This window comes from Nerophis lumbriciformis, linkage group LG23 (genome assembly GCF_033978685.3).
Source record: "Nerophis lumbriciformis linkage group LG23, RoL_Nlum_v2.1, whole genome shotgun sequence".
NCBI classification, from domain to species: Eukaryota; Metazoa; Chordata; class Actinopteri; order Syngnathiformes; family Syngnathidae; genus Nerophis; species Nerophis lumbriciformis.
The window spans coordinates 40,827,416-40,969,160 of NC_084570.2; the positions used below are offsets into that span (position 1 = coordinate 40,827,416).

The following is a 141,745-nucleotide window of genomic DNA, read 5'->3' on the forward strand; positions in this document are numbered from 1 at the left end:
AATAGATAATGGATTTATATGTATATAGCGCTTTTTTAGTCATTCAAAGTGTGTGTGACACTGAAAACCCATAATTTATTAACTCCATATTCACACATGGTGGTGGTAAGCTACATTCCCATGCCAACAAAGCAAACATGTCTGATAGAAAACTCTTTAAAAAAGGCTACATTTTGATTTTTACATGGCAGTTTCAACATAAACATTACGCTACATTTCCATTGCCAACAAAGCAAACAAAAGACAAGATGGGCACAGTCTATTTAATGGCAAAGACTACTTCCTTCCTGACGTCTTTGCAAAGTTGACTATGTAATAATTGCAAATGGTACTCAGAAACACAATTTAATAACTCAACACAATAATCAGATAACTGTTGAATGTTGAATACATTTTATTATTAAACAAATTAACATTTATTACCACACAAAAATAGCTGTAAAGATGGTCAAATACCAATAACTGGTACCATGTCATTTCACATGTGAAAGGTGCCCATTCCTACCAACTAAATAAAACAAAATAACAATCATCTGGAGTGCATGAGAAAGTGGAAAAATAAATTTATGAGCACGTATATCCACGTACCCTGCAGTGGACATTTGCATAAAAAGGGGACTACAGCCATTTTGTACTGAACAGCCAGGACAGGAATGTCTGTACTGATTTACTGGATCACATTTCAGGTTCTATGGTTATAATCACACTTCAAAGGTTCCACTCTACAAGATTTAGAAATGAAAGGATAAGGAAGGATTAGACAGATGGATAGCAGAAGATTTATCCGCTTTAAAGCGTAATTATTACAACAAAACAAGTTTTTATATATATATACCGTATTTTCCGCACTATAAGGCGCACCGGATTATTAGCCGCACCTTCAATGAATTACATATTTCATAACTTTGTCCACCAATAAGCCGCCCCGGATTATAAGCCGCGCCTACGCTGCGCTAAAGGGAATGTCAAAAAAACAGTCAGATAGTTCAGTCAAACTTTAATAATATATTGAAAACCAGCGTTCTAACAACTCTGTCCCAAAATGTACGCAAATGTGCAATCACAAACATAGTAAAATTCAAAATGGTGTAGAGCAATAGCAACATAATGTTGCTCGAACGTTAATGTCACAACACACAAAATAAACATAGCGCTCACCTTCTGAAGTTATTCTTCATTCGTAAATCCTTCGAATTCTTCGTCTTCGGTGTCCGAATTGAAAAGTTGCGCAAGCGTGGTATCCAAAATGGCCGGTTCCGTCTCGTCGAAGTCATCGGAGTCAGTGTCGCTGTTGTTCTGTGAATCCTGCCTTCCGGAAAGCTCGGACCACAGTTGTGACCGAAATATCTGCCCAGGCATTTACGATCCACTGGCAAATGTTGGCGTATGTCGTCCGGCGCTGTCTGCCCGTCTTAGTGAAGGTGTGTTCGCCTTCGGAGCTGTGTGAAAAAAGCCACCCGGCCTCTTCGCGTAAACTTCCCTTAACCACTCGCTCATCTTTTCTTCATCCATCCATCCCTTCGAGTTAGCTTTTATGATGACGCCGGCTGGAAAGGTCTCTTTTGGCAAGGTCTTCCTTTTGAATATCACCATGGGTGGAAGTTAGCATGGCAAGCTAGAACCACAGTGAAGGATGACTTCTCATTCCCTGTGGTGCGAATATTCACCGTACGTGCTCCCGTTCCACAGTGCGGTTCACAGGAATATCAGTTGCTGTGAAATACGGTAGTAATCCGTGTGCGGATGGAGAGATTGCGTCTTTTTATGAACCGGATCCTTGTCGCTTTGTAGGAGCCATTTTGTGGTCTTTACAGATGTAAACAGGAAATGAAACGTACGGTGATATCCGCGCGTTTTTTCTTCTTCTTCCGGGGGCGGGTGGTTGCTTACAGTAGAAGAAGAAGCGCTTCCTGTTCTATGGGGGCGGGTGCTTTCCTTGGCGGTTGCTTGCGTAGAAGAAGAAGCGCTTCCTGTTCTACCGGGAAAAAAGATGGCGGCTGTTTACCGAAGTTGCGAGATCGAAACTTTATGAAAATGAATCGTAATAAAGCGCACCGGGTTATAAGGCGCACTGTCAGCTTTTGAGAAAATGTGTGGTTTTTAGGTGCGCCTTATAGTGCGGAAAATACGGTAGTTAAAAATAAATCCTTTGTTTATCTCTTTCTTTCTCCATAAGCCCATTTCACTTTCCACTTACACGTCACCGTCCTGGAAGACGGAACACAACGCAGCAGGAGAGAGGAGGTAAGTTGCATCGTCATGAAACTACGCTAAATATTGATAACAATTCATCAATTATTTTCATTTATTTTAAATATTTAATATTCATTTGATTTGTTTGGTTTAAAAATAAACCAATAATAATAATAATAATTGCGCTAACATAACAGGCGTTAGCATACTTCTAAGATCGGCGTGGCGCAGTGGAAGAGTGGCCGTGCGCGACCCAAGAGTCCCTGGTTCAATCCCCACCTAGTACCAACCTCGTCAAGTCCGTTGTGTCCTGAGCAAGACACTTCACCCTTGCTCCTGATGGGTGCTGGCTAGCGCCTTGCATGGCAGCTCCCTCCATCAGTGTGTGAATGTGTGTGTGAATGAGTAAATGTGGAAGTAGTGTCAAAGCGCTTTGAGTACCTTGAAGGTAGAAAAGCGCTATACAAGTACAACCCATTTATCATTTAACTTAAAAATCTATGATTTTTAGGCATAAACATTCAAAATTAGCTCAGAAGCTAGCATTGAACGTTAGCATGCTATTTTAAGAGATGTTACCATGCTTTCAAAATGGCGCGGAGCACCAGAATCCACAATTTTTAGATTTAAACATACAAAGTTGTCGAGAAAGCTTGCATAAAACATTAGCATGCTAATGTCGGCATGAGGACATAGGAAAGTTAGCGTATTTCCAAGATAGCGCAAAGTATAAAAATGCACTGTTTTTAGGCATAAACATAGAAAATTAGCTGAACTGCTTGCATAAAACATTAGCATGATAAAATGGGACAAGTTAGCAATCTTGTAAGATGGCGCCAAGTATTACAATGCAAGTGTAAACATACAAAATTTGCTAAAAGGCGAGCATCAAATGTTATCATTCTAATATAAGAGACGTTAGCATACTTCTGAGATGGCGGCAAGTTTTGAAAAATTAGATTTTTAGGTAAAAACATACAGCATTGACTTAAAACATAGCATACAATGTTAGCCTGCTAATGTTAGGGTGCTAGCAGATGACCGGATCATAGGAAACACAAAAAAAGGTACTGTTTGTAGGTGTAAACATACAAAATTAGCTAAAAAAAACTAGCATTAAACATTAGCATGCTAATGCTAGCATGCTAATATCAGAGACGTTAGCATACTTCCAAGATGGCGCAAAGTAACAAAAATCATGATTATTTTAAATATTTAATATTCATTTGATTTGTTTGGTTTAAAAATAAACCAATATTAATAATAATAATTGCGCTAATATAACAGGCGTTAGCATACTTCTAAGATGGCGCCAACTTAAAAATCTATGATTATTAGGCATGAATATACTAAATTAGCTTAGAAGCTAGCATTGAACGTTAGCATGCTAACAATAATATACTATTTTAAGAGACGTTACCATGCTTTCAAGATGGCGCCGAGCACCAAAATCTGAATTTTTTGATTTAAACATACAAATTTGTCGAGAAAGCTTGCATAAAACAATAGCATGCTAACGTCAGCATGAGGACAAGTTAGCGTCTTTCAGAGATAGCGCCAAGTATAAAAATGCACTGTTTTTAGGTGTAAACATTAGCTGAACTGCTTGTATAAAACATTAGCATGATAAAATGGGACAAGTTAGCAATCTTGTAAGATGGTGCCAAGTATTAAAATGCACTATTTTTAGGTGTAAAAATACAAAATTAGCTAAAAGGCGAGCATAAAGTGTTATCATTCTGATATAAGAGACGTTAGCATACTTCCGAGATGGTGCCAAGTTTAAAAAGACATGATTTTTAGGTAAAAACATACAACATTGGCTAAAAATCTAGCATACAATGTTAGCCTGCTAACGTTAGGGTGCTAGCAGATGACCGGATCATAGGAAATACAAAAAAAAGGCACTATTTGTAGGTGTTAACATACAAGATTAGCTAAAAAAAACTAGCATTAAACATTAGCATGCTAACGCTAGCATGCTAATATCAGAGACGTTAGCATATTTCCAAGATGGCGCAAAGAAACAAAAATCATGATTATTTTAAATATTTATCATTAATTCGATTTGTTTGGTTGAAAAATAAAGCAATATTAATAATATTATTATTATTATTATTAAAGAGAAACCTATATTATGTAGTATTTTCATTATTTAAATACAGGTAAAATCTGAGCTATATGCTGTTAAGAAAAAAAACTTTATATTTATTGTATTTGCTTTGAATTCAGATATTTATTGTCTTAACCATGATTAAATTTTTTAACAAAAAAAAAATAGTTTTTTTTCTTGTAAGACGGCGCCAAGTATTACAAGTTATTTTTAGTAAATTTGCTGAATTAAAAACAAAAAAATGTTCAGGTTGTCATTATGGGGTATTGTGTGGATAAATTAGAAGACAATCATTTATTTAATCCATTTGAATCTGAGGCCTACTTTCCAGATCAGGCCCTAAATGTCTAAAATGTCATTTGAGTGCTTCATGTTCCTTAGATCTCACATCGTGGAGACCATTGACCATCATCCCCTGAAGACCTCCTCCCTCTCCGACCTAAGTCCACATTCTCTCAAGGCCCCCGTGCCCTGTCGTCCTCAGCCAATCAAGAGCACCTTCCCCTGGGCTATCCCTGAATCAGCCACCTGGGCGCCCATGGCGGGCGGCAGCATGGTGCTGCACCCTTACCCCAAGTCCGGTCTCCCTGGTTTCCCCAACATGGTCCCGACGAGCCAAAATGGCAGCCTGCCAGGCTACGGGCCTCAGTGGCACAAGGCCGTCAAAGAACCCACCGTGGTGTTCCGCTTGAAGAACCCATCGGAGCACACGGGACAAAACCCTGCGGCCAAGACCCAGGACAAGAAGGACGCTCAGCACAAAGATCCATGTGACGGTCCTCTGGACCTCTCCGACAGAGGAAAGTCCAAGACGGGCCAAACACCTCTGGCCTGGCAAGAAGGTTTGGACCGGAGACGGGACAAGGACGTGTCACCTGACACGTCTCCGTCCTTACCTCCGGTCTCACAGCGAGAGGAAGTCCCAAACCACAAGGTGAGCGCTGTCCAAATCAATAGATCTGGGTTAGTTGTTGCCTCATCGTGAGTGAAGTATGATGAGACCTGATAAGATTGAGCACGCTGCAGCTGGTCCTGAACAGTCCCACTTCTTAATGCAGAGATGTCAAACCCATTTACTGAGTAAATCAATAAATGATTTGATTCCATCCAAGCCGGCCTGCTTCTACAAAAGCCAAAAGCAGTGAAGTTGGCATGTTGTGTAAATGGTAAATAAAAACAGAATACAATGATTTGCTAATCCTTTCCAACTTACATGCAATTGAATAGACTGCAAAGACAAGATATTTAATGTTCACACTGAGAAACTTTTTGTTGTTGCAAGTAATCATTGACTTAGAATTTAATGGCAGCAACACATTGCAAAAATATTGTCACAGGGACATTTTTGCCACTGTGTTACATGGCCTTTCCTTTTAACAACACTCAGTAAACGTTTGGGAACTGAGGAGACACATTTTTGAAGTGGAATTCTTTCCCATTCTTGCTTGATGTACAGCTTAAGTTGTTCAACAGTCCGGGGGTCTCCGTTGTGGTATTTTAGGCTTCATAATGAGCCACACACTTTCAACGGGAGACATGTCTGGACTACATGCAGGCCAGTCTAGTACCCGCACTCTTTTACTATGAAGCCACGCTGTTGTAACACGTGGCTTGCCATTGTCTTGCTGAAATAAGCAGGGGCGTCCATGATAACGTTGCTTGGATAGCAACATATGTTGCTCCAAAACCTGTATGCACCTTTCAGCATTAATGGTGCCTTCACAAATGTGTAAGTTACCCATGCCTTGGGCACTAATACACCCCCATACCATCACAGATGCTGTCTTTTCAACTTTGCGCCTAGAGCAATCCGGATGGTTCTTTTCCTCTTTGTTCTGGGGCACACGACGTCCACAGTTTTCAAAAACAGTTTGAAATGTGGACTCGTCAGACCACAGAACACTTTTCCACTTTGCATCAGTCCATCTTAGATGAGTTCAGGCCCAGCGAAGCCGCCGGCGTTTCTGGGTGTTGTTGATAAATGGCTTTGGCTTTGCATAGTAGAGTTTTAACTTGCACTTACAGATGTAGCGACAAACTGTAGTTACTGACAGTGGTTTTCCAAAGTGTTCCTGAGCCCATGTGGTGATATCCTTTACACACTGATGTCGCTTTTTGATGCAGTACCGCTTGAGGGATTGAAGGTCCTCAATATCATCGCTTTCGTGATCCAAGGTCATGGACACTCAATGTTACGTGCAGTGATTTCTCCAGATTCTCTGAACCTTTTCATGATATTACGGACTGTAGATGAGGAAATCCCTAAATTCCTTGCAATAGCTGGTTGAGAAATGTTGTTCTTAAACAATTTGCTCACGCATTTGTTGACAAAGTGGTGACCCTCGCCCCATCCTTGTTTGTGAATGACTGAGCATTTCATGGAAGTTGCTTTTATACACAATCATGGCACCCACCTGTTCCCAATTAGCCTCTTCACCTGTGGGATGTTCCAAATAAGTGTTTGATGAGCATTCTTCAACTTTCTCAGTATTTTATGCCACTTGTGCCAGCTTTTTTGAAACATGTTGTAGGCATCAAATTCCAAGTGAGCTAATATTCACAAAAAATAACAAAGTTTTCCAGTTCGGACATTAAATATCTTGTCTTTGCAGTCTATTCAATTGAATATAAGTTGAAAAAGATTTGCAAATCATTATATTCTGTTTTTATTTACCATTTACACAATGTGCCAACTTCACTGGTTTTGGGTTTTGTCAGATATCGCCAAGTGTTCGAATCCAGGATTTTTAGGTTTAAACACACAAAATTAGCTAAAAAGCTAGTATAAAACTCTAGCACGCTTAGATAACAGGCGTTAGCATACTTCCAAAATGGTGCCAGGTTAAAAATCTCTGACTTTTAGATATAAACATACACAATTACCTCAGAAGCTAGCATAAAATATTAACATGCTAACATTAACATAGAGATGTTATCATACTTCCAAAATCCGTACAAGCATCAAAATACACGATTTTTAGTTTTAAACACACAATTAGCTAAAAAGTTAGCATTAAAAGTTAGCATTGTAACGCTAGCATGCTAATATTAAAGACGTTAGCATACTTCCAAGATGGCACAAAGTAACAAAAATCATGATTTTTAGGTAAAAACATGCAACATTAGCTAAGAAGCTAGCATGTTAACATTAGGGTGATAGCAGATGACCGGGTCATAGTCAATACAAAAATTAACTATTTGTAGGTGTAAACATGCAAAATTAGCTCAAAAGCTCACATTAACGTCAGTATGCTCACTTGCAGGATTCTCACAGAAATGAGGCAAAAAGACAAGCTTAGCTGTATCTGCGCTTTAATGCTTCGGTCACTCGAAGGATTCTCACAAGAATGAGGGTATCTGACGCTCTTGTCCCAGCAGGCGGTAAAAGAGCAGGAGCAGAATAAAGCGGCACAGGGGAAAGCGGAGCAAAGCAAGAAGGTTCCCGCCCTCACGATATCACTGCGTCCAGGTAGGACCTGTATGGATGTGACACGGTCCTGGTGTGGCTCACTTCCTGTCTGCTTTGTGCAACAGTCGTGGTGCTGGAGACTCTCAACTCTGATCTTCACACACAAAACACATCGACAAATGGCAAGGTAGGATATCTGGATTAGTTTTATTTAGATTATTGTTTGTAATCAGATTAACCACACTTGGGAAATTGGATTAATCGCGATTAATCACAGTAAATTACCTGTTTATACAACTTAAATTACCCTAAAAATTGTCTAACCCAAGGGTGTCCAAACTTTTTGACAATATATACATATATTGTATGTACATATATATATATATATATATATATATATATATATATATATATATATATTTATAAATATATATATATATATATATATATATATATATATATATATATATATATATATATATATATATATATATATATATATACATATACATATATATATAAAATGGATGGATGGATATGTATAAATATATACATATACACACGCACACACACACACACACACACACACACACACATATATATATATATATATATACAGTCGTGGTCAAAAGTTTACATGGCTGTCTTGAGTTTCCAATAATTTCTACAACTTTCAATTTTTTGTGATAGAGTGATTGGAGCACATACTTGTTGGTCACAAAAAATATTCATGAAGTTTGGTTCTTTTATGAATGTATTATGGGTCTACTGAAAATGTGACCAAATCTGCTGGGTCAAAAGTATACATACAGCAACATACATTATCAATTTTGGTGATGTAGAAAAGTTACAATCAAATCAAATTAGCTTCATGGCATGGCCTCTTTACTTCATGTGAGTAATTATGATTGACAACACCTGTTGACTTCTCTGAGCCCATTTAAATAAGGCTCATGTGATGCAGTCATTAGACTCGGTTACAAACACGACAATGGGAAAGTCAAAGGAAGTCAGCACAGATCTGAAAAAAAAAAAAAAATTACTTGAACAAGTCAGGAAAGTCATTTGGAGCCATTTCAAAGCAGCTTAAGGTCCCAAGAGCAACCGTGCAAACAATTGTTCGTAAGTATAAAGTGCATGGCACAGTTTTGTCACTGCCACGATCAAGAAGAAAACGCAAGCTATCACCTGCTGCTGAGAGAAAATTGATCAGGATGAACAAGAGTCAGCTGAAAACCACTAAAAAGCAGGTATGCAAAGAATTGGAATCTGCTGGAACACAGGTGTCAGTGTCCACAGTCAAGCGTGTTTTGCATCGCCATGGACTGAGAGGCTACCATGCAAAAAGGAAGCCCTTGCTCCAGAAGCCACACCTTAAGGCTCGTCTAAAGTTTGCTGCTGATCACATGGACAAAGATAAGACCTTCTGGAGGAAAGTTCTGTGGTCAGATGGAACAAAAATTGAGCTGTTTGACCACAATACCCAGCAATGTGTTTGGAGGAGAAAAGGTGAGGCCTTTAATCCCAGGAACACCACGCCTACCGTCAAGTATAGTGCTGGTAGTATTATGCTCTGGGCCTGTTTTGCTGCCAATGAAACTCATGCTTTAAATGGGACAATGAAAAAGGAGGATTACCTCCAAATTCTTCAGGACAACCTAAAATCATCAGCCCGGAGGTTGGGTCTTGGACGCAGTTGGGTGTTCCAACAGGACAATTAACCCAAACACACGTCAAAAACGTAGTAAAGGAATGTCTAAATCAGGCTAGAATGAAGGTTTTAGAATGGTCTTCCCTCAGTCCTGACTTAAACGTGTGGACAATGCTGAAGAAACAAGTCCATGTCAGAAAACCAACACATTTAGCTGAACTGCACCAATTTTGTCAAGAGGAGTGGTCAAAAACTCAACTAGAAGCTTGCCAGAAGCTTGTGGATGGCTACCAAAAGCGCCTTATTGCAGTGAAACTTGCCAAGGGACATGTAAGCAAATATTAACATTGCTGTCTGTATACTTTTGACCCAGCAGATTTGCTCACATTTTCAGTAGACCCATAATAAATTCATAAAAGAAGCAAACTTCATGAATGTTTTTTGTGACCAACAAGTATGTGCTCCAATCACTCAATCACAAAAAAATAAGAGATGTAGAAATTATTGGAAACTCAAGACAGCCATGACATTAAGTATTTAAATGGGTGTCATTTTGAAAAGTATTATTTATGGTGTTTGGACGTTTTTCATAACATCCACAAAGTTCAGTGAGCAGGTTGTTATGTGTGTTGACCTTTAAAAAAAAAAAAGTGCACTATGACTAGGGAAGGTTGTCTGGATTGTGTCATACATGTAAATGCTGTGCTGTTATAATAAAAGCACAGATTCTTTTGAAAGCACTCTGCTGGGACTTGTGACGTCTCGCGGGCCAAATGGAAGACGCTGGTGGGCCACACTTGGCCCGCGGGATGTAGTTTGGACACCCCTAAAAAAACCCTGAGGGTTAGACACCCAAACAAAGGTCTTGTTTCCCAACAGTCGCCAGCAGGGGAGCCGGAGAGCTCGGAGGGGCAAGTGGAGGAGGAAGAAGAGGAAGAGGAAGTGAGTGTGTCAGGACAGGACCAGGACCAGGTCTCCAAGAGGAGGAGACTATCAGTGGAGGCGGACTTGGACCTGGACTCAGACTCTGACAGTCAGCATCCATCCCGGTTCCTCTTTTCCTCAAGTGAGCTTCTCTTTCCTCTTACATCGTTTCATGCTTCTCATTTCCTCTCAGCGCCCGCGCCAGACAAGAAGGTCAAGATGGGCGTGAGAACTCAGGAGAAGACTTCCTGCTGACTGGACTGGACTGGACCCAAACTGTGACAAAACTCATAAACACTCCAATATAAGGTCACCTTCTCTTCTTCTTCCATTCATTGGGAGGCAGGCAGCATGTCATGCACTGTTGTTACTACCAATATCACATTTGTCATATGTAGCAAAGTATACATCGAATAATGGAAATGGAGGAAAATCTGGGTGTGGATAGCATGGCCTGGTTTGCAAAGCAGCATATCATGCACTCTCGTTACTATCCTCTCATCATCAAAGCACTGCTACGATAAATGGAATGCAAGATTTAAGAGAAGCTTTATCCAAATTTGTCAAACGGATCAAAAATATCAGACAAATCATCTGGATTTGGTTATAGTGGCCTGGCTTGCATTAAAGAAAGCAGCATATCATGCACTGTCTTAACAATAAAGGAGCGATATGCCAATGTGTCAAATGTATCAAAGTATAAAGTGAGTAATAGAAATGGAGGAACATTCTCAATTTGGTCAGTGTGGCCTGGCTTGTGTAACATCAAGCAGCCTATCATGCATTGTCTTTACTATTGGAGCGTCATCAAAGCACTGCAATGATAAATGGAACGGATTAGTCAGCGATATCACAAATTGGCAAATGTATCAAAATATTAGACGATTCATGAAAATGGAGGATAATGTCAATTTGGTTAAAGATCAAAGCAAACTGCATATCATGCACTTTTGTTACTATTGATGAGCGGTTTCCTCATTTGTCATATGTATCAAAGTATAAGGCAAATAATGGGAATGGAGGACAATCTAGAGTCGGGCGGTATGGCCTGGCTTGAATCCCATCAAGCAGCATATCATGCACTGTCTTGACTATTATTAGTCATCATCAAAGCACTGCTGTGATGCATCCAACAGGACAGTCACTAAGAGGTGCAATAACCAAAGTTCAGAAGTACTTTCATAGCAAGCGACAACGGATTTGGGAGCCTTGTCGCAAGCAGCCTACCATGCACTGTCGTGACTATCAAGGAGCAATATCCAAACTTCTCAAATTCATCAAAGTCCTGCATGAAGTGAATCATGGAAATGGAGAAAATTCAGGAGTCGGATAGCCTGGCTTGAATTGCATCACAGCAGGCAGCCTATCATGCACTGTCGTGACTATCCCCGCATAAACAAAGCACTGCTATGATGAATCCAACAGGATAGTCTATCTAAGAAGAGCAACACCCCAACTTTTCATAGTGAGTGACTTTTTTGTTTTTATTTGGTAGCATCACGGCACGCAGCCTATCATGCACTGTCCATCATCATCATCAAATCACTGCAATGATAAACTGACCAGAATAGTCTTTGGCGTATCCAAGGCCACACGTCATACTTTTATTTTGGAAACAGCACAGCAAGCAGCCTATCATGCACTGTCTGGACTAATCCAGCAGAGTGCTGCTGTAGTACCTCGGTTTTACTGAGGAGTCCGTTCAAAAAGGTCAGACCTAGACCCAAATCATGTAAGTCCATTGAATCTGTACCTGACACGAGAAATTATGAGCACAAAAAGACATTTTACAGAGACTATTCCTAGTTTTAAAGAATGAAATGCATTTAAATGATGAATGAAATGTACAAATAAAACTTTTCAAACTTTGTTGAGGACTTTGGTTGGCAAAGCAGAGACTCACGCCAACAATTCAATGGAGTTTCTCACCTTCTTTATCAAACTGCTGGCACTCACAACTTTTTTCGGCCCCACGTGGGATTAAAATAAAAAAACACTACGACATTTGGGCAAACTTTTTTTTGGACTTGTATAGCATCAAAATGTTTTTGTTTGTGAGTGAGAATGCACTTGTAAGTTAGTCATGGACACATGTTAGCTAATGCTAACGACGCTGACATTACGATAGCACGTGCAAAACACTAAGTAAGACTTGTTTTACAACAACATTTGTATAATATTAGTCATTTTAAAGAATGAAGGGTATAATATTACAGAAAAAATATTCAGAATTTTAACAAAAAAAGTAAATTTTTACAAAAATAAAATCATATTGGAAGAAAAATATCCATCCTTTTACAAAAGTGAAGTCATTCTATCAGAAAATACTAATTATAAAACTGTTATAATTTTACACAAATTTATGTCATCATATTTTAAGTACAATATTTTATTAATTTCACAAAAAGCCAATTTTACAAAAATAATATGTTATTTAAAGAATATTATGAAAGTATTATAATATTGTAACACAAAAAGTTAATTTTAAAAGAATGAAATAATATTTGAAGGAAAGTATTCATAATTTCACAAAAGTGAAGTCATACTATCGGAAAAAAATATAGAACTATCATAAATTTACAAAAAATAATGTCATTATATTTGAATGAAAATATTGTATACATTTTACTACAAAAATCCAATTTTACAAGAATAATATCATATTTGAAGAATATTATGGTAGTTTGACTTGTATTACAACAACATATTTATAATATTAGTCATTTTAAAGAATGAAGAGTATAAAATTACATAAAAAATATTCAGAATTTCAACATAAAAAGTAATTTTTTTAAAGAATAAAATCGTATTTGAAGATAAATATCCATTATTTTACAAAAGTGAAGTCATTGTATCAAAAAACGAATTATAAAACTGTCATAATTTTACACAAATTTATGTCATCATATTTGAAGTAAAATATTTTATTAATTTCACTACAAAAAGTCTATTTTAAAAGAATAGTATCATAATATTTGAAGAATATTATGAAAGTATTTATAATATTATTCATTTTAAAGAATGAGGGGTATAATATTACATTAAAATATTCAGAATTGTAACATTAAAAGTAAATTGTTGAAAGAATAAAATCATATTTGAAGAAAAATATTAATCATTTTACAAAAGTGAAGTCATACTATCTGAAAAAACAAATGACAAAACCCATAAATGTACACAAATTAATGTCAACATAATTGAATTAAAATATGTTATTAATTTTACTACAAAAAGCTAATTTTACAAGAATAATATAATATTTGAAGAATATTTTGGTAGATTGACTTGTATTACAACAACATATTTAGAATATTAGTCATTTTAAAGAATGAAGGGTAAAATATTACATTACGAATATTCGGCAGCACGGTGACAGAGGGGTTAGTGCGTCTGCCTCACAATACGAAGGTTAGCATGTCCTCCCCGTGACTGCGTGGGTTCCCTCCGGGTACTCCGGCTTCCTCCCACCTCCAAAGACATGCACCTGGGGATAAGTTGATTGGCAACACTAAATTGGTCCTAGTGTGTGAATGTGAGTGTGAATGTTGTCTGTCTATCTGTGTTGGCCCTGCGATGAGGTGGCGACTTGTCCAGGGTGTACCCCGCCTTCCGCCCGATTGTAGCTGAGATAGGCTCCAGCGCCCCCCGCGACCCCGAGGGAATAAGCGGTAGAAAATGGATGGATGGATGAAATTTCAACATAAAAAGTCAATTTTGAAAAGAATAAAATCATATTGGAAGAAAAATATTCATCATTTTACAAAAGTGAAGTCATACTATCTGAAAAAAAATATTATAAAACTGTCATAAATTCACACACATTTAATATCATCATATTTGAAGTAAAATATTGTATTAATTTTACTGCAAATGTTTTTTTACAAGAATAATACCATAAAATCTGAAGTAAAAAAAATAGTTTTCTGAGAGTAAAGTGATACTTTTTTAAGAAAACAAATCCTGATTTGACAACAAAATTGTTAATTTCACAGAAATAAAATCAAACTGTGATATGAAAAATATTCATCACTAACATTTCAACAAAAATATGAATTATGTTGCAACAAAAAAGTTGTATTTTACAATAATATTGGGACCCTCATTTTACTAGGAAGAGTCCTCCACAAATGCTTTTTCCCATGATCTTGCCCTACATTAGCAGAGATTGAAACCGAAAGTTAACTTGGTGTTTATATGTTGGGCACACACACGCATTTGTCCACTCGCCCTACCTGGTACCTCTTCTTCCGCAACCTGACCGTGATACAGCGTGTGTTTATTTACACAGAGAGCTGGAAACATTTTATAACCGAGCTCAAAAAATTTTTAGCACGGCAATTTTAGCACCTAGTGCAAATATTTTTTGCATTTAGCTGTAAAAGTGTTAGTATCTAGCTTGAATGCTTTTAGAACCTAGCTCAATTTTGTTTTTGCAAATAGCGTGGAAATTATACCACGTAGCTGGAAAAATTTTAGCACTTAGCGCAAACATTTTTTGCACATAGCTTTAAAACTTTCAGTATCTAGTGGGAATTTATATAGTACATAATTCATTATTTCATTTGTACAGTATCTTGTACTAGTTTTTTTCTTAGATAGGTTTTACCGGTTTTACAGCTAAATGCAAATTGTTTATTGCGCTAGGTACTAAAAGTTTTCCAGCTAGGTGATAAAATATCCGCACTATTTGCTAAGAAAATTTGGCCAAGATTCCTTCAGTTTTCGAGCTAGATGTTAACAATTTTGCAGCTAAATGCCTTTTTTTTTTTTGCGGTAGGTGCTAAAAGTTTTTCAGCTATGTGCTAAAATGTTTGCGTTATTTGCAAAAAAAAAAAAAAATCAGAGTTAGTTTCTAAACGTTTGTATTACGTGTTAACATTTTTTTGCGATAGGTGCTAAAGTGTCCATGCTAGTTGTTAAAATATTTTGAGGTTTTAAAAGTTTAAAAAAATTTGCACTAAGTAATAAAAATGTTCCACCTTGGCGCTAAAATGTTTAAATGTTTTGTTTTTTTAATTTCAACACAGGATACATAAAAAGAAGAGAAGTGTGATGATAACCATAGAAGTGGAGCTCAGGAAACTGTTGAAATGTGTCCTTTTTATTTAATACAGATCATTGATTATTTCACTGAATTGTGTGACTTTAAAACCGCTTCTTCCTGTCCTTTCTCGGCTGTGTGAGACAGCAGGAAAACGTCAACTTGAACAGTGTCAGCATCTTCTCGGAACTAAATATCTTTGATCTGCTGCCAACAGAGGGTGTCGATCACATACTGTACAGTCTCTGTACGCTTTTTGACAATAACTTTATTTGATTCTATTAAAACGGGCCTGCAAAATATATTTTATGAAATTATGACTCTTTTATTGAAATATAGTTATTTTTTTGTCAAACTTTTTCATGCAATATTAAGAATATTTTTCCTATGATAGTATGACTTTATTTCTGTAAAATTAATCATTTTGTTGTCAAATCGTGATTTTTTTTTTAGTATGAATTAACTTTTAGAAAACTAAGATTTATTTTCTTCTGCTATTTTTAGATTATTCCTGTAAAATTGTAGTAAAATTATTATTATTATTAATTGAAATATAGTGCCATTATTTTTTGTAAAAAAAAAAAAAAAAAAAAGACAGTTTAATGATATTTTTGTGATAGAAAAAAAACTTTTAAAAAAAACGTCACTTTTGTAAAATAATTTTAAAAAATCTTCAAATTTGATATATTTTTTTGTCAAATTGACTTTTTATGGTTACATTTTTGTAAGATGATGAATATTATAAATATGCTACATTATTTTTGTCAAATAGACTTTTCAGGTGAAATGAATCATTTTGTTTATGATATTGTAATTTTTAGTTTTCATTTCTCTTGTCCTAGTTGTACTTTTGTAAATTGATGACCAATTTTTCTTCTATTTTCTTGTAAAATTGTCTTTTTGCAGTAGAATAATGAATATTCTTCATGAAATGTTATACCATTAATTACTTATTTTCTTATGACTTTTTCTTCTAATGTTTTTACATTATTCTTGTAAATTTGGCTTATTACAGTAAAATTAGGATTTTTTTCATGATATATAATATACTTTTTGTTGCAAAATGTATGTTATAATATTCAATTTAATTCTTTATTTTGTCATCAAATGATTTTTTTTTCTTGCATTAGTGTAAAATGCTAAATATTTTTCTTAAAATATTATGAGATTATTCACGTTTAATTTTGCCTTTTTCAAATTGTGATTATTTTAACTCTTGTAAATAAAATATATGCAATGTTATTTACATATTTGTTTGTGATATTCCTATTTTGGATTATGACTTCATTCTTGTAAAATGAGGACTTTACTTGTTGTCTATTTGTTGTCAAATTTGAGTGATTTATTTTCTAATAATAGTCGGACTACTAGAAATATATATATTTTTTCAAATATAATGACTTTTTTTAATATACCTTTTGTTGTGAAATTCTAACTTTTTTAATATAATATGCTCTTTTTTCATAATTGTGTCTTTTTATTGTAACACATGGGTATTTAATTTTTTTGTTTTATTTTGACATTATTTTGTTGTAATTTTATGATTGTATTCACTTTATTTTGGAGTATGACCTAATTCTTTTAAACCGGACTTATTTTCCTATACTACTTTTGTAAACTTATGAAATTTTTAATGACGTATTTCCTTATAATAGTATAACTACTCTTAAAAATGTATTTCTTTATTTCAACATAATTACATTATTTTAGTATAAAGCACCTTTTGTTGTAAAATTTAAACTTTTTTCATATAATACGTCTATTTTTTTGACGATCGGGGCGCATGGTGATGCGGGGTTGTTCTCCCAGGAATGCAGACGGGTTTCGGACACAGCGTGCAGGTAAGAAAATGATTTATTAGGAATAAATCAGACAGAACAAAGAAAAACGTGCTGGTAGCACCAAAGGCAACAAACTAAATGGGCTAGCATGATTTTTCTTTCAAAATTGTGACTTTTTATCGTAAAATTTAGATTTATTTTTTTATGCTATTTTATGACCTTATTTTTGTTTTATTTTAATTGTATTATAATTATAATTGTTTTGTTTTTGTACCAGTGTGCCTTTACTCTTGTAAAATCTTCTCCAAATATGACATTATTCACAGGAAATTTGATTTGTTTTTGTTTCTTTTTGAGTAAAATTGTGAATATTATGTCAGTAATTATTGTAAAAACTTTTTCTATAATATTATACATGGATTTGTTTGTGATGTGACTATTTTTGGAGTATGATTTAGTTCTTGTAAAATTAGGACTTGTTTTCTTGTACTATTGTTATGTAAAATATGTTTTATTTATCTATTTTTAGATTAAAAAATAAATAAAATAACATTTAAAAATTATCCATCCATCCATCCATCTTCTTCCGCTTATCCGAGGTCGGGTCGCGGGGGCAGCAGCCTAAGCAGGGAAGCCCAGACTTCCCTCTCCCCAGCCACTTCGTCCAGCTCTTCCTGTGGGACCCCGAGGCGTTCCCAGGCCAGCCGGGAGACATAGTCTTCCCAACGTGTCCTGGGTCTTCCCTGCGGCCTCCTACCGGTCGGACGTGTCCTAAACACCTCCCTAGGGAGGCGTTCGGGTGGCATCCTGATCAGATGCCCGAACCACCTCATCTGGCTCCTCTCCATGTGGAGGAGCAGCGGCTTTACTTTGAGCTCCTCCCGGATGGCAGAGCTTCTCACCCTATCTCAAAGAGAGAGCCCCGCCACCCGGCGGAGGAAACTCATTTCGGCCGCTTGTACCCGTGATCTTGTCCTTTCGGTCATAACCCAAAGCTCATGACCATAGGTGAGGATGGGAACGTAGATCGACCGGTAAATTGAGAGCTTTGCCTTCAGCTCCTTCTTCACCACAACGGATCGATACAACGTCTGCATTACTGAAGACGCCGCACCGATCCGCCTGTCAATCTCACGATCCACTCTTCCTTCACTCGTGAACAAGACTCCGAGGTACTTGAACTCCTCCACTTGGGGCAAGATCTCCTCCCCAACCCGGAGATGGCACTCCACCCTTTTCCGGACGAGAACCATGGACTCGGACTTGGAGGTGCTGATTCTCATCCCAGTCGCTTCACACTCAGCTGCGAACCGATCCAGTGAGAGCTGAAGATCCTGGCCAGATGAAGCCATCAGGACCACATCATCTGCAAAAAGCAGAGACCTAATCCTGCAGCCACCAAACCAGATTCCCTCAACGCCTTGACTGCGCCTAGAAGTTCTGTTCATAAAAGTTATGAACAGAATCGGTGACAAAGGGCAGCCTTGGTGGAGTCCAATCCTCACTGGAAATGTGTCCGACTTACTACCGGCAATGCGGACCAAGCTCTGGCACTGATCATGCAGGGAGCGGACTGCCACAATCAGACAGTCCGATACCCCATACTCTCTGAGCACTCCCCACAGGACTTCCCGAGGGACACGGTCGAATGCCTTCTCCAAGTCCACAAAGCACATGTAGACTGGTTGGGCAAACTCCCATGCACCCTCAAGGACCCTGCCGAGAGTATAGAGCTGGTCCACAGTTCCACGACCAGGACGAAAACCACACTGTTCCTGCTGAATCAAATTGTATTTTATTTTTAGAAATATTGTATTATTTTTTTATGGTCTTTTTATAAAATGAACATTTTATTGTGACTTCCTGTTGTAAAATTAGGATTTTTTAGTTTTTTTGTTGGTATATTATGAGATTATTTTTGTAATACTAAAACATTTTGTTGTAAAATGTGAATTTCATTCACGTAAAAATATAAATGTGTGTGTGTGTATATATATATATATATATATATATATATATATATATATATATATATATATATATATATATATATATATATATATATATATATATGTATCTATATATGTATCTGTATATATATATATATATACATATATGTGTATATATATATATATGTATGTATGTATATGTATATATATATATATATATATATATATATATATATATATATATATACGTATATGTATATATATATATATATATGTATGTATGTATATGTATATATATATATATATATATATATATATATATTTATATGTATATTTATATGTATATATATATGTATATGTATATATAGGTGTATATATATGTATATGTATATATATGTATGTGTATGTATGTATATATATATGTATATATATGTGTGTGTATATATGTGTGTGTATATATGTATGTATATGTTATATACATTATATATGTATATATACATATTTATACATATATGTATATGTACATATATACTGTATGTATATATACATATATGCATATACATATATGTATATACGTATATATATATAAGAAAGAAAAAGTATATATATATATATATATATAAAATCAACAAATGAACATAAAAAGTAGAAAAGTGGCTAAAAAAAGAAGAAGAACAAGTCTCTGGTGATGTTTGTCGTTTTATCACACACTCACTTCCGCACCAGCAGATGCTGTCACAGATGTGCGTGGAAAGTTAGCAGTTACAAAATATCTGCCTTTTGAAAACGAAAAAGAGGAAGTGGAAGTTGTCGGGTATTTTTTTTTTCCTGACTTTGGTCACTGGAGAGACTAAAAGGCGTGTGAGGGCCAAAATAACCAGGCCGTGACGCTCATGCCAGGAAAGTGAAATTGGCGAGAAGATATTACGCCAATAGGATGGCATGCAGCACAGTATGTACCTATACACACTCTACTGTAATAACAACGCTTGCTTGACACAGACAAACACACATACGAACACACACACACACACTAATCCCGGCTGCTGATGAAGGATTATATGCTTGACGAGCTGGTCGCTTTCTATCATGTGTCATTACAACACACACAACGTATTAGGCTCACTGTGTGTTTTTCTGAGGCGTATCAGCCACAGCAAAGAATAAAGATGTGACGATAACCATAGAAGCAGAGCTAGCGTGTGACAGTACGATGAATTTAACATCAGTATTTAGTCATATGCTAATATTTATCTAACATTTATAGCGTAATAGATATATTTCACATATGCAAATATATGCTAATGAGGTAATAATGTATTTCTACCACAAAGCATGTACTTTGATGTCTTCATTGATGATTGAAGAATCTTTATTTGATTTAAGTGTTTTGTCATATTTTATTTTGCACTTACTGACAATTTGTGTTCAAAACTACACATATTTTATTTTATTGTATTTTTTTAATACTACAATGATGTACTTATTCTTCAAACCTGAGCATAAAATATAAGAATTGTATATTTTTCCATTTATTAGTGTGTATTATTATATTTATTTTGAGTAAAACCTTTAAAACTATGTTCCTATTATTCACACCTAATAATTATGATTTTACATATATTTGTTTTTATTCATTTGCATTATTATATTTCTTTTTGCATACTTACTCGGTGTAATACCTCAAACTAAACTTTCATTAAAAAAAACATTTAATTATTTGTCATTAAAACAGTCATTCAGGGAAAAATCTATAAGATGAATGAAAATTATCATTTGTTTCATATATTTTTTGTGTTTATTACAACAAACATTACAAAATAAATTCTGTTTTACAAGTATAAAGTCAAACTATAACAATGAAGATATTCTTCATTTTACAAAATGATAATTAATTTCATATGTTTGGGAAATTACTGCTTTATATTATTTATTCCAAATATATTTATATATTTTAATTGTGTGATATATTGTTGAATTTACAGCCCTTCTATCTTGTTTTTTTAATTAATTTTAAAAAGCCGATTGCTTTTAAGTATTTGTTGTATTAAAAAATAAACCACACTTGTGTCCTTCATGGTCATAGAATATAATAGAATAGAATAGAATAGAATAGAATAGAATAGACTAGAAAGTACTTCATTGATCCCTTGGGGAAATTCAGCACAATAATTCATATACAACTATTGTAGTCCATAGTATATATTTGTTATTTTTTGATCAATTATATTTGTGATATTGTATTTTCTTTAGGCTTTTGTCCAATTATTTTTTGTTTGTTTTAAATCTTTCTTGATGATTTATTTTAATTGTATTGTTTAAGATGAGATGTTAAATCTATTGAGATGTTAAATCTATTGAGATGTTAAATCTCCTCTCTGAGCTGCCACCTTACCGTGGTAGAGGAGTTTGCGTGTCCCAATGATCCTAGGAGCTATGTTGTCCGGGGGTTTCTATGCCCCCTGGTAGGGTCTCCCAAGGCAAACTGGTCCTAGGTGAGGGATCAGACAAAGAACAGCTCGAAGACCTCGATGAAGAACACAAACCAAGGACCCAGATTTCCCTCGCCCGGACGCGGGTCACCGGGGCCCCCCTCTGGAGCCAGGCCCGGAGGTGGGGCACGATGGCGAGCGCCTGGTGGCCGGGCCTGTCCCCATGGGGCCCGGCCGGGCACAGCCCGAAGAGGCAACGTGGGTCCCCCCTCCAATGGGCTCACCACTCATAGCAGGGGCCATAGAGGTCGGGTGCAGTGTGAGCTGGGCGGCAGCCGAGGGCAGGGCACTTGGCGGTCCGATCCTCGGCTACATAAGCTGGCTCTTGGGACGTGGAACGTCACTTCGCTGGGGGGGAAGGAGCCTGAGCTAGTGCGTGAGGTGGAGAAGTTCCGGCTAGATATAGTCGGACTCACTTCGACGCACAGCAAGGGCTCTGGAACCACTTCTCTTGAGAGGGGCTGGACTCTCTTCCACTCTGGCGTTGCCGGCAGTGAGAGGCGACGGGCTGGGGTGGCAATTCTTGTTGCCCCTCGGCTCAAAGCCTGCACGTTGGAGTTCAACCCGGTGGACGAGAGGGTAGCTTCCCTCCGCCTTCGGGTGGGGGGACGGGTCCTGACTGTTGTTTGCGTTTACGCGCCAAACAGCAGCTCAGAGTACCCACCCTATTTGGATTCACTCGAGGGAGTACTGGAGAGTGCTCCCCCGGGTGATTCCCTCGTTCTACTGGGGGACTTCAACGCTCATGTTGGCAGCGACAGTGAAACCTGGAGAGGTGTGATTGGGAAGAATGGCCGCCCGGATCTGAACCCGAGTGGTGTTCTGTTATTGGACTTTTGTGCTCGTCACAGATTGTCGATAACAAACACCATGTTCAAACACAAGGGTGTCCATATGTGCACTTGGCACCAGGACACCCTAGGCCGTAGTTCCATGATCGACTTTGTAGTTGTGTCATCGGATTTGCGGTCTCATGTTTTGGACACTCGGGTGAAGAGAGGGGCGGAGCTTTCTACCGATCACCACCTGGTGGTGAGTTGGCTGCGATGGTGGGGAAGGATGCCGGACAGACCTGGCAGGCCCAAACGCATTGTGAGGGTTTGCTGGGAACGCCTGGCAGAGTCTCCTGTCAGAGAGAGTTTCAATTCCCACCTCCGGAAGAACTTTGAACATGTCACGAGGGAGGTGCTGGACATTGAGTCCGAGTGGACAATGTTCCGTACCTCTATTGTCGAGGCTGCCGATTGGAGCTGTGGCCGCAAGCTAGTTGGTGCCTGTCGTGGCGGTAATCCTAGAACCCGTTGGTGGACGCCGGCGGTGAGGGATGCCGTCAGGCTGAAGAAGGAGTCCTATCGGGTTCTTTTGGCTCATGGGACTCCTGAGGCAGCAGACAGGTACCGACAGGCCAAGCGGTGTGCGGCTTCAGCGGTCGCGGAGGCAAAAACTCGGACATGGGAGGAGTTCGGGGAGGCCATGGAAAAAGACTTCTGGACGGCTTCGAAGCAATTCTGGACCACCATCCGCCGCCTCAGGAAGGGGAAGCAGTGCAGTGTCAACACCGTGTATGGTGGGGATGGTGCTCTGCTGACCTCGACTGCGGATGTTGTGGATCGGTGGAGGGAATACTTCGAAGACCTCCTCAATCCTACCAGCACGTCTTCCTATAAGGAAGCAGGGCCTGGGGAATCTGTGGTGGGCTCTCCTATTTCTGGGGCTGAGGTTGCCGAGGTAGTTAAAAAGCTCCTCGGTGGCAAGGCCCCGGGGGTGGATGAGATCCGCCCGGAGTTCCTTAAGGCTCTGGATGTTGTGGGGCTGTCTTGGTTGACAAGACTCTGCAACATCGCGTGGACATCGGGGGCGGTACCTCTGGATTGGCAGACCGGGGTGGTGGTTCCTCTCTTTAAGAAGGGGAACCGGAGGGTGTGTTCCAACTATCGTGGGATCACACTCCTGAGCCTTCCCGGTAAGGTCTATTCAGGTGTACTGGAGAGGAGGCTACGCCGGATAGTCGAACCTTGGATTCAGGAGGAACAGTGTGGTTTTCGTCCTGGTCGTGGAACTGTGGACCAGCTCTATACTCTCGGCAGGGTCCTTGAGGGTGCATGGGAGTTTGCCCAACCAGTCTACATGTGCTTTGTGGACTTGGAGAAGGCATTCGACCGTGTACCCCGGGAAGTCCTGTGGGGAGTGCTCAGAGAGTATGGGGTAACGGACTGTCTTATTGTGGCAGTTCGCTCCCTGTATAATCAGTGTCAGAGCTTGGTCCGCATTGCCGGCAGTAAGTCGGACATGTTTCCAGTGAGGGTTGGACTCCGCCAAGGCTGCCCTTTGTCACCGATTCTGTTCATAACCTTTATGGACAGAATTTCTAGGCGCAGTCAGGGCGTTGAGGGGATCTGGTTTGGTGGCTGCAGGATTAGGTCACTGCTATTTGCAGATGATGTGGTCCTGATGGCTTCCTCCGGCCAAGATCTTCAGCTCTCACTGGATCGGTTCGCAGCCGAGTGTGAAGCGACTGGGATGGGAATCAGCACCTCCAAGTCCGAGTCCATGGTTCTCTCCCGGAAAAGAGTGGAGTGCCATCTCCGGGTTGGGGAGGAGATCTTGCCCCAAGTGGAGGAGTTCAAGTACCTCGGAGTCTTGTTCACGAGTGGGGGAAGAGTGGATCGTGAGATCGACAGGCGGATCGGTGCGGCGTCTTCAGTAATGCGGACGCTGTATCGATCCGTTGTGGTGAAGAAGGAGCTGAGCCGGAAGGCAAAGCTCTCGATTTACCGGTCGATCTACGTTCCCATCCTCACCTATGGTCATGAGCTTTGGGTCATGACCGAAAGGACAAGATCACGGGTACAAGCGGCCGAAATGAGTTTCCCCCGCCGAGTGGCGGGGCTCTCCCTTAGAGATAGGGTGAGAAGCTCTGTCATTCGGGGGGAGCTCAAAGTAAAGCCGCTGCTCCTCCACATCGAGAGGAGCCAGATGAGGTGGTTCGGGCATCTGGTCAGGATGCCACCCGAACGCCTCCCTAGGAAGGTGTTTCGGGCACGTCCGACCGGTAGGAGGCCACGGGGAAGACCCAGGACACGCTGGGAAGACTATCTCTCCCGGCTGGCCTGGGAACGCCTCGGGATCCCCCGGGAGGAGCTGGACGAAGTGGCTGGGGAGAGGGAAGTCTGGGCTTCCCTGCTTAAGCTGCTGCCCCCGCGACCCGACCTCGGATAAGCGGAAGAAGATGGATGGATGGATGGATGGTATTGTTTAATGTACAGCACAGCAAAACAATAAAACAACTGATATTCATTGAGAAAACAATATCTAATATTACCTTTATTACAATTATGCATTTAAAAAATGTTTCCTAGGCATATGTTTTCATAATTATTGTTATTATTATAATTATTGTTGTGATAAGCAAATGGGTCAGTCAGTGATAGCTCGATGTAGGAATACCGTAATACACCACATAGAGCTCTTTCTTGAATTTTAAAGGAACTTTTTAAACCTCTGTTCATGTCCAAAACATTTTTCAAATTCATGTTCTCACCCGTCAGTGTTTTTCTGAAGATTCCACCACTGAACTACCATCCAAACAGCCCTTCATGTGATATTGTAGTGCGTCTTTATACGCAACATAACGGTAATCATGCGACAAGCGGCCATTTCAAAATAAAATCGTCGTCGTCTTTTTTAATAGGGATTTTAAATGTTTTAATTTAATTTTAATTGCAGTTTGTCCAAAAATGGAGCAAGTTATTCGGGGAGTGCAGTCGATGCTCAGACGTTTGGTTCCTCTTTTCTTTCTTTTTTTTTTTTTTTTCCATCAGCTCTGTGAAGATTAACCGCGGCACTCTGAACTTCCTCGTCTGAAGGGACAGCAGCATTTCAGCGCTCCTCGTCGCTCATGGAAGCTTCTAGAACGAAATGAGGACTATTGTCGACCAACAGGATCTACTGAACAAAGCAGGACTTTCTTTTTGACGACTCGCTTCAAGCTGCGGTGAGACTTTTATTTGTGTGAGACAGCTGTGACGTCACTGTTGATGCTGACCGAGGACAAAAGATCCAATACATGTAAAAAATAATTTAAAAAAATATATATACGATTTTTAAAAATACTTACAAATGTTGTAATATTATTGCTTTTTTTTACTATTATTATAAACTGATTCAAACGTACAAATATCGTTCAGTAACAATTGGAGTGAATAATAATATTATTTAGAGCAGGGGTCCCCAAACTACGGCCCGCGGGCCGGATTTAGCCCCCCAGCATCCAAAATCCGGCCCACAGGACGTCCCAAGTAAAAAAAAAAGTATTTTTATTTATTTATTTATTTTTTTAATCTTTCCTTTCTAATCCATTTTCTACCGCTTGTTATTCTTGGTGTCTCCTAGCCGCTCAGGCAAACCATATTGTCTGAAAATGAATTTTCCCATCGATAACGTGACAATGTTAAAGGTTGATGAATATTAATGTTAATTGATGTTAAATGACAAAACGGATTATAAAGACAATGTATATGGGACGGCATGGCGAAGTTGGTAGAGTGGCCGTGCCAGCAATCGGAGGGTTGCTGGTTACTGGGGTCCAATCCCCACCTTCTACCATCCTAGTCACGTCCGTTGTGTCCTTGGGCAAGACACTTCACCCCTTGCTCCTGATGGCTGCTGGTTAGCGCCTTGCATGGCAGCTCCCGCCATCAGTGTGTGAATGGGTGAATGTGGAAATACTGTCAAAGCGCTTTGAGTACCTTGAAGGTAGAAAAGCGCTATACAAGTATAACCCATTCATTCATTCATTCATATATGTACGGTATATATATATATATATATATATATATATATATATATATATATATATATATATATATATATATATATATATATATATATATATATATATATATAAGTAAGTGCAAAATATATATATACAGGCTGTATATATATATATATATATATATATATATATATATATATATATATATATATATATATATATATATATACAGCCTGGCCCCCGGCCAAATTTTTTTAACCCAATGATGCCCCCAGTTTATATTTGGAGAAAAAATATTCAGCATTTAGTAAGGGCACACTGGTTAAAAAAAAACCCAGCTATAATTATAATTATAATATAATTATAATTAAAATGATAATTATAATAAAACAAAATCATGTTAAAAAAATATATCAAAATTGTACATTAAAAAGTCACAATTTTGAAAGAAAAATAGACATCTTTTTACAACAAAAGGTGCATTTTACTACTATAATGTTAATATATTAAAATAAAGAAATATATTTTTAACAGTAGTCACATTATTATAAGGAAATAAGTCATCAAAAATGTTCCTCAAAAATAGTATAAGAAAATAAGTTTAACAGAATTAGATCATACTCCAAAATGAAGTCAATTTTACATGAATAGAATCATCGTTTTTACAAAAAAAATCTTAGTATTACAACAGTAATGTCATAATATAACAAACAATAAAAATAAAATAAATGTTTTACAATAAAAAGTCAACATTTTGGAAAAAAAAGACATAGTATACTAATTTTACAACAAAAGGTAAATTTTACCAAAAATATGTTTTTATATTAGAAGAAAAACTATTTCTAAGAGTGGTCAGAAAATAAATCACCAAAATTTAACAAAAAATAGACAAGAAGTTGTAATTTTACAAGAATGAAGTCATAACCCAAAATAGGCCAACAAATTTATTTATAACATTGCAGATAATTTTTTTTACAAGAGTTAGTGTCATAATATTTACAATTTTACGAAAAAAGGCCAAATGATACGTGAATAAGTGTTCGTGAAGTGTATCAACACAACTTCACAGCTGCTTTAATCCTCCAAGGATTTATTCTTGATTATTCTTCATTTGAAAAGATCCTTCTGTGTGTTGTCAACAGCAACAAACAAAAAAAAAAAGAAGAAAAAAAAAGAAGAAGCCGATATTACATCACAGCAGAAACCTTGGTTTGATTTCCTTCTGACGCTGCCCCAAATGTCGCAAATAGAAATCATGCAATGTTTTATGTTAACGTGCGAATGGAAAGGAAATTTTTCACAATATAAAGTAACAGGAAAAATTATGAGTATTTTATTTGCAAATGAATAGAACACACGCTTATATGTGACTTTAAAATGCCAGAAAAATATGCAAATAATTTATTAATATATAATTTTTTTTTTTTAATTAGGTTTTTATAGTGTAAAAATAATTGTCTTTAAAAAAAGGATATCATATATATTTTTAGCTGTTCGACACTTACAGTACTTGCTGACTGCTTCCATGGTCTTAGGAGGTGAGTGACAGGAAGAAAAGCTGTGACTCAAGTTTCAAGTTACCTGTTCACCCCGATTATATTTTTATTGTTATTATTTTGTGGCGTGTAGTATGGATCTTTGTGATTTTTTTTTGTTTCATTGTTATATTTTATCTTTTATTTATACATGTTAGTGAGAAATACGTAGTATTTATTACTTTTTGTTTTCATTTCGCTTTACTTCTGTTACTGTATGTAAAAACCTGCACTGTAACAACATATTTATAAATAAAGTCTATTATATCCTATTATTATTATTATTAATATTGTCTTTATTATGATTATTATGATTATTGTTATTATTATTGTTATTAGTATTAATATTAGTATTTATTTTATGAATTATATTATTATTATTATTATCATTGTCATTATTATTACTATTATCAATATTATTAGTAGTAGCATTTTTATTACTATTATTATTTATATTGTTATGATTATTATTCGTATTATTATTATTATTACTTATATTATTATTATAAATGGGTTGTACTTGTATAGCGCTTTTCTACCTTCAAGGTACTCAAAGCGCTTTGACACTACTTCCACATTTACCCATTCACACACACATTCACACACTGATGGAGGGAGCTGCCATGCAAGGCGCTAACCAGCACCCATCAGGAGCAAGGGTGAAGTGTCTTGCTCAGGACACAACGGACATGACGAAGTTGGTACTAGGTGGGTATTGAACCAGGGACCCTCGGGTCGCGCACGGCCATTCTTCCACTGCGCCACGCCGTCCCTTATTATCATTATTATTTCTATTATTATTATTAATATCATCATTATTATTATCATCATTATTACTATTATTATTATTACCATTATTGATATGATATATATTAGTATTATAATTATTCTTGTATTATTATTATTTTTGATTTGTATTACTATTATTATTTATTATTATTATTATTATTACTTATATTACTAGTAATATTATTAATATGATTTATATCACTCTCATAATTATTTTTTCATTATTATAATTATTGTTTTAGTATTATTGTTATTATTATTATTATTATTATTATTATTATTATTATTATTATCATCATCATTATTATTTATATTATTATTTATTGTTTTCTTGTTTTTATTTATATTACTATTATTATTTATAGATTAGATTTAGATTTTTAGATTAGATTTAGATTTATTGGTCCCCTTGGGGAAATTCATTGTCACTGCCGTACATTTAAACAGTAGACATTACACATCACACAAAAAAAAATAAAAAAAATAACAAAAAGACATCATACATGACTAACACACATTTACAGGCTTGTCAGACAGGTCGGCCGGGCCTGCTGTTAAGGGCGGCTATAGCTGCAGGGATAAGGCTTTTCCTGAGGCGGGCCCTCCGGAATTTGATAGTTCTGTACCTGCACCCTGATGGTAGTGGGATGATGTATTGGTGTAGTGGGTGAGTGATATCCTGGACTATTGTTTTTGCCAGTCGGGTGATGGACCTGAGGTTTAAGTCTGAAATGTTGGGTGTGGGTAGGCCGATGATTTTAGCTGCTATGTTTGTAATGCGTGTGAGTTTGGTCCAGAAAGCATGGTGAAAAAACATGTGGAACAGTACAGAAGGATGGGTTGAACAATGCTTTGGTAAAGTAATAACAGGAGATGAGGTGCAACGTATAGTCCTTTAAGTTTTCGGATGGCTGACAGTCTTTGTTGACCTCTTTTTTGAATGTCCGTGGTGTGCTGATCAAAGGTGAGTTTATTGTCCAAGGTTACGCCCAGGTATTTAAGAGTGTCAACTGTTTTTACTGTTTGTGTGTTTATGATGATGGGGTTCTGAGGTGAGGGGGGGTTGAACCATATTTATTTTGTTTTATTGACATTGATTTCCAGATAACTGGCTGTGCATGACTCTGTGAAATGTTTGACTGTGTTATGATAGTCCAGGATGGATTGACTGTTGGAGAGGAGTGCGGGAATGGCTGTGTCATCTGAGTATTTGAAGTATGTTGTGGTGGGTGAGATGCTACGGCAGTCATTGGTGTAGAGTGTGTACAGGAAAGGGCTCAACACACATCCCTGTGGGACCCCGGTGTTGATGGCAAGCATCGGGGATGTGTTTGAGCTCACCCTCACTGCAATCGGTCGGTGAGGAAGTTGTGGGTGAGGTGGATCAGCTGAGGGGGGATGTTGAGCTGGTGTAGTTTCCGGATCAGTAGATGCTTCTGTAGGGAGTTGAAGGCGGAGCTGAAGTATAGTATTATTAATATATATATATATATATATATATATATATATATATTATATAGTATTATTTTTTAAATTATTATTATTATTATCATTATTAATATTATAATACGGGTCTGTTTTCAAACAAAAACAAATAATCTTTTTCCAAACAAATTATATTTTCTCTGCTGTGTTGATGGACATAAATTTAGCATCTTAGCTCCTCCTCTGCTGTTTGCTAACTTGCTAACACTCCTCATGTGCTGACGATCATGTCCAACCTTCCAGGAAGTGTCTCCTCAACTCCATAAAGTAAACCCTGTTTCGTTTAAGAGTAGTCTGTGTGCAACTTGTCATGCTTGACCCACTTGTGTTGCCCGATAGTAAGGGATGTGTGTTGACTAATTTTCAGTGGGTGGGTCATCTACACTGCAACACAAGCTGTACACGGACTACTCTAAAATAGATCCAAGTCTGTGGTCTTGTCACCTGAGAAGATGAACTGTCACTGAGTTGTTGGCCATCATAAAAATGTTTGATAAGGAAAGTGCCATCTTTAATGCGTCAATAAAATTTTAAAAGTCATATTTTCAAATTAACTGACAAATAAAAAATGTTTTTTTCCATAATTTTTTTTTCTGAATATTTCATTGTGATTTGTCACATTTTCTAGCGATTAAGATTTAAATGTATTTATTTTTCATTTGAACATTACAAATTTATGTTGTATTTCCAAACCCCGATTAAAACATAAAATCATAATAAAATGAAATAAACCAGGTTTAAGATGTAGTTTTATATGGTTAAAAATGCTGACGAATAGGACAGTAAACAGTGGGAAAGGCAGTAAAACGGTGGTAAAACAGTAATAAATGATATTATAATGTTGCACACACATTGCACCGTGTATCATGTTATGTCATGTTGTTATTTTCCAGATTTTATTGGGTTCAACAGTCTGATGGCAGTCGCGATTAATCACAGATCGATAGAAGTTTGTCACATTCAGTAAGTACATTTAATAAGAAATGCAATATCGGTGTGCTTTATGCAAATGTTTATTATGCTCGGCACAAAATGGACACAAGCACTCTTTCGTCAACGTAAACAAACCCTCTCAAACGCGCTTACGAGGAGTGTGGATCTTTGGGCACCTCGGGATCCATTCTCCCATTCCAACCGATTCTCGCAATGTATTAATTAGTATAATAATTATATTGTGACTTTTTCAAAACAAGTTACAGGTTAGAAAAACTCCTTCTGGTAAATAAATAAATAAATTAATTAATTAATAAATAAATGTGTGTATATATATATATATATATATATATATATATATATATATATATATATATATATATATATAAATATATATATATATATATATATATATCCATCCATTTTCTACCGCTTGTCCCTTTTGGGGTTGCGGGGAGTGCTGGAGCCTATCTCAGCTGCATTCGGCAGAAGGCGGGGTACACCCTGGACAAGTCGCCACCTTATCACAGGGCCAACACAGATAGACAGACAACATTTACACTCACATTCACACACTAGGGATCATTTAGTGTTGCCAATCAACCTATCCCCAGGTGCATGTCTTTGGAGGTGGGAGGAAGCCGGAGTACCCGGAAGGAACTCACGCAGTCACGAGGAGAACATGCAAACTCCACACAGAAAGATCCCGAGCCTGGGATTGAACTCACGACTACTCAGGACCTTCGTATTATATATCCATCCATCCATTTTCTACCACTTGTCCCTTTCGAGGTCGTGGGGGTTGCTGGAGGCTGAGATAGGCTCACATTATTTTTTCACAAAATAATGTGGAAAAAAAAAAATATATATATATGCATACATGTAATTTTATATATATATATTATATGTATTATTTATATATATGTATAATTATATTTACATTATAATATATACTATATATTTTTAAGAATATAAAACTATGTGTACTGTGTGTATATATAGATATACATATATACACACATAAATAAATACATATCTACACATATACATATATTCATATATATGTATGTGTACATGTATAATATATATATATATATATATATATATATATATATATATATATATATATATATATATATATATATATATAATGTCGGCCAGGTCATGTGACTGTTTATTGTAATCGTGGCGTTAAATGATATTAGTATGAAGTTGTTAGTAACTTGTGTTTACTAGTAACACCTCGTCATGTCCGTTGTGTCCTGAGCAAGACACTTCACCCTTGCTCCTGATGGGTGCTGGTAGCGCCTTGCATGGCAGCTCCCTCCATCAGTGTGTGAATGTGTGTGTGAATGGGTAAATGTGGAAGTAGTGTCAAAGCGCTTTGAGTACCTTGAAGGTAGAAAAGCGCTATACAAGTACAACCCATTTATCATTATTATTATTTAACTAATTACACAAAGTAGTGTCAACAAAACAACAAGCGCTAACATGCTAATTAGCCATTTTACTCTCTCCAATGTCTTTTTTATCCCCGTGTTGGCAGATTGTTCTCTGCTTCGTTGGGAATTCCCCCGAAGACAACGGCCTTCCTTTCTCCACATCCCGTCTAGTCGCCTGCAGACAAGATGCATGTGCAAATAAGTGTGGCCTACAGGGTGGAAAGTAAACAAATGCAGTCATTGAACGCCAGCATTCCAGATATGATATGCTGAGTCAGCTGACTGTCAATGGACGCCATAAGGCATATATTTGTCCTCGGGGTATCATATCATGTGACATATATATATATATATATATATATATATATATATATATATATATATATATATATGTATACAAAACCCAAAGACAGTGAAGTTGGCACGTTGTGTAAATGGTAAATAAAAACGGAATACAATGATTTGCAAATCCTTTTCAACTTATATTCAATTGAATAGACTGCAAAGACAAGATATTTAATGTTCACACTGAGAAACTTCTTTTTTGTGTGTGCAAATAATCATTAACTTATAATTTAATGGCAGCAACACAGTGCAAAAAAGTTGTCACAGGGGCATTTTTACCACTGTGTTACATGGCCTTTCCTTTTAACAACACTCAGTAAAGGTTTGGGAACTGAGGAGACCAATTTTTGAAGTGGAATTATTTCCCATTCTTGCTTGATGTGCAGCTTAAGTTGTTCAACAGTCCGGGGTCTCCCTTGTGGTATTTTAGGCTTCATATTTTCAACGGGAGACAGGTCTGGAGTACAGGTAGGTCAGTCTGGTACCCGCACTCTTTTACTATGAAGCCACGCTGTTGTAACACGTGGCTTGCCATTGTCTGAAATAAGCAGGGGCGTCCATGATAACGTTGCTTGGATGGCAACATATGTTGCTCCAAAACCTGTATGTACCTTTTTGCAATAATGGTGCCTTCACAGATGTGTAAGTTTCCCATGTCTTGGGCACTAATACACCCCCATACCATCACAGATGCTGGCTTTTAACTTTGTGCCTATAACAATCCGGATGGTTCTTTTCCTCTTTGATCCGGAGGACACAACGTCCAAAGTTTCCAAAAACAATTTGAAATGTGGACTCGTCAGACCACAGAACACTTTTCCACTTTGTATCAGTCCATCTTAGATGAGCTCGGGCCCAGCGAAGCCGGCGGCGTTTCTGGGTGTTGTTGATAAATGGCTTTGGATTTGTATAGTAGAGTTTTAACTTGCACTTACAGATGTAGCGACCAACTGTTGTTACTGACAGTGGTTTTCTGAAATGTTCCTGAGCCCATGTGGTGATATCCTTTACACACTGATGTCGCTTTTTGATGCAGTGTCGTCTGAGGGATTGAAGGTCACTGGCATTCAATGTTGGTTTTCAGCCTTGCTGCTTACGTGCATTTCACCATATTCTCTGAAGCTTTTGATCATATTACGGAGCGTAGATTGTGAAATCCCTAAATCCCTTGCAATAGCTGCTTGAGAAATGTTGTTCTTAAACAATTTGCTCAGACATTTGTTGACAAAGTGGTGACCCTCGCCCCATACTTGTTTGTGAATGACTGAGCATTTCATGGAAGCTGCTTTTATACCCAATCATGGCACCCACCTGTTCCCAATTAGCCTGTTCACCTGTGGGATGTTCCAAATAAGTCTTTGATGAGCATTTCTCAATTTTCTCAGTCTTTTTTGCCACTTGTGCCAGCTTTTTTGAAACATGTTGGAGGCATCAAATTCCAAATGAGCTAATATTTGCAAAAAATAACAATGTTTTCCAGTTCGAACATTAAATATATTCTCTTTGCAGTCTATTCAATTGAATATAAGTTGAAAAGGATTTGCTAATCATTGCAGTCTTTTTTTATTTACTATTTACACAACGTGCCAACTTCACTGGTTGTGGGTTTTGTATATATGATTGATTGATTGAATTATTTATTTCAAACCTGCACAGTACAACAACACACATTTTTTTTTACATTTTGGTAGGGACATTTATGCAAGGCTTGAAAAGGGGTTGGATGAAGCAGATGCTTATAATATCCCAACCACTCTCACTCATTCCACATTCAACATAAACAATATAATACAAGAACAATACTATACAAACAAAAACAAGAAAAGCTCCTGTACACTAACAATACAATAGTACCACTGTTACTATGAGACAAGACAAGACGAGACAAAACACCCACACACACACACATACACACACACATACACACACACACACACACTCACACACACACAGGCCCAAACACTCTCTGACCATACACCTCTCTTTCTCCCATGGCTCTGTGCTGAGGGCATCACTCTCTTTCCTCCTCGTACTTCTTCAGTATTTCTTTGTTAAACATTCTTTTAAATTGAATCATGTTAGAACAGGTATATATATATGTATATATATGTATATATATATATATATATATATATATATATATATATATATATATATATATATATATATATATATATATATATATATATATATATATATATATATATATATATGAAATGGAGATTTAGATTGTTTTGTACATAAAATACGTCTGACAGTCCAGTCCAGAAGTTAACTCCTAGAATTTAGTGTCTGTCTCTCCCTTAGAGTCCTTTTAAATATTCTTTAGTTAAGTTAGATTTGACAGGACTGTTTAGCATCTTTTTGTGTAAAAAGGACTTTGATTTAGATTATTTTGTACTAAAATGTTCTTCTGACAGCCCAGTCTAGAATTTAGTCTGCGTCTTTACTTAAAGTCATCCTAAAATTGCTTGAGTTAAGCCAAATTTGACAGGAATCTATAGCATCTTTTTTATGTACAAATAACTTTTATTTAGATCATTTTGTACTCAAATGGTGATTTAGATTATTTTGTAAAAAATGGCCAGAAGTGAACTCCTAAGAGTCCATTTGAATATGTTTTGGTTTACTTCGTTTTTGTTGCATTGTCATTACCTTAAAGGACTTTTCAGCATATTTTTGTCTACAAAGGACTTTGATTTAGATTATTTTGTTGTTTTAACCAAAATGGTGGTCTGACAGTCCAGTCCAGAATGTAGCCTGCTTCTCTCCCTTAGAAAGTTGGATCTTTTTAAGTGCACGTAATATGTGCACTTAATGTGTGTACTTAAGCACAAGTACAATTTCCACTTGGTTAGTGCATTGTTTTCACACACAAAGTAACTTATTTTGCACACTTAACTTCTGCACCTAACGTGTGTACCTATGTGCACTTTAATTGAGCACTTAGTAAGAGCTTTCTTTTTGCTCAACTTGTGCACTTAACACGTGTACTTATTGTGTGTACTGATGTACACTTAAATTGTGCACTTATTAAGTGCACTTCTTTCATGCACTCAGTAAGTTCACTTATTTTGAACACTTAACGTGTTTACTTATGTGCACTTAAATTGAGCACTTAGTAAGAGCTATCTTTTTGCTCAACTTGTGCACTTAACACGTGTACTTATTGTGTGTACTTAGGTACACTTAAATTGTGCACTTAGTAAGTGCATTTATTTTGTACACTTCATTTGTGCACTGAACATGTGCACTTACTGTGTGTACTTAAATTATGCACTTAGTAAGTGCACTTATTATGCATACTTACTATGTGCACTTAACGTGTATACTTAAGTACACTTAAATAGTGCACTTAGTAACTCAACTTGTGCACTTAAGGTGTTAACTTAAGTGCACATAATTTCTGCACTAAGTAAATACACGTATTTGCACACTTAACTTGTTCACTTAATATATGTACTTGAGTGCACCTATATCATGTACTAAGTATTATTTTGCGCACTTAACTTAACTTAAATTTTGCAGTTATTATTTGCACTCAATGTTTGTACTTATAAGTACACTTACTTTGCACACTTAACTTGTGCACATTACAAATGCATTTAATGTGCGTACTTAAGTGCACTTAAATTGTGCACTTAGTAAGTATAATACATGTGTTCCTTTTTGACTGTACTTGAATGTATAATAGACTGTATTTATAGGATTCACATGGGAATAATGCCGTATAATTGACTGTATTTATATTATTCACATGTAGTACATTTTAACATAGCAGAATGAATCAAATACTATAATAACAATGACACATTCAAATAAGTGCAAAAAGATACTACATACAAATATTTGAATGTAATAAATTGTGTTTACAATTTATTTAAGATACGTATATATGGTATTATTATTCATTATTAATTCATTACAATTTATTAATTTCATTTATGAGTCCCTTTTGCAGAATACTTGATTAGTATTTATTTTTGCAATTTGATACAAATCATTATGATTAACAAAGTTGTTGAACTGTAATATGTTGGACATGATTATTGAATATGATACAAATAAAGATGAATAATTCAGTGTTGATATGTGAGTAGTGGGAACCTTTCAGAAGCCCTGCCTATTTGACGACTCAACACGTTGTGACATATGTATGATTGACAGGTGCCGCCATCATGGGCTGTGTGGGCTCCAAGAAGGACCGGGAGTCTGTGGGCAAACAGAGCAGCGAGGTGCAGAGGAGCGGCCAGACCACCCACTATGTCCAAGACCCCACTTCCAGGAACCCCAAAACTGTAAGCACAACTTCTTATTTGTCACACGGACACTTGGGATTCACTTTTGATTCACTTCTCAATCACTTGGGATTCACTTTTGATTCACTTCTCAATCACTTGGGATTCACTTGTGATTCACTTATAATTCAGTTATGATTCACTTGTGATTCACTTGTGATTCACTTATAATTCACTTGTGATTCACTTGTGATTCACTTGTGATTCAGTTATGATTCACTTGTGATTCACATATGATTCACTTGTGTTTCACTTGTAATTCACTTGTGATTCACTTATGATTCCATTGTGATTCAGTTATGATTCACTTGTGATTCACTTATAATTCAGTTATGATTCACTTGTGATTCACTTGTAATTCAGTTATGATTCACTTGTGATTCACTTTGGATTCACTTCTCAATCACTTGTGATTCAGTTAGGATTCACTTGTGATTCACTTATGATTCACTTATAATTCAGTTAAAATTCACTTGTGATTCACTTATAATTCACTTGTGATTCACTTATTATTCACTTGTGATTCACTTGTGATTCACTTATGATTCACTTGAGATTTAGTCATGATTCACTTGTGATTCACTTGTGTTTCACTTGTGATTCACTTGTGATTCACTTATGATTCCATTGTGATTCAGTTATGATTCACTTGTGATTCACTTGTGATTCACTTATAATTCAGTTATGATTCACTTGTGATTCACTTTGGATTCACTTCTCAATCACTTGTGATTCAGTTAGGATTCACTTGTGATTCACTTATGATTCACTTATAATTCAGTTAAAATTCACTTGTGATTCACTTATAATTCACTTGTGATTCACTTATTATTCACTTGTGATTCACTTGTGATTCACTTGTGATTCACTTATGATTCACTTGAGATTTAGTCATGATTCACTTGTGATTCACTTATAATTCAGTTATGATTCACTTGTGATTCACTTGTGCTTCACTTATGATTCACTTATGATTCAGTTATGATTCACTTGTGATTCAGTTATGATTCACTTGTGAATTCATTTGTGATTCACTTGTGATTCACTTGTGATTCATTTGTGATTCACTTATAATTCAGTTATGATTCACTTGTGATTCACTTGTGATTCACTTATGATTCACTTGTGATTCAGTTATGATTCACTTGTGAATTCACTTGTGATTCACTTATAATTGACTTGTGATTCACTTATGATTCCATTGTGATTCACTTATGATTCACTTATAATTCAGTTATGATTCACTTGTGATTCACTTGTGACAGTGGTGTGCCATCAGGGCCAACAAAGCCTTCTGTGCTGGCCTAACATAACCAGAAACCATGATCATAATTAAAGATAAAAGTAATTTACTTTCTCTAAATATGTAAACTGATTCATATTGTCTTCATGTCATATTATGCTCCTTCCAGTGCTGTTGTTTTTAGTTTAGAGTTTTTATCCAATCAGAATTCAGCTAGCTTATGTTGCCATGCTGTCCGAAATATGCCAGAGGCCTTCAGAATCAACAATGTCTGTGCACTGTAAGTGAACGGGCACATACAGTTGATAGATAAATGCGATAGCCAATCAGATCAGGAGTTGTTGTCAGTAAGGCCTTCTCGTTGAACGTGACATTTACGCGTCCTGTGATTGGATACTCACCGGGAGCCTTAGCGGAGGAATTTGAGAACACAGAGTTGATAGTGTTATGTGTACAGGAGGAGGAGACGGCACAGACAGGAGGGATGTTGTTTTAGCTCTATTTATTTATATATATACACAATATATATAAATAATAAAATGAAGTGCTTAATAAATCAAAAATGTGTGTGTGTGAGTGTGTGTGTGTGTGTGTGTGTGTGTGTGTGTGTGTGTGTGTGAGTTAGCTGTTGTGTGTTACCGGAGTGTTGATCGAGAGGCGGAAGTACCGTAGGAGAAAAACAGGCTCGAAGTGAGACAGGCAGGTAGTCGGGGCAATAGCGAGGCGTCAGAGGTCCGTGTCCAGGCGGGAGGTCGAGATCCAAGAGGCAGCTAGGGAAGAAGAAAGAACGCGGGAAGACGAGACACACAGCTCGTAACATGGGAACGAAGGCCTGCTGCAGGGACGACAAGGAAGACACGAGACAATGAACACGACGCGGGAGAAAACACGGAGAGCAAAGAGCGCGCAAAGAGCTTGACTAGTCGGTTTACTGTACGGGAACAGATGACTACGTTCTGGCAGGCTTATGAAGGCAGGTCCTCTGATCAGTGACAGGTGCGCTGATTGCTGGCGATTGATAGCAGCTGCTTGCTGCAGCCGGACTGACACGCGCCTGGCGCGCTCCCAAAGATGAGCCCAGCGCAGCGCACACATGAATGTGCACTGATAGATAGACAGTTGCGATAGCCAATCAGATCACAAGTTGTTGACAGTAGTCTCTCTAAGTAGCCTGATGTTAACGAGACTGTGATTGGATACTCACTTGTCCCTCCAAAGTGTGTATCCAATCACTCGCTGCAATTTAGCAGGAATCATTTCTCTGATGGTGCACTCTGCTGGGTGAGATCATACTTGTCAAATAGAAAACAGACTGTTCAGATCAGGGAGTCAATGTCACCTTACCTTAGCTGTTCAACAAGGGTACCCCAAGGCTCTGTCTTGGGCCCAATTCTGTTCAGTCTCTCTGTAAACGACTTACCTGCAGTCTGCCCAGGTGTTCATTTGCAATGATATGCTGATGATACAGTGCTATTTGTCCAAGCTAAATCAAAACAAGAAGCTGCAACAAAACTATCAGCAGCTCTGGCACGGGTATGTCACTGGCTCAATGAATCCTGTTCACACCTCAATACCAACAAGACTGTATGTGTGTTCTTCTCTCGTAAGTCAGCAGAGGGTCATCAACCGTCTGTAGTGGTTGATAGAGAGAGCCTTGATATCGTAGAAAAATTTGAATATCTGCGAGTGGTCTTTGACACAAATTAGATATCGGCCGACAAATGCGTTAAATAAAATGTAAGATTGGAAATTATTGGTATCGTTTTTTTATTATCGGTATCGTTTTTTTTTGTTTGTTTTGTTTTTTATTAAATCAACATAAAAAACACAAGATACACTTACAATTAGTGCACCAACCCAAAAAACCTTCATCCCCCATTTACACTCATTCACACAAAAGGGTTGTTTCTTTCTGTTATTAATATTCTGGTTCCTACATTATATATCAATATATATCAATACAGTCTGCAAGGGATACAGTCCGTAAGCACACATGATTGTGCGTGCTGCTGGTCCACTAATAGTACTAACCTTTAACAGTTAATTTTAGTAATTTTCATTAATTATTAGTTTCAATGTAACTGTTTTTATATTGTTTTACTTTCTTTTTTATTCAATAATTTTTTTTAAATTTATTTATCTTATTTTATTTTTTTATTTTTTTTTTAAAGTACCTTATCTTCACCATACCTGGTTGTCCAAATTAGGCATAATAATGTGTTGATTCCACGACTGTATATATCGGTTGATATCGGTATCGGTTGTTATCGGTATCGGTAATTAAATAGTTGGACAATATCGGAATATCGGATATCGGCAAAAAGCCATTATCGGACATCCCTAACACAAATGTATCATTCAAAGCGCATGTTAAAAAAATCACAAATGTCATTAAATACAATTTGTCAAAGTTCAATCGTATAAGACCATTCCTCACTTCCAAGACGACTAAAGTCTATATGCACGCCATGATATGCTCATATATAAATTATTATTTCGCAACTTGGACGCACACAACAGAAACTGTATTAAAACCCATCAAGTCTCTCTTCAAAAGGGCAGTTAAAATCCGTGACAGGAAACCAATGCACTTCCACAATTGTAGTATTCTAAAAACAACTTAACATTCTTAATCTGGATAGCTACCAGATCTTTATGGATGCTTGTCTAATCTACAAAGTTTTAAATGCACTTGCACCCCCCCTACCATTAGATGAATTCATTCAGAGGAGAAACAGTGAAAGACGGAGAACGCGGGCCTTGTCCAGAGGTGATTGGAATACACCAAGACGTAGAAGAAAATTCAGTCTAAGGGTCACCTCTGTAAGGGGAACGCAATCCTGGAATAAGTTGCCAACCCACATTAGAGACTGTGATAACTAACCACATTTCCAAAAAAAAAACTTAAACATTGGCTAAAAATGAATCAGACAGGTACCTATTACATAGACGTAATGGGTACAAGACACTTCACCCTTGCACCTGATGGGTCGTGGTTATGGCCATGAGCTCCCGCCATCAGTGGCTGAATGTGGAAATAGTGTCAAAGCGCTTTGAGTACCTTGAAGGTAGAAAAGCGCTATACAAGTAGAACCCATTTACTATTAAGCACTGTTTCCAGACTCCAGCCCGTTCCAGTGTAACCTGACTCTCGCCAGATCTACAAGGGTCTGGTGAGAGTCAGGTTAATTCCAGCGGGCTTCTAGCCAGCGTATTTGAAGCCGTGAGTGAATTGTCTGTCCTGGTCTATTGTCTTGTAAATGTGTATTGCAACTTCTTGTCTTGTCTGTTTTATCATGTCTTATTTATTTGGTTCTTATTTCTGTCATCGTGGTTTTAAAGTCTGTGTTATTTAAGAATCCTGCCTTGGGACTCCGGCTGAAAATGAGCATTTATGCATTTACACTGTTTATTCAAGTGTTGATTAATGTGGACTGTCCCAATTGAATAAATGAAATGAAAGTCCAAGTCCATGGTTCTCGCCCGGAAAAGGGTGGAGTGCCATCTCCAGGTTGGGGAGGAGATCTTGCCCCAAGTGTAGGAGTTCAAGTACCTCAGAGTCTTGTTCACGATTGAGGGAAGAGTGGATCGTGAGATCGACAAGTGGATCGGTGCGGCGTCTTCAGTAATTCGGACGCTGAATCGATCCGTTGTAATGAAGAAGGAGCTGAGCCGGAAGGCAAAGCTCTCAATTTACCGGTCGATCTACGTTCCCATCCTCACCTGTGGTCATGAGCTTTGGGTTATGACCGAAAGGACAAGATCACGGGTACAAGCGGCCAAAATGAGTTTCCTCCGCCGGGTGGCGGGGCTCTCTCTTAGAGATAGGGTGAGAAGCTCTGTCATCCGGGAGGAGGTCAAAGTAAAGCCGCTGCTCCTCCAGGAGCCAGATGAGGTGGTTCGGACATCTGGTCAGGATGCCACCCGAAAGCCTCCCGAGGGAGGTGTTTAGGGCACGTCCGACCGGTAGGAGGCCACGGGGAAGACCCAGGACACGTTGGGAAGACTATGTCTCCCGGCTGGCCTGGGAACACCTCGGGATCCCCCAGGAAGGGCTGCACGAAGTGGCTGGGGAGAGGAAAGTCTGGGATTATTTGCTTAGGCTGCTGCCCCCGCGACCCAACTTCGGATAAGCGGAAGAAGATGGATGGATGGATGGATGGAAGGAAATGAAATTAAAACGATTAAGAACAAAACGTTGATGAGGTGGCAGATACATATTTGCAAGGCCATTTTCAAGAAGGATACTTAAAGAGAAACTACAATCAATGAAATATGGAAATGCTCGCCATTTCCACTCGAATAAGCTGACTACGAGGGGTACCACTGGCTTACACGGCGTCGAATAGGTGCTACTAATTGTGAGTTAAAATATTGTATTTTTTCACTTTTAATATGTTTTTTGCAAATTTTGACAGTTCCACATAAGATTTGTTCTAATTGCTAAAGCAGGTTTATTGATTTTTTAAATGCGCCAAAAAATAACCCGTATTGCACACTGTTGATGTGTTTCAAGTGTAAATGTGTTCCTGTATAGTATTTCTTCAGCAATGGTCATGTGGTGACATCAATGATGGTAATCATTGACATCACTGAAGGCCTAGGTGGGAAACGCACGGCCTGCCACTGTTATTCACTTACGATTCATTTACGATTCAGTTATGATTCACTTGTGATTCACTTAGATTCACTTATGATTCAGTTATAATTTAGTTGTGATTCACTTGTGATTCACTTGTGATTCACTTATGATTCACTTATAATTCAGTTTTTATTCACATGTGATTCACTTTGGATTCACTTGGGATTCACTTATAATTCACTTGTGATTCACTTATGATTTACTTGTGATTCACTTGGGATTCAGTTATGATTCACTTGGGATTAATTTATGATTCACTTATGATTCACTTATGAGTCACTTATGATTCACTGAAGATTCAGTTATGATTCATTTAAGCTTCAGTTGTGATTCATTTGTGATTGAGTTATAATTCATTTATGATTCACTTATGATTCAGGTATTTTTCATTTGTGATTGACTTATGGTTCACTAATGGTTCACTTATGATTCACTTATGATTCACTTACAATTCACTTATATTTCACTTATGATTCAGTTATGAGTCACTTATGATTTATTTATGATCCAGTTGAGATTCCGTTTTGATTCGGTTATGATTCAGTTGAGATTCAGTTATGTATGTACATATTTTATTCATATTAAAATATGTATTTACTTATTTCCTTCATATTAAAAAAAATATTTACATATTTATTTCATGTTGAAAGATGTATATACATACTTTCTTCATATTGAAATATGTCTTTACATATTATTTCATGTTGAAAGATGTATTCACTTATTTATTTCATGTTGAAAGATGTATTTACTTTGTTCTTTCATTTTGAAAGATGTATTTAGTTATTTTCTTCCTATTGAAAGATGTATTTACATATTTTGTTCATATTAAAATATGTATTTACATATTTCCTTTATGTTGACATTTGTATTTTCATATTTCCTTCATATAGAAAGATGATTTATTTTTTTCCTTCATGTTGAATTGTGTATTTACTTATTTCCTTCATATTGAAAGATGTATTTATATATTTATTTCATGTTGAAATATGTATTTAGATTCTTCCTTCATGTTGAAAGATGTATTTACATATTTCCTTCATATTGGAAGATGTATTTATATATTTATTTCATGTCGAAATATGTATTTACATATTTCCTTCATGTTGAATTGTGTATTTACCTTTTTCCTTCATATTGAAAGTTTTATTTACCTATTTCCTTCATGTTAAAAGATGTATTTACATATTACCTTCATGTTGGATTGTGTATTTACATTTTTTCCTTCATATTGAAAGTTTTATTGACATATTTCCTTCATGTTAAAAGATGTATTTACTTGTTTCCTTCATGTTGAAATATGTATTTATATATTTCCTTCATGTTGAAAGATGTATTTACTTATTTCCTTTATATTTAAAGATACATTTACATATTTTCTTCATGTTGAAAGATGTATATACATATTTAATTTTTGTTGAGAGGTATATTTTACTTATTGCCTTCATGTTGTCAGCGCTGCCTTCCAGTGCTTGAGCGATGATGCGTGTTCTTTTAAGAATTGAGAAGTAGAATTGACTTCTCGAAAGCAGTGAACTTTGACTCTGGTGAAACATTTACTCAGCACAAAGGTTATGTTTTTTAATTTGTCTGGAGAAAATAAGTCGTGTGGAACTTCCAAAGTCAAATGCACATAAGGTCGTAAATTTCATCATTTCAAAATAAGGCTTAATTTTAGTCACGCCAAGTGATTTTTCTCTGGCTGCTCAGCACAAAAAAAACATCAAATGTAACGTCCACTGGAAGAAGTTACTTCCTCTTTACGAACACCGCCCGCCATTGTAACTTGAACAGGACCAAAATAGACATGATAACATCAAAGGTGTCAAAAGACTGACCCAGGGACCACTTGTGGCCCACAGTTCTTTTTTTTTAAACCCCCCAAAAAACACATTATTACTATTATGCAAACGCAATTTCATCACTACAAAATAAATGTAACGGTTTAACCAAGGATATGGTTTGGTGTAACAGTTTGGTGCATATCTCGGTTTTAAGGTCCTACTTGGTTCAGTAATTTAACAAAATGCAAAACCTATTGTGTAAAATGACTTTTTTTTTCAATTAAACATAAAAAAAAACTGCTATCAAGTAACAACAATGTATTATGAATTAATTAATTTTTGTTTTTTAATACAAATGTCCATTGAAAATAAAAAAATAAAATAAAAATAATGTGAAAAAATATACATATATATATATATATAAAAAAAAAAAAAAAAAATATATATATATATATATATACACACATACGTACATAGGTGTACATATATATGGTGTAGTGGGTAGAGCGGCCGTGCCAGAAACCTGAGGGTTGCAGGTTCGCTCCTCGCCTCTTGACATCCAAATCACTGCCGTTGTGTCCTTGGGCAGAACACTTCCCCCTTGCCACCCGTGCCGCTCACACTGGTGAATGAATGATGAATGAAAGATAGGTGGTGGTCGGAGGGGCCAGCTGTGGCTACAAATGTAGCTTACCACCACCAGGTGTGAATGAATGATGGGTTCCAACTTCTCTGTGAGTGCTTTGAGTATCTAATAATAGAAAAGCGTGATATAAAATCTAATCCATTATATATATATATATATATATATATATATATATATATATATATATATATATATATATATATATATATATATATATATATATATATATATATATATATATATATATATATATATGTATGTATGTATGTATGTATATATATATATATACATATACATTTATACGTACATACATATGCATGTATATATATATATATATATATATATATATACATACACACATACATATGTATATATATATATATATATATATATATATATATATGTGTATATATATATATATATATATATATATATATATATATATATATATATATATATATATATATATATATATATCAGTGACGTGCGGTGAGTTCATGGCTGGTGAGGCACTGACATCATCACAGTCAGATTTACAAACATATGAACCCTAAAGAGTATCTTATTCACCATTTGATTGGCAGCAGTTAACGGGTTGTGTTTAAAAGCTCATACCAGCATTCTTCCCTGCTTGGCACTCAGCATCAAGGGTTGGAATTGGGGGTTAAATCACCAAAAATGATTACCGGGCACGGCGCCGCTGCTGCCCACTGCTCCCCACTGCTCCCCTCACCTCCCAGGGGGTGATCAAGGGGATGGGTCAAATGCAGAGGACAAATTTCACCACACCTAGTGTGTGTGTGACAATCATTGGTACTTTAACTTAACTTTAACTTTACACATACAAACTGTAGCACACAAAAAAGCACATTTAATTAAAAAAAAACGTTATTATGGTCTTACCTTTACTTATAAATGAAGTCCATGCGCCGCTCCTTTTGAACAAAAGCATCGATAACTTGTTTATATAAGTCTTCCTTATATTTCTTCAGTTTTAAAAGTCTCTCTGTCTCGATGGAGATCTTCTTTTAAGTATTACCTCCTGCTTCGATTGAAAGTCCAGTTTAGAAAACTGTTTTATTTTAGATATGTAATCCTCCATGTTAAAAGTCCAGGCGAGAGGGAAAAATAAACGATCGCTAACTGTTGCTGCTTGTTGTCACTTATTCTGCAGCCGAGTAGTCGCTAAAATGATCTCTGGGATCACTAGCGCCCTCTACCACCAGGAGGCGGGATTACTGCAAGCCTCACCTAGTGCGTCTTCACAGCCGTTTTATGATTACTCAGCACCAGAAATACGTTACACACATACAGTTGTTGACTCAATACACTGTACATTATATACCTCAGCTAACTAAACTATGGAAATGTATAATATAATTCATATAGCAATACGGTCTCACTGCACAGCAGGCCAGCAGTTAGCCGAGTCATTGCGCAATCCATGGTGAGGCACAACTCAGTGACGTGCCTCAACTGGCTGGTGACTCACCGCAAGTCTCTTCTCAGTATTTGAATGGCAAATGTGAAAATTCTGCGATTTTGAATAAAAATAATCTAAAACTGGTGAAGTTAAATGGAAAATAACTTTATAGTATAATCACTGGATACATATAACAATTAAAAAAAATGTTTTTCTTTTTACATTTTTTTTCTTTCCATGATGGCACGTGAGGCCCCGCCTCACCTGCCTCCCCTGACTGCACGTCACTGATATATATATATATATATATATATATATATATATATATATATACATATAAACACACTAATATATATATATATATTGTCATGTCTGTATTATCATGTTTTGTTTTAAGTCATGTTTTGTTTTAAGTCATGTTTTGTTTAGTTTCTGTCTTTTCACTCCCTTGTCTGGTCACCATAGCAACCATTGGTTTTCACCTGTCACGTCACGCACCTGTTTCACGTTTTGAGTCACGCACCTGCTTTCACTAATCATGTCCATAGTATTTAAGTTAATTCATTTTCTGTTGTTCGGCCTGACGACATCCCCGTATTTATGCCCCCTGTCACACTCTGTCCTCCGCTGCGCACTTCATGTCCATGCCAAGTAAGTTTTGTTTCGATTCATGCCACAGTTAGTGTTTTGTTTAATTGTTCATAGTTTTTTGCCCCCGTGCAAGTCTTTTGTTTTCATTAGTCAAGTTTGTACATCCGCCTTGAGCGCGCCTTTTGTTCGTTTGAGTGTTATTATTAAATTATGTATTTACCTTCATGCCGTGACCAGTCCAATTCACTTGCACCTCGGGAGAACAAACCACACCATAGTCCTAGTTATGACAGATATATATATATATATATATATATATATATATATATATATATATATATATATATATATATATATATATATATATATACATACATACATACATACGCACTAATATATATATATATATTCTGCTTTCGTCACTTCCTCTTTCTTTACTTCGGACCAAAACCACACAGGAAGCGACGTCCAAAAGGAAGCGCATATTTTTCACAGACAGATATATATATATATATATATACATATATATATATATATATTTATATATATTTATATATATATATATATATATATATATATATATATATATATATATATATATATATATATAAATAAATAAATATATAAATAAATAAATATATATATATATATACATATATATATATATATATATATATATGTCTGTCTGTGAAAAATATGCGCTTCCTTTTGGTCGTCGCTTCCTGTGTGGTTTTGGTCCGAAATAAAGAAAGAGGAAGTGACGAAAGCAGAAGCATCAGGAGGAGAAGAAGACGACAACATTAGAAAATGTTGGCCGAGTTGAGTGTGGAGGATTATTTACTTCATGAATATTTGTGAAAGCAACTGGAGAGAAGAAAAAACCTTAATTAAATATGTTCTTTCCTGTCCGTCAAAGAAGTAACTAAAAATACTCACTTGTTAAAAATATTTTTTAAGTTCATCCTTTTTTTGTGTCTTTCAGAACAAGAAGCCCTCCGGTGCACTCAACACGACAGATGGTGCGACAACAACACACAATCTCTCTTTGCATACTTCCTCTCCCTCCTTTGTGTTTTCTCTACATCCCCTCTGCACAAACTTTATTATGTACAATAATGAACACAACTTTATTATGTACAATAATGAACACAACTTTATTATGTACAATGGAAACACAACTGGGGATAGGTTGATTGGCAACACTAAATTGGCCCTAGTGTGTGGATGTGAGTGTGAATAATGTCTGTCTATCTGTGTTGGCCCTGTGATGAGGTGGCGACTTGTCCAGGGTGTACCCGCCTTCCGCCCGATTGTAGCTGAGATAGGCTCCAGCTCCCCCCGTGACCCCGAAGGGAATAAGCGGTAGAAAATGGATGGATGGATGGAAACACAACTTTATTATGTACAATGTGAACACAACTTTATTATGTACAATGGAAACACAACTTTATTATGTACACTGGAAATACCACTTTATCATGTAAACTATGAACACAACTTTCTTATGTACAATGTGAACACAACTTTATTATGTACAATGGAAACCCAACTGTATTATGTACACTGGAAACACAACTTTATTATGTACTCTGTGAACACAACTTTATTATGTACACTGGAAACACAACTTAATTATGTACTCTGTGAACACAACTTTATTATGTACAATGTGAGCACAACTTTATTACGTACAATGGAAACACAACTTTATTATGTACACTGGAAATACAACTTTATTATGTTTTCTGTGAACACAACTTTATGATGTACACTGTGAACACAACTTTATTATGTACAATGTGAACACAACTTTATTATGTACACTATGAATACAACTTTATTATGTACAATGTGAACACAACTTTACTATGTACACTGTAAACAAAAATTTATTATGCACACTGAACACAACTTTATTATGTACAATGTGAACACAAATGTATTATGTACACTATGAACACAACTTTATTATGTACAATGAAAATACAACTTTATTATGTACATTGGAAATACCACTTTATTATGTACACTATGAACACAACTTTATTATGTACAATGAAAACACAACTTTATTATGTACACTGGAAACACAACTTTATTATGTACACTAGAAACACAAGTTAATTATGTACTCTGTGAACACAACTTTATTATGTACAATGTGAGCACAACTTTATTATGTACAATGGAAACACAACTTTATTATGTACACTGGAAACACAATTTTATTATGTTTTCTGTGAACACAACTTTATGATGTACACTGTAAACACAACTTTATTATGTACAATGTGAACACAACTTTATTATGTACACTATGAATGCAACTTTTTTATGTACAATGAAAACACAACTTTATTATGTACACTGGAAACACAACTTAATTATGTACACTAAGAACACAACTTTATTATTTACAATGAAAACACAACTTTATTATGTGCTCTGTGAACACAACTTTATTATGTACAATGTGAACACAACTTTATTATGTGCAATGAAAACACAACTTTATTATGTACACTGGAAATACCACTTTATTATGTACACTATGAACACAACTTTATTATGTACAATGAAAACACAACTTTATTATGTACACTGGAAACACAACTTAATTATGTACACTAAGAACACAACTTTATTATGTACAATGTGAACACAACTTTATTATGTACAATGGAAACACAACTTTATTATGTACACTGGAAACACAACTTCATTATGTTTTCTGTGAACACCACTTTATGATGTACACTGTGAACACAACTTTATTATGTACAATGTGAACACAACTTTATTATGTGCAATGAAAACACAACTTTATTATGTACACTGGAAATGCCACTTTATTATGTACACTATGAACACAACTTTATTATGTACAATGAAAACACAACTTTATTATGTAGACTGGAAACACAACCTTATTATGTACAGTATGAACACAACTTAATTATGTACACTGGAAACACAACTTTATTATGTACACTGGAAACACAACTTTATTATGTTCACTATGAACACAACTTTATAATGTACAATGTGAACACAACTTTATTATGTACACTGGAAACACAACTTTATTATGTTCACTATGAACACAACTTTATTATGTACAATGTGAACACAACTTTATTATGTTCACTATGAACACAAAATTTGCTAAAATAGCTAGAATGCTAATGTTTGCATGCTAGCAGTTAGCATGTGCTAGGCACCAAGTTATATGACTGTAAGGTGTACATTTGGAAAATTTGCCAAAAAAGTTAGCATGCTAACGTTAGGATGCTAAAAATAATAATACAAAAGTAATAATAAAATATGAAGAGAATAAAAATAATAAAATACAAATAATCTGGGTACATTTTTATAAAATAGGCACCAAAAGATGTGTAGCAAAGCCTACTTTTTTCTTCTTCATGGCTACAACTTTAAAAGTGTAGCAAAAGCAAAGAATGATATTTTGATGCAGAGATTTTGTTGGAATATTAATTTGTGGTCACTGCAGGAGACGCGGTCGCCATAGCGCTGTACGACTATGACGCAATCCACGACGGAGACCTGGGCTTCAAGAAGGGAGACAAGCTCCGCATTTTGGAGGAGTGAGTAAAGATCCTTTAGGAATAGCAATATGACGATTAAATATGAATATGAATGTTTAATATAAATATAAATATAAATGTTGAATATAAATATTATATATGACTATTAAATATGACTATTGACTTTTGAGTATTGAATATTGAATATTGAATATTGAACATGGACATACACATGGACATGAACATGAACATGAACATGAACATGAATATGAAAATGAACATGAACATTAATATGAACATAAACATGAATATACATATGAATATAATATGAATATAAATATTAAATATGAGTTTTTAATATGACTATTGAATATTGAACATGAACATGGCATATGAACATGAATATGAATATTTAATGTGAACTTGAATATGCAACATGAATATGAATGTGCATATTTAATCTGAACATGAACATGAATATTAAATATGAATATTTAATATAATATGAACATTCATATTTAATATGAACATGAATATTTAATATGAAAATGAACATGAATATGCATATTTAATATGAACATGAATATTAATATGACTATTTAATATGAACACAAATATTTAATAGGAGCATTAATATTTGATATGAATATGTAATAGGCACATGAATATGAATATGTAATATGAACATGAATATTTAATACTCATATTTAATATGAACATGAATATTTAATACTCATATTTAATATGAACATGAATATTTCATATGAACATGAATATTAATACTTAATATGAACATGAAAATGTACATGAATATAAATATGAATATAATATGAATATAAATATTAAATATGAGTATTAAATGTGAGTATTTAATATGACTATTGAATATTGAACATGAACATGGATATGAACATGAATATGAAAATGAACATGAACATTAATATGAACATGAACATGAATATAAATATGAATATAAATATTAAATATGAGTATTTAATATGACTATTGAATATCGAACATGAACATGGATATGAACATGAACATGGATATGAACATGAGCATGAACATGAATTTTTAATGTGAACTTGAATATGTAAAATGAATATGCATATGAATATGAATGTGAATGTTTAACATGAACATGTATATTGAATGTGAATATTTAATATGAATATGAACATTAATATTGAATATGAACATGAATATGAATATTTAATATGAACATGAATATTTAATACGAACATGAATATTTAATATGAACATGAATATTAATATGAACACGAATATTTAATATGAACAGTAATATTTAATATGAATACGTAATAGGCACATTGATATTGAATATCAACATGAATATGAATATTTAGTATGAACATGAATATTTAATATGAACATGAATATTTCATATGCACATGAATATGAATGCTTATTATGAACATGAACATGAATATTAAACATGAACACGTGTTGGTAGGTCGGGGGAGTGGTGGCGAGCCATGTCCGTCATGACGGGACAGGAAGGCTTCATCCCCAGCAACTACGTGGCCAAAGACACGCTGCAGACCGAGGAGTAGGTGCACTTCAAGCAACAATACTTCACAACATTGGTGGACCAGCCAGGACACGCTGCTGATTGCCTCATGTGTTGCCCAGGTGGTTCTTCAAGGGTATCAGCAGGAGAGACGCCGAGAGGCAGCTGCTGGCCCCTGGGAACCGAGTCGGCTCCTTCATGATCCGGGACAGCGAGACCAACAAGGGTGAGGGTTCAACTCCCCAGTTCTTACCGCCAATGACATCGGACTGGCCTACAGTGCACTCGTGTCTAATAGAGGATCTTTGACCAGCATGTGTGCGGGGTGTTCTGACAAACTGCAATATAGAGCATTTTGAAGCTGGTTCTTAAAAACAGCCAAGTGCTCTTTATATAATAGAGGATCTTTGAATAACACTTTAGAAGTAGGTTCTTAAAAATAGCGGAGTGCTCTTTATATAATAGAGGATCTTTGAATTGCACGTTTGAAGTAGGTTCTTAACAACAGCACAGTATTCTTGGTATAATAGAGGATCTTTGAATAGCACTTTTGGAGTAGGTTATTAAAAACAACAAAGTCCACATGTTATACAAAGGATCTTGGACGAGTTTTTTGTTTTAGATTTGCCTGGATTTTCTCCTGTAGGTTCTTAAAAACAGCAAAGTCCTCCTATTATATATTTGACCAGCACTAGGTTTTTAAAAACGGGAGATGTATCGAAGATCTTTGATTGGAATTTCTGCTGTAGGTTCTTTGAAACAGCACAGTCCACCTGGCATACAAAGGATCTTTGATTAGCTTTTTGCAGTAAGTTCTTAAAAACAAATGAGCCCTTCTGTCATTTATAGAGGATCTTGGACTGGATTTTGTACAGTAGGTTCTTAAAAATAGCGGAGTGCTCTTTATATGATAGAGGATCTTTGAATAGCACTTTTGAAGTAGGTTCTTAAAAAATAGCGGAGTTTTCTTGATATAATAGAGGATCTTTGAATAGCACTTTTGAAGTAGGTTCTTAAAAATAGCGGAGTTTTCTTGATATAATAGAGGATTTTTGAATTGCACTTTTGAAGTAGGTTCTTAAAAATAGCGAAGTTTTCTTGATATAATAGAGGATCTTTGAATAGCACTTTTGAAGTAGGTTCTTAAAAATAGTGGAGTTTTTGTGTTATAAAAGAGGATCTTTGAATTGCACTTTTGAAGTAGGTTCTTAAAAATAGCGGAGTTTTCTTGATATAATAGAGGATCTTTGAATAGCACTTTTGAAGTAGGTTCTTAAAAATAGCGGAGTTTCTTGATATAATAGAGGATCTTTGAATAGCACTTTTGAAGTAGGTTCTTAAAAATAGTGGAGTTTTTGTGTTATAAAAGAGGATCTTTGAATTGCACTTTTGAAGTAGGTTCTTAAAAATAGCGGAGTTTTCTTGATATAATAGAGGATCTTTGAATAGCACTTTTGAAGTAGGTTCTTAAAAATAGCAGAGTTTCTTGATATAATAGAGGATCTTTGAATAGCACTTTTGAAGTAGGTTCTTAAAAATAGCGGAGTTTTCTTGATATAATAGAGGATCTTTGAATTGCACTTTTGAAGTAGGTTCTTAAAAATAGCGGAGTTTTCTTGATATAATAGAGGATCTTTGAATAGCACTTTTGAAGTAGGTTCTTAAAAATAGCGGAGTTTCTTGATATAATAGAGGATCTTTGAATAGCACTTTTGAAGTAGGTTCTTAAAAATAGTGGAGTTTTTGTGTTATAAAAGAGGATCTTTGAATTGCACTTTTGAAGTAGGTTCTTAAAAATAGCGGAGTTTTCTTGATATAATAGAGGATCTTTGAATAGCACTTTTGAAGTAGGTTCTTAAAAATAGCAGAGTTTCTTGATATAATAGAGGATCTTTGAATAGCACTTTTGAAGTAGGTTCTTAAAAATAGCGGAGTTTTCTTGATATAATAGAGGATTTTTGAATTGCACTTTTGAAGTAGGTTCTTAAAAATAGCGGAGTGCTCTTTATATAATAGAGGAACTTTGATTAGCACTTTTGAAATTGGTTCTTAACAACAGCGGATTGTTCTTGTTATAATAGAGGATCTTTGAATTGCACTTTTGAAGTAGGTTCTTAAAAATAGCGGAGTGCTCTTTATATAATAGAGGAACTTTGATTAGCACTTTTGAAATTGGTTCTTAACAACAGCGGATTGTTCTTGTTATAATAGAGGATCTTTGAATAGCACTTTTGAAGTAGGTTCTTAAAAATAGCAGAGTTTCTTGATATAATAGAGGATCTTTGAACAGCACTTTTGAAGTAGGTTCTTAAAAATAGCGGAGTTTTCTTGATATAATAGAGGATTTTTGAATTGCACTTTTGAAGTAGGTTCTTAAAAATAGCGGAGTGCTCTTTATATAATAGAGGAACTTTGATTAGCACTTTTGAAATTGGTTCTTAACAACAGCGGATTGTTCTTGTTATAATAGAGGATCTTTGAATTGCACTTTTGAAGTAGGTTCTTAAAAATAACGGAGTGCTCTTTATATAATAGAGGATCTTTGAATAGCACTTTTAAAGTAGGTTTTTGAAAATAGCGGAGTGTTGAAAACAGAAGTACATTTAATTCATGAACTGTCTTTTTGATTGTTGTTTTCTGCAGCAGCTCTTTAACAGCAGCCGTGTATAGAGGATCTTTGTGCTCTTGTGGAATCTTTCATTCTATTCCCTGAGAAAAAAAGCTGTAACGGTAACAAAAAAGAACCTTGTTTGATTTTCTGAACGTTAAAGACAGTAAAAACGTGTCATTGTTAGCAAACGGACGATTGAGGAAGTGCCAGTCATGAAATCCTTGGAGTGCAAATAAAGCAGGTCGTAAAAAGCTAACCGCTCGACTGTGCGTCGTCATGGTAACGCCTTTGCCCTTTGACCCCAGGGAGCTTCTCTCTGTCAGTGCGAGACAGCGACGGCTCGCCAAAGGACGGCGACACGGTCAAACACTATAAGATCCGCACGCTGGACAATGGAGGCTTCTACATCTCGCCACGCATCACCTTCCACACGCTGCAGGAGCTGGTCAAGCATTACAAGAGTGAGTGGGGCCACAGCGCCCTCTGCTGGACACACTGGAGAGTACTCTATGGACACTACAACTTGTCTTTCCTTTTGGAAACACTTATGCAGGAATCTCAATTTGGACAAGAATGAAATACTTTTTAGATATGTTTCATTATCATAATCATTTCCTCAATGTTCAGTGGATTATGCAGGAACAGCACCCTCTACTGGACATCTTCTAAATAGCTAGTTGATGACAAAAGTAGGGCCGTGAGGCATAACATTCTGATATATATATATATATATATATATATATATATATATATATATATATATATATATATATATATATATATATATATATATATATATATATGTATATATATGTGTGTGCATATGTGCATTTTTTTCTGTGATTATTTACTTCTTTCAGAATACAATAAATCAATTTAGAAAACATATAAAAAAGATTTAAGATACATTTTTACAAACGTTTTATTTAACTATGATGTCTCTAAGCATTAATGTCCTTGATTTATTGGAACATCATTTTAATACGTCCTGTTTACCAAAACAAAAAAGAAAAATTATTTAAAAAACGTTTTAAAAAAACTACATGTCAATGCAATAATGGCATTAATAGGTATTGTTTCAAAATACATTTAAAACCCATTTTGAAAAAGTTATGAGTCAAAACAGTTTTGTCATTAAAGGGCATGTTGTTTTTTACAATTCAGAATTTTTTTTTATATATATTTGTTTTTTTTAAACATTTAAAAAAACGAATCACTCGACTCATTAATGTCATTAATTATATGCCCAGTAATTTGAATAATCAATTTGTAACAAACAAAAAAGATTCATAGGCACATTCATTTGGATAATGCATGTTTGTTAAATTAGCAATAAATAACAATTAAAAAATGCATATGACTACTTCATTAATTTGAATAATTCATGTTTAAATTAATGTAATGATTTAAAAAAGTTAACTGGATTGTAACTTGTATTTACACTGCCAAAGAAAATACTTGAAAAAAAAAATATATATATATATATAAAATCTATGAGTCAAAGCAATAATGTAATTAATTAATAAGCACATTAATTTGAAAATGTATATTTAAACCAGTGGTTCTCAAACTTTTTTTGTCATCCCCCACTTTGGACAAGGGGGAGTTTTCAAGCCCCACCTGCCCCCATCGCCCCAACAGAACTCTAATGCCAAGCTTAACATTTTCAAATTTATTGAACATCAAGTAACATCAAGTTGTATACATTCAAACTCAATAACATAAAATAACATCAAGTTCAATAATAAATAAAATAACTGTGCAGCTGTGGTATAACTTCCATCAAGTTCAATAATAAATAAAATAACTTGCATCAAGTTCAATAAATAAAACAAAAGTGTTATAACTTGCATCAAGTTCAATAATAAATCAATAAAAGTGTTATAACTTGCATCAAGTTCAATAATAAATCAAATAATTTGCATCAAGTTCAATAATAAATAAAATAAAAGTGCCACTTTGCATTCTTTGCAAAAAAAAAAAAAAGGAGGAGCTATGCATTTGGCAAGACAGGGCAGTGACAGCACTTTGCCCCGGGAGAGCCAATTCGCTTCACTGTGAAACAGCACGTCTGTATGATCAGCTCCCATTTCCTCACACAGTGCAGAGAACAGTCGCGCTTTGAGTGGTCGTGTTTTGATCAAATTTACCGCGCTCACAACATCTGTTAAAACCTCATTGAGTTCAGGGCTGAGCTGCCTTGACGCGAGTGCTTCCCGGTGAATGACACAGTGTGTGCCCGTCACATTTTTGTTTCTCTGCAGGCGCTGGCTCTGGCTCGACGACCTTTGAGGTGCGAGTCACAAATGTATCCATTTTGTGTAATTGTGATCACCACATTAGCCTGCTCCCCATCCGCGCGAAAGTTTGTTCCGCTTAGCCCCGCCCCCAGTAGTTACTGTTGCTATGTCTGTCAAACTTTCGCTCCTACCTAGAAATTTAAAGCCTACAGGAAAAATAAGTAATTTACATTTATTTATATAGCGGATTTCACAGACAGAATCACAAAGTGATTTACAGTGTGTATAGAAAATGAAAGCATAGTAAAAAAAAAATCTAAGAATATAATAATAAAAAAAAAAAATTAAAGTGAAATTTCCTCCCGTTCCTCGCGCCCCACCTGTCATGTCTCTATTCCCCACCAGTGGGGCGCGCCCCACACTTTGAGAAACGCTGATTTAAACCAATTTAATGATAAAAAGTTAACTGGAGTGTAAAATATGTTTACATTGCTGAACAAAATATTTAATAATATATATATTTTTTAAACTATGAGTCAAAGCAATAATGTCATGAATTAATAAGTACATTAATTTGAAAATGTATCATTAAATCAATTTAAAGATTTTTAAAAAGTAACTAGAGTGTAGCTAATGTTTACACTGCCAAAGAAAATATTAAAACACATTAAAAAAAATGAGTCAAAGCAATAATGCCATTAGATAATTAGCACATTAATTTGAATAATTCATGTTTAAATCAATTAAGGTTTTTTTTAAATTAACTGGAGTGTAATATATGTTTACACTGCCAAAGAAAATATTTAAAAAATATATTTAAAAAATTGAGTCAAAGCATTAATGTCATGAACTAATAAGCACATTAATTTGAAAATGTATATTTAAACCAATTTAAAGATTTAAAAAAAGTTAACTGGAGTGTGACATATTTTCACACTGCCAAAGAAAATATAAAAAAAGTATATTTTAAAAACCTATGAGTCAAACCAAAAATGTCATGAACTTGAATAATTCATGTTTAAATAAGATTAATTATTTAGAAAGGTTAACTGGAGTGTAACATATGTTTACACTGCCAAAGAAAAATATTAAAAAATATATTAAAAAGACAATGAGTCAAAGCAATAATGTAATTAATTAATAAGCACAATAATTAGAAAATGTATATTTAAACCAATTTAAAGATTTAAAAAAAGTTAACAGGAGTGTAACATATGTTTACACTGCCAAAGAAAAATATTAAAAAATATATTAAAAAGACAATGAGTCAAAGCAATAATGTAATTAATTAATAAGCACAATAATTAGAAAATGTATATTTAAACCAATTTAAAGATTTAAAAAAAGTTAACAGGAGTGTAACATATGTTTACACTGCCAAAGAAAAATATAAAAAAATATATTTAAAAAACTATGAGTCAAAGCAATGATGTAATTAATTAATAAGCACAATAATTAGAAAATGTATATTTCAACCAATTTAAAGATTTAAAAAAAGTTAACTGGAGTGTAACATATGTTTACACTGCCAAAGAAAAAAAGAAAAAAAAAAAAACTATGAGTCAAAGCAATAATGTAATTAATTAATTAATAAGCACAATAATTAGAAAATGTATATTTAAACCAATTTAAAGATGTAAAAAAAGTTAACTGGAGTGTGACATATTTTCACACTGCCAAAGAAAATATAAAAAAAGTATATTTTAAAAACCTATGAGTCAAACCAAAAATGTCATGAACTTGAATAATTCATGTTTAAATAAGATTAATTATTTAGAAAGGTTAACTGGAGTGTAACATATGTTTACACTGCCAAAGAAAAATATTAAAAAATATATTAAAAAGACAATGAGTCAAAGCAATAATGTAATTAATTAATAAGCACAATAATTAGAAAATGTATATTTAAACCAATTTAAAGATTTAAAAAAAGTTAACAGGAGTGTAACATATGTTTACACTGCCAAAGAAAAATATTAAAAAATATATTTAAAAAACTATGAGTCAAAGCAATGATGTAATTAATTAATAAGCACAATAATTAGAAAATGTATATTTCAACCAATTTAAAGATTTTAAAAAAGTTAACTGGAGTGTAACATATGTTTACACTGCCAAAGAAAAAAAGAAAGAAAAAAAAAACTATGAGTCAAAGCAATAATGTAATTAATTAATTAATAAGCACAATAATTAGAAAATGTATATTTAAACCAATTTAAAGATGTAAAAAAAGTTAACTGCAGTGTAACATATGTTTACACTGCCAAAGAAAAAAAGAAAGAAAAAAAAAACTATGAGTCAAAGCAATAATGTAATTAATTAATTAATAAGCACAATAATTAGAAAATGTATATTTAAACCAATTTAAAGATGTAAAAAAAGTTAACTGCAGTGTAACATATGTTTACACTGCCAAAGTCAATCAAGTACATAAAGTTTCTCTTCATATTTTATTTCGTATTCCTGCAGAGCAGAGCGACGGACTCTGCCAAACCCTGACCAGCCCTTGTCTCAGCCCCAAACCGGAGAAGCCCTGGGAGAAAGACGCCTGGGAGATCCCGAGGTCGTCACTGAAGCTGGAGAAGAAGCTTGGCGCTGGACAATTTGGAGAAGTCTGGCTCGGTAATTACAACAACAAAACAAAAGCAAAACCGCACATGGCCGCTGAGTAGACAGCGCTTGAATGAGTGACGCTGAGATGTGTGCTCAGCCACGTACAACAAGCACACCAAGGTGGCGGTGAAGACCATGAAGCCTGGGAGCATGTCGGTGGAAGCCTTCATGGCCGAGGCCAACCTGATGAAGACTCTGCAGCACGACAAGCTGGTCCGACTCAACGCCGTGGTCACCAAGGAGGAGCCCATCTATATCATCACGGAATACATGGAGAAAGGTGCGTAGTTGGAGATAACCACCACGTAGCCTAGTGGGCAGCTACTGGGTAGCACTGGTGCTGCATTCAAGTCTGGTGAGAAGTAGGAAATATCGCTTTTGGAAAGGTCCACGCTGGATGTAAATACAAACACGGCGGACTTTTGACTTTGAGTCAGGGCAGCTTTCCTAGCCACGAGTTGGACATTTCCCAGTGTCCTGTAACGCAGCGTTAGTAGGAAGTATCAGCAAGCCACTTCTGGGTTCACGGAAAACAATACAGGACACCATTTTGAAGCTAAAAGTAAAAATGAATACTATATCGACTCAAATTTATGATTTAAGCAAAATAAGTGTGCAATAAGGCGTGTCGTTGCAAACCAACAGCTACAGGTGTACCATTTAACGTAAAAACCATAGACCCAACTATGACCTGTTTTTCCCAAGCAAAAACAATCCGAAAAAGACAGGCCGTCTTATATTTGGTATCTGGGGATTTATACTTGCGAACCAACAATGACTGCACCATTTAAAGAAAAAATACAAATTTAAATCTATATTGACACAAATGTGTGACTCAATATATGCATTTCCCCCAAGTAAAAACAGTGAGAAAAGGACAAGTCGTCTTATATTTGCTATTTAAAGCTTTGTAAACCAACAGATATAGGGTTGTACCAATTAAAGCAAAACGACATAGTAAAATTCGTTATGATCCAAATATTTAGGAACCATTTTTTTCACCAAGTAAAAACAGTCTGAAAAAGACGGGTCGTCTTATATTTGGTATCTGGAGATTTATACTTGCAAACCAACAGTGACAGGACTGCAACATTTAAAGGACAAATACAAATTTAAATCCATTGAGCCACAAATGTGTGACTCAATATGTGCATTTTTCTCAAGTGAAAACAGTGAGAAAAGGACAGGTCGTCTTATATTTGCCATTTAAAGCTTTGTAAACCAACAGTTATAGAGTTGTACCACTTAGAGCAAAATGACATAGTGAAACCCATTTTGACCCAAATATTTAGGAACCATTTTTTTCCCCAAGTAAAAACAGTCTGAAAAAGACAAACCAAACCCACAGCTACAGGACTGCACAATTAAAAGAAAATAGAACAATTTAAAACCATATTGACACAAATGTATGACCAAATATATGCATTTTTCCTCTGAAAAAGACGGGTTGTCTTATATATGTCATCTAAAGATCTGTAAACCGACAGTTATAGAGTTGTACCAATTAAAGAGACAAAGTACAAACCGTATTGCCCCAAATATAAATGAAGTTTTTTTCCCAGAGCGAAAACAATATGAAAAAAACAGGCCGTCTTATATTTGGTATCTGGAAATGTATACTTGCAAACCAACAGTTACTGGACTGCACTATTTAAAGAAAACAGAAAAATGTAAATCCATTTGACGCAAATACAGTGTATAACTCAATATATGCATTTTCCCGAGTCTGAAAAGACAGGCCGTCTTATATTTTACACATAAAGCTTTGTAAACCAACAGTTATAGAGTTGTACCACTTAAAACAAAAATAAAAAGTCAAATCCGTTATGACCCAAATATTTACGAACCATTTTTTTCCCGAAGCAAAAACAGTCTGAGAAGTACGGGTCGTCTTATATTAGGCATCTAAAGCTTTATAAACCAACAATTAACAGACTGCACAATTTTAGAAAAATAAGAACCATATAGACAGCGCTATAGGGTTGTACCATTTAAAGCAAAAAGAAAAGGTAAAAACCCTATTGACCCAAATATTTAAGAATTATTTTCCCGGAAAAAAAACTGTCTGAAAAAGACAGGTCGTCTTATATTAGGCATGTGGAGATTTATGCTTGCAAGCCAACAGTTACAGGACCGCACTATTTAAAGAAAACAGAAACATTTTAATCCATTTGACGCAAATACAGTATATGACTCAATATATGCATTTTCCCGAGTCTGAAAAAGACAGGTCGTCTTATATTTGACACATAAAGCTTTGTAAACCAACAGTTATAGAGTTGTACCACTTAAATCAAAAAGAAAAAGTAAAATCTGTTATGACCCAAATATTTAGGAACCGTTTTTTCCCCGAAGCAAAAACAGTCTGAGAAGTACGGGTCGTCTTATATTAGGTATCAAAAGCTTTGTAAACCAACAATTAGTGGTCTGCACAATTTTAGAAAAAAAAAGAACCATATAGACAGCGCTATAGGAGCAAACAGAAAAAGTAAAAACCCTATTGACCCAAATATTTAAGAATTATTTTCCCGGGAAAAAAACTGTCTTAAAAAGACAAGTCGTCTTATTTTAGGCATGTGGAGATTTATACTTGCAAGCCAATAGTTACAGGACTGCACTATTTAAAGACAAAAGAAAAATTCAAAACCATATGCATTTCATGCATTTCCCCCAGCAAAAACAGTCTAAAAAATACAGGTTGTCTTATATTTGGTATTGGGAGATATATACTTGCAAACCCACACTTACAGGACTGAACAAATCAAAGAAATTGAAATTAAATAGAAATCAATCACCATTATTTCAACACCAAATGCTGAATGCTACAAACGTGTGGATTTACCTGTCGACAGGTAGTTTATTGGACTTCCTCAAGAGCGACGAAGGCAACCGCATCCCACTTCCCAAGCTCATTGACTTCTCCGCCCAGGTGAGTTCCATCCTTCCCATACAGGTAACCTTGCCCATGAGTGGGTGAGTTCCATCCCTCCCATACAGGCAACCTTGAGTGGGCTAGTGTCCGCCCAGCGGAGATCGAAACCGAAAGTTAACTTGGCATGAAAGCTGGAAAACTCAGGGCTTGTAGTTGGAACCGTTTGGCATGTCACGTGGCCTTCAGGTGGACTCGAGCGCGACACGTTGCTGTCGCCAGCCATCCGTCACAAACATGTAAGAGCAGATTAATTGTTCCCAGACGGCGGAGGGCATGGCCTTCATCGAGCAGAGGAACTACATCCACCGAGATCTGAGGGCCGCCAACATCCTGGTCAGCAGAGCTCTGGTGTGCAAGATCGCAGACTTTGGCCTTGCCCGCATCATCGAAGACAACGAGTACACGGCCAGAGAAGGTAGTAATAATATTAATAATAATAATAATAATAATAATAATAATAATAATGGACCGCTGTTAAGGCTCCGTCTGGGTCTTGTTTTTTTACATCAAATTATGCTGACAGTTTCATTCAATGACAATTTGTGGGCAAAATTGTGTTTAAAAATTCGGTGTGTGTAAAAATCCAATTTATAAAAATTCTGTGTGTAAAAATTTTGTGTAAAAAAATTAACTATTAAAAAAAATTCAGTTTGGTAAGATTCAGTGTTTTAAAATTCAGTGTGTAAAAATTCAGTGTAAAAAAAAAACTAAGTGTATAAAAATTCAGTTTATTAAAATTCAGTGTTTTAAAATTTAGAGTGAAAAACATTTGTGTAAAAAATGCAGTGTTTTTAAATGTGGTGTATATAAATTCAGTGTGTACAAATTCAGTGTGTAAAAATTCAGTGCAAAAGAAAAGAATTATAAAAAAAACATTGAGTTTGTTAGATTTAGTGTTTTAAAATTCCGTGTGTAAAAAAAATTGGTGTAAAAAATGTTTTAAAATTCAGTGTATATAAATTCAGCGTGTACAAACTCAGTGTGTAAAAATTCAGTGTGTAAAAATTCAGTGCAAAATAAAATAATTGTAAAAAAAAAACACTCAGTTAGATAAAATTTGGTGTTTTAAAATTCCATGTGTAAAACATCTGTGTAAAAAAATCAATGTTTTAAAATTAAATGTATAAAAATTTCATGTATATAAATTCAGTGTATATAAATTCAGTGTACAAAAATTCAGTGGGTAAAAATTCAGTTTAAAATAAAATAATTGTGATTTTTTTTAATTTTTTGGTGTTTTAAAATTCAGTGTAGAAACATTCAGTTTGTTAGGATTCAGTGTTTTAAAACTCAGTGTAAAAAAAAAAGTAAATGTATAAAATTTACTTTTTAAAATTCAGTGTATAAAAAGTATGTGTATATCAATTCAGTGTATAAAAATGTTATGTATATAAATTCAGTGTATAGAAATTCAGTGTATAAAAATTCAGTCAGTGGGTACAAAATTCAGTTTAAAAAAAAAATATTGTGAATAAATGTAGCTTGGAAAAATCTAAAAGTCTGTGTGTAAAGATTTAGTGTAAAAAATTAAGTGTATAAATATTCCGTTTTTTTTAATTCAGTGTTTTAAAATTCAGAGTGAAAAACATTTGTGTAAAAAATTCAGTGTTTAAAATTTCAGTGTATATAAATTCAGCATATACAAATTCAGTGTGTAAAAATTCAGTCCAAAAGAAAATAATTGTTGTAAAAAAAAATTTGGTTAGATAAAATTCAGTGTTTTCAAATTTAGTGTATAAAAATTCAGCGTATAAAAAGTCATTGGGTATCAATTCAGTTTAGAATAAAATAATTGTGTAAAAAATTAGTTTGGAAAAATGCTGTGTTTCTAAATTCAGTGTGTAAAAAATCAGTATAAAAGAACTAAGTGTATAAACGTATGGTTTGTTGAAATTCTGTGTTTTAAAATTCAGTGTATAAAGATTATGTGTATAAAAATTTGATGTAAAAAATATTCAGTGTACAACAATTCAATGTTTTAAAATTCAGTTTGTAAAAAAATCGGTGTTTTAAGATTCAGTTTGTAAAAATGTAGTGTTTTAAAATCAATTGTATAAAAATTCAGTGTGTAAAAATGCAGTTTGTTAAAATTCAGTGTAAAAAAAGTTAGTGTAAAAAAAAATTCAGTGTATAAAAATCAGTTCGTTCGAATTCAGTGTTTTAAATTTCGGTATGTAAAAGTTCAGTGTAAAAATAAATCTTTTAAAATGCACTGTATAAAAATGCAGTGTATATAAATTCAGCTTACAAAAAGTTAGTGGGTAAAAATTCAGTTTAAAATAAAATAATTGTGAAAAAATGTTAGGAAAAATTCAGTGTGTAAAAATTCAGTGTTTTAAAATTCAGTATATTTAAATGCAGTGTTTTAAATTTCAGTGTACAAATTTAGTGTGTAAAAAATGTGTGAAAAAAATCAGTGTACAAAAATTCAGTGTATTAAAATTCAGTGTATAAAAAATTTGGTGTATAAAAAAATCAGTGTATTAAAAAGCATTGTTTTAAAATTATTTTTTTTAGAATTTGTTATGTAAAAATTATGTGTTTTAATATTCAGTGGATAACAATTCAATGTTTTAAATTTCAGTTTGTAAAAAAAAATCAGTGTTTTAAAATTTAGTTTGTAAAAATTTAGTGTTTTAAAAATCATTGTATAAAGTGTGTTAAAATGCAGTTTGTTAAAATTCAATGTAAAAAAAATTGTGTAAAAATTATTCAGTGTATAAAAATCAGTTTGTTCAAATTCAGTGCTTTACATTTCAGTGTGTAAAAATTCATTCTAAAAATCAATCTTTTAAAATTCAGTGTAAAAATCAATCTTTTAAAATTCAGTGTATGGAAATTCGGTGTAAAAAAAAAAAATCAGTCCAGAAATATTTGTTGCTTCAAACCTCAAGACTGACTTTGGGTAAATTAAGACTGAGGAAATCCTTTCTGTCTCTGAACCAGTCAGTAAAGTTTTGAAAAAAAATATATATATATTTCTGCACTGAATTTGAAAACACAGACTTTTTAAAAACTGAATTCTTAAACACATTTTGGTCACATTGTTTTTAATTCATTGAAACTGTCAGCATAATTTGATGTAAAAACAACAAAAAACTTCACCTAGATAGATTAAGTGTCCAAACAATGAACCTTCGTATACTACTTCCTGTTGTCATCAAATATAGACCCTCAAGCAATACATCTGTTGTTTTTCAGGGGCCAGATTTCCCATCAAGTGGACGGCCCCTGAAGCCATCAACTACGGTTGCTTCACCATCAAGTCGGACGTCTGGTCTTTTGGCATCTTGCTGACAGAGATCATCAGTTATGGACGCACGCCATACCCAGGTAGGGTCTGCACACTCTGCTGTGTGTCTGTAGCTTTAATGCTAATGAGCTGTTTTACATATAGACTTTGTACACTACAAAATCTGTGTTGTTTTAATAGTTTTTCCATTTTAAAACCAATACAATATAAGTATTAATTTGTAAATGTTAAAGATCCTGTGGACCGGGAAGGGCCTCAGTCATAAAAGTTGTCAAAGTAATTATTATCTTAATTTTTTTGTTTTCAACTTTCAATGCTTAAATCTCTAGATCAGCTCCACATCCATCCATCAATATCAAGTTAAATATTTTTTTAATGTTTTATGTAGGGATGTCCGATAATGGCTTTTTGCCGATATCCGATATTCCGATATTGTCCAACTCTTTAATTACCGATACCGATACAGTCGTGGAATTAACACATTATTATGCCTAATTTGGACAACCAGGTATGGTGAAGATAAGGTACTTTTTAAAAAAATTAATAAAATAAGATAAATAAATTAAAAACATTTTCTTGAATAAAAAAGAAAGTAAAACAATATAAAAACAGTTAGATAGAAACTAGTAATTTAATGAAAATTAGTAAAATTAACTGTTAAAGGTTAGTACTCTTAGTGGACCAGCAGCACGCACAATCATGTGTGCTTACGGACTGTATCCCTTGCAGACTGTATTGATATATATTGATATATAATGTAGGAACCAGAATATTAATAACAGAAAGAAACAACCCTTTTGTGTGAATGAGTGTGAATGAGTGTAAATGGGGGAGGGAGGTTTTTTGGGTTGGTGCACTAATTGTAAGTGTATCTTGTGTTTTTTATGTTGATTTAATAAATAAAAACAAAAAAAAAAAAAAAAAAAAAAAAACGATACCGATAAAAAAAAAAAACGATACCGATAATTTCCGATATTACATTTTAAGGCATTTGTCGAAGAAAATCCTGTTACTAATGGCAAAAACACAAAATGTGCAATATTTCCCCTCCCATAAAATGTCAAAGTGTAATATTTAATGTGAAGTAATTGGAGCCTTAAATATGTCAATAATTCATAACATTGATTTTGATTCATTATTGTTGTATATTTATATTTTAACAATGACAGTTTATATAAAACAACACTAACATTCTTGGGGATCCAAAAGCGTCCCATTCATAAAAGTGATCAAATATGTCCAAAAAAAACAAAACAAAAAAACTATATATATATATATATATATATATATATATATTAGGGGTGTAATGGTACACAAACATTTCGGTTCGGTACGTACCTCGGTTTAGAGGTCACGGTTCGGTTCATTTTCGGTACAGTAAGAAAACAACAAAACATACATTTTTGGGTTATTTATTTACCAAATTTGCAAAATCTTCCACCAAAAATATTTTTCTTCGTGGAATATTTGATGTGAAGTAATCGGAACCTTGGATAGGTCAATAATTCATAATAACATTGATTTTGATTCAATATTATGTTTTGAGCAATGACAGTTTGAAAGAAAAAAAACAGCTTTGTTTTATTAGTCAACAATGCAACTTTTTCTAAATTACATTTGACCTTTAAGCTTTTTTATTTCACTTTTGTTATGTTTTTGTTCATTTTAATAGTATTTTAGAATGTGCCGTGGGCCTTTAAAACATTAGCTGTGGGCTGCAAATGGCCTCCGGGGCACACTTTTGACACCCCTGCTAAATAATAAAAAATTAAATCTGATAAATCTATGGATAAAAAGCAGAGCCTGGCGACGCATGCGCGTTTATCATAACTCTCTCGCTCTCTCTGCATTTAAGAAACTCCGCCCTGACAGCTCCGCAAAAGAGGACATGTCCAGTGAAAAGAGGACGTAGGGTCAGTCTATCGTAGCCCGTTAGCTGCTCGCATGCCATGTGTTGTGCCTGGGTGTGCATTGTTTACACAACGTGCGTTACGCTACTTAATATGTCCGTGTGGAAACTCGTTCGGCACACCTCCGAACCGAACCGTATATATTTATATATATATCCATCGATTATAGGTTTTTATAAGTTTTATGTTTTTTTGTTTGTTTTTATGCCTTTTTGTCGAAAAAAAACAAACTGTTTTTATGGCAAAAAGACAAAATATGCAATATTATCCCAAAACAAGTGTAATATTTGATATGAAGTAATTGGTAGATTGAATATGTCAATAATTCATAACAACATTGATTTTGATTCTTTTTTTTTTTTTTTGAGCAAAAAAAATCACTAAAATTCTCTGGGATCCAAAAGGGTCCCACTCATCAAAGTGTTAAACACAAGTTATAGATTGTTTTTTTTTTTCAACACATATAAACTTCAGATCTATCCGTCAATTATACATTTTCATTGTTTTTTAATTTTTTTTCTTTGTTTGTTTTATGCGCTTTATGCCAAAGAAAACTTTTTTTTTTTTAATATGCGATATTTTCCCCAAAAAATATTTTGAAGTGGAATTAATGATGTGAAGTTATTGGAGCTTTAAATCGGTCAATAATTCATTCAACATTGATTTTGATTCATTTTTGTTATACTTTTTTTTTTTAACAATGACAGTTTAAATAAAAAACAACACTAAAATTGTTGGGGATCCAAAAGTGTCCCATTCATAAAAGTGGTAAAAATATGTCATACATACATATATTTTTATGGCAAAAAACTAAATATGCAACATTGTCCCAAAACAAGTGTAATATTTGACATGAAGTAATTGAAACATTAAATATGTCAATAATTCATAACAACATTGACTTTGATTCATTACTATTTTTTGAGCATTGACAGATGCTCAAAGCATTAGCGATGCTAGCTTAGCTATGTCAGCTAAAGTGCTAACAGTACACTTGCATTTTAATGTCAGCAATGTCACGCACGCTAGGTTAGCACATTCGCTGGAGAGTCAAACTGTCCTCACGCCTGTAGGATCAGTTGGCAGAGCAGATACAATACAAGCAGTTCTGCCGCGTGTTTACTTGTGTGCAAATAATGTGCGATACAAGCAGTCCTGATGCTTTTTTACTTGTGTGCAATATAATGTGCGATATGAGCAGTTCTGTCACATTTTTATTTGTGTGCGATACAAGCAGTCCTGCTTCCTTTTTTCTTGTGTGCAATATAATGTGCGATACAAGCAGTCCTGCCGCGTGTTTATTTGTGTGCGAATAATGTTTGATACAAGCAGTCCTGTTGCTCTTTTACTTGTGTGCGATATAATGTGCGATACGAGCAGTTCTGCCACATTTTTACTTGTGTGCGATATAATGTGCGATACAAGCAGTCCTGCTTCCTTTTTTTCTTGTGTGCAATATAATGTGCGATACAAGCAGTCCTGCCGCGTTTTTACTTGTGTGCGATATAATGTGTGATATGAGCAATTCTGCCACATTTTTACTTGTGTGCGATATAATGTGCGATACAAGCAGTCCTGCTTCCTTTTTTTCTTGTGTGCGATATAATGTGTGATACAAGCAGTCCTGCCGCGCTTTACTTGTGTGCGATATAATGTGCGATACAAGCAGTCATGTTGCTTTTTTACTTATGTGCGATATAATGTGCGACACGAGCAGTTCTGCCACATTTTTACTTGTGTGCGATATAATGTGCGATACAAGCAGTCCTGCTTCCTTTTTTTTCTTGTGTGCAATATAATGTGCGATACAAGCAGTCCTGCCACGTTTTTACTTGTGTGTGATATAATGTGTGATGCGAGCAGTTCTGCCACGTTTATACTTGTGTGCGATATAAGGTGCGATGCAAGCAGTCCTGTCTTACTTGTGTGCGATATAATGTGAAATACGAGCAGTCCTGCCGCGTGTTTACTTGTGTGCAATATCATGTGCAATGCAAGCAGGTCAGCAGCGTGTTTACATGTGTGTGATATCATATGCAATACAGGCTGTCCTGCACGGTGTTTCCTGGTGTGTGATGTCATGTGCGATACAAGCAATCCTGCAGGGTGTTTACTTGTGTGTGATATCATGTGCTATACAAGCAGACCTGCAGCGTGTTTACTTGTGTGTGATATCATGTGCGAAACAAGCAGACCTGCAGTGTGTTTACTTGTGTGATATCATGTGTGATACAAGCAGTCCTGGAGCGTGTTTAGTTGAGTGTGATATCATGTGCGACACAAGCAGTCCTGCAGATGGTTTACTTGTGCAAAGCTGGACAACATCTAAATGTTAACATCTAAATGTCCTCAAATAAGCACAATTTATGTCTTACTAAAGTCATGTACTAAAAGTAAACATGCTAGGCTTTAGGCTACTAGGAGCTAGCAGCTACACAACAGCTAAGCACACAATAGCACACAAGCTAGAAGGTAATAATAATTGAACCAAATGGCAGTGTGAATCAATATAAACAAGTATCAATTGTTGCACATTACTTACACATACAGTACAAAGTCTCCAAGGCAGAAGCCCATTTGAAAGTGTCCAGTAACAAACGTGTCCGCATCATTCAACTTACCGCATCATGGACTTAATTCCATGAATTATCCAAAAAAACAATTACTATACCACTCCACTTCAACGTAAAGATAGATGAGTCCATTCCGGACTATTAATAATAAAGAGGTTAGTGTTTTTCTTATTGTTTGAATAATTTCACTTGATCCAACTTTGTGTAACATTCCACACTACAGGATGATACAAATATTTACGATTTGTGCTGATATCGTATCGGATCAATTAGATAATACTCAAGGTATCGGAAGAACATGGCTAAAAGTCACCTTTGCGGAGATGTCAGATATTTCCAAGGTTTAGCATTGAACTGCTGTGCTGGGATTGTGCAGGCATGACAAACCCGGAGGTGATCCGTTCCCTGGAGAAGGGCTACCGGATGCAGCGTCAGGACACTTGCCCCAAGGAACTCTATGATATCATGCTGGAGTGCTGGAAGGACAAACCGGACAACCGGCCCACCTTCGATTACCTGCAGAGCATCCTGGAGGATTTCTACACCGCCACGGAGAGCCAGTACCAGCAGCAGCCATGAGCAGCGTGTACTTTCATCAGATTTTTGGACACCGAGAAAAAAACTTTCAAAATATTTTCCTTAATGCTTCTGCACCAACAACAAGCGTCCATCTTTACCCAAGGAGGGCTTGGAAGGGCTTTCTTCCTCTTTGTGCCTTTCCTGTATTTGAGAAATCTATATCTTTCACATGTTAATATTATATGTTTGTGTGTGTGTGTGTATATATATATATATTTTTTTTTTTTTTTAATTTGATATATATGTATATATATTTTTTTATATATGTATATTTTATATATATATATATACATATATGTATGTACATGTACTTTATTTATATATACTATATATATATATATATATATATATAATATATATAAATAAAGTACATGTACTTTATTTATATATACTATATATATATATATATAGTATATATAAATAAAGTACATGTACATACTTAAATAGATTTCATTTAATTTATTATATTGCATTATGTATTATGTATATAAGAGATTATATATATATATATATATAGTATACATAATATATATAGTATATATATCCATATATATGCATATACACACACACACACATATATATATATATATGTATGTATATATATTTTAAAATACATAAAACAGTTTGTCCTGAAATTTCAGAGCTTTTACTGTTAACTTTGTCGCAGAATTTTAAACAAGTTAATTTTCATGAGAAAGTGGAATGTAAAATACAGCTCTCTTTAAACACATGGTCATTCATTAGCAAGTACATTGCGCAACACGGCAATGACAGAACCAATGTTGTAACGGTGACAAGTGTAACACAAATCAAAGCCCCCCCCCCCCCACCCCCCTGCACCTTCGGCGGGCATGCGTCACACAAAAAAATTTGAGGAATGTGAACAGTTAGCATGTCTTAAGTACCGAGTTTATGACTCTTGAGGTGTACGGCTGCAATATTAGCTACAAAAAAAGTTAGCATGCTAACGTTAGCATGTTAAGGGGTTTGGGTTAGACACCCTAAGATAACCCTAGCTTAACCTTAGCCCCTAGCCCTAACCCTGTAGTTTTTCAAAGCTATATAGTATAAACACATTTTTTACCGTATAATGCAGCTAAAACATCAAATAAAGTCATAGAAGATATTACACATTTCAATATTGGGCAGTGTTGTACATGCTTGGTATATATAGTATTATATGTAGATGAGGTAGCCCCGCCTTCCACCCGAGTGCAGCTGGGACATACAAGGTTACTTAGAGTCATGGTACCCAGATTTCAGCGGAGTACACCAATGGCTGCCGTTGTCAAGTGGGGTTCGCAGCTAGCTGCGGGGTTGTTCTTCCAATGCAAAATAGACTGCTCCGGCCAACAGCGTGAAGGTAGGCTAGGATTTATTAATATAAATCACGCACTACCGCGAACATAAACAATACAACAACAACTACAACAACAAAAAAGAGGCAAGCGTGCCTAAAACGCAAGTGAGGCTAATCTTAAACAGAAGCTATGGCATGGACATGGAAACTTACTTGGACAGAGCAAGACATAAACCGGTGTGACATCAAAACAGCGCAGGCAGAACGAGTGATGAACAAAGGTAGGCTTAAATAACAGTGACATGATTGGTGACAGGTGTGTGTGAGTCCGAACGTGAAACAGGTGCGTGACGTGACAGGTGAAAACTAATGGTTGCTATGGTGACAAAACAAAACAAAAGTGCACAAAAAGTCCAAAATTTAAACCGAACATTACTAAAACAAAACATGATCACACAGACATGACAGAATCCCCCCCTTACGGACAGATCCCAGATGTCCAAAAACAGAAAATATCAACAAGAGTCATGGGAGGGCAGGAGGGGGACATGGCGGTGGGTCGCCAGGCCACGTGTCCCCGTATCCACCGGGGCAGAGTTAGGTGGCGGCGGCGAGTGGAACGCCGCTGCAGCAGGCGAGGCGGGCGCCCAGGGAATGGCCACATTCGTGGCCGACTGGGAGGTGGGCGCACTTGGCGTGGCGGGCGACCAGGTAGCGGCCATATCTGTGACCGACGAGGAGGGAGGTGCGTCGTCATCGTGGCAGGCGTGGAAGCAGCAGATGATGCAGGCAGCGAAGCTCGGCGTGGCGCGTCAGGCGGCGAAGCTCGGCGTGGCGCGTCAGGCGGCGAAGCTCGGCGTGGCGCGTCAGGCGGCGAAGCGCGTCAGGCGGCGAAGCTCGGCGTGGGTCTTGGTCTTGGCGTGGCGGGTCTTGGTCTTGGCGTGGCGGGTCTTGGTCTTGGCGTGGCGGGTCTTGGTCTTGGCGTGGCGGGTCTTGGTCTTGGTCTTGGTCTTGGCGTGGCGGGTCTTGGTTTTGGCGTGGCGGGTCTTGGTCTTGGTCTTGGCGTGTCTTGGTCTTGGCGTCGTGGAACTGGTACCGGAGCTTGGCGTGGCGGGTCTTGGTCTTGGCATGGCGGGTCTTGGTCTTGGCATGGCGGGTCTTGGTCTTGGCATGGCGGGTCTTGGCGTCGTTGAGCTGGTACCGGGTCTTGGCGTCGTTGAGCTGGTACCGGGTCTTGGCGTCGTGGAGCTGGTACCGGAGCTTGGCGTCGTGGAGCTGGTACCGGAGCTTGGCGTCGTGGAGCTGGTACCGGAGCTGGTACCGGAGCTTGGCGTCGTGGAGCTACTGGTGCAGGTGGAGGTGGTCTAGCTGGGGGTTGCGGCTTGGCATGGTAAAAGACTGGTGGTGGCGGCCGTGAGGGAGGCTGTGGCTTGACATGGTGAAGCTGAGTCACCCCACCAGTGCAGTTCCCAGCCCTAGCCCCCCCCTCAAGGAGCGGATACCAGACGCGCTCCCTACGGTCTGGAACTCTCTTTAAGGGTGGGTGGGGGGAGGTATGGAGGGGGGCAGAATCCTCCCCATTAAATTGTCCAGAAAATCTATTCACCACCCCCACTTTAGACTGGGTCTGAAAAAATCTAAATTTAGAAAAAAAATTCTCAAAAGGATTATTTTTTGAAACGAAGTCCTTGGTGGGCGGCTGACAGGGCGTAAATAGAATCTAAAAAAAAAAAAATCTTGGTTTCTGACGTCATCACCAGTGGGCGGGATGACGTCATCAGCACAGGCCTCCTGCGGCGGCAAGGAAAAATGAGCTGCTTGGGGAATCTTGTTGTCCGTGGGAGGGTTTTGGGGGAACGACGCGTCATGCTGGCGAGAAAAAGCCTTTCTGGTTGGCTTCCAGCTTTGCCAGCGCGTCTCCATCACCTCCTTGTGGCCGGTCTGCGGAAGAACGTCTGCTGCCTGCGTTCTGTCAAGTGGGGTTCGCAGCTAGCTGCGGGGTTGTTCTTCCAATGCAAAATAGACTGCTCCGGCCAACAGCGTGAAGGTAGGCTAGGATTTATTAATATAAATCACGCACTACCGCGAACATAAACAATACAACAACAACTACAACAACAAAAAAGAGGCAAGCGTGCCTAAAACGCAAGTGAGGCTAATCTTAAACAGAAGCTATGGCATGGACATGGCAACTTACTTGGACAGAGCAAGACATAAACCGGTGTGACATCAAAACAGCGCAGGCAGAACGAGTGATGAACAAAGGTAGGCTTAAATAACAGTGACATGATTGGTGACAGGTGTGTGTGAGTCCGAACGTGAAACAGGTGCGTGACGTGACAGGTGAAAACTAATGGTTGCTATGGTGACAAAACAAAACAAAAGTGCACAAAAAGTCCAAAATTTAAACCGAACATTACTAAAACAAAACATGATCACACAGACATGACAGAATCCCCCCCTTACGGACAGATCCCAGATGTCCAAAAACAGAAAATATCAACAAGAGTCATGGGAGGGCAGGAGGGGGACATGGCGGTGGGTCGCCAGGCCACGTGTCCCCGTATCCACCGGGGCAGAGTTAGGTGGCGGCGGCGAGTGGAACGCCGCTGCAGCAGGCGAGGCGGGCGCCCAGGGAATGGCCACATTCGTGGCCGACTGGGAGGTGGGCGCACTTGGCGTGGCGGGCGACCAGGTAGCGGCCATATCTGTGACCGACGAGGAGGGAGGTGCGTCGTCATCGTGGCAGGCGTGGAAGCAGCAGATGATGCAGGCAGCGAAGCTCGGCGTGGCGCGTCAGGCGGCGAAGCTCGGCGTGGCGCGTCAGGCGGCGAAGCTCGGCGTGGCGCGTCAGGCGGCGAAGCTCGGCGTGGCGCGTCAGGCGGCGAAGCTCGGCGTGGGTCTTGGTCTTGGCGTGGCGGGTCTTGGTCTTGGCGTGGCGGGTCTTGGTCTTGGCGTGGCGGGTCTTGGTCTTGGTCTTGGTCTTGGCGTGGCGGGTCTTGGTTTTGGCGTGGCGGGTCTTGGTCTTGGTCTTGGCGTGTCTTGGTCTTGGCGTCGTGGAACTGGTACCGGAGCTTGGCGTGGCGGGTCTTGGTCTTGGCATGGCGGGTCTTGGTCTTGGCATGGCGGGTCTTGGTCTTGGCATGGCGGGTCTTGGCGTCGTTGAGCTGGTACCGGGTCTTGGCGTCGTTGAGCTGGTACCGGGTCTTGGCGTCGTGGAGCTGGTACCGGAGCTTGGCGTCGTGGAGCTGGTACCGGAGCTTGGCGTCGTGGAGCTGGTACCGGAGCTTGGCGTCGTGGAGCTGGTACCGGAGCTTGGCGTCGTGGAGCTGGTACCGGAGCTTGGCGTCGTGGAGCTACTGGTGCAGGTGGAGGTGGTCTAGCTGGGGGTTGCGGCTTGGCATGGTAAAAGACTGGTGGTGGCGGCCGTGAGGGAGGCTGTGGCTTGACATGGTGAAGCTGAGTCACCCCACCAGTGCAGTTCCCAGCCCTAGCCCCCCCCTCAAGGAGCGGATACCAGACGCGCTCCCTACGGTCTGGAACTCTCTTTAAGGGTGGGTGGGGGGAGGTATGGAGGGGGGGCAGAATCCTCCCCATTAAATTGTCCAGAAAATCTATTCACCACCCCCACTTTAGACTGGGTCTGAAAAAATCTAAATTTAGAAAAAAAATTCTCAAAAGGATTATTTTTTGAAACGAAGTCCTTGGTGGGCGGCTGACAGGGCGTAAATAGAATCTAAAAAAAAAAAAATCTTGGTTTCTGACGTCATCACCAGTGGGCGGGATGACGTCATCAGCACAGGCCTCCTGCGGCGGCAAGGAAAAATGAGCTGCTTGGGGAATCTTGTTGTCCGTGGGAGGGTTTTGGGGGAACGACGCGTCATGCTGGCGAGAAAAAGCCTTTCTGGTTGGCTTCCAGCTTTGCCAGCGCGTCTCCATCACCTCCTTGTGGCCGGTCTGCGGAAGAACGTCTGCTGCCTGCGTTCTGTCAAGTGGGGTTCGCAGCTAGCTGCGGGGTTGTTCTTCCAATGCAAAATAGACGGCTCCGGACAACAGCGTGAAGGTAGGCTAGGATTTATTAATATAAATCACGCACTACCGCGAACATAAACAATACAACAACAACTACAACAAAAAAAAGAGGCAAGCGTGCCTAAAACGCAAGTGAGGCTAATCTTAAACAGAAGCTATGGCATGGACATGGAAACTTACTTGGACAGAGCAAGACATAAACCGGTGTGACATCAAAACAGCGCAGGCAGAACGAGTGATGAACAAAGGTAGGCTTAAATAACAGTGACATGATTGGTGACAGGTGTGTGTGAGTCCGAACGTGAAACAGGTGCGTGACGTGACAGGTGAAAACTAATGGTTGCTATGGTGACAAAACAAAACAAAAGTGCACAAAAAGTCCAAAATTTAAACCGAACATTACTAAAACAAAACATGATCACACAGACATGACAGCCGTGAGCATATCATGCAACACTGTGACACTAGTGTGTTAGTTTTTGATTCATCTCAGGGCTAATTCAATGGTTTTTCATTACAACAAATATACTTATTTATAGCAAACATTTCTTTTTAGTCAAGCTTGCTTGACTAAAGGTTGAAACTGTGAGTCAAAAAGGTACGCTAAATGGTGACCTCCCTGGCTTGAAAGGAGTACATTATATTTATACAGCATTGCGTGTATATTTGATTAGGACAAACCAAATTGAAGATGACGTGGCGCCTCATGAGTAAACACCCAACAGGATTATGAGACACCTGCAATTATTCCTTGTGGGAAACAGAGTATAAATAAGAAAAGACTATAAAGTGAAAGTTGGAAGACATAAAGAAAACTCTCAAAGGGGCATTAAGCAGCAACAAGTACATTCTAGTGAAGTTCCTAAAACAGACGGGATTACGCAGTACAATTTAGTATGGAAAAGAATATGAGGGAGGGAACTCTGGTTCACACTCCAACACAGTAGGTGGCGATAATGCACCTTTAATGCACAGAAGAAGAAGTTGAGACACTGCAAACGTGTGGATATCATGTGAAAAGATGTAACATGTTAAATTGACATCAATGTGATTAATTCAATTGCTACAAGGTTAGCTTGTAGAATCAGAATCAGAATCAGAAGAGTTTTTATTGCCATTTTTTGAGAAAGGGTTCACAAACTAGGAATTTTACTTGGCGCAATCGTGCAACATAAAACACATATAACACAGAATAGAGTAACATGAGCTGTAACTGAGCTATCAGATTTTGTTATTGTTCATGTGCCTGATGGCCGAGGGGGAAAAAAACTGTTCAGGTGGCGGGAGGTGTGGGTCTGGATGGACCGTAGTCTCCTGCCTGAGGGGAGAGGGGAGAATAGTTTGTGTCAAGGGTGAGAAGAGTCAGCTGTGATCCGACCCACACGCCTCCTGATCCTGGAGGAGAACAGGTCCTGAAGGGGTGGGAGTTTGCAGCCAATGACCTTCTCAGCAGCACGTACCATGCGCTGCAGTCGATGCTTGTCCCGGACTGTGGCGCCGGGGAACCACACGGTGATGGAGGAGGTGAGGATGGACTCGATGATGGCTGAGTAGAACTGCACCAGCATCTCGGTCGGCAACTTGTAGTGACATATATGTACCACTAGGGTGGCGAAATCCTTGTCGTATCCACATTTGGGTTACCGGAAGCAATAAATCATGGTAAGCCTTCATGGATTTTGTTAGCAGGGTTAGACCAGGGGTCCCCAAACTTTTTGAGTTTTTGACTTAAAAAAATTTGGCCGGGGGCCGGGCTGTGTGCGTGTGTCACGCACTAATTGACTAAAAGAGTGCGCCGCGTGTGCACGCTCGCCCGACACTGCGGCGTGAGCGCGATGATGTCACGTTATAAAGTTAAATTTAAAAGCCTACTGAAATGCGATTTTCTTATTTAAACTGGGATAGCAGGTCCATTCTATGTGTCATACTTGATCATTTCGCGATATTGCCATATTTTTGCTGAAAGGATTTAGTAGAGAACATCGACGATAACGTTCGCAACTTTTGGTCGCTGATAAAAAAGCCTTGCCTGTACCGGAAGTAGCAGACGATATGCGCGTGACGTCACAGGTTGTGGAGCTCCTCACATCTGCACATTGTTTACAATCATGGCCACCAGCAGCGAGAGCGATTCGGACCGAGAAAGCAACGATTTCCCCATTAATTTGAGCGAGGATGAAAGATTTGTGGATGAGGAAAGTGAGAGTGAAGGACTAGAGGGCAGTGGGAGCGATTCAGATAGGGAAGATGCTGTGAGAGGCGGGTGGGACCTGATATTCAGTTGGGAATGACTAAAACAGTAAATAAACACAAGACATATATATACTCTATTAGCCACAACACAACCAGGCTTATATTTAATATGCCACAAATTAATCCCGCATAACAAACACCTCCCCCCTCCCGTCCATATAACCCGCGAATACAACTCAAACACCTGCACAACACACTCAATACCACAACCCAAAGTACCGTTCACCTCCCCAAAGTTCATACAGCACATATATTTCCCCAAAGTCCCCAAAGTTACGTACGTGACATGCACATAGCGGCACGCACGTATGGGCAAGCGATCAAATGTTTGGAAGCCGCAGCTGCATGCGTACTCACGGTACCGCGTCTGCGTATCCAACTCAAAGTCCTCCTGGTAAGAGTCTCTGTTGTCCCAGTTCTCCACAGGCCAATGGTAAAGCTTGACTGTCATCTTCCGGGAATGTAAACAATGAAACACCGGCTGTGTTATCCGGCACACCAGTCAAGGGGTGCATTCTATGGCGGGGGTGCGTTATCCAGCACAACACCTGCCACAATACACCGCTTCCCACTTACAGCTTTCTTCTTTGCTGTCTCCATTGTTCATTGAACAAATTGCAAAAGATTCACCAACACAGATGTCCAGAATACTGTGGAATTTTGCGATGAAAACAGACAACTTAATAGCTGGCCACCATGCTGTGGGGTGCCGTATATATATATATATATATATATATATATATATATACGGCAATACGTCCGTTACTTCACCCCTTGCTCCTGATGGCTGCTGGTTAGCGCCTTGCATGGCAGCTCCCGTCATCAGTGTGTGAATGGGTAAATGTGGAAATATTGTCAAAGCGCTTTGAGTGATGTGTGTTTTTATTTTACTCTAAAGTCAGAATCAATCAAAAACATATATGATGACTATATTAGTATATATTTGATCAATGCAATACATTTATTGAAAGAAGACGTCATAGAAAAAAAGAATCACAGTAGTGACGTCACAAATGACACGTATTCAAAATGGCGGCCGCGGCTGTGGTGAGTAGAGCGCCGAGCACTTTCCCCTCAAACTACATATTCCTCACCTTTTGTTTCCCCCTTTAAAGGATGCGTGTTGTGATCTTGGGGGGCTTAAGTCTCCGCTTTACTCGGCAGACAACAATTTGGCGGCGACTCGATGGGTTTTACGAGCAGACTTTAATGTTTGTTTGAATGTTGACGCTCCTTCCGCTAACTTCCTGGTCGCTAAGCTAGCAGCTAACGTCACTTTAGCTTAGTGGTCAGGAGCGGGTTTAACACCAACAAATGGTTCTGGTTTTATTCGCCAGGTCCAGTGGGATGTGTTGGAATATCAGAACGAGCCTTGTCGGCTGCTGACAAACCATTCATTCATTGACTCGAGTGTTAGCTGTTAGCATTAGCTACACGCTGTAGCTAATGCCATCATCACTATTATTGATTAGTAAATCTCTCAAGGCACTGATAACATTGAGTGGTTAATATCCTCAACTTGGAAGATAATTCAATCAATCAATCAAAGTTGATTTGTAAAGCCCTAAATCACGAGTGTCTCAAAGGGCTGCACAAGCTACAGCGACATCCTCGTCTCAGATCCCACATCAGGACAATAAAAACTCAACCCAATGGGCACAATGAGAAACCTTGGAGGGGACCGCAGATGTGGGGACCCCTTCCACCCCCCACCCCCCCTCCGGTGGATCTAGTTAATAGAGTGAGAGTTCAGTCCATAGTCCATAATCCAATCACAAACTAATTAAACTACTGCAAATACGGATAATGTGCCTTTTAACGTTTAAGAAGTTGAGCAAAATGACATGTTAATTACACACTTTAGAACTACCACCTTAGTATTGTGCATGTTGTGCTGGATTGTAACCTGACAGGCAAGTTTGGCCTGTGGTTTGCGGAACGTTTTTGTCGTGGTCAAAAGTTTACATACACTTGTAAAGAACATATTGTCATGGCTGTCTTGAGTTTCCAATAAGTTATACAACTCTTATTTTTTTGTTATAGAGTGATTGGAGCACATACTTGTTGGTCACAAAAAACATTACCAAGTTTGGTTCTTTTATGAGTTTATTATGGGTCTACTGAAAATGTGACCAAATCTGCTGGATCAAAAGTATACATACAGCAATGTTAATATTTGGTTACATGTCCCTTGGCAAGTTTCACTGCAATAAGGCGCTTTTGGTAGCCATCCACAAGCAAAACTTGAGCTGTTTGGCCACAATACCTAGCAATATGTTTGGAGGAAAAAAGGTGAGGCCTTCAATCCTTGGAACACCATGCCTACCGTCAATCATGTTAGTGGTAGTATTATGCTCTGGGCCTGTTTTGCTGCCAATGGAACTGGTGCTTTACAAAGAGTAAATGGGACGATGGAAAAGGACAATTACCTCCAAATTCTTCAGGACAACCTAAAATCATCAGCCCGGAGGTTAGGTCTTGGGCACAGTTTGGTGTTCTAACAGGACAATGACCCCAAACACACATCAAAAGTGGTAAAGGAATGGCTAAATCAGGCTAGAATTAAGGTTTTAGAATGGCCTTCCCAAGGTCCTGACTTAAACGTGTGGACAATGCTGAAGAAACAAGTCCATGTCAGAAAACCAAGAACATTTAGCTGAACTGCACCAATTTTGTCAAGAGGAGTGGTCAAAAATTCAAGCAGAAGCTTGTGGATGGCTACCAAAAGCGCCTTATTGCAGTGAAACTTGCCAAGGGACGTGTAACCAAATAATAACATTGCTGTATGTATACTTTTGACCCAGCAGATTTGGTCACATTTTCAGTAGACCCATAATACATTCATAAAATAACCAAACTTCATGAATGTTCTTTGTGACCAACAAGTATGTGCTCCAATCACTCTATATCACAAAAAAATAAGAGTTGTAGAACTTATTGGAAACTCAAGACAGCAATGATGTTATGTTCTTTACAAGTGTATGTAAACTTTTGACCACGACTGTAACTACCCGGGTCAGCCAACAGTGGGACCTCATATTAACCCCGGGTTACTTGCTGTTTAGCTTCCATGTGTAGTGGATAATGGTGACTAAAGCCGATCACGTTCATATTAGAAATCGACCGATATCATTTTTTCATTGGCAATACAGATTATTAGTAGTTAACGTCTGGACAAGGCTTTAAGTTGTTTTTGTTTTTGTTTTTTTTAATTTCCAGAAACGTTGGACCAGCAGCGACATCATGTTTTATGCAGCGCTAATGTTGCGGTTAATTTAGCATCAAAAAACATGAAAGGATTTCACTAACACCTTTATTATGTGTGTCTAACAGGTGCATCAATATTTGCATTTCAAAATATGGGAAATCATGGATGGAAAATTGGTAAAAATATGGGATGTTACTCTAAAGCACAATTACTCGCCATCTACTAAATTTTATAAAATGTTATAGCAGTTAATGGATTTAATACTTTGTAAAGTTTCCTTGTGAAGAACCCTGAAGTGTTGCAAACATTGAAATAAAAACAACTCTGGGCTACTTCACATAGATTATAGTTAAGACTGATCAATCATGGTGATCAGCTTTTAGCATATTTCCTCGATCAAACATGACGGAAATTTGTGTTAGAAGATACCGCAATAGTAAACAGTAGGGAAGTAACGATGCTTGGTATAATCCTGCACGGAACAATCCACCTTTATTGACTGTGATCTTGTGTGTGAACGAGTACGTTTGCGTGTGTTTGTGTGAAAGTGTGTCCGTGTTCCAACGTCGTGAAAGTCAGGCTCCCCACATCGTAATTAATGTGCAACCATGTCCCTCGTCCCTTGACACAGCTGGAGGTGCAGCCTAGAAGAACAAAATGATAAATATGACTAACACTAGCATAGATGTTGAAACACAACATTTAAAAGGAACAGTGACTTTACTTTCACTATATGCTGTATCTCACCAGTAATCCTGCCCCGAATGCGGACTTGCAGGCACTCAGAACGTCTGTGCTATATGCTAATGCCATCATCACTATTACTGATTAGTAAATATCTCAAGGAACTGATGACATTGAGTGGTTAATAGCCTCAACTTAGAAGATAATTCAATCACAAACTAATTAAACTACTGCAAAAACGGATAATGTTCCTGTTAACGTTTAAGAAAGTCGTGCAAAATGACATGTCAATTACACACTTTAGAACCAACACCTTAGTATTGTGCATGTTGTGCTGGATTGTAACCTAACAGGCAAGTTTGGCCTATGGGTTGTATCTGCTCAAATTAATGTATATACATTTTTTGATTTGAAAAAAATCTGCGAAATCAGGGTATCCCGAGGTCTTATTAATTTTAATGTATTTATTTACAGACAGACATATTTTTGTATTTCATTATTGTTTATTTTGTTAATATCAGAGTCCGTTCTGCAAAAAGGTCATCCCCAGAAGCACACAGCTTATGGACAGAGACCCACAGTTAAAATATATATCATCATACAATATACAAAATACAATACATTTCAAAACCTACCCACCAAATACCCATTTACAATTTAATTTATAAATAAAAAAGGAATCTTTAAATACACCAAATCAGTCTCAATATCGTATTATTCAAATTTGATTAAAAGATTGCATCTTGAAGATCTGCGATAATCATCATACATACGGAGGTCAAGACCAAAATTATGCGGCTAATGTGAATTCCTCAACCATAAGGGCTGTGCTAAATGTACTAAGCATAATGTTGCAATAAATTTTGCTTAAAACGCTTTTTTAAAAATTTTAAAGAATGTGATTCTTTTTTTTAGAGCTATCAATCTCATTCCAGATCATCGGACCTCTACAGGCTATAAAGTTAAAAGTAAAGTTAAAGTACCAATGATTGTCACACACACACTAGGTGTGGTGAAATTACTCTCTGTATTTAACCCATCCCCTTATTCATCACCCCCTGGGAGGTGAGGAGAGCAGTGAACAGCAGCGGTGGCCGCGCTCAGGAATCATTTTGGTGATTTAACCCCCAATTCCAACCCTTGATGCTGAGTGCCAAGCAGGGAGTAAATGGGTCCCATTTTTATAGTCTTTGGAATGACTCATGACCTACCCATCTCAGGGCGGACAATCTAACCACAAGGCCACTGAGCAGGTTGTACACTTTGGATGACGATTTTTCCCTCTTAATAAAGGTTTACTTCTAACTAGTGTTATTATCTATGAGAAGTAGTGGTCACTGAAATGAGCTGAAATTACTACAAAAGTACACTTCATTCATTAACCGTATTACAAGAAAGATCAGTTGTCATAATACATGTTGTTGGATATAGAGAACATTCATTGAATCGAAAATACTGAAATTCCACGACATAGCGAATTTGCAAACAGCTAAAATGATGCACAAAGCAAGCAATAACCTGTTACCGAAGAACGTACAACAATTCTTATATAACCTTAGAGAAAAATGTAATTTAAAACTTTTGTACGCATGTACAACACTTAAGACTTAAATGATGGATGGAATGGATTAAGCAAATAAATCAAACAATGTACTAATATAATCCACTTCAAGAAACTCTTCAATCTTAAAGTGTTTACTAAGTACAAAGAAGAAGAACCATGATACACATTCTGAATTTATTTCATCCATCCGTTCATTTTGTAGATAATCTTATTTATCTCACCATATGAAATATAACTTCAGTAATTATTATTTATTTATTTTTAATGTTATTACTTCTGGAGTATATTATGAATAAATTGAGAACAGAAAGTGAACAAGCGTTTTAGCAACTGCTATGTAAAGGCAAAGGGGTTGGATTAAATAAGCTCTGCTTCTTCCTGCTTCTTTTCGAACATGTTAAATAGAGAAATTGGAAATTGTGATGTATCATGTTGTATGCATGCATGCATGTTCCAAATAAACACAAACTCAACTCAATCAAAATCAGACATTTCTTTTTAACGTCTGGGTAGAATGAATGTAAAAAACATTAGTATAATAGTTGACATTTCTTGTTAACATCTAGGTAGAATGAATGTATGAAAACATTAATATACTAGTTGACATTGTGGGTAGAATGAATGTATGAAAACATTAGTATGATAGTTGACATTTCTTGTTAACGTCTGGGTAGAATGAATGTATGAAAACATTAGTATACTAGTTGACATTGTGAGTAGAATGAATGTATGAAAACATTAGTATAATAGTTGACATTTCTTGTTAACATCGGAGTAGAATGAATGTATGAAAACATTAATATACTAGTTGACATTGTGGGTAGACTGAATGTATGAACACATTAGTATAATAGTTGACATTTCTTTTTAACGTATGGTTAGAATAAATGTATGAAAACATTAGTATAATAGTTGACATTTCTTATTAACGTCTGGGTAGAATGAATGTATGAAAAAAATAGTATAATGGTTGACATTTCTTGTTAACGTCTGGGTAGAATGAATGTATGAAAACATTAGTATATTAGTTAACATTGTGGGTAGAATGAATGTATAAAAACATTAGTATAATAGTTGACATTGTGGGTAGAATGAATGTATGAAAACATTAGTATAATAGTCGATATTTAATTTTAACGTCTGGGTAGAATGAATGTATGAAAACTTTATAATAGTTGACATTTCTTGTTAACATCTGGGTAGAATGAATGTATGAAAACATTAGTATAATAGTTGACATTTATTTTTAACGTCTGGGTAGAATGAATGTATGAAAACATTAGTCATATAGTTGACATTTATTTTTAACGTCTGGGTAGAATGAATGTATGAAAACATTAGTATAATAGTTGACATTGTGGGTAGAATGAATGTATGAAAACATTAGTATAATAGTTGATATTTCATTTTAACGTCTGGGTAGAATGAATGTATGAAAACTTTATAATAGTTGACATTTCTTGTTAACGTCTGGGTAGAATGAATGTATGAAAACATTAGTATAATAGTTGACATTTCTTGTTAACGTCTGGGTAGAATGAATGTATGAAAACATTAGTATAATAGTTGACATTTATTTTTAACGTCTGGGTAGAATGAATGTATGAAAACATTAGTATAATAGTTGACATTGTGGGTAGAATGAATGTATGAAAACATTAGTATAATAGTTGATATTTCATTTTAACGTCTGGGTAGAATGAATGTATGAAAACTTTATAATAGTTGACATTTCTTGTTAACGTCTGGGTAGAATGAATGTATGAAAACATTAGTATAATAGTTGACATTTCTTGTTAACGTCTGGGTAGAATGAATGTATGAAAACATTAGTATAATAGTTGACATTTATTTTTAACGTCTGGGTAGAATGAATGTATGAAAACATTAGTCAAATAGTTGACATTTATTTTTAACGTCTGGGTAGAATGAATGTATGAAAACATTAGTCAACTAGTTGACATTTCTTGTTAACGTCTGGCTAGAATGAATGTATGAAAACATTAGTGTAATAGTTGACATTTCTTGTTAACGTTTGGGTAGAATGAATGTATGAAAACGTTAGTATAATAGTTGACATTTCATTTTAACGCCTGGGTAGAATGAATGTATGAAAACATTAGTCAACTAGTTGACATTTCTTGTTAACGTCTGGCTAGAATGAATGTATGAAAACATTAGTGTAATAGTTGACATTTCTTGTTAACGTTTGGGTAGAATGAATGTATGAAAACATTAGTATAATAGTTGACATTTCATTTTAACGTCTGGGTAGAATGAATGTATGAAAACATTAGTATAATAGTTGACATTTCTTTTTAACGTCAGGGTAGAATGAATGTATGAAAACTATATAAAAGTTGACATTTCTTGTTAACGTCTGGGTAGAATGAATGTTTGAAAGCATTAGCATAATAGTTGACATTTCTTGTTAACGTCTGGGTAGAATGAATGTATGAAAGCACTAGCATAATAGTTGACATTTCTTGTTAACGTCTGGGTAGAATGAATGTATGAAAACATTAGTATAATAGTTGACATTGGGGCTAGAATGAATGTATGAAAACATTAGTATAATAGTTGACATTTCTTTTTAACGTCAGGGTAGAATGAATGTATGAAAACATTAGTATAATAGTTGACATTTCTTTTTAACGTCAGGGTAGAATGAATGTATGAAAACTATATAAAAGTTGACATTTCTTGTTAACGTCTGGGTAGAATGAATGTATGAAAGCACTAGCATAATAGTTGACATTTCTTGTTAACGTCTGGGTAGAATGAATGTATGAAAACATTAGTCTAATAGTTGACATTTCTTTTTAACGTCTGGGTAGAATGAATGTATGAAAACATTAGTATAATAGTTGACATTGGGGCTAGAATGAATGTATGAAAACATTAGTATAATAGTTGACATTTCTTTGGTAACAGTGTGAACTAAAGATGGACCAGTTATCGGCCGGGCTGATTGACGCCGATATTTGGCATTTTGACATACCGGTATATCCGTATCGGCCTTTTGTTTTGTACAACTACAAACAGAACTACATCAGCAGATACAATTTACAATTTTTTCTCTGCTTACCTGGCAAAACTGTACATTTTGTTGGAAAAATAGTTGTTGTCCTATGCCCTGTTTTTCCCTCTGCTACTGCAGAGATGGCGTCGCTAAAACCTCTGTTGGCAACACTTGTAGCGTGGGCTCTTTAAAGGAGCGTGTGCAGTGATTCAGTCAAAAAACGCGACATAGATGGATGGACATGAACACGACAGAAAAGTCCAAACTTTGCGTAAATATCTTGACAAGCGAGCTTTATTTGAATGGTGCTTGACAGCGCTGTGTGCGGAGCTGAAGCATTCTTGCCAACCCTCCCGAATTTCACCGTCAACAATATTGAGGACAACAATATTGAGGGCACGTGTTAAGGGCGGGCGTGCCGTAATGGCACGCCTTTAGCGTCCGCTTTTTCTCCATACAAATAACGTGCCGGCACAGTCACATGTTATATGCGGCTTCAACAGACACACGTAAGTGACTGCAATGCATACTTGATCAACAGCCATACAGGTCACACTGAGGGTGGCCGTACAAAACAACTTTATCAATGTTACAAATATGCGCCACGATGTGAACCCACACCAAAAAAGAATGACAAATACCCAGAATCCCTTGTAGCCCTAACTCTTCCGGGCTACAAGGAATCTACCAATCATGGTGTGGTATATGGCTCTCGAGGGCCGAACATTGACGTCACTTGCGTGATGCAAGCAGAGAAACGTTTTACTGCTTTTCCACGAGACCCGCACGCGCTCTACCTCCCTCACTCCCTCCCTCGCTCGCTCGCTCTCGCTCTCGCTCTCTCTCTCTCTCGCTCGCTCTCTGTCACTGTGTGTGTCTTTCTCGCTCCCGCCGGTCCGGGGGGGGGGGGGGGGGGGGGGGGGGGTGACGAGTGGTCCGGTAGCTTCCAAAGGACCGAGCGACAATACAAAACTGTGGTGCACTGGACCCCAGCGCTGATACTCCGACAGAGAGTCGCTGGACGAATCGGACGTGTAACACGTTAGTCGTGATGTTAGCCCGTTCGGGGCTAATTGTGCTACCGTAGCTGTAAACTCCACAGCGAGCGCCCCCCCCCCCCCCCCCTCCCGTTGGCTCCAGACAGAGACAATTTTTGTTATTTGGGTCCAAAATACCCCTGCGTTAGTGGAAAAGCGGCAAATGAGTGAAAGCGAGAGAAACGTTGCCATGGAGACGAGGGTTGTCTTACGTGCCTGGCTGCAGTCACACCGCGACACCTGTCCGGCAGTAATAAAGCCCCCGATAACCTGGACCAATTCAAACCGTTATTTTTTTTTATTTTTTTTATTGTTTAATTTGCATTGCCTCACACGATGAACACTACATATATTTTTATATGACGCCATATAACACTCCGGGAGCCGTCACTTTTTCCCTGTACTTTCCGCCGACCGCAGTGTTGCTGCGGGAGGAAAAGCGGAACGACACACATTGCGGAAATAACATTATTCTCCGTGCGTCGGTTAAATACAAATATATTCCACAACCCCAAACATGTCTTTTTCAAAGCCTGCAGTGAAGAGAAAAGTTAGTGACGAGCAAAGACAATTCCAGGAAAAGTGGGAGATGCAATGTTTCTTTGTTGAGCACAGGGGCACCCCAACGTGCACAGAGAAAGTTGCAGTGCACAAGGAATACAATTTAAAACGTCATTATACCACTAGACATGCTGAGGAGTATGCAAAATACCAGGGAGATGAAAGAGTGAACCGGGTTTCACATTATGTGTTGTATACATTGTTGCTGACTGGAGAAATCAAATTATTATTGTTATTACGTATGACTGATTTATTTACTTAATTATCATTTTTGTTCATTTATATTTTGATTTTATTTTGTGTTGAAAATAAAAACAAAGACATTTAAAAATGTTTTTTTTAAGAAATATTTTCTTGCGGCCCAGCCTCACCCAGACTCTGCATCCAGTGACCCCCAGGCAAATTGAGTTTGAGACTCTTGGTCTACGTGAAGGAGCCTGGAATTGTTTTATTTAAATGTTTGCAATATTTCAGGGTTCCTCACGAGGAAACCTTAACATTCATCAAATCCATAAACTACTATAATATTGAGTAGATGGTGAGAGAAATCTCACATTTTTACCAATTTTCCCAGGAGATTTCCCACATTTTGAAATGAAAATATTGATGGTCCTCTGAGACACACGTACTAAAAGTGTTTGTAAAATCCCAGGGTCATTAAGAAGCATTGAAAGTCATTTAATGGATTTTGCAGAAAATTATTAAATTTGATGTCCAGAAGCATTAAAAAATAATATAATTGTAGGCCGGGACTAGGCTTGTCCCGATACAAATATTTTGGTACCGTTACCAAAATGTATTTCGATACTTTTCTAAATAAAGGGGACCACAAAAAATGGCATTATTGGCTTTATTGAACCGTTTCGATATCGGGGGCTTCAGTTCGGAACGGAGGTGCACCGAACGAGTTTCCACACGGACATATTAAGTAGCGCACCACACGTTGTGTACAATGCACACCAAGGCGCAACACACGGCATGCTAGCAATGACCAAGCTACTACAAAATGCAAAAAGCCAGTGCTGGAAGACCCTTCTGCCTCGTTAAGATCTCCCGTTTGGGAACATTTCGGCTTCGCGGTGCGATACAACAATGGATAACATCGCTTCAACGAAAATAACGACGAGCGTCGTGCAAACACCGCATTCAAGCAGCCTCTCCTCGGCGAGTCAGGCAGGGCTAAAGCAATAACAAATGCCGTTGGTGTTTTTATAGCAGCAGATTTAAGACCATATTGCATTAAAAACTAGATTTTGACCAACTTTATGGTGGAAGAACAATGAGCCCATATATCCTCTTACAGCCAAGTTAGCCAGGCACTACCTCGCCATACCTGCTAGCTCCGTGCCCAGTGAAAGGGTATTTTCCACAGCTGGAGACATTTTAACTGCAAGCAGGTCTGCTCTTTCTGCAGACAATGTGGATAACTGATTTTTCTGGCAAAAAACATGACAATTTAGTTGAGAAAGTCACCAGGGTTAAAGGCTGGAGGGGGAAAAAAAAGTTAATCTGAGGCTGAGTTGACCTGAAACTGTTTAATGTTGCACTTTTTGTATGTAGAAGAAAAGTTTTGTCATTTTATTTAATCCGAGCAACAACTTGAAGCAGTTTAATGTTGCATTTTATATGTGGAAATGTTGCACTTTATATGTAGAAAGGTTTTGTTAAGAAACCAATTCTGAGCCTCATCGTATTTAGTTTTTATTTTATATATGTTGACTGCATTAACCCTGGCAATCGACCCTGTGTATATGTATGTTATTGTTATGCTTAGCATTCATGACTGCCTGCTGTTGCACTGATCAGCCGAGTGGTGGCTCACATTCATCACACACAGATCTATTTTAAAGCAATGTTAAAAGGATAAAGCCATTGTTTACAAATTTTGGTAAATAAATAACCAGAAAATTTATATTTTGTTGTTTTCTTACTGTACCGAAAATGAACCGAACCGTGACCTCTAAACCGAAATGTTTGTGTACCGTTACACCCTTATCATTTACTGATAATATCTGCTTACTTTCTGTTTTAACATGTTCTGTCTACACTTATGTTAAAATGTAATAATAACTTATTCTTCTGTTGTTTGATACTTTACATTAGTTTTGGATGATACCATAAATTTAGGTATCGATCCGATACCAAGTAGTTACAGGATCATACATTGGTCATATTCTAGGGGTGTAACGGTACGTGTATTTGTATTGACCGTTTCGGTACGGGGGGTTCGGTTCGGTTCGGAGGTGTACCGAACAAGTTTCCACACGAACATATTAAGCTAAGCTAAAGTCTTAACAAGCTGCTCCGCTTCCTTCTTCCTGTCTCTGTCAGTACACAACACCAAGCATTGTCCCACCCGCACAACCATCTGATTGGTTACATACAGAGCGGTTTTATATATATACATGTATATATATATATATATATATATATATATATATATATATATTAGGGGTGTTATGGTACACAAACATTTCGGTTCGGTACGTACCTCGGTTTGGAGGTCACGGTTCGGTTCATTTTCGGTACAGTAAGAAAACAACAAAATATAAATTTTTGGGTTATTTGTTTACCAAATTTGCAAAATCTTCCACCAAAAATATTTTTCTTACTGGAATATTTGATGTGAAGTAATCGGAACCTTGGATATGTCAATAATTCATAATAACATTGATTTTGATTCAATATTATGTTTTGAGCAATGACAGTTTGAAAGAAAAAAAAACACTTTTGTTTTATTAGTCAACATTGCAACTTTTTCTAAATTATATTTAACCTTTAAGCTTTTTTATTTCACTTTTGTTATGTTTTTGTTTATTTTAATAGTATTTTTAGAATGTGCCGTGGGCCTTTAAAACATTAGCTGTGGGCCGCAAATGGCCTCTGGGGCACACTTTTGACACCTCTGCTATAGATAATAAAAAATTTAATCTGATGCATCTATGGATAAAAAGCAGAGCCTGGCGACGCATGCGCGTTTATCATAACTCTCTCGCTCTCTCTGTGTCTGCCCCTCCCTCACGAATGGTATTTATTTTAAGAAAAACATATATATATATTTTTTTTTATTTTAATAAGAAAAAAAATATATATATATATTTTTTTATTTCTTGTGCGGCCCGGTACCAATCCGCCCGGTAGTTGGGGACCACTGATCTAGAGGGCTTATATAGTGGGAGCATACCGGTGATATACTTCGGCCCTCGACCATGTAGTGATTTATATGTGAGCAGGAGGATTTTAAAATGAATTCTCTGATGTACAGGGAGCCAATATAAGGATTTAAGAATTGGTGTAATATGCTCACATTTTTTGGTCTTTGTTAGAACTCTAGCAGCAGCGTTCTGAACAAGCTGTAGCTGCCTGACATATTTTTGGGAAGACCTGCAAGGAGATCATTACAATAGTCTAGCCTACTGGTAATAAAGGCATGTACAAGCTAGTCACAAGTCGGCCATTAAAGGCAGCCAGCAGTTATTTCTTTGGCTTGACCAACAAAGCAAATTTTGCTATATAAAATAAATAAAAATAGATAAAAAAACAAAATTTTTTAACGTTCATTTTATTAGTTGATTTAAACAGGGACAACGCACATTAATCAACATTGCTGTAAATGCAAATGTTTTTGCTACAAAGCCTAGTTTCCAACCATAGTCCATGGGCAAGATGTAGATTGCCAGCAGCAAACAGTATGCAACAAGAACAATCATTAATAGCTTATGTAAAATAGTAAAACTATTAATATCTCACATCTACAGCAACATTCACCACATGAAACAGTCTTGTGAGCCACTTGCCATTCGCCACAGAGTAACGGTTAATGTTAACTATTCAAGATTATCATTGTCAAAAGCTTACAATTGTCCCTGGGCATGAAACTTATTCAAGTGGTTTTAAAAGGGCATAAAAAAGCATGAAATTATAAATCCGACCCAGAATACCTTGATGTTGTTTGGTACTGAATTAACCACAACTTTAGCGACCGTACAAAAAATGTATGTCACCACTCGTCCAACATTTCCTCAAAAATTTTGAAAAACACAACTATTTTTACGATTCGATTCGATTCTTGGGGGAAACAATTCGATTCCGAATAATTTCAAAATCAATAGTTTTAATAACATTGTGTGCCAGTTCAATGATTAACTGCATTCCTCCTTAAAATAAACAGGTCTGATAAATGTCTATATTATCAAAAGAAAACTAGTTTTGTTTAATAAAATTATACCCAAATATTCAATAAAGTGGCTGGACAACACAGATTTTGGAGGGGAAAAAATATGTTTATATTTTTTTTAAATCGAGTTTTGAATCAATCAAGAATCGTTAAACATAAGAATCGCGATTCATTCGAAAATCTTAACAACAGAATATCGGCTCCAAATAAAAAAAAATATATTGGTGGATCTCTAGTGTGAGCAGTCTGAAACATTATTTTAGTTGAGGTAAAGTGAAGTTTTTTGAAGTGTGAAGTGTTCCTAAACAGGAGACATGTATAAGCACTGCCTTCTCCTTGTCATGGCCGGCCATGACTCCCACAATACTGTGTTTTATTCCTTTTTAAATGTGTGCATTTCCAGGAGACGTGGTGGGCCTTGCTCCTCTTGTCCTTGTTTCCTGGGATGTTGCCCTTCTATGTTCCTGGAGTTGCTCCCCGGGACTTCCTTGAAGGCGACGTTGTAGATATTAAGGTAGGAACACTTGTCGTCTCACATCTGAAAGCTCCCAGAACTTTAGCACGTTAACAAAGTATTATTTCCGAGTAAACAGTAATAGCCTCGGTAGCAGCAGCCGGGCATCTCCTCATACTGCTCACACACTGTTGTGTGGTGGCTTTCCAGTTAGTGTGAGAGCAGAAGAGTGCAAGTACAAAACCCAAAACAAGGGAAGTTGGCACATTGTGTAATTTGTAAATAAAAACAGAATACAATTATTTGCAAATCCTTTTCAACTTATATTCAATTGAATAGACTGCAAAGACAAGATATTTAATGTTCGAACTGAAAAACGTATTATTTTTTTTGCAAATAATCATTAACTTAGAATTTAATGGCAGCAACACATTGCAAAAATGTTGTCACAGGGGCAATTTTACCACTGTGATACACAGCCTTTCCTTTTAACAACACTCAGTAAACTTTTGGGAACTAAAGAGACCAATTTTTGAAGTGGAATTTTATCCCATTCTTGCTTGATGTACAGATTAAGTTGTTCAACAGTCCGGGGGTCTCCGTTTTGGTATTTTAGGCTTCATATTGAGCCACACATTTTCAATGGGAGACCGGTCTGGACTACAGGCAGGCCAGTGTAGTACCCGCACTCTTTTACTATGAAGCCACGCTGTTGTAACACGTGGCTTGGCATTGTCTTGCTGAAATAAGCAGCGGCGTCATGATAACGTTGCTTGGATGGCAACATATGTTGCTCCAAAACCTGTATGTACCTTTAAGCATTAATGGTGCCTTCACAGATGTGTAAGTTACCCATGCCTTGGGCACTAATACACCCCCATACCATCACAGATGCTGGCTTTTCAACTTTGCGCCTATAACAATCCGGATGGTTTCTTTCCTCTTTGGTCAGGAGGACACCACGACCACAGTTTCCAAAAACAATTTGAAATGCGGACTTGTCAGACCACTGAACACTTTTCCACTTTGCATCAGTCCATCTTAGATGAGCTCGGGCCCAGCGAAGCGTTTCTGGGTGTTGTTGATAAATGGCTTTGGCTTTGCATAGTAGAGTTTTAACTTGCACTTACAGATGTAGCGACCAACTGTAGTTACTGACAGTGGTTTTCTGAAGTGTTCCTGAGCCCATGTGGTGATATCCTTTACACACTGATGTTGCTTTTTGATGCAGTACCGCCTGAGGGATCCTAGGTCACGGGCATTGCCGCTTACGTGCAGTGATTTCTCCAGATTCTCTGAACCTTTTGATAATATTGCAGACCGTACATGGTGAAATCCCTAAATTCTTTGCAATAGCTCATTGAGAAATGTTGTTCTTAAACAATTTGCTCAGACATTTGTTGACAAAGTGGTGACCCTCGCCCCATCCTTGTTTGTGAATGACTGAGCATTTCATGGAAGTTGCTTTTATACCCAATCATGGCACCCACCTGTTCCCAATTAGCATGTTCTCCTGTGGGATGTTCCAAATAAGTGTTTGATGAGCATTCCTCAACTTTCTCAGTCTTTTTTGCCACTTGTGCAAGCTTTTTTGAAACATGTTGCAGGCATCAAATTCCAAATGAGCTAATATTTGCAAAAAATAACAAAGTTTACCAGTTCGAATGTTAAGTATCTTGTCTTTGCATTCTATTCAATTGAATATAAGTTGAAAAGGATTTGCAAATCATTGTATTCTGTTTTTATTTACCATTTACACAATGTGCCAACTTCACTGGTTTTGGGGTTTTGTATAATTCCAAGAGAGGTGGTGAGTGGTAATGTTGACATAGACTAAGGACGCTGGATTGTCAGTCTTCCTATTGTCCTCAGTGCCGTCGTCTGGGCTGCTTGACAACAATTTGACATTTGTGTCACTTATTGTAGCTGACCTGTCAGATTACAACACGTGATAGTCAAACCTGCTGATCTTGACGAAATCATTGGGTTCTCCTTTTTTGGTCTCATTTTTCAACTCTTTGAAGGAACTGTCAGATGTGCCACAATAGTGTATTGAACATGTGTAGTTCAAAGAATAGCTTTGATGCAAGAATTTAGACAAATAAAAAGTGATTTTAATAAACCTTATTGGCAAGGCATCTTTTTGTGTGTTCGTAGCTATTCCCTTTTCCAGGGTAGAGTCCACCTTGATCCTTGTGTTCTAAGGCGGTCTAAAAGGATAAGAAATGACCAGAAAAACAGGAGCAAGTACAAACAATTGTGATACCAGCAGCTGAGAGCAAGGACCAAGTTATCTAAAGGTCAGAGCTTTGACGGGTATAGAAACTGGAAGTTAACTTGAGGCGTGTGCCGAGTGCACACACATTCTTCTCCCTTCATCTCGTTCATGGTACCTCTTCTTTCGGAAACTAAATGAAATACAACGTGTGTGTATTTGCATGGATTGTAAACACAGGGTGAAGTCATGTTATGTCCTTGAACATTATGTACTGCACATGAAATCTCATGTACAGTTCACTCTGTCCAATGGTGGGAAAATATGCCGCTAATGAGCTGTTTATTTCCACGCCTGTTTCTGACAATGTGACACTACAAAATTTCCCGTGGAAATGTTGATGGGCCTGCTATCTGTGCTGTGAACCTCTGGCCCCAGCTCAACCGAAGCTAAAAAGCTAGCATGAAACCAACTGGGAACCAATGAGCATACTTGCAAGATGGCACCAAGTTTTAAAAACCTTGACTTTTAGGTTTAAATCAACAAAATTAGCTAAGTTGCTACCATAAAACAGTAGCATGCTAACATAACATCAGCCCAGAGCCTGGGGGTCTTCAAAACCCTTCTTAAGACCTACCGCTTCTCGCTGGCCTTTGACCTGAGCTGAGTCCGCCCATTAGGCCACCATTTCTAGTGCCCCAATCGCTTTAGTTTTATTTTTCAATTTGTAGCACTTTTATTATTATTATTTTTATTTAGCAAATTTTTACTTTTTATTCGACCCCTTTTACCGTATTGCTTTTGCTCTATCTTGTTCAGCTCATTCATTGTTTGTTCTTTGTTTGTTTTTTGTTTTTGTTTTGTTTTTTTTGCTCTATGCTTTTTTTGTTTTTTACCTGTAAAGCACTTTGGTTCAATTTAAAAGTTGTTGTAAATGTGCTATATAAATAAAGTTGACTTGACTTGACTTGACATAGGAGAAGTTAACATACTCCTAAGATGGTGCCAAGTATAAAAATCTATGGTTTGTAGGTGTGGCTCGGGTGTTGGAGCATTCCAGGTTTGATCCCAGCTTCCGCCATCTTGCTCACGTCCGTTGTGTCCTTGGGCAAGACACTTCACCCTTGCTCCTGATGGGTCGTGGATAGGCCTTGCATGGCAGCTCCCGCCATCAGTGTGTGAATGTGTGTGTGAATGGGTGAATGTGAAAATAGTGTCAAAGCGCTTTGAGTACCTTGAAGGTAGAAAAGCGCTACACAAGAATAATCAATTTACCATTTTAATTAATTTAAACATTAGTGGTGTAAAAATATAAAAATATTTTCGAATTAATTGCATTTCTAATGTGTAACGATTGTTAACCGATTTAAACAATTCAACAATCGATTTTTTTTTTCTTTTTCAAAATCTGTCCTTTCCTGTCCAGCCACTTAACTAAATGTTTGGTTTGTTATCTTTTAAGTAATATAAACATTTATCATTTTATGGAGGAATGTAGTTAATCATAGAACTGGCACCCAATGTTATTTAAAAAGTATTGCTTTTCAATCGAGAATCGATTCTGAATGGAATCGTTACTACCCCCAGGAACCGAATGCAATCGTGTGGTGCCTAAAGATTCACAGCTCTAGTAAACATACAAAATTAGCTAAAACGCTAGCATGAAACGTTAGCATGTTAACATAGGATGAGTTAGTATAGTTGTAAGATGGGGCCAAGTATCAAAAACCATGTTTAAGCTTAACGGAACAAAATTAGCAAAAACGCTAGCATAAAACCTTAGCATGCTATCGTTAGCATGCAATGAGGAAATACCAAAAGTGACGAGGCATTTCTATAATGCGCTTTTACCATGTCTAATATATCTGTATTTTTATAGTAGTGGAATAGCATAAAATGTAATATACTAATAGTTAGCATGCTAGCACCTTGCAAGATAGCATGTCCTGAATGTACATTTAGACGCTAGAACGGTTAAAATTTGTTGAGAAATTAAGGAACTAGGACATTTTAAATCACTTCTATTCATATTAATGGCGGTAACATGCCCATTGAAACAGATAGGAAGTAGATGTTTGGCTTAGAAACACCTCAGGGGAGGGGCTGTCATGTGACCTCAAAGGACTTCATCTGATTGGCTGCAGCTGATGTGCTGCCACTTTCACAATGTCAATTACATTTACTGTGGGGATTTCCAAAACGTTCATGCCAAAGAAAGTCTGATTGTCGCTAAACGCTTCGAGACATCAACTTCTAGGAAAGACCGTCAGCGCCTGACGGCTTTGGGGAGCGTTCCAGTGTTTTTAGATTTCGAATAGGTGAAGAAATGGTTGAGTTTGAGCCAGTTAGAAAGTTAGTATTTTGTGTTTTTGTCGTACAGAGAGGGATATATTTAATATTAAGGTCAGTGAGAGAAAAGGCTAACTTGCAGAATGGGACACATGTCCGCTATGAAAGTGAACACAAGCCGGCCCATGGTTAAGTAGTGGGACAGGAGGACACAAGCGTTAGCAACACTAGCATAGCTATGTGAGCTACATGCTAACATTACACTCACATTCTAACAGCATCATCATGCTAGGTTAGTATATTTGCTGAAGAAAAACTAAAGTCCGTAGTTGACTGACAGTGGGTTGGCAGAGCTACAGGCTTTGTTTTAATATGTGTAGCGAAGCCTCTTCTCTCAAAAGTGGAGCAAACAATTGTTATCACTGTTAGAACATCTGTTTTGCATAATAAAAACATGAATTAATCATTTTTAAATGAAACAAGTCCCGTTATTTACTTTACAGGCTGTGAAGATGACCAGCTCCCGCACTCAACTTCCTTATGAATACTACTCCCTACCATATTGCAAGCCTGCATCTGTTGTTTACAAGGGCGAGAATCTTGGTAAGTGGAAGATAAAAACAACAATAAACGTCCATGTAATATTTCACATGGTATTATTGTTTTGCAGGTGAGGTGTTGCGCGGCGACCGTATTGTCAACACGCCCTACAACGTGGCAATGAACAAGGACAAGAAGTGTGAGGTGGTGTGCGACAAGAAGAAGCTGAGCAAAAAGGAGAGCAAGTTGTTTGCAGAGAGGATACATGAGGAGTATTACGTTCACCTGTAAGTCTGTAATGCTAATTAGAGATCGACCGATATGTTTTTTTCACTAGTTGTTAGTAGTTAAGGAGCAAGTTAGCTAAACATAACTAGCATATGTAAGCTGGACAAGGCTTGTAAGTTGGGTTTGTTTTATATATTTTCAGGAAACGTTGCACGTGTAGGGACATAATGTTTTTATTATGCGTCACTAAAGTTGTCGTTAATTTAGCAGCAAAAAACGTCAGGGGTTTTGCAAACACTTTTATTACGTGTGTCTAAGAGGAGCGTCAACATTAGCATTTCAAAATATAGAAAGTCATTGAAAATCTGTAAAAATATGGGATATCTCTACATCACAATAACTCTACTCAATTGTATACAGTTTTATAACAGCTTATGGATTTAATACATTGTAAGGTGTCCTCGTGAGGAACCCTGAAATATTAGAATATTTAATTTCAAACAATTCTGTGCTCCTTCACGTACATTAAAGGTGAGACATTTTTAAGATGGCCGACATTTCTTCCTGGATGTTAGAGAAAGTATGAGAATGTGAGACCTGCTGCCTGCTCTTCTTACTTACATAATAATCTCCTATTTGTCATTCATATCTGTCGCGTCGCTATCTGATTGGAAACTCGCGACGCTCCTTTAATGAGCCCACCTCCGAGTGTTGCGGACGGAGGCGAGTTGAGCGACTCCAAACGAAACAGGATCGTGAAGGAAAGAAGGACAGAACCTGGATTTCCCTGCAAAAAAAGGACGTTTCGACCGGTAGGCAGAGGAGACATACTGGAGGTGACCAGCACGAGAGGAGGGGGGCGGCGTGGCCCCAGTGAAAGCAGACCGGAGAATAATGCTCACAAGAACTCAAATAAATACCCTGTCAGATATCAAAACATATTTGGGGAAAACGATTGACAATAAGGTTATTTTTTATTCTAAAATGTACTGTAAAAATATTGGGCTCCAGCAAAAAGATAACTTTTCCCATGCAGTGCAAACAGGTTAGTGCTTGAGCAGTGCTTATTACTTCTTTTTTTTTTTCGTAGGAAATACTGGTATCATATGTTTAGATATTGTATCTTCTGATGTAGTTCTGTTGTAAGAAAAAAAAAAGGCAGATACCAATATATTTCAAAATGCCAAAGCCCAATAATCAGCGTCGATAATCTGTGGAACTCTAATGCTAATGTAAATTTACGCCGTACAGGTGTACATAAATACAACACCAACACCACCTTTACCTGTATAGGATCGCAGACAACCTGCCTGTGGCCACCCGGCTGGAGTTGTACCTCAACAGGGAGGCAGGAGCCGAAGAGGAGCTGAGGAAGGACATGGTGAAAGACATCCAGTTTGAACACGGCTACAGGCTGGGCTTTGTCGACAACAACAAGGTATGTTGAATATCCTGAATGTCGTTATGCACCAGTCCTGGACCTTTTCTCCTCTCCTCCCCCACACAGGTTTACCTGCACAACCACCTCTCCTTCATCCTGTACTTCCACAGGGAGAAGCTGGAGGAGGAGGAGCAGCACAACTACAGAGTGGTGCGATTTGAGGTCATACCCCAAAGTGTAAAAGTAGAAGGTAGGCATGAGCACCCCTCGCTTCCACACCTTCACCTAAACCATTGTTTTCTGTCACCACACACCTGGGGTACAGACATTTTGAACACCACCCCCTGAATTTTATTGCTATTGGGAACTTGCATATCGTATTTAGCCCTTTTTGCACTGCACAACTTTTCAGATCTGGGCTTCAAACTAGTGATTTGCACATATATACTGAGACATCCATATCACCGATACCAGATATGTTTGCTGTAATATTGATTCTCAAATCAAAATATTGATATTTACTTTATTTGAGATAACGTGTATCATTAACAGGAACACAGTGTAAAAATGGTAACTACCGTATTTTTCGGACTAAGGTGCACCTAAAATTCTTTCATTTTCTCGAAAATGGACAGTGCGCTTTAAATGTATGGAATAATTCTGGTTGTGCTTACTGACCTCGAAGCTATTTCATTTGGTACATGGTGTAATGATAAGTGTGACCAATAGATGGCAGTCACACATAAGATATACATGTAGACTGCAAGATGACGCCAGTAAACAACACCAAAACTTTAAATATTCCATTAGGAATATAGAACATTCAACACGTTGCTCAAAATGTTTTAATACGACTTTGGTAAGCTATGAAGCCGCACCGCTTGATGGATTGTCGGAGCATTATGGCTACTGTAGTTAGACGTAGTGTGCTTCAACATACGGTATTATTATGGTGTGTGTATAAGGACCGCAAAATGGAGACATATTACCTGGCGTCTTGTTTCGCAATATTATGCAAAATCAAATGTTCTTACTTTCTGGTACCTGCTGATATGTATTTGTAATCTGCGTCTTAAGTCCTGAAAATTTGCACGCGTCCGCAATTGTAGTCCGTCACCATACCGACGCCGTAGTCGGTAAACTTATTTTTCTCTATCTTCTTGTTATGGGTCATTCATCTTCCGCTGTTTCCATTTTTAATATAAAGTACAGTTCTAACTTATATCTCGCTATGGAAGCTTATTGTTTTACACCTGTTACACTGGATGTTTACATTAAGTTATTATTTTAAATATTTGCTTGAAACAGATGTTTCTACAAAATTATTTGCACTTAGAAATACATGTTTGCAGCAAAAAAATATGTTTAGAACATTTGAGCATTATGTTCGTATTCAATTCCCTTTGGCCTGCAGTGTAAACAGAGTCTATGTTCAATGTGAATAGCTTAGTTGTTCAGGCATTAATGTGTTTAGATAAACACATTATGACGTTTCTTAATGGGGAAAGACGTTACTGTGTTTGTGTTAGCATTTTAGCTAGCTAACATGCTAACACTAGTCGGTCCGTAAGTTTAGTGCACTTACCTGTTACCGTTTTTCAATCATTTTGATTTAACACGGTAATACTAACTGTCAGTTGTTTTACTGCGGTTATCATTAATACAAGAGGTGGGAATCTTTGGCACCTCACGGTTCGATTACAATTCAGGAGCTACGATTCGATTAAAAATCGATTATTGATGCAGCTTTAATTTATATGTATTGATGCAGTTTTACATTTCTTTTTGTTCCACTAATTAAGCGTTTATCACTTGCAACTTAAAAAAACCCCAATTCAATTGGAATAATACCCAGTTAAATTAATTCCCACATTTATTAGATTAATTAAAAATGTGTGCAAAACTGGACCATAAATGCCCGATAATAGCTGGTCGGATCTCTCGGTGAGATGGCTAGCTGCAGTCAGACAAATTGTAGAACTGTGTGCATTACTTTATTTACAATACATAAATCAATTATTGACTTTACTAAACGATTCTTTAATCTTCCATGTTTGAATTGGGTTGCATCTAAAAAGCGATTATTTTCCCCACCTTTAATTAATACTGTTTATCGTTACATCCTTAGTATGGAGACACACCACAAATATATACCGTATTTTTCGGACTATAAGTCACAGTATTTTTCATAGTTTGGCCGGGCTCCAGTGCGACTTATATATGTTTGTTTCCTTTTTTATTATGCATTTTCGGCAGGTGCGACTTGTACTCCGGTGCGACTTATACTCCGAAAAATACGGTAGTCAGTCAGACAGGATTAGTGTATGTCAGGGGTGCTCATTAGGTCGATCACAGAGGGTGTGGCAGTCAATCAACAGCCAGGCATTAAAAAGAATAGGCCTAAAAAATTGCGATCATCAATCTTCACTATGACGTCACTTGATTGACATTCACGGCACCCTAGGATCTTCCGAGCTCACTATTAAGAAAAAAAATTACCGGCGGGAAGGCAAGACACACTTTTTATTTCAACAGACTGTCGCGTCGTACCTGCCGTCAAAACTCTAAAGACCGACTGCACAGTTCCTGTCTTCACAATAAAAGTGCTACTCTATCCTGCCTGAGCTAACAAAATAAGAGTCTCAGAAAGCTAGCACACACAAGCTAGCAAGCTAGGGAGTTTGCCGCCAATGTATTTCTTGTAAAGTGTATAAAAAGGAGTATGAAAGCTGGACAAATACGATGCCAAAAACCAACCACTTTCATGTGGTATTGGACAGAAAGGATGACTTTTTTTCCCCCTACATTTAAAAACGTGGACGTTATCATCACTATTGTCTGATTCCAATCAATGCAAATCATCAGAATCAGGTAATACACCAACTTTTATTTTTATCTTCATGAAAGAAAGGAACATGCTTGTATTATCATTAAACACCTTTAACTTGTTAACAAAAAACATCTGTTTCACAAATAAATAAATACAAATTATAAATATATATGAGGCAGATAACCTCGACTTAGTCATTTGAAAAGTAGCTCAGTGGTGTATGTGATCGGCATTAAAAGGCATAACTAGGCAATCACATACTTTTTATTTTTACAAAAATCGCCCGATCGGATGGTTTGTCACATCCATGATCTGTACACGGTTTTTATTGTAGCAATGGTAGAAACAGCCGTCCCACACAGATAGAATGTTGCAAATGAGAGTAGAATGTTGCATCAAACATACCCTTGTCTTTCCTCATTTCCTACTGTGGTTACAGAGGCTATGTACAGTATGTGTATTTTTTTCTCTTTATCATCCTTTCCTTTCATTCCTGCCAAAAGCTTTTCCATCTCTTAGTCCCGTACTCTTGTGTTCCTCAGTACTTCCTACTCCTACTGGGTAGAACAGGGATCTTGTTGATTGCATTGAGCATCGCTGCCACCTAGCTGCAGGTTCTAACATGACTACTAGAGCGTTGGCACAAAAGGGACCCTCTGTTTGAGGAATGCTGACCCAAACTGTACCTCCACTTAGACCTGAAGGCTGTAGAAAAGGACAAGACCTGCTCCCTGCCGGAGGCCAGCGGCTCTGCGCCGCAGGAGATCGACCCCACCAAGGAGAACGAGGTCCTCTTCACCTACTCGGTGCACTGGGAGGTCAGCCACTGTGACACATAATAAATAATCCTCCCAGAGCCGTACCCGTAGAACAAATATTGAATACTGTGTGTCTTGTGCGACCGTGGCAGGAGAGCGAGGTGAAATGGGCTTCTCGATGGGACACCTACCTGACCATGAGCGACGTGCAGATTCACTGGTTCTCCATTGTCAACTCTGTGGTGGTGGTCTTCTTCCTCTCAGGTTTGTTCCTCCAGCGACAATTTGTTTCCATGAGGTTGTTGTTTTACATTCGCACCTTTTTTAAAGAAAGTCATGTACGTATATCATTACTAAAGGGAACTAATCGAACTAGTTCCTCTTCCGCATTTGGTTAAATACTGCATTGACCTGAATAGAAGAGAGTCAAGTAAGAGTACTCTCACGTCACAGTAACATGACTCAAGTAAAGAGTAGTCATCCACATTACTTAAATATTCAGTGAAGAAAACTACTCAAGTACTGGGTAACTGGCAAGTAACTTCAAATTGTTTAATGGTACTTGCACTACAACTACTACTATTAGATAGATAGGTAGATAGTACTTTGATTCCTTCAGGAGAGTTCCCTCAGGAAAATTAAAATTCCAGCAGCATTGTACAGAATTGAGATGGAATTTAAAAAGTAAAAAGTAAATAATGGGGGGTATAAATGGAAATAAAATAGAAAATATAACAATAAGAATAAAAATATAACAGTAAAAATAACAATATAACAAGAGAAACCATGTTATGTAAATGTATTGCACTGTTTTTTGTTGCAGTTTATTTCAGTATTGTTATTGTTTTGCATCCCCTGTCATCCAATTAGTGAAACTGAAACAATACAAAAATAATTAAATTTTAAGTAAATATTACTAACAGACACTCATAAACATGTTAGCATATTTGCTAATGCTTGATTACATTACCATAGCGCGTTCAAGTATGCGTGAAAACACTCCTACAGACATCACACATGGGACGGTTAAGTAAGTAAGCATTGTTTTAGTTATATTGGAAAACTTACACACGTTGCTTGGAGTGACGAATGAAGAATAATTTCGAGCAGAACCGCTATGGACAATTTCACTTCCGATTTAAGGTATTAAAACCACAACACCTGCAGTAAGAGAACTCGTTCAAAAGATGGCGCCGTAGCACAAACAATAACACACCATTTCAGTGTCTCCGCTTTCGTTTAATGAACGCTATTGAACACAAAACATTATGACCGTTAGCGAGCAAAAATCCATAAATTGGCCACGCCGTTTTATAAGCCGCAGGATTCAAAGCGTAGTAATGGCATTTAGTCCAGAATACACTGTAAATCTAATCCATTCTTAATATTACAACCATGTGTTTGTGTATGAAAGAAAAACTACTACATCATGTACCGCAAAAGAGTCACATTTTACAGTCACTTGTGACGTTATTACAGGGCTACTGTTAGCTCAGCACACAATAAACATACTAAATAGGTGTCCTTTTTTAACTATAACTACAACAACTGTCTCCGGCTAACATTTAGTGCTCATAAACAGGCTCAAGTAAGGCTGGGCAATATGACTGGAAATTATATCACAATACAAGTGTTTAATTATTGATATTTTTATGACCTACGGAAAATAAGGACCATGAGAAAAATATATTACATGTAAAAAATGTTATTAACTTTTTAGTAACCTTCTTCTGATTATAATGCCCTCAACGATCAAAGCAGAAAGGAAAGGAAATGTCAACACAAGCATGGGAAGAAACTCAATTAAAATGAATTAAAAAGCAATTAAAATTGTAAAATCCCATTGAACACTTAGCAATAAGCTCTTAAAATGAAGGTGAAAGTGTAAAAAAATAGTGAAAAGTGTAAAAATGTACACACAGAGAGAGCTGAGAAGAACTATTTTCTGCAGGTTTAGTGCCAGGATGTTATGGCTGTGCGCTTAAGGGTGAGCGTAGCCTTTGGTCTGACTGCAGTCTGTTTTAAAAATGTTTAAATGCTATACTGTCGAGGTGACTTTTCCTCTTTTATCGACAATTTCTTTGCTCTGTGCAGAACTAATTTTTACTTTCGCTTCTCACTGAAGAATCAACTGCGAGACAACAAGATGGCTCAACCAAATTTGGTAGTTGATACTGTTACCTGATTGGCTGTTAGCGTGTCACTCCTACTGATCAGTGTTCATTTCCTGCGAGAGAGCGAGTGCCTTTGTTCATGCAACCAACCTTGCTTTGAAACATACTTCTTCTGAATAAGAAATAGAAATTATCAAATGCATTTTTGTTGATATTGACTGCGTGTCTATTGCGATATATAATGATATCGTTTTATCACCCAGTCCTTCATTGAGCAATATCAATATTGGCTTGTACTCAGCGCTCTAATATCGACATCAGAAGTGAAAAGGTTGTATTAGGACACCCCTGACCTCCACTCAGTGCTTTCCATAACCGTGTTTATGTTCTTTCTCGCTCAGGCATCCTCAGTATGATCATCATCAGAACCTTGAGGAAGGACATTGCTAATTACAACAGAGAGGACGATATTGTAAGTTGCTTTGTTGACCTTTGAAGTCTTGGTGTGCTGCTGGCCTTTGAACCATCTTTCTCTTGCCAACAGGAGGACACAATGGAGGAGTCGGGATGGAAGAATGTCCACGGTGATGTCTTCAGGCCGCCTCAGTACCCCATGATTCTAAGCTCACTGCTGGGGTCGGGGATCCAGCTGTTTTGCATGATCCTTATTGTCATATGTGAGTGTTTTTTAATAAGAATATGTTTATGTCAGGGGTGTCCAAACCTTCTGACTTGGGGGCGCATTGGGCTAAAAAATATTGCCCGATTGCATGTAAAGTAACTATATATGTGCGTGCGAGTACATACCATATTAATATGATGCTGTATAATTCATATAATGGATACGTAATTATCATAATTGGATATTAAGAGTATGTGAACGTTTGACTCCTACCTTGTTTACTTCCGTGACGACCATCTTAAAGTTTTGTAATCAATCAGAATTATCACACAGCTAACGTGTGCCAAACATGGATAAGTGTGGAGAGAGTGTTTGACATTTTCCCATCATGCATTCTAATGGATTTAAATTGGTGTAATTTTGCATTTTTCATGGTGTTTGGACGTTTTTCATAATATCCACAAAGTTCAGTGAGAAGGTTGTGTTATGTGTGTTGACCTTTATGTTAGTTGCATTGTTTTTTTTTGTTTTTTCTTTTTTTTTGCACTATGACTAAGGAAGGTTGTTTGGATTGTGCCATATAAGTAATTGCTGTGCTATTATCAAGGGTCATTGATCGGATTTACTCACATTGTCCACAAGATGGCAGCAAATATGTAGCATTCAGAGACCGCTTGGTATTTAAGATTAATTTGAAAGCACTCGCCGAAGAAGCTGGCGGACCGCAGTTTGGACACCCCTGGAATATACGATGTGTTGACTTTGTATGTGTTAATTGTTCCTTCTGTGTGCTTGTGCAGTTGTTGCTATGTTGGGCATGTTGTCTCCTTCCAGTAGAGGAGCCCTGATGACCACTGCTTGCTTCCTTTTCATGTTTATGGGGTGAGAACTATTACTGCTAAAAAGAAAAAGAAGAGGAATCTACTGTAGCAATCATTTTGTGGTGTTAAAATGTGTTGTTTTTACTCCCTAGTGTGTTTGGAGGCTACTTTGCGGGGAGACTGTACCGCACACTGAAAGGCCACCGCTGGAAGAAAGGAGCGTTTTGTGTGAGTGGCAGACATTGTTTCTAAGCTAACGCCATACTCTGTGTCAACATGTTTCTAATATCTCCTGCAGACTGCAACTTTGTATCCCGCTGTGTTTTTTGGAATCTGTTTCATCCTCAACTGCTTCATCTGGGGCGAGCACTCCTCTGGGGCGGTGAGCATGAACATGAATATAAACCAAACCTTTTCCATTTAGGGACCTACGCTGAAAAGTCCAATGACGCAGGGGCCATTTTGCCATATTTCCTTTTCAAAGCGGACAGATAATTGTGCTCATATCAGGATGGGCCGGTTACAATTTTTGCTGGACGATATATTGACCTAGAAAATTATTGCAGATAAACGATATTGTCAACTTTATTTTGAGACCAAATTAACCACTGAAGTAATGACAATACATAATAATATTGCACGTATACCCTTTTAAATGCAATACACTTGTATTGCTCGTGTATGTTAGCATTGTAGGGTTGTCCCGATACCAATATTTTGGTACCGGCACCAAAATGTATTTCAATACTTTTCGATACTTTTCTAAATAAAGGGGACCACACAAAAATGTCATTATTGTCTTTATTTGAACAAAAAATCTTAGGGTACATTAAACATATGTTTATTATTGCAATTTAGTCCTTAAATAAATTAGTGAACATACTAGACAACTTGTCTTTTGGTAGTAAGTAAACAAGCAAAGACTCCTAATTAGTCTGCTGACGTATGCAGTAACATATTGTGTCATTTATCATTCTATTATTTTGTCAACATTATGAGGGACAAACTGTAAAAATTGATTATTAATCTACTTGTCCGTTTATTGTTAATATCTGGTTATTTTCTGTTTTAACATGTTCTACCCCAAAAAGGGACAAGCAGTAGAAAGTGGATGGATGGATCTACACTTCTGTTAAAATGTATTAATCACTTACCGTATTTTCCGCACCATAAGGCGCCCTGGGTTATAAGCCGCGCCTTCAATGAACGGCATATTTCAAAACTTTGTCCACCTATAAGCCGCCCCGTGTTGTAAGCCGCATCTAACTGCGCTAAAGGAATGTCAAAAAAACAGTCAGATAGGTCAGTCAAACTTTAATAATATATTAAAAACCAGCGTTCTAACAACTCTGTTCACTCCCAAAATGTACGCAAATGTGCAATCACAAACATAGTAAAATTCAAAATAGTGCAGAGCAATAGCAACATAATGTTGCTCGAACGTTAATGTCACAACACACAAAATAAACATAACGCTCACTTTCTGAAGTTATTCTTCATTCATAAATCCCTCGAATTCTTCTCCTTCGGTGTCCGAATTGAAAAGTTGGGCGAATGTGGGATCCAAAATGGCCGGCTCCGTCTCGTCGAAGTAATCGGAGTCAGTGTCGCTGTTGTCCAGCAGTTCTGTGAATCCTGCCTTCCGGAAAGCTCGGACCACAGTTGTGACCGAAATATCTGCCCAGGCATTTACGATCCACTGGCAGATAGTGGCGTATGTCGTCCGGCGCTGTCTCCCTGTCTTGGTGAACGTCACGTGTGTTCGCCTTCTGTCATCCACTGTTCCCACGCAGTTAGCAGTCTAGCTTCGAATGCCCTGTTGACACCAATATCTAGCGGCTGGAGGTCTTTTGTCAATCCACCCGGAATGACGGCGAGTATTGAATTAAGCGCGTAAGCGTGTCTCTTAATGTGATGTTATGAGCTAGCAAATATAACAACTACACTACCCAGCATGCAACGATAGTGACGAGCATGCGCGGTAGCCCTGAGAAGCGTTGTTGTATGTGCTGGCAGTTAGAATGTGGTTATGAGCACGCTGTGAGTAAACGTTGAGAACTCAGTTAACACGCCTCGTCTGCATTATTTATAATTAGACAGACAACACACTTAATAAGAGCCATTTTGGGGTCTTTACATAAACACACAAATGGAAATGAAACGTCACATATCCCAGCATGCACCGCGCGCTTCTTCTACGGGGAAAAAAGATGGCGGCTGTTTACCGTAGTTGCGAGACCTAAACTTTATGAAAATTAATATTAATATTAACCCATATATAAGGCGCACCGGATTATAAGGCGCACTGTCAGCTTTTGAGAAAATTTGTGGTTTTTAGGTGCGCCTTATAGTGCGGAAAATACGGTATTCGTCTCTTGTTTGATACTTTACATTAGTTTTGGATGATACCACAAGTTTAGGTATCGATCCGATACCAAGTAGTTACAGGATCATACATTGGTCATATTCAAAGTCCTCGTGTGTGCAGGGACATATTTCCTGAGTTTATAAACATAATATGAATTTAAAAAAACGGAAAAAAGATTTTGTGATGCTAAAAATATCGATGTAATCATAGTAGTATCGACTAGATACGCTATTGTACTTGGTATCATTACAGTGGATGTCAGGTGTAGAGCCACCCACTGTGTTTAACATTGTTACGCCGGTGAGCTACGGTGTGTAGTGAAGCATGTTTCCTCGTCCTCCAGTGATAACTGTACTTGTAATAAACATACTTTATTTGTCGCCATGAAGACGAAGATTAGTGATTTAGAAGTAGCTAAAACACTGCCAATTGTGGATGGATGTTAGCTGCTAGCTAGCTAGCCATGTCTTAAAGCACCTCTTCCTGAGGGCGTTTCAGTGTTATAACTTCACCTTTATCTTTAGTTTTTAGGCCAAAATGCGTTTGTTCTCTCTTTTCTGTCTACACACTGTCTGCTTGTAAGTACTCCGGGATTGTGCGCTGCCGAACATGCTCCTCTGCTCGTAAAACCAGCAATGTCACGACGTGGCGACGACGCGCCATCGTGCCTGTAAAAAAAAGGGGGGGAGGCCGGTACTTTCTAGAGGCGGTATAGTACCAAATATGATTAATTACTATAATAGTACCGGTATACCGTACAACCCTATAGCATAGTAATTGAAGTGTAAACTTTTAAAGATTCAAGTTAAATACATTTTTTTAATATAAAATATACTTTGTCAGCAAAATGTTGCACTTGAATACAAATCACAACCAAAAGCAATAAAATAGGTTCTGTCTCTGTTAAGGAGGGGTGGAGGACCCTCAACCAAAACAATAAACAAAATGGCCAAAAAGAGTTATTGTGATCAAAATGATCACAGATATCAGTATTATCGCAGTATTGTGGAATGTGCTCAAAAAGTACTTGTACACACTGCCATTTTTATTAACCAAGTTGTATTTTTTTAATAACTAAAATAAACACAATATACTTTATTGGCAGAGGAAACATGAAATATTGCTCTGGCTTCATAAGAGCCATATCATTTTAATTTCTGTGCTCGACTATGTTTATCTTCCATTTTAATTCGTAAACATTTTAGAATTTTTTTTTTCATTAATGTAAGTTGGGTGATCAGCTAATATGACGTCACATGAGTCCACTTGTTGAAGCAAGTCCGTCTGTTTCAACGCAACACTCTGGAGTATATATCCATCACTTTGTGCAAAGGCAGCACAGCCTCTATGTTCAATGTGAATACTGCATCTTAGTTGTTTAGATGACAATATGTTTACACAAGTTTAGATTGGGGTGTGACGCTTATTAATAGGGAAATATGTTGATGTTAGCATTTAAGCTAGCTAATTATCTAACAATCATTTTAATGTACTATGGCAAAACTAACCGTCTGGAGTTTTACAACGGTTATCATTGTTGCCGCTTATGTGCTCGTAGTTCAAACACACATGCAAACGAGTAACTCTTCTTGTAAACCATACCGATGCATGCATATGGCGGTTATCGACGCTGGAAAAAATACCGACTCTGTCTTCATTTATCGTTCGGTTAATTGACTTACCGGATATCGGCCCAGGTCGACAAAAAAAGCTCCAATATTAGATTTTTTAAAAAGCGCCAATGAGCCTAGGTTACCCGTACAGTGCTGCAGGTGTGGTAAGGTGAGCAAATCAAGCGGTCCTTTTCTCCTACTAATGTTGGAAACTCATGAGTTTATCTTAAACCATGGGCGTCAAACTCGTTTTAAGTGAGGGCCACATAGCAGTTCGGGCCGCTTGTAACCGGGAATTATTTATAAATATAAATGTATAGGTGTACACCTTGTGATATTATTATACAATTTCCTATGCAGTTGATTGTTTTTTTACATACACTGTAAAAAAAAACAAAAAACGAATAATTTTGCTGTAAAAAACTGGGAGCTCAGTCATTACAATTTTTCCGTAAATTCCATTTTTACAGCATATTACTGTAAATGGAAAAACGGTACTACAGTTTTTTTTACTGTAAAATTCTGCTTACACTAGAAAAAATGTCCCTCTTAGGAAGGGTAAAAAATATATAATACAAGCTACTTTTGCTTGTAATGACAAAAACAATCTGCCAATGGAACAAGCCAATGTTTTCTTGGTAAGATTTCTTGACATATGTAAGCTTTAAAAACTTGAAATTAGCAGTTAAAATGTATTATTAGATATACTTACCAGTATTGGGAAGTTGTGTGTCTTATAACAAACTTGTGATGCTCAAAAATAGTATTATGTTACATATATGAAAAAAATCACTATTCAGGGTATTGTGACTTGTATTAAGTTTGTTTAGACATTTTAACTAGAAACTAGACATTTATACTTGCTGAGATTGTGAGGTTTTCTAGTATACTGAGCTGCCTTTGTTTTACCGAAAAATCTATTGTATTTTACAGTATACCATTTGATGGATAACTTGCTTTGAAATCATACGTCATGCAGATATTTATTACCTTTATTTGTATTTTAACAAAAAAAAAAGTTTGAAATGTATGCCAGTATAATACTTGCTGCATTACTAGATAATATTAAAGTTGATAAGATATGAAATTGCATGCAATACATGTATTTATTTCTGTCAAAATGGAACAAACGTCTACATTTAGTAGGGAAATATAAAGTACTTCATTGATGCATACAATTTCAAGGCTTTTGCGGGCCATGTTAAATTTAGAAGGCTTCCTTGTGGTCTACATAGCATGTAATGATGGTTCTTTGGTGAATTTTTTTTTTTTTTTTACAGACCTATTGTCAATAAATTTTTTTGCTCCCTTTCAAAACAGCTCGTTTTGAGAGGAGGAGTTGTTATATGCAAATGAACCCCTCCTCACGCCGATGAGCTTTCGCCCTCGCCTGTCAGCTTTTGTTGTGTATTTATTTATTTTTATTTTTTTTAGCTTTCCTGCTTTTACTTTGCACTATAGACGTTGGTGACCGCCAACAGACATCTATTTTAAATCACTTTGACCACAACACGACATCTCGGATGATATAGCGAGACCAGCTGCTCAGCATGGTTTGTTGTCGACACTTAGGAAGGAGGCGATACAAACGAGAGAGAGGGAGGATACCTGGCTTACGTACAGAACTGGAACTATACCGTGACTAACGTTACATTTCTGCCGCACCTAATGCTTGATCCTGGACTTGCACATGTGTATTTTGACAATAAAAGGCTTTTCTATTCTATATCATGTAATAACTCTGCTGCACGGCTACTTTGAGTTGTAAACAATTAGAGGGTTGTGGCTAAAAGGTACGCTAAGTGCTACATTGATTATATTACTTATTCGTCCATTGCCAAACACAATAGGCACTGATCAAATTAAAAGTATTTTTTAGGAAAATAATTATTTATTTGGCTGGAGGACGGTGATGCTACTGTCTTACAGTAGAATGCTAAGCTAGCTGCACAACAAATTGAACATGTTTAACCTTCTGTTATTACTCAGCGTTTCATTGTGTCCCACATTGCCATAGATAGTAGTCACCAAGCTTGCCATTAAAAAAATTAGTTTTTCAGAAAATCCATCTTTTGTGAAAGTTTGTGGTTGAAGCAGGACTCCTCTTGGCACACTCTTGAAGCAATTTCTTCACAGTTTGAAGGCACATTGCCATGAAACAAAAACGTTAGCCAGGCACTTCTTACTTCTTCAGATGAGTCTGGAGGTTTGAATACTGCCCTGAGTTTGGTAATAGGGTTTTCCCTTGACTGCCAAGATAACTGTGGGGGTGGGGGCGTGGTCACCATGACATCACCGTGTAATTTGCCTAATTTACTGTGAGCATATGATTTTCTTTAAAAAGGCTGAAAAAATATATATGTACATTTAAAAACAAATCTGTTATTAATTAGTATTAACATGTTTTTTTTTTTTATCGTTTTGCCATATTTTCAATTTTTGCTGCTCATTGTACAATGTACTTCGTTGAGATTTTTTCAAGTGTTTAGAGACTTTGAAATTACTTTTTTATTAAAAACAACTTGCACATTTTGTAGATCGTTGTCCGTGGGTATGTCTCGAATATATTAAAGTTACGTCCACATCACAGACATGCTGACGTTCCAGACAATGGCGTGCGTTTTGTTTACATCCGGTTTCGGCAGCGCGGTTTTTCGGTAATCAAAGTTTTTCCGGTGTTCGAGTTTTCGGTACATCACTTGTCAATAGTGCGCAAATAATAGGGTACATATATCATTTTATAATGTAACGAGCAGCTGTTGTTAATGTTTTATGTCCATGTGGTTTGGATTTGATGTCAGTTTTTCCCATGTTTGCAAACACACCATCTGTGCCTGAAGGATGATTGGTGGTATTTTGTTTTTTTTATTTTGAACAATGAAAATACACACATTGAGGCGCTTCCAATATACAATTTAACATAGCTCTAATGTTCCGGATCAGGCCAATAAATCAAATTCAAACAATTCTCATACAAACAAAAACTGTTAAAAGTTTTAATACTTTTAAGAGATGATACACATGAGATTAAAATTAAATCTACAGTATATCAATGTAAAAAAAAAAAAAAATGTTAAGTGGGCTTATCTAACACAATTTAAATGTCTCTAATAAAAATAACAATTTGAGGACTTTTTTGTTTTTATTTATTTTCCAAAATAAAGTTATTTTGTGTCTGGGTAAGGGCGGATACATGTAGACAAACGTTTTTGCACGGGAGGTAAAACCTGTTGGAATTGTGCCGTTTGTTATCATTAGATTGGTAATTAAAATTAAAAAATAGCCTTGGATTTTGTGTAATAACTTCTGGGGGCTACAATATTTTATATAACTTGAATTTGTTTTCAAGTAAAAAGAAACAACAACCTTATGTTCAAGGTGTGGCGGTAATGAAAATGCATTGGCGGGGCGCCACATTTTAATAAGGGGAAACCCTGCAACCAACCAGCATAATTTTTGTTCTTCAAGTCGTATCTTCACCATTTTGCCGTCTAAACTACAGATGCGCGCACATAAACTAAAAATGGCGGATGCCCGCAAGGCAGTCTTGGTAAATTTATACCATATATGGACAAGGTTCTCGAATGGTGACGTCACCAATTGTGCACATTCCAAACGGACCGTTTGGAGTAAGTAGATAGGAAGGCAAGATAGTTTTATAAACATCCCAGCCATGCCTCTATGCTTGGATTTCACACAAATGCACAACAGCAGGCACCAATAGGTAAGAAAAGTTGGTTTTGCATGATAGGGCCCCTTTAAATCTACATTTAAAAAATAATAGATATAAATAAGTTTATCGGTTATCGGTATTGTTCTTGAAAAGAAGGAAGTCCTCTGTGTCGGCTTAAAAAATTCCCTCTTAGTTTTTAGCGTGAATATTTCCTGTTCTAAACACCTATTTGCTCTTTGTTGACACCTTTCATGTGTCATAGTGTGTTTGATATAAACATTGTACACTTCATTGTGCTTTGGGACTGACTTTCTTCCCCAACTTCAGGTGCCCTTCACCACTATGCTGGCTCTGCTGTGCATGTGGTTTGGTATCTCCATGCCCTTGGTCTACCTGGGCTACTACTTTGGCTTCCGCAAGCAGCCGTACGACAACCCCGTGCGCACCAACCAGATCCCTCGGCAGGTCCCGGAGCAGCGCTGGTACATGAACAAGTTTGTCGGGTGAGTGAGCGCGCCGCATTCTCACATGAGCTGACGTAGGACCTCGGGTGTTGAAACCGTCAACGTTTTTCTCTTCATTAGGATCCTGATGGCCGGGATCCTCCCATTTGGTGCCATGTTCATTGAGCTCTTCTTCATTTTTAGCGTGAGTGTGATAACTTCTTGTCTACTTGTGTGTGTGTTGGTCATTACCAAGACCATCAAGTCATCATAAGTGTGTGCGTGTGTGTCTGTGTCTGTGTGTGTCTGTGTGTCTGTGTGTGTGTGTGTGTCTGTGTGTGTGTGTGTGTGTGTGTGTGTGTGTGTGTGTGTGTGTGTTTGCGCGCGCGTGCTTTTAGGCCATCTGGGAGAATCAGTTCTATTACCTCTTTGGCTTCCTCTTTCTGGTCTTCATCATCTTGGTGGTCTCCTGCTCTCAGATCAGCATCGTCATGGTCTACTTCCAGCTGTGTGCTGAGGTAATTTCTTCATTCATCTCTGCAGACAGTGTGTGTTTATTCAACTGTGCAGGGATATAACTTGATACTTGACATTTGCTAACAGTTAGCGTGCTAGCGTAACATCTTAGTATGCAAACTTTTTTCAACCAATTTTCAGCCCAATACCCCAGAATCATAACTTGATACTTTACACATGCTAACTGTTAGCGTGCTGACCTTTTTACTTTGCAGCCGTACACCTCAGTCATCTAATTTGGCCAAGTTTGCAGCTGTACACGTCAGTAATGCAACTTAGTACTTGACACATGCTAACTTTGTATTAGCCAATTTTATAGCCGAAACACCTCAGTCATATAACTTAGTATTTGACATGTTAATATTAGCATGCTAACATTAGCACACTAACTTTTTTTGCCAATTTTACAGCTGTAAACCTCCGTAATATAACTTACTACTTGACACATGCTAACTTTTTTAGCCAATTTTGCAGCCGAAACACCTAAGTCATATAAATTAGTACTTGACACATGCTAACTTTTTTTAGCCAATTTTGCAGCCGAACCACCTCAGTTGACACATGCGAATAACCTTTTTAGCCAATTTCACTGCCGAAACACCCGAGAGTCATAATTTGGTACTTGATATGTTAACTGTTAGCGTGTTAATATTGGCATGCTAACATTAGCACACTAACCTTTAAGCCAATTTTGGAGCTGTACACCTCAGTAATACAACTTAGTACATGACACATGCTAACTTTTTCAGCTAACTTTTTTAGCCGACTTTGAAGCCGAAACACCTCAGTCATATAACTAAGTACTTGACACACTATTTTAGCCAATTTTACAACTGAAACACCTTAGAGTCATATAATTTGGTACTTGACATGTTAAAATTAGCATGCTAACAATAGTGCACTAACTTTTTTAGCCAACTTTGCAGTTGTACACCTCCGTAATATAACTTACCGGTACTACTTGACACGTGCTAACTTTTTTTAGTCAATTTTGCAGCCGAAACACTCAGTCATATAACTTAGTACTTGACATGTTAATAATAGCATGCTAACATTAGCACATTAACTTTTTCGCCAATTTTGCAGCTGTAAACCTCCGTAATATAACTTACTACTTGACACATGCTAACTTTTTTAGCCAATTTTGCAGCCGAAACACCTGTCATATAACTTAGTACTTCACATGATAATATTAGCATGCTAACATTAGCACATTAACTTTTTTCGCCAATTTTGCAGCTGTAAACCTCTGTAATGTAACTTACTACTTGATACATGTTAACTTTTTTAGTCGATTTTGAAGCCGAAACACCTCAGTCATATAACTTAGTACTTGACACATACTAACTTTTTTAGCCAATTTTACAGCTGAAACACCTGCATCATATAACTTAGTACTTGACATGAAAATATTAGCATGCTAACATTAGCACACTAACTTTTTTGGCCAATTGTGCAGCTGTACACATTCGTATTATAACTTACTACTTGGCACATGCTAACTTTTTTAGCCAATTTTGCAGCCGAAAGACCTCAAAGTCATATAATTTGGTACATGACATGTTAACAGGGGCGGCGTGGCGTGTTTGGGAGAGTGGCCGTGCCAGCAACCTGAGGGTTCCTGGTTCAATCCCCACCTTCTACCAACCTCGTCACGTCCGTTGTGTCCTTGAGCAAGACACTTCACCCTTGCTCCTGATGGGTCGTGGTTAGTGCCTTGCATGGCAGCTCCCGCCATCAGTGTGTGTGAATGGGTGAATGTGGAAATAGTGTCAAAGCGCTTTGAGTACCTTGAAGGTAGAAAAGCGCTATACAAGTACAACCCATTTACCATTTACCATTTTAACTGTTAGCGTGTTAATATTGGCATGCCAACATTAGCACACTAACTTTTTTTTGCCAATTTAGCAGCTGTACACCTCAGTCATATAACTTAGTACATGACACATGCTAACCGTTTTAGCCAATTTAGCAGCTGTACACCTTTCTTTCTTTCTTTTAGTTTATTTCGAACATGAACACACTTACAGTATAATACATCACAATTTCATATCATTTCACTTCTCATCATGTCCGAAAAGGAGTAGAAAGAAGCAAAGCTTATTTAAGCCTACCCCTTTCCCACTTCAGAGCGTTTACAAATATATAGAATCATTTACTGACCTTTTTATATAATAAGATAACAATCTGTGAATTAGTATACACAACAGTTTTGTAATATTTAATTAATTAATTCAGTCATTATTAACATACTGAGATGAAGAATATCTTACTTTCAATAAGGTTGAAAGTATTTCTCATAATTCTTCTTCTTTGTACTTTGTAAGCACTATTATTTTGAACAACCTCTTAAACTGGATCATATCAGTACAATGTTTAACTTCTTTACTTAATCCATTCCATAATTTAATTCCACATACTGATATGCTAAAGGTTCTAAGTGTTGTACGTGCATACAAATGTTTTAAATTATTTTTTCCTCTTAAGGTTATATTTCTCCTCTTTAGTTGAGAAGAATTGTTGTACATTCTTGGGTAGCAGGTTATAGTTTGCTTTGTACATCATTTTAGCTGTTTGCAATTTTACCAAATCACCAAACTTTAATGTTTTTGACTCAATAAATAAAGGGTTTGTATGTTCTCTATATCCAACATTATGTATTATTCTAACTGATCTTTTTTGTAACACGGTTAACGAATGTAGCGCACATTTGTAGTTATTTCCCCATATTTCTACACAATAACTCAGATATGGTAACACCTCAGTCATATAACTCAGTACATGACACATACTAACCTTTTTAGCCAATTTTGCAGCTGTATACCTCAGTAATATAACTTAGTACATGACACATGCTAACCTTTTCAGCCAATGTTGCAGCTGAAACACTACAGAGTTATGAACTTGGTACATGGCACATGCGCATGCTAACGTTTTATCAAATGTTACAGCTGTACACCTCAATGTCATATAAAGCTTGTTTTTTGACACATGCTAACAGTTTTATTAGCCATGCTCCGCTATATACAACATGTGCTTTCTGTCCCTCTTAACGTTCTTTTAAGGACTACCGATGGTGGTGGAGAACCTTCCTGGTTTCAGGAGGGTCAGCCTTCTATGTCCTGGTGTACGCCGTCTTCTACTTTGCCAATAAGGTAAAACACACACACACACACACACGATGCATTAATATCGCATAGGGCTCCATCTTATTTTCCCCATTAAAAGCATGCCAGTCCTGCATGCCACAAGGTTTTATGATGTCACGCAAATTGTCCCGAAGGACAGTTTTTCAGAATGCTAAGAACCGTGGTCGAGTTACCGACGCAAGGCTCGGACCGCACCAAAACTTAGTCATGAATAAAGCAATTTCTGTCATTTTTTTGTATCCATAAATTAGCAACATTGTTTAAAGAGTACTGCTGTTTTTATGTTTAAGATCAATACTGCTTACTTTACACTTAGTGAAGATTGTCGAAGTCAGGGATGTCTAAAGTGTGGCCCGCAGCTCATTTTTTAGCACATTCTAAAAATACTGTAAAAAATTGGAGTGAAAAAGCAAACAAGTGAAATGTAACAAGAAAATGTTGTAATGTTAACTCTAATAAAACAAAGCTGCAATGCAGGCGTTTTTTTTTTGTTTAAAGCTGTCATTGCTTAAAAAGTAATAATGAAATAAAATCAATGTTGTTATGAATTATTGACATATACAAGGCCCCAATTACTAACAAACAAAAAAACTAAAAACGGATAGAGCTGAAGTTGATCTAAAGATTTAAATGTGAAAGTTAAAAAAAAAAAAAAAAAATGTATGACTTGTTTTGAACACTCTTATGAGTGGGACACTTATGGATCCCTGAGAATTTTAGTGGCATTTTTTTTAAACGATCATTGCTCAAAAAAATAATAATATATAAAAATCAATGTTGTTAGAATTATTGACATATTCAATGTCCCAATTACTTGACAAATATTTCCCTTTAAAATATTTTTGGGGACAATAATGCAATAAAAAAAATTTACAAGAAGGGCATAAAACAAATGTTGATCTGAAGATTTAAATGTGAAAGAAAGAAAAAAGAAAAAAATGTATGACCTGAAAATCTTAGTGGCATTTTTTTTTTTTACACAGTCATTGCATTGTATTAAAATCCATGTTGTTATGAATTATTTACATATGTAAGGCTTCAATTACTTCACATTGAAAGTTCTGAGGTGAAAAATATTGCAGATGTTTTATTTTTGCCATAGAAAACAGGGTTTTGACAAACAAAGGCATCAAAAAAATAATATTGACAGATCTGAAGTTGATTTGGAGATTTTAGCGTTGAGTAAAAAAATGAAAAATACCGGTAATAATTTCTGAATTGTTTTTAACATTTGCCTAAAAAGCTTGAGGGGCGCCGTGAAGGTTCAAACAATTATATCGTATAGTATTGGTTTTGAAAATAAAACATGTCAAAATGGCCCCACACACGATGATCTTTCAGTGGAAAAAGTTACAGTCACAGTATGACCCAGGAACTGATTAATCAGACTTCTATTGTTTCCAATTAACATAAAACACTGTAATTTCCCAGTGATACTGGGTCATACAGGGTGGGAAATATTGCCCTCTGCTGCTCTCACCCTGTCATACACTGTGTCCCCTCTCAGCTGGACATCGTGGAGTTCATCCCCTCGCTCTTGTACTTTGGCTACACCGCCTTGATGGTTCTGTCCTTCTGGCTGCTGACGGGCACCATCGGCTTCTACGCCGCCTACATGTTCATCAGGAAGATCTACGCCGCCGTCAAGATCGACTGAGTCCGCGGCTCCTCCTCTTTTTTTCCCCTCGTCACATTCTCTTTTTGTTTGAACTTTTATATATAAATATTTTTATTGCCCAACAAGCACTGACTTGTGTTGAGCTGTTTTTTTTTTTTTTTTATGCAGTACAACGTCCTCACCCAGAGGTGGTATTGTGTAGGGCAGCGAGACTTTTTTCCTCTGTTTGGACGCTTCCTCTCAAGGGACAGTTTGCGTCTTCAGCCGGGTCACCTAGCAACCAACACAATGAGTTTTCTGCACACTTGTTTGTCCTTTGGAGCCTAATTTATCAATGTTTTCAGTTCTGTCTCCCAATGAAATGTTTCCCTCCTCCTCCACCCGAGAGACAAACTGTCTTACGTTGGACTGATCATGCTGGGAGATTCTACAGAATGGATACATTAAACGCGCTCTTGTTTTTTTAACTCATGTTTCCGTACCTTTTCCTGCAGCTTCTAAACGTACCGGATCTGTGGGCTCAAAAAGAAGGGGGACTTGAGATTATTTGGAGGTGTGACGTGGGGTGGACTACACAGAAGCATCCCTTGTAGAGGTTTTTTTTAAACTCATTAAATGATGACCGCAGTATTTTTAAATTTATTCCCAGTGGTTTTAATGTCCTTGAAAGCCCTGCAATGGTGTGGCTCAAGGTGCAATGGCAAGGATGTACCACTGGATAGCAGTAAGGCGCAACGTTTAAGCATACAAGAGATTAATGTCTTTGCTTACACTGACATTTTCATAATCGATTTAACAGCAGCGATGACGGGACTTTATGTACGCCAGCCAATTTGTTAAGTGTTGCAAAGATCAGGATTTTACTGGCAGCGGGTTACCTTTGTTCATTAATAAATGGACTATATACTCTGGCGTACCGCACTTCAATTGCACTTCAGCAGGATTCCATGTCATCTAAACGCATTTGTGCATGGCAAAGAGTAAAAGTGTGACGATAACCATAGAACGGTGCAATATTCTCCCAATAAGTGGACGCCATTCTTTGAATGTACGCCAAGGTTTATGAGACGAGACCAGACAAGAGTGCTCCGTCTCTCGTTGTATCAAGTTATCGTACGCCGCAGGTTAACTTCTTTGTTTACTCGCTTTCAGATGGACTTTCTCCAACTCACTGTGTGTCACCGGAGAGTAAAGGTGAGGGGTTTCACTTTATTTGAAGTGGTTACATTCTTTTCACACGTATGTATGACAGCTGTTTGTTTCTATCTGTCTCACACCATCAAAATATGAGTAGCATACTTTTACGTTTATGTTAACTTCTTTTTACACTTGTGACTGTTGAGAATGTTAACATGTTACTTAAAAGATTGCCTGTAGGGTTGATAAATAGTTGAAAGGTTGACAACAGTTTGACACTGGAACTGATTATTTTATATCCATATGTCCTAGGATAAAACAATTCAATTGTTTATATTTTAACTTTTACTTAATTACAATTCCTAATTCAAAATTTCAGATTATTTTATTTTTCTACTTTCCTTTTGAAGTTTTACTGCATGAAAAGTCTTAAAATGTACTTAAAATTATGCTGATCATTTAGGTTAGTCTTATTTGGGGCGGTATGGCGTAGTGGGTAGAGCGGCCGTGTCAGAAACCTGAGGGTTGCAGGTTCGCTCCCCGCCCCTTGACATCCAAATCGCTGCCGTTGTGTCCTTGGGCAGGACACTTCACCCTTGCCCCCGGTGCTGCTCACACTGGTGAATGAATGATGAATGAAAGATAGGTGGTGGTCAGGGGCCGTAGGCGCAAACTGGCAGCCTCGCTTCTGTCAATCTACCACAGGGCAGCTGTGGCTACAAATGTAGCTTACCACCACCAGGTGTGAATGAATGATGGGTTCCCACTTCTCTGTGAGCGCTTTGAGTATCTAACAATAGAAAAAGCGCGATATAAAATCTAATCCATTGTTATTATTTATTATTATTTCCCTTTTATTAAATAAAAATGTCAAAACATTTTTTTTTCTTAAATTAAGTTGATTATTTACATTTTTCCATGTGTCCTTTCAATTTCAAATTTAATTAAAATTACTAAAATATAATGTTCGGTAAAATTAAAGTGATTATTTTGATTTTAGTCTTTTTTTCCCTTTCAATTGAAATACAATTCCTAAAATAAAATTTTATAAAAATTAGTTGATTGTTTTAACTTTCACTTTTGTCTTTTCTCTTAATTTTAGTAAAATTCCCAAAATCATATGTTTTTAAAATTAAGTTGTTGATTTAGATTTGTATTGGTCTATTTTCTATTTTTATTTAGTTAAAATTAAGTTCCATCCATCCATCCATCTTCTTCCGCTTATCCGAGGTTGGGTGGCGAGGGCAGCAGCCTAAGGTTAAGTTAAAAATTATTAAAATGTGTCTATTTCACCTTTTAATTTCTAAGTCAATTAAAATTTCTGAAATCAAATGTTTTTAAAATTTAATTAATTATTTTGATTTAGTTTTTCTATTTTTCCTTTGTATTCATAATTCAATTAAAATTACTAAAATATATATACTTGTTTTTTTTCTTATTAAATCAAATTTTCTAAAATTAAATGTAATTAAAATTAAGTTAATCATTGTGACTTTATTTTTCTATTTACCATTTTAATTTGATCAAGATTCCTAAAATACACTAGTATTAAAATTAACCTGATTGTTTTGACTTTCATAATTAAAATTCCTAAAATTAAATGTTATCAAAAAAATCTTTGATTATTTTGATTTTAATTAGTTATTTTTCCCATTTTAATTTAGTTAAAATTCCTCAAAAACTGTTTTAATAAATTAGGTTGGTTATTCAAATGTTTGTATATTCCCTTTTAATTTCTAATACAATAAAAATTCCTGAAGTAAAATCTCATTTAAATTAGGTTTAGTATTGTGATTTAGTTTTTTCCTATTTTCACGTTATATATTTTTAATTCAATTGAAATGTCTAAAATAAAATGTTAAAATAATGTTTGTTATTTAGGTTAAAATTGTTCCATTTTCATTTAAATTGTTCCATTTTCATTTGTATTTTTTTAAATCAAAATTGTCCAAATAAAAAGTAAATCAAATTAAGTTGAAATAATGTGATTTTATTATTTTTATTTTCAATATTTATTCATCCACCCATTTTCTACCGCTTATCCCTTTTGGGGTCGCGGGAGGGAAGGCACACGGGCGGAAGGCGGGGTACACCCTGGACAAGTCGCTACCTCATCACAGGGCCAACACAGATAGACAGACAACATTCACACACTAGGGCCGATTTAGTGTTGCCAATCAACTTATCCCCAGGTGCATGTCTTTGGAGGTGAGAGGAAGCCGGAGTCCCCGGAGGGAACCCACGCAGTCATGGGGAGAACATGCAAACTCCACACAGAAAGATCCCGAGCCCGGGATTGAACTCGGGACCTTCGTATTTTATTTAATTAAAATTCCTCAAATAAAATGTAATTTCAATTAAATTTCATTCAGAACATTCAAATGTTTTAGCATGTTCAAAAGAATTCCCACTTTTCCCGAAATTTCCATGAAATTCCCATTGAAAAGAATGAGACATTTTTTAAAGTTCCACAACTCCCACATTTGTCATCCAATTGAAACTGTTCCAACTTCAAAATATTAAGCCTGTTTAGGAGTTGTGTGCTCCGTTTGAACATTTATTTAAAAATTCCCGGATTTCCTATAATTCCCAGTTTTTAGGGCCATTTTCCCCATTCTAAATGAAATATCCATTTTTCAAACTTCCACAATTCCCACATTTTTCAACACATTAAATTCATCCTGGAAATTCAAACAACCATGTTTCTACGTTCAACAGATTTCCAGGAATTCCTGGGTTTTTTTCTAACCTTGTTTCCAACCTTTTTCGTTTAACTACTCCTTTTACATTTTTCATCTCATTTCAACTGTTCCACCGTCAAAACATTTTTCTTACTCAGGACCAAAAAAACAAGTTGGTTTATGAACTAGAAACATTCCTGGATTTCCCGAAATTCCAGGAATTCCATAATACAATTTGTCAATTAAACTGTTCCTGTCTTCAACATTTCTTGACCTATTTAAATAATTCCAACACCAACCAAGTCAGCTCATTCAGGACATTCATGCTCCTAATCATTTTCCAAAAATTCCTAAATTTCCAGGAAGTTCCCATTGAAATGAATGGGGCATTTTTCCAAGTTGCACAATTCCCACATTTTTCAACCTAATCAAACCATTCCAACATCAACACATTCCACTTATCATGGACATTCAAACTAACACTTTCCCACGTTCCAAAACGAATTCCGGTTTTCCTGGAAATTCAAACTCTTCAGCATTCAAACCATTCCACTATTCTTACATTCATACTACATTCTGTCAGCATTTCAGTTCAACTTCAGCATTGGAGCGTTCACACCCAATTCCTTCAGGAATCGTCTCATCTAGTTACTTTGTCCTTGTCTGTTTTTGTGCGCTCATAATAAATGTGCGCAGTGATCACACAAAGTGGCACAGGCCATTTATTCATGGCTGAGAGATTGGCGTTTAAACAATGTCGTTAGAGGAGGCGGCACAACGAGCCCTTGCTGATGAATGACGAAGCCCAGTGATCAATGCAAGCATTAGTGATGATGCAACTCTTATTTGTACCCAACAACACATGGACAGACTGAGAAATAATCACAATAAATCAGTATATTATTCATCATTCTACATTTTAGGACGAGTTGACATAACACTCGCGTGACTTTGCTTGTCCTTGGCAGCAGCTGCTGTCTTTCTAAACATTTTACGGTGATTGTTAGCGTTGTTACATGTCCAACACACAAAGATAATGACAATGTAGGGTGGGAATAAACTCTTGCAATCATAACATTGCTGAGCATAAGTCATCAGTTTTATTGCTCAGACTTTGCAACACAAGTATCATGTACTGCCTATTCCTTTTTATCTTTTCATTATAATATCTACTGTTGGAACTGTCAATCAAAACTTGCTTTGTTTTTGTGTGTAGACGAGGCAGGAACAACAAAGTGTAACGAAACATACATTTTTTGTTGACCAAACGACACAATTGTGGCTCACACCTACTTCCTGTTCCTGTCTACAGCGCTCAACCTTCTGGGTAATGTAGTACATAACATTCACTTCCCAATTTACATTTATTTTTAACATGTGTTTATCCAGCACAAGACAATTAAAAACAGATTTTTATTCACAATGCTGACCTAGGAAAGAGGCCGCATTTGCATGTTAGAGATGTTGATGTGTGATGGTAACCTCATCGTCTCTTGTTGACCTACAAAAATGCTATTGAAGTGTGGGGTGAACGTGATAAATGTATCTTAAGTCAAGTGTAAAACATACATACCTGCTCTTGTCGCCCACCAAGGTGGTCTTTCTTTCTGCAGTTTTAACCAATTATTAGTTATGATTAATCAAAACAGTAATTACAATGAGTATGTGCTTTCACTGCCATCTGGTGTCTACTTTTAAGTCTGTGCATTATAAAATGAGTAAAACATATGGCTGGACAGTTGACCAAATTAAATTCCAATTTCAATAATGGCTTCTCGCGATTATTAAAATATAATAATTGAAAGAAATTATGATGTGAAACAGATGAGAGAATGAGTAAAAAAAATAACGTCGACTATAAGTTTGGAATGTCACAATGGTTGCTACTTTTTATTTGACACAGCGCTACTATGCTTAATCAGTAGTCAATAATCTCTAAACTCAACAAAAAAGTAAGGCATATGATTTCCGTGTTAACGTAGGAGTTACATAATCGGCCGATAAAATGTTATCCGCTGATAAACGCAACATAATATATGGGAAATTGACATAAATGTTGTCATTGTGAGGAGAAGGACCATTTGTTTGGCAAAATAATGAGTTCGGTAGCACTCGTCCTGAAGTAATGAATGTGGAGAGGTTTACTTGAAACGGCGACTGAACTAGGAAGCAAAAGCTAGCAAGAACAATCATACACACGCAACACATCTGATCTGCTTGTGTTGTAGTGAACGACATCATCCATGTAAGATCAATGTACAAACAGTAATCGCAAATTGAGAGGCTCTCTTTTTTTAAACAGTCTCAAGTGAGTCGCCTCTGTACTCGTCAAGCTGAGAACAGCAGCACAGCACACTTCTTCCCCTTCACAATAATAGCGCGTTGTACCACATCCGGTCTGACTGCGCTAACAAAATGAAGGTTTCAAAAAAGTACTTTAAACAAGCATAATGTACTTAAAGCACTTATTGATACATGTACAAAGTTATTATGTTTTGACCTAAACACTGGTCAAAGATGTATTGCACCAATCAATGTGAGGATTTCTGCATTTAATTAAGAAGCATTTTATAAACTTTATTTGACACAAAAAGCACACACGCTATGGTGGTAAAATGTGTGTGGAAGATTTTAAAAAATACAGACTTAACAACTAAAACAGAAAATCTGAATGTTATTGTTTTTATATTGCTATTGTTTATCTAAATGTATCGTTATTGCTATTATTGTTGTTATTCTTGTTGTGATTTATTCGTTACAAATTTACACGGTTTTTTTTTTTTAACTATATTTAAAGTTGATTTTTGGTGGTACACAATAAAATCTCATGTTGTCAAATGAATGAATAATCGTGTAGTTAATCGTGATTACAATATCAATCAAAAATAATCGTGATTATTATTTTGGCCCTAGAAGTCTAGCCCTAGTGAAACATCAAAACAGTATTTGTTTTTACAATTTTGGTTGCAATCATGTGCTTTTTGTGATTAATGAACATTTAACAAATTCAAAACAAGTTCATAAAATCTGAATTTTATCCATGGTGTTACATATTTGTGTATGTATATACATATATATATATATATGCATATATATATATATATATATATATATATACACATATATATATACACATATATATATATATATATATACATATACACATATATATATATATATATATATATATATACACATATATATATATATATATATATATATATATATATATATATATATATATATATATACAATGTATGTATCTATTTATTAGGGCTGCAAATCTTTGGGTGTCCCACGATTCGATTCAATATCGATTCTTGGGGTCACGATTTGATTATAAATCGATGGGGTTTTTTTCGATTCTCGATTCAAAAACTATATTTTTCCGATTCAAAATGATTCTCTATTCAATACATGTCAATACAAAGGATTTCAGCAGGATCTACCACAGTCTGCTGACATGCAAGCAGAGTAGTAGATTTTTGTAAAAAGCTTTTATAATTGTAAAGGACAATGTTTTATCAACTGATTGCAATAATGTAAATTTGTTTAAACTATTAAATGAACCAAAAATATGACTTATTTTACCTTTGTGAAAATATTGGACACAGTGTGTTGTCAAGCTTATGAGATGCGATGCAAGTGTAAACCACTGTGACACTATTGTTCATTTTTATTTTTATTTGTTTTAAATTTTTTATAAATGTCTAATGATAATGTCAATGAGGGCTCTTTAATCACTGCAATGTTGAAATTGTAACTAATATTGAAACTGTTATTATTTTTTGTTTCACTACTTTTGGATTGTTCTGTGTCGTGTTTGTGTCTCCTCTCAATTGCTCTGTTTATTGCTGTTCTGAGTGTTGCTGGGCCGGTTTTGGATTTGGATTGCATTGTTATGGTATTGCTGTGTATTGTTTTGTTAGATTGATTAATTAAAAAAATAAAAATAAAAAAAAATATTGATTTTTGAAAAATGAGAATTGATACTGAAAAGCACAACGTGAGAATCACGATTTCAATTCGAATCGATTGTTTCCCACATCCCTAGTATATATATACACATATGTATGTGTATATATGTATGTATGTATGTACTGTATGTATATATTAGTGTATATGTTTATATGTGTATATATGCATGCATAAGTGTATATATATATATGTATGTATGTATGTGTATGTATGTTTGTATATATACAGTATATATGTATGGATGTAAATGTATACATGTGTATGTGTATATATGTATTTATGTATATATGTGTATGTACTCTATGTATATATGTGTTTATATATGTATGTGTATATACATATGTATGTATATATGTATGTATATATTAGTGTATATGTTTATATGTGTATATATGTATGTATATACAGTATATGTATGCATAAGTGTATATATGCATGTGTATATATGTTTGTATATATATATATATATGGATGTGAATGTATATATGTATGTATGTATATAAGTGTATGTACTCATGTATATATGTGTTTATATATATGTGTGCATGTGTGTATATACATATGTATGTATGTATGTATATGTATATATAGCCGAGGTTGCTGTGGTTTATCCGTTAAACAGTGCTAAAAACCGGAGTACAGCGGAATATTCCTTAGGTCAGGAAAAAACATATGTAGGCTATTTCATCACTACAGGTCTGTTTCACAGGTTTCCCTAAACTCCCCTGAAGAGCAGGGAAACCTGTGAAACAGACCTGTAGGGATGAAATAGCCTCTGTGTGTATATGTATCATACTTGCCAACCCTCCCGGATTTTCCGGGAGACTCCCGAAATTCAGCGCCTCTCCCGAAAACCTCCCGGGACAAATTTTCTGCCGAAAATCTCACGAAATTCAGGCGGAGCTGGAGGCTGCGCCCCCTCCAGCTCCATGCGGACCTAAGTCCGCTTTCCCACAATATAAACAACGTGCCTGCCCAATCACGTTATAAGTGTAGAATGATCGAGGGCGAGTTCTTGGTTTCTTATGTGGGTTTATTGTTTGGCAGTTTCATTAACGTCCTCCCAGCGCGGTAACAACACACAACAACAGCAGTCACGTTTTCGTCTACCGTAAAGCAGTTCGTCTGCCGTAAACAGCAATGTTGTGACACTCTTAAACAGGACAATACTGCCATCTAGTGCATTTGATGAAAGCACTTTTGTGCGTGCCACAGCAATGCATCATCAGAGAGGGTGTTCAGCATGGTTAGAAAAATAGTGACAGAGAATAGAACAAGGATGGACAATTCAACCCCTAACTCAACAATGAGTAGATGAGTGTTATGTGTGTGTATATGTGTAAATAAATGAACACTGAAATTCAAGTATTTCTTTTATATATATATATATATATATATATATATATATATATAAAATAAAATAAATATATATTTATAGCTAGAATTCACTGAAAGTCAAGTATTTCTTATATATATATATATATATATATATATATATATATATATATATCCATCCATCCATCCATTTTCTACCGCTTATTCCCTTCGGGGTTGCGGGGGGATATATATATATATATATATGAAATACTTGACTTGGTGAATTCTAGCTGTAAATATACTCCTCCCCTCTTAACCACGCCCCCCGCCCCCACCCCCAACCCCCACCTCCCGAAATTGGAGGTCTCAAGGTTGGCAAGTATCCATCCATCCATATGCAGATATGTATGTATGTATATGTATATATGTATGTATATGTGTATATCTATATATATATATATATATATATGTTTATGTATATGTGGATATTTGTGTATGTATGTATATATATATATATATATATATATATATATATATATATATATATATATATATATACATATATATATGCATATATGTATATATATATATATATGCATATATATATATATATGTCTATATATGCATATATGTATATGTATGCATGTATGTGTTTTTTCTAAATATGTATATATGTATGTTCATGTATGTATATATATATGTATAGGTATAAATATGTATGCAATTAATAAATATGTGTATTAATGATCACACAAGTACATGCTCTCTGTTAGTAAACATAGGCTTTACATCAGCACCATAAATCTAAAATGCCCGCTAATCTCTGCAGTTAAGTAAATCAAGGACTACACTTTGGGTAAGTAAAATAGTAGACAGTCACATTTGTGCTGACAGTAAGAAACCACCTGATGGTTCTCGGTGACTTATTCCTACAGAATCGCACACTTATCATTTATCTTTAGACAATTACCAAAATCGATCGATCTCCTCATTAATTTACTTTGAGACCATTCTTCACGTCGCTCGTCATCACACGTATCGATACTAGCATGACTCATTTGTTGAAATACAGCTCAGTCCCAGCCCCAAAATGCAAGTAAACATGTTATCGTTAGGGAGGTGCAGATCCATTGTATGAAGAAGTACATGATGGCCATTGCTGATGATCCTTTTTAATACCGATCACAAACACAGATCCCTCATGGGTGACACCAGAGGTGGGACCAAGTCATTGCTTTGCAAGTCACAAGTAAGTCTCAAGTCTTTGCCCTCAAGTCCGAGTCAAGTCCCGAGTCAAGACAGGGCAAGTCCGAGTCAAGTCCAAAGTCAAGACTGGAAAGTCTCAAGTCAAGTCCCAAATCCTGCATTTTGAGTTTCGAGTCCTTTCAAGTCGTTTAACCACAGACTAATATATTTACACAGATTGTGTATGCTTTTAAAACGCTGTATTTATTTATTAAAACAAGTGCATTTGAAATTGCAGGGGAAAAAATAGTGCTGACATTGCACTTCAAAATAGCACTATTAACCAGTCATTTTAAACATGTAACTCATTCCTTTACAGAATAAACACATTTGAAAAAAACAAGTGCAACTGTACTTATTTGCACAAAAGTGTTAACATTGTATTTTAATGGCATATTGCATTGTAACTAGTTCCACAGCAGTTTCTATCCTTTTTCTTACCTTATCTCATTGATCTCATCTCATACTGTATGTGTGTTTATGTTAAAGTAAAGTTAAAGTACCAATGATTGTCACACACACACTAGGTGTGGTGAAATTTGTCCTCTGCATTTGACCCATCCCCTTTGATCACCCCCTGGGAGGTGAGGGGAGCAGTGGGCAGCAGCAGTGCCGCGCCCGGGAATAATTTTTGGTGATTTAACCCCCAATTCCAACCCTTGATGCTGAGTGCCAAGCAGGGAGGTAATGGGTCCCATTTTTATAGTCTTTGGTATGACTCGGCCGGGGTTTGAACTCACAACCTACCGATCTCAGGGCGGACACTCTAACCACTAGGCCACTGAGTAGGTGTAGTATGTGTGCGTACACATGCAAAACATAACAATGAACAGAGTTGTACTTTTTAGATGTCAGGACCCTATGCAATATGTACACATATTCTTAATATAGTATACATTTTAACTGACCTTTATTTGACTATGTTTGTCTTTTTGTAGGTGGCTAAAATACGCGGTGCTGCTGACTGCCGTCTAACGTTACGTTACTGTGTGTGATACATTGACTAACGTTACGTTACTGTGTGTGATACATTGACTAACGTAATGTTACTGTGTGTGATACATTGTCTAACATAACGTTATGTGTAGGTACCTCATGCAACCCTGCTTAAAAAAAAATCACTTGACAAAAAGTATGAATAAGGTAGCAAACTGCAGTGGACGCAACAGATTGCCGTGTTTGCAATGACGTTGTAACCATAGACATCTTATAAGTAGACGCAGCATTGGTTGCTGTGACGTGAGCAATTTGGCCGCCATCTTGAAGTGGTGATGAGGAGCCGGCGAGCAGCCTAAACTGACAGTTGACAGGTAGAAAACTGTCAGTTTTCTGAGCGTTTTCCTGCTCAAATGAGCGGACTGTTGAAAATAGGAATCGGGGGATTACTTTTCACAAGTAAGATTTAACATTAACGTACTATTGGTTGTATCTTATGAAAATAATATTATCACAGAGTTGAGAAGGATCAAAGATCTTCAATATTTGTATGTGAAAATCACAAAGAAATCTTCTGGGGGAGGATGACGCCCCTACAGGGGTTTGGTTTACAAATTTTCAGCCCCACCTAAAACAAAATTCACCAGCCGCCACTGATTATGATGCATTCTCATTTTAGGCAAAGTATAAGACAATACTTTCTTAACAGTATAATTGTAACCAGGAATAAGTCTTCAAGTAACAATATTCAAATACTAACATTGTTGGGTAAAACAGAATTTGGTTTTATTCTGAATCCAGTGAAACAGATTGGTGGTTATAGCTGACATGAAGACTTTCAGGTGTTTATATATGTTTAAGTATTTGGCAGACGCTTTTATCCAAAGCGACTTACATAAAATAATACATATAAAACAATCACTGCAAACATTATCATTTAAGGGAAGAATGTAATAGAAAATATCAATACAAAGTGTCAAGACAGAATAAACTCTCTGCTGCTGAAGCAACAGAGATACGGTCTATAGGTCCCTAAGATATATAGATATCTAATGTATTCATACATTGTTTATGTAGGATATACGCATGTATTTTTAACCTAATCATATTGTTTCTTCAACATAAAAATAGTTTACCGTTCTTTTTCCCCCTTCTCTGGGATTATATTCGCAGTTTTGATCTCGGACGTCTGGTCACTTATAGCGTATAAGAATATTATATTACTGATAAGCAAACTATGAATAATAAAACACGCCAAAACATGTGTCTGTTTTCATAGCTACACGTATGACAAAAAAGGGGGGTGAAAATCAGTGGTATTCAGTGAGGTAAAATGAATTAAATGTGGCTGACAGTTCATTGCTCCTGCCAAATGAATTGCACTGAGTGGAGCGGCTCACCACTCCAAGATGGCGGCCCCGCGCCTCGTCTGCGCCAGTAGGCAGTAGCGCTCCATGCTGCGTCTACTTATAAGATGTCTATGGTTATAACGTTAGCAGTGAGTTTGCAGCCTCACTGATTTAACTACACAGCAAATAAAAGTCACGTTACTTAGCCAATAAACGTTATCTTACATTCAAAACTTACCCTTCTTTGTGCAACTTCAAATGTCGAACGAAGTTGGAATTAAGTTGTTGCGTCTCCGTCTGTAATATTCGAACTGCGTGATTTGCATTCGGCAATTCTTTTTTTGTTGACCAAGTCGTAGTTTTTATACCCGAACGAAACCAACTTTGGCATAATTGTTTCTCACTGGCACGTTGTTGGACAACTCTAGTTCATTGGTTGTCCTGCAATTTGATTGGATGAATGCTGCGTGATGAAAACAACGTAGATCTAATTTGATTGGCTGTTGTACTGAGAGCACACACGCTGACAGGAACAACACCACTGATAGACAGACGGAGAAAATGAAAAATACGGAGCGCTCCCAAATAACTTTTTAAGCTTTGGATTTTGGGGAAAGTGGCAAGTCGTGGCAAGTCATGTCAAGTCAAAAGGATCAAGTCCAAGTGAAGTCACAAGTCATTGATGTTAAAGTCTAAGTCGAGTTGCAAGTCTCTTTACATTTTGTCAAGTCGAGTCTAAAGTCATCAAATTCATGACTCGAGTCTGACTCGAGTACAAGTCATGTGACTCGAGTCCACACCTCTGGGTGACACTATTGACACTCACTGAAATAGCCCTGTACTCAATTTTGTAGTTTTTGAGTCAGATACGCTTCTCACGAGAGGCCGGAAAACATCATACAATTTGCCGGCGGCACTCATGCTGCCCCACACCAATAAGCCACGTGGCCTTGTTTTTTCTAAGGGAGGAATCATGCTCTGCTTCACAATGATCACAATCATTTCTGATATTCCATTTTTTTCCTCAGTGAACCACAGTTACACCAGTCCCATCAGCTCTCATTCAGCCCTATCTCACGATGCCATGTGGCCTTGTTTACCAAGGGAGGGGGGATCATGTTCTGCCTCACAATGATCACAATAGTTTTTGGAATTCCATGTTTTTCCTCAGTGAACCACAGTTACACCAATCCCAGCAGCACTCATGCAGCCCTAGATCACGATGCCATTAGGCCCTGTGTACCAAGGGAGGGGGGAATCATGCTCTGCCTCACAATGATCACAATAACTTCTGGAATTCAGTGTTTTTCCTCAGTGAACCACAGTTACACCAGTCCCAGCAGCACTCATGCAGCTCCAGATCATGATGCCATGTGGCCCTGTTTACCAAGGAAAAAGGGGTCTTGTTCTGCCTCACAATGTCACAATAAATTCTGGAATTTCGTGTTTTTCCTTAGTGAACCACAGTTACACCAGTGCCACCAGCACTCATGCAGCCCCATATCCCAATGCCATGTGGCCCTGTTTTATCAAGGGAGGGGTAATCATGTGCTCCCTCACAATGTCACAATAAGTTCTGGAATTCCATGTTTTTCCTCAGTGAACCAGTTACACCAGTCCCAGCAGCACTCATGCAGCCCCAGATCATGATGCCATGTGGCTCTGTTTACTAAGGGAGGGGCAAACATGTTATGCCTCACGATGTCACAGTACTTGTTGAAATTCATGTTTCCACTCAATGTACCTTAGATTATCAATTGCTGGTGGCACTCATGCAGCCCCACACCAATAAGCCACGTGGCCTTGTTTTTACTAAGGGAGGAATCGTGCTCTGCCTCACAATGATCACAATCATATCTTGGATTCCATTTTTTTCCTCAGTGAACCACAGTTACACCAGTCCCAGCAGCACTCATGCAGCCCCATATCACGATGCCATGTGGCCCTGTTTACCAAGAGAGGGGGAATCATGTTCTGCCTCACAATGTCACAGTACGTGTTGAAATTCACGTTTTCACTCAATGTACCTTAGATTATCAATTGCTGGTGGCACTCATGCAGCCCCACACAAATGAGCCACGTGCCCATGTGTATTAAATAAGGTAATGACAATGTCACAATACCTGTTGGAAATCATGTTTCTCTTCAATAAACTGTAGCTTCCAAGTTGCCGGCCGCACTCCTGCAGCCCCAAAGTGTGATGTTATGTGGCCCTCTTTACAAAAGGGAGGAATCATGCTTTGCTTCGCAATGTCACAGTCCATGCTGGAATTCACATTTCACCTTAATGAACCACAGCTTCCCAGTTGCTGACAGCACCCATCATGATGCCATGTGGCCCTGTTTACCGAGGGACGGGGATCAGGATTTGCCTCACAATGTACGTAGGAATTCATGTTTCCACTCAATGAAACTTAGCTTCTCACTTGCTGGTGACACTCATGCAGCTCCGCACAAAGAAGCCACTTGGCTCTGATTGCCAAATAAAGAATCATGCTGTGCTTCACAATGTCACAGTATCTGTTAGAAATCATGTTTATCTTCAGTAATCCAGTTGCCGGCTGCACTCATGCAGCCCCAGAGCGTGATTCCATGTGGCCCGGTTTACAAAGGGGGGAATCATGCTTTGCTTCAAAATGTTTCACCTTAATGGTCTGCAGCTTTCCAGTTTACAAAGAGAAGGCATCAATATCACAGTACATGTTGCAATTCAGGTTTCTACTCAATAAACTTTAACTATAAGGTGCTGACGGCACTCATGCAGCCCCAGACCATGATGCTAAGTGGCCCTGTTTACCAAGGGAAAGGATCAAGGTCTGCCTCAAAATATCACAGTCCATGTTGGAATTTGTGTTTACACACAGTGAACCTTAACTATGAGGTGCTGACAGCACTCATGCAGCCTCAGACCGTTATGCCACGTGGCCCTGTTTACAAAGAGAATGGATCAAGGTCTCCCTCACAATGTCAGAGTCCATGTTGGAATTCATCTTTCTACTCAATGAACCTTAATTATCAGGTGCTGACGGCACTCATGCAGCCTCAGACCGTTATGCCACGTGGACCTGTTTACCAAGAGAAGGGATCATGGTCTGCCTCACAATGTCACAGTCCATATTGGAATTTGTGTTTCCACTCAATTAACCATTAACTGTCAGGTGCTGACGGCACTCATGCAGCATCAGACCATTATGCCACGTGACCCTGTTTACCAATAGAAGGGATCAACGTTTTGCCTCACAATGTCAGAGTCCATGATGGAATTCCTGTTTCTACTCAATGAACCTTAACTCTCAGATGCTGGTAGCACTCTTGCAGCCTCAGACCATTATGCCGCGTGGCCCTGTTTACCAAGAGAAGTGATCATGATCTGCCTCACAATGTCACAGTCCAAATTGGAATTCATATCTCCACTCAATGAATCTTAACTATCAGGTGCTGGTAGCACTCATGCAGCCTCAGACCGTTATGCCACATGGTCCTGTCTACCAAGGGAAAGGATCAAGATCTGCCTCACAATGGCACAATACATGATGGAGTTTGTGTTTCCACTTAACGAACCACAGCTTACAAGTTGCCAGCAGCACTCATGCATCGTGACGGTCACACTGCCAGGTATCGCCATGCATTTAAATTTTTTACTACTACTTTTTTGTAAGGATTTTTGTGAATGTGCTGACTACGGTGTGTTGTTGCACACCAACATGTTTGGCAAATTTCTACACACTTGGACCACTTGATCAGCCACTTGCTGCACTCATACGCGCCTCTCGCAGCTGAGCACGGGGCTTCGCCGCTTTAGGATTCATGGCAGACGAGCGGGAATTAAAAAGGCATCTTCAAAATGTCAAGTGAATTAGTGGAAATCTCCCGCCGCATATTAAAAGTGGTTTGCGAGCGAGTCACACGACGTTACCATGTTCCCTCATCCATCACCCGTGTTGTGGGCAGCGTGTCCGCCTTTGAGCCTTTCCTGCGCAGCACGAAAGCTTCCCCGACATCCATCACTGACACCATTAGTACGTGTAACATCTCACCTTTATCATATAGCATGATGGAGAAAATAATCAGTCTGTCAGCCCAGAAGATCATTTCCATAAATCACGCCAGCCTTTTATTGTTGGCTGCTCTTTAAATACGTTTTGATGAGAAGCACTTCACCACGCAGGCTTTCGTGCGCCTAACTTAGCGTCGGAAACGTTTGTGTACCATCGTATGGGCATAACGGGATGGCGGATATTAACCTTTTTTAATTGATATGCCATTAACTGAGTGAACCGCACCACCAGCAGCTTCTCATTATTTTCATGGATAAATGTCTGCCGTTTGGATTTTATTTAAGGTCCTTGGCTGGACTCCAACTGCTTCACCAAGTAGGTTAGCGACACGTTCTGTCATGTTTTTTTTTAACATTTCTTGATTGAGTTTTCATGTTAAATGCTACAGAATGTTTTCCTTTTTCCCCTCAAAACAAAACGCCCACAAAATATAACCCAAAAAAAAAATTAAAGGAAAATAAATGAATACAAATAAACAAAACACCCACAAAATGTAACTACAATAAAATAAAGGAAAATAAATCAATCAAAATAGGTAAATACAAATAAACAAAACACCCACAAAATGTAACAAGAATAAAATAAAGGAAAATAAATAAATATAGGTAAATACAACTTAACACTACCCACAGAATATAAATAAATGATAAATGGGTTGTACTTGTATAGCGCTTTTCTACCTTCAAGGTACTCAAAGCGCTTTGACACTACTTCCACATTTACCCATTCACACACACATTCACACACTGATGGAGGGAGCTGCCATGCAAGGCGCTAACCAGCACCCATCAGGAGCAAGGGTGAAGTGTCTTGCTCAGGACACAACAGACATGACGAGGTTGGTACTAGGTGGGGATTGAACCAGGGACCCTCGGGTCGCGCACAGCCATTCTTCCACTGCGCCACGCCGTCCCTAACACAAATAAAATAAAGGAAAATACATAAAAATAAGTAAATACAAATAATAACAAAAATAAAATAAAGGAAATAAATAATAACAGGCAAATACAACTAAACAAAACACCCACAAAATATAACAAAAACATAAAATAAAGGAAATAAATAAATACAAATAGGTAAATTCAAATAAACAAAACACCCACAAAATATAACAAAAATAAAATAAAGGCAAATAAATAAAAAATAAGTGAATACAACTAAACAAAACACCCACAAAATATAACAAAAAATAAAATAAAGGAAAGTAAATAAATACAAATAGGTAAAATCAAATAAACAAAACACCCACAAAATATAACAAAAATAAAATAAAGGCAAAAAAAATAAAAATAAGTGAATACAACTAAACAAAACACCCACAAAATATAACAAAAAATAAAATTAAGGAAAATAAAAAAATCCAAGTAAGCAAAACACCCACAAAATAAAACAAAGGAAAAATAAATCCAAATAGGTAAATACAAATAAAACACCCACACAATACAACAAAAAAACAAAAGAAAATAAATACATCCAAATAGGTGACCACAAATAAAACAGCCACAAAAAATAACACAAAATAAAACAAAATAAATAAATACAAATAGGTAAATACAAATAAAATAAATCAAACAAATACATCAGTCTAATGGGTCCAGGTAAATAAACATGAGCAAAAAACAACAAAAAGCCTATTATTGATATACATGGCATTTTAATCAGGGTCAAATTGTAGATCAGTTGTTACATATTGAAGGAAAGCACTCCACACTTCTCTAGATCAGCCATTCAATGTCAGACGAGTATTTTCCAGTCTGAGACAATAAAGAACATCTCTAATCCAGCGCTGTTGCCTTCCAATTCAACACCAGTATTCTAGCCAAGAGAGTAGTCAAAGCTACAAGATTATTTTGATGTTTTATTTCTTTAATGCCATGAATATCATCCACTTCTTCTTCTCAGCGCTGTCCTTCACCCTCACTTTCATCACAACCAAAATTATGTCCATCTCTAGATACAAGCTAACAACATTCACTACGCCACAGATGCCAAACTCAAGGCCCTGGGGCTAAATCTGGACTGCCACATCATTTTATATGGCCCGCCAACGCCTGGAAATGATATGCTTCAAAGTATCTTATATTTTCTTACTAAATTTATTTATTTGTTCTTTCCATTTTGGCAGAAAAAATGATATCTTTACTGCATGAAATTGCATACCTTTTAAACCTTAATAATATCCAGTATTGCAACAAATATTATATTATCATACCTTCCAAACAATTTATTTTGTTAAATTAAAATAAATACATTTTTAGAGGTTTTTTCATATATTAGCCGCACCAATAAGCGGAGTTATTTACACAAAAATATTTTGTAAATGTTTATATACATACCTTAATTGTTTCCAGTTTACAGTGTCTGTAACACGGCAGTAAAACGGATGATCAAACAAAACAGAAGTCATGGTTATGGACCCACTAGCTGCGCAAACTATCTCTCCAACCAGCTAAACAGACTCAATAACTCCACGGTGACGTTTCGGTGAATTCACTGAGGAATTTGTAAAAGTGAATTAATACAAAAAAAATGCCGTTGTAAGTTAATAATACTAACACAGACACTTGTAAACGCGGTAGCAATGTAGCTAATGCTTACGACCCTAGATTCATTACATTACGATAGCGCGTACAACTATGCATGAAAACACATGGGACGCTTTAGTAAGTAAGAATTGGAGTGATGAATGAAGAATCCATACGAATAGAAACGCTATGGACGATTAAAAGACAGAACAGCATTTCTACTTCCGGTTCAAAGCTTTAAACAGCAGGAACTCACGCTCACCCGGCAGCACCTGCATTGATTGATTGATTGAGACTTTTATTAGTAGGTTGCACAGTGAAGTACATTCCGTACAATTGACCACTAAATGGTAGCACCCAAATAAGTTTTTCAACTTGTTTAAGTCGGGTCCATTGATTCATGATACAGATATATACTATCATATATACTATCATCATAATACAGTCATCACACAAGATAATCATCAGGGTATATACATTGAATTATTTACATTATTTACAAATGTACAATGCAGTGAGTGAACTCGTCCAAAAGATGGCGCCATAGCACAAACAATAACGCACCTTTTAAGTGTCTTTGAATGTTTTGAATGTAAACTATTTGCATTATGGCTGTCAGCGAAGAGAAATCCATAAATTAGCAACAGCGTCAAAGTGTAGGAAAAAAGGAGCGGCTTATAGTCTGGAATTTACGGTACTTAAAAATCTGCGTGATTTATGAACACTGTAAAAATTACAATAGATTTTTAACGGTATTTTTTTAAAGCATAGTATTGTCAATTGGAAACACTCTACCACTGTTTTTTTTACGGTAGCATTCTGTCGACTAAGCTGCCAATTTGTTTTAGTTTTTTTACTGAAAAATCTACTATTGTTTTTACAGAGTACCGTATTTTCCGCACTATAAGGCGCACCGGATTATTAGCCGCACCTTCAATGAATTACATATTTCATAACTTTGTCCACCAATAAGCCGCCCCGGATTATAAGCCGCGCCTACGCTGCGCTAAAGGGAATGTCAAAAAAACAGTCAGATAGTTCAGTCAAACTTTAATAATATATTGAAAACCAGCGTTCTAACAACTCTGTCCCAAAATGTACGCAAATGTGCAATCACAAACATAGTAAAATTCAAAATGGTGTAGAGCAATAGCAACATAATGTTGCTCGAACGTTAATGTCACAACACACAAAATAAACATAGCGCTCACCTTCTGAAGTTATTCTTCATTCGTAAATCCTTCGAATTCTTCGTCTTCGGTGTCCGAATTGAAAAGTTGCGCAAGCGTGGGATCCAAAATGGCCGGTTCCGTCTCGTCGAAGTCATCGGAGTCAGTGTCGCTGTTGTTCTGTGAATCCTGCCTTCCGGAAAGCTCGGACCACAGTTGTGACCGAAATATCTGCCCAGGCATTTACGATCCACTGGCAAATGTTGGCGTATGTCGTCCGGCGCTGTCTGCCCGTCTTAGTGAAGGTGTGTTCGCCTTCGGAGCTGTGTGAAAAAAGCCACCCGGCCTCTTCGCGTAAACTTCCCTTAACCACTCGCTCATCTTTTCTTCATCCATCCATCCCTTCGAGTTAGCTTTTATGATGACGCCGGCTGGAAAGGTCTCTTTTGGCAAGGTCTTCCTTTTGAATATCACCATGGGTGGAAGTTAGCATGGCAAGCTAGAACCACAGTGAAGGATGACTTCTCATTCCCTGTGGTGCGAATATTCACCGTACGTGCTCCCGTTCCACAGTGCGGTTCACAGGAATATCAGTTGCTGTGAAATACGG

General features: G+C 37.0%; 3 protein-coding genes across 4 annotated transcripts in view; all 3 read left to right on the forward strand.

Moving 5' to 3' along the window:
* rbbp8l (retinoblastoma binding protein 8-like) overlaps positions 1-12,281 on the forward strand; it is a 61,086-nt gene extending 48,805 nt beyond the window's left edge. The window contains exons 9-14 of one of the 2 annotated variants that reach the window (XM_061985384.2): positions 2,177-2,244; positions 4,688-5,240; positions 7,682-7,775; positions 7,841-7,902; positions 10,246-10,399; positions 10,484-12,281. In XM_061985384.2, the coding sequence (XP_061841368.1) occupies positions 2,177-2,244; positions 4,688-5,240; positions 7,682-7,775; positions 7,841-7,902; positions 10,246-10,399; positions 10,484-10,545 (993 nt within the window). In that variant the 3' untranslated portion in view covers positions 10,546-12,281. The remainder of the gene's footprint in view (positions 1-2,176; positions 2,245-4,687; positions 5,241-7,681; positions 7,776-7,840; positions 7,903-10,245; positions 10,400-10,483) is intronic. The other variant, XM_061985385.2, reaches the window with a different exon arrangement.
* A 13,105-nt stretch (positions 12,282-25,386) lies between these two features.
* Positions 25,387-71,514, forward strand: hck (HCK proto-oncogene, Src family tyrosine kinase). Its single transcript, XM_061985536.2, has 13 exons — positions 25,387-25,547; positions 37,024-37,154; positions 48,466-48,502; positions 50,995-51,088; positions 52,503-52,598; positions 52,682-52,785; positions 55,476-55,631; positions 59,880-60,032; positions 60,121-60,303; positions 62,876-62,952; positions 63,217-63,370; positions 66,157-66,288; positions 71,068-71,514. The coding sequence occupies exons 2-13, from the start codon at positions 37,035-37,037 to the stop codon at positions 71,268-71,270; spliced, it is 1,509 nt and encodes a 502-aa protein (XP_061841520.1). The 5' UTR covers positions 25,387-25,547; positions 37,024-37,034; the 3' UTR covers positions 71,271-71,514.
* An 8,350-nt stretch (positions 71,515-79,864) lies between these two features.
* Positions 79,865-121,207, forward strand: tm9sf4 (transmembrane 9 superfamily protein member 4). Its single transcript, XM_061985535.2, has 18 exons — positions 79,865-79,902; positions 93,512-93,622; positions 98,570-98,669; positions 98,737-98,893; positions 100,128-100,272; positions 100,342-100,465; positions 103,742-103,863; positions 103,956-104,067; positions 106,319-106,389; positions 106,462-106,594; positions 107,340-107,421; positions 107,513-107,588; positions 107,659-107,742; positions 115,342-115,517; positions 115,599-115,662; positions 115,856-115,975; positions 119,039-119,128; positions 120,630-121,207. The coding sequence occupies exons 1-18, from the start codon at positions 79,885-79,887 to the stop codon at positions 120,777-120,779; spliced, it is 1,935 nt and encodes a 644-aa protein (XP_061841519.2). The 5' UTR covers positions 79,865-79,884; the 3' UTR covers positions 120,780-121,207.
* Positions 121,208-141,745: the final 20,538 nt, after the last annotated feature.

Excerpts from the sequence above, each read along its gene's own strand:
- tm9sf4 (XM_061985535.2), top strand. Across the intron at positions 107,743-115,341 it reads GCGAGCACTCCTCTGGGGCG|GTGCCCTTCACCACTATGCT; the intron begins GTGAGCATGAAC and ends CCCCAACTTCAG. Across the intron at positions 115,663-115,855 it reads AGCTCTTCTTCATTTTTAGC|GCCATCTGGGAGAATCAGTT; the intron begins GTGAGTGTGATA and ends GCGTGCTTTTAG.
- hck (XM_061985536.2), top strand. The coding sequence starts at position 37,035 with ATGGGCTGTGTGGGCTCCAAGAAGGACCGGGAGTCTGTGGGCAAACAG. Across the intron at positions 60,304-62,875 it reads CACGGAATACATGGAGAAAG|GTAGTTTATTGGACTTCCTC; the intron begins GTGCGTAGTTGG and ends ACCTGTCGACAG. Across the intron at positions 62,953-63,216 it reads TCATTGACTTCTCCGCCCAG|ACGGCGGAGGGCATGGCCTT; the intron begins GTGAGTTCCATC and ends AATTGTTCCCAG.